This window comes from Phyllostomus discolor, chromosome 1, assembly GCF_004126475.2.
Source record: "Phyllostomus discolor isolate MPI-MPIP mPhyDis1 chromosome 1, mPhyDis1.pri.v3, whole genome shotgun sequence".
In the NCBI taxonomy this organism is placed as follows: Eukaryota; Metazoa; Chordata; class Mammalia; order Chiroptera; family Phyllostomidae; genus Phyllostomus; species Phyllostomus discolor.
In genome coordinates, this window is record NC_040903.2 from 39,386,338 (window position 1) to 39,530,516 (window position 144,179).

A 144,179-nucleotide genomic window follows, 5' to 3' on the forward strand; every position below is an offset into this window, starting at 1 on the left:
GAAAAACTATTGAAAAATAATTACATTGTGTGGCAGAAGAGTTATCAATTGCATTTACTGTTAAAATACTATATAGTGTTAGTTAGTATTCGTCATTGAATTTATTTCTAAGAGACTTCTTTTCTCTTAAAGCAGGATTAGTTTTATCAAGCTATGGAATGTCCTAGGGAACAAATTATACATTTTGTTATTGAAGAGAGAGAGAGATAGTAGGAGAAGGAGAAAGGAGAAAGAAGAAAGAAGAGGAGGAAGGGGGGAGAGAAAATAAAACCGATCCACATAATAGCAGACTCCAATGTTGTTGTTTTAGTTCCTTCCTCCCCCCTCCCTCTCTCCCACCTCTGTTCCTTCTCCCCTCCCCATCCCTCACTCTCATCCACTTCCCTCTCCTTCTCCTCCTCCCTCTCCTTCCTCTTTCTCCTCTCCTCCTTCATCTTCCTCCTCTCCTCCTCCCTCTCCTTCTTACTCCTCTTCTCCTCCCCCTCCTCCTCCTCCTCCCCCACCCCCTCCTCCCCCCACTCCCTCCCACCACCTCCTCCTCCTCCTTCTCCTCTTCCTCCTCCTCCTCTCCCTTCTTCTTCTTCTTCTTCTTCTTCTTCTTCTTCTTCTTCTTCTTCTTCTTCTTCTTCTTCTTTCTTCTTCTTCCTCTCCTCTTCCTCCTTCTCCTTCTTCATCTTCTTCTTTCTTTTAATTTAAAATAACATAACTAAAGCATGGTTGTGTATAAGAAATAATATAAGTTTAGTGTGTGAGAAATATTATGATAAAATTGTAGAGCAAGGAGGAAAGCTGTCCAAACAAAACAGCTAAAGTTGCTGAAATGTTTATGGGTACATATGAGAGTAGGATAAGTATCAATTATTTTTATTAGCATTGATTAATAATATGAGAACTACAACAAACAAGATTCATTTGGGGGCTCTTCCTAAATTTTATAATGATTTTTTTTCATTAGCTATTGTTTTCATGCTCCTACTAATGCTTAGTAATTGCTTTGCATTATTTCTTAAATATATTTTTAAAACATTAAAAATGCTATGTAGTCTTTATAAAAAAGTAGAAAATGCTGTAAAGTGCAGATCTTTTTAAAAGATTTATTTATTTATTTTTAGAGAGGGAAGGGAGGGAGAAAGAGAGAGAGAGAGACATCAATGTGTGGTTGCTAGGGGCCATGGCCTGCAGCCCAGGCATGTGCCCTGGCAGGGAATCGAACCTGTGATGCTTTGGTTCGCAGTCCGTGTTCAATCCACTGAGCTATGCCAGCCAGGTAGTAGCAGATTTTTAAATAAAACTACTAATTGTTCTAACAACCCGCAGAGTGCCACTGTTAAAATGCATTGCATATCTCCACAGCTATTATTTTATTTCCTCCTATAAGCAATGATTTCAAGTCCACACACTAAATAACCTGTTTTCCTCTATTTCCTCATCTGTAATCTTTTTAAAAAATTTACCTTCACCATAAACTTATAAAGATAAAATATAAAAACCTTTATAGAAGTAACTGTCCATGAATAGCATGCTATGATCAAACACTAAACACTAAGTAGTTTTTTTAAAAGATCACTATTATATCCCAGTTATTTTTCTAAGCCAGGGCTATCCAGTAGAAATAAAATGCGAATATATCCACATTAAAAAAGAAGAAAGATTTCAAATAAATGTCTAAGCTTGTATGTCAAGGCACTAGAAAAAGGACCAACTAAAGGAAATGTAGAATAGAAAAACAAGAAAAATCAACAAAACTAAGCTTGAAAAAAAATAAACAAATAGGAGAAGCCCTTAGGTAGACAGTCAAAAAAAACAAAAAGAGGAGATTCAAAATCATGAAAGAGTAGGGAAACATAACAAATGACAGCACAGAAATTAAAAAGAGTGTAAGGAAATATGAAAAAAACAATTGTATACCAATAAATTGAATAATCTAGAAAAAATAAATAAATTCCTAGAAACATATAGCTTACTAAGACTGAATCATGAAGAAATAGAATCTCTGAACAGATAAATAACAAAGGAGGTGATTGATTAAGTAATTTAAAATCCCCTTCCCCCAAAAGTCCAGGACTAGATAGATTCATAAGCGAATTCTATCAAGCCTTGAAAGAGATAATGCAAATACTTCTTAACTCATCCCAAATTGAAAAAGAAAGGATACTTCCAAACTCATTTTATGAGACCAGGATCACCCTATTACTAAAGCCAGACAAAGAACACCTTTAAAATAGTAAACCATAGAGCAACATTCCTGATGAATATAGATGTAAAATCCTCAATGAGACATTAGCAAACCAAATTCATCAGTGCATTACAAGGATCATACACCATACATAACCAAGTAAAGTGAATCTCTGGGGTACGAGGCCGGTAAACATATGTAAATCAATCGATGCAATACAATAGGTGAACATAATGAAAGAATAAAAATTCCATGATCATTTAAAAAATGCAGAAAAAATGTTTGACAATATGGAACACCCCTTCATATTGTAATACAAACTGTTGATAGATTCGGTATAGAAGAAATTTACCTCACAGAGCGAAGAATATATATATGTGTGTGTGTATATATATATATATATATATTTAAAGTATTTTTACCTGGGGTCTGGAATAAGTCAAAGACACCCACTCTTGCCACATCCATTCAGCATGTACTTGAAGTCATAGCTAAAGCAATTAGGCCAGAAAAAAAATTGTTCAAATTAGTAAAGAAGTAAAATAATTATCACTGTTTACACATGATATGATTTTATATGTAGAAATATCTAAAAAACTCTCTCTCTCTCTCTCTCTCTCTCTTTCACATACACCCCCACACACACATTGTTAGAACTAAAATTCAAATTCAATAAAGTTGTAGGGTGCAAGATCAACATTCAAATAGTTGTATTTCTATACACCAACGATGAACTATTCAAAAGGGTATTAAAAATTCATTTATTTTAATTATATCAAAAAGAATAAAATATTTAGAAATAAACGTAACCAAGGAGGTGAAAGACATATACACTGATAATTGTAAAATACCAGTAAAAGAAATGAAAACAGATACAGATAAATGGGAAGACACCCATGTTCATGGATTGGAAAAATTAATATTGTTAAAATGCTTTTACTACCCAAAAATGATCTACAAATCCAATGCAATTTCTATAAAAATTTCATTGGCATATATTTTACAGAAATAGGAAATACACAATCCTAAAATTCATATGGAATCACAAATAGCCAAAGCAATCTTGAGAAAGAACAATATTGGAGACATCATAGTTCCCGATTTCATAATATATCACAAAACTGGAGCAATTAAAAAATATGGATCAGAATGAAAACAGACATATAGGTTAATGAAATGAAACAGCCAGTCCAGAAATTAACCCACATATATATGGTCAGCTAATTTTTGACAGGATGATAAGAAAACACAACGGGAAAAGGATAGTTTCTTTTGTAAAACCGTACAAAGAAAAATGGATATATACATGCCAAGAATGAAGTTGGACTCTTATACCATACAAACATCAACTTAAAAGAGAATAAAACATAAACATAGGACAGTCCCTGCCTTCAAAAAGGATGAAAATAAAAAAAAAATAAACATGAGAAATTAAAATAGGATAACATGGTAGATAGTTACCAGGCTAAAGATATTTCTTTTAGCTTCAAAAATAGATCTCATGTAAGACCACACTACTTATACAAAGAATTAAATAATGAAAGAGTGCCTCTAAAGTATCCAGGGAGACAAAGTTCCACTCAAATACAAATTTAGTTCAATGCTCCTGGGTGTGGGAGGAGGGAGAACATTTAATACTTTTTATTTTGAGTAGTATGTTTTATTTTATTTTTGCTATTATTTTTCCTTTTTTATTAGGTATTCTATTACAGCTCTCCCAATTTCCCCCCCTTTGTCCTCTTCCTCCCAGCCCAGCCCCTGCACCCACAGTTGCAGGGAAAGGGACTGGTCAAAAAACATCTGTAAAGAACCCACGGGCATGGGAAATGATGCAGGAATGGACTGTGGGACATTTAATAATTTTTTTAAAAGGAGGGGGGAAGTCAGCGATGTGCAGGATGACATGGAAAGTGGATGAGGTGGGAAAAAATACTGAAGGGCCTGTTAAATAGGGCCTTAGCACTCTAGGTGATTGTATGGATTTTATTCTATTTGTTGTGAGAGTCACCAGAGAGTCTGGAACAGGGGCGTGATAAGATCTGCATTCTGGTTTAGAAATAAACAAAAACAAAAGGAAACACTGGATATCCAACGTAGGATATTGAACATGCTATACTGCAGAGTGGGAACATGGAAATAGGTCACTTCAACAACAGAAACCACTGTCCCCCAGTTCTGGAGGTTAGACATTTAACATTAACATGTTGGCAAGTTGGTTTCTTCTGACAGTCTCTTTCCTTGGCTTGTAGGCCAAATTTTTGGTGTCTCCCCATCATCCTCCCTCTGTGTCCTCACCCTAATGCCCTCTTCTTATAAACACACCCACCAGTCCTACTGGTCAGAGGTCACTCAAAGCATCTCATTCTATTCAGGGACTTTTTAAAGGCACTATCTCAAATACAGTCACATTCTTAGGAACTGAGGAGTTGAGTCTTTAGCGCATAAATTTGGGGGGAGGTATGATTCAGCCTATAACAAGTATCAGTGAATATTTCAAAGATGCAGTGTGGATCACAGTGTGGCAAACGTGGGTGTCCTGATAAGAAGAATGTGTTTTTCCTTTCCTATCAAATCGTCTCATTTAACCATCCCCCAAATACACTTTCTGTTTACTCATGTATACACTTCCTCATTCCTACATACTTAACAAAATTTGACCTTTCAAGGACTGACTCAACATTCTACTTCCTCTTCTTCACAGTTTTTGGGTTGAGATCTAAATTGTAACAGAAAGAATTTATCAAACTCCCTGGTGCATTACTTCCTCTCAGGTCTCTTCCATTTTTTCTCTCTCTCTCCTTTTCCTCTTCCTCTCTGTTTTGTTTTTTTTTTTTTTAATGTATTTATTTATTTTTAGAGAGAAGGGAAGGGAGAGAGAAAGAGAGGGAGAGAAACATGAATGTGCATTTCTCTCCTTCCCCCTCACATTCCCTCTACTGGGGACTTGGCTTGCAACCCAGGCATGTACCCTGACTGGGAATGGAACTGGTAACCCTTTCGTTCATAAGCCCGAGCTCAATCCATTTAGCTACACCAGCCAGGGCCCTCTCTGTTTTTATGTCTCCCCTCTCATTTCCTTCCTCCCTTCCGTCCCCTTTCATTTCTACTTTCACATTATACCTCCCTAATATTTTTTCTGGTTTATAGATATTACATATCAATTATAAATAGCTTACCTAAAAAATTAAAACAATATAATTACTATATGTGGCCCAATTTATGTCCAGTGAATCATGAGGGAATAGTTTTTGATTTCTCATTTTAAGGATGTAGGCTTGATATAAATGTTAAGGGGAGCTCTTACCTTGTTTGCTTACTATGTAAGAAGAAATAGGAGATTCCCTCTCTCTCTCTCTCTCTCTATCTATCTATCTTTCTATCTATCTCTCCCTCTCTCTCTCCCCCTCTCTCTCATTCATAGCATGGAGTTACAAGTCAACTGAGAATGATTTGTTATCAATTCAACTACTGGATCCTTGACTGTTTACACACAGGTGAAATGAAAGGACAGTTAGGAGGTAATTATAACTAGTTAGGACTTAGTTTTTAAGTGATGGTGAAGTGGAAGTTAACCAGAGAGGTAATGGAACTGACTGATGTATTAATAGGCTGAATGACTCATTCATTTGTTCATTCAAAAATACTTAAGGAGAGAATTCTGTGAGCCAAAAACGAGATATAGCACAGAACAAAATATAGGACTTTCCCTTCACAGAATTTAAATTTATTGAAGCTTTCAGATAAATTAATGAATAGGAACATTGAAATTAAAAATAATAATGTTATGAAAGAAATAAGCATGTTGATAATACAAAGGAGTATTTGGTGAGAGACAGAGGAGTCAGAAACTGGTCTCTAAGAAGGTAACATTTATAGGCACTGCTTCTATATGACTGAATGCATTAGATTTGTTTTCCACGTGGAAAAAGTTGTCTCTATAACCAAAAAAGCCACAAACTTCCAGCAACATAAGATAGTACACTTTCACTTCACTCAGAAATCTGTGACAGTTGGGAGTCAAAAGATCTTGGGGGGCTTGGTCGGAAGAGGCAGGCATTGCTTCTGATTTTCCCGGGACCGGCACCAGGCTGAACTCTGTCTTACGAAGATCATGGAAGAGACCACATGAGTAAGCAAACACTTCCAAGCATATTGCTAGCTTATGCCCAATTATGTGTAGTGACATCCAGTTTTTCAAAGTAACATCATTGAGCTCAATGTCCAGGACTGAATAAGTATACTCCTTCGTGGAGATGCGAACATTTCTAAACAACAATCTAACACACCGGGTAAATGAGAAAAGGGTAACATTTTAGAGAATCTTTTTGCCCTCACTCAAAGGCAAGGCATGTGTAATTCATTCTGCCTTTGCAATTTTAACTGCCACTTTACTACACAGGGTGAATGCGTGCAGAAACTGTCCTCACACGAAGCAGAGGACACCATATGAAACATAGGCACCATCAGAGGCAGAGTTTGGGCACACAGAACTATTCCTATAGGACTATTCTTCGTTCACACTCCCGGACAGATTGCAAGAGCACAGCATTTTGTCTTCATCAATGCAAGAATTGATTTTAGCCAAATTAGTCCTGCCAACTACCTCAAAATTTCAAATTTGTAATGAGGTTAAGGTGATACTGTGAATTTTCCTCACCACTTAGTGTGGCTCTGTTATCCCTTCTCCATTTAGCAATAAAAAACTAATATATATTTGACAAATAGTTTTAAGTATTACTGGAGTGTACTGAGAAATGGCTGACTTTAGGTAATATATTAATATTCAGAAAAAAACCTGTCATATAATTTATGACACTGAATAGCTGAAATAAGTAATTGCTAATAATGAGGGGTTTCTTGTAGTTGTGAAGCTACTAATATGAACTCTTAATTGTAAAGCTTCATTGAAAATAATTTAATGGCTTTAAGATGAGATAATTAGCTATTTAATATGTTAGTAAAGATAATGTACAATTTTAAATATCAGTTAATGTTTTGTTTTTTAAGGTTACAAATCTGAAAGGAGGTGTTTGTAACCTATTGTTGTGGAACACAAAAGACTCAGGTTCCTTATATTCAAAGAAAGGTTACACTACTGTATTAGCAGAATTTATAAGAATATTGTCCAAGTGATTTTGAGCTGTCAAGTTGACCTATTCCAAATTCCATTGTCGGGATCCAGACCTGAATAAGGTACATATATGTAGTTCCAATTTATGCCACGAGAGGGTAGTCTTCACACAGAAAAATTGTAATGTTTTTGTCTTCCATAACACTATTAAAACTGAAATTTTAGCAACTTTGTGAATTGAAATTAGAATATATAACCTAAGATTTTTATAACTGCAAGTATTTAAATCTTTCTTCTATGAGATAATATAGATATAAAAGGATATATGTGCAGATCAACCAGAATACATTAGTCATTATAAAATGCTATTTTAGTAGTTATGATCTCTTTAACTAAGTAATATTTTTTCAAGTACAACCACTTTTCAAAGGCTAGTGTATTTGTGGAAGCTTTGTGGAGAAAAAAAGCAGAGAATGTCAAATCACACATGGATTCTATTAATTTGGGTAAATTACCTCCTCGCTTTAGACTACACCTAAGCATTTTCTTTTATTTTTCCACTAATTGAAATATGAAATTGTTTTACTTTTTGTTCTACTTGAATGCTTGGTTTAAAATATTCACCAATAACTGTACCAAGAAAAAAATATATATTCTTCCGTTGTCTTTAAATGTGGGTGGTCCAATATATGAAATCTCTATTGCAACATAAAATAAAAGCAAGCTCTCATCCTAGATTTATTACTAATTAGCCAAGAAGTATATTTTATGAAAACCAAAGCTTTTGCACTGATTGCCTCAGTTGTTTCATCTGTGAAATGAAGACCTTGAATATCCATGCCTGGAGATGGTTCCTTGACTTTTTCTCTGTTCTTTTCTTTACTATTGATAATATCCCTTTTATACTAGGAAGAAAGTCCTAAAGAGCAAAAGTTAATTCATGCTGTACCTGATTCAGCTTTATTCTGGCATTGCTTTGATAAGAATATTGTTTCTCTGTAGAGCAGGTTTAAATGCCAACTGATTTCAAACTGATAATGTTTAAAAGTCCCTTACTTTAGTTTTTCACTGCTCCTTAAACTTCTCACTCAAATCATGAAAGGAATTAGGAATGAAGACTTTAGATCAAAGATAAAATGAGAGCTTAACAATTGCTTTCTTCTTGGTGCAAAACCCATCCCAAGAATTATATGTAGTAGGAACAGTGGAGCAAATCACGGTATAATCTGTAACTCCAGCTTCCAAACTTACGCAAATTCTATCGTTAGCACACTAATCAATGAATGTCTCATTAGGAAAAGTTGGGTGAGAGGGCTGTATTCGGAGACTGTCTCGTTGGGGCATCCAACACCCCATATTTACTGAGAATCAGGGCAACAGTTTCGGGGACTGTCTTCTCTATCTAACCAGTGAGGTATCAACAGAAGACCATGGAAGAATGACATTTCCAGCCCTAGTGACATAATTCTTCAGTCGCAAGTGTGAATATAGCTGGGCTTCTCCACTGGAGCTTCAAAACAGAATCTCAAACTCAATTCTAATTAGCAATAAAAGAGCTATTTACTTGGAATTATGTTGTTGCACAGGTGTGTTGCGGCTGGAAAAGCCATTCTACCACTCAGCTCAACAATGTGCATATGTTCATCTTGTTTGACTTGGTTTATGACTATATGCACTGGAGCTGCCAAATAAATTGTTTGCAAAATGTTAACTACCTTATGCAGAGGAATGGTTTGCTATTTTTTTAGTATATGGCTTTGCTTCATTTGTTAGCTAATGTCTGTCCTTTACATTTTTCCAGTGACAATCCCTCACTCCCCGTGGGGCAAGAGAATGGTGAATCCAAACATAAAAATGGGTGGGGGGAACCCCTCTTTATGAGATAGAAATTTTGCTTCTCTGTTAGACCCATTCCGCTTACTCCTTAAGGCAAGAAGGCAAAGAAAGGACAGGGAAAGCGGGAATATAGGAATGTGGTACATCAGGCAGGCTGCTAAAGCTGTTCTAAGATACTCTATGGATTCACAGAATGAGAAATAGATGCTAATAAGCATAGAATTACATTGCTTTGTCTGCTGACAGTAACAATGTGGGGTAAAGAAACTATTGCAATACCTTTAAGCCAGTTTCCTCACCAACAGGCAAAAGACTAAGCACCTAAGAAAGGGAGCTAATGTTTCTCTAGTGCTGCTGCTATGCCAGGTGCTCAGTTACAGCTTTAGCACAACTCTGAAAGGTTGACGCTGTTACCTCCATTGGTCAAATGCAGAATATGACACTTAGAGAATTTGAATAAATTGGTCTTATTAGTGTCAGAGCATACATTTAAACCCAAGTATCTGTTATTCCAATACCAAGTATCTAAAACAGTTTTTCAAGAACCCTAAGTTGCTTCTCAAGAATAACCAACCAACCCTCACTGACCTACTCTCATCTTTCCCATACCTTGTTTCTTTGTGTAGAAATCTTTAAGGGCCTTTTTCTTTTGTTGCTGATGAAAATAGCACATTCTTTGTGAGGACCATTCCTGAATCAGGTTACCTGAGTTTGAATTATGTTTCTGTCTCAATAATATATTTTCCTTTTCTTTTCTTGTCAAGGGATATTTTAAAAAAAGGTTTCTTGGATATTCAAAAAGAGAGATATTCTGATAGCTACTAGCATTTACCTATAAAAATATACTGTATGAAAATAAGGACTTACAGCTTTCTGAAAAATCACTGAAACTGTGGGAATGTGATTCAAAAGACACCTAATCCATTGAATTAACATTCTGAATGCCTGTGGGCTTTAGCTCAAATCTCATTAATGTATAATATCATATTTCAAATCATCACTGAATAAAAACCTCTGATTTAGAAAATATAGTTTTGTCAAAAAATGTAAAAAGTTTAATAACAAACTAAAGGAAGTTCTGGTAATAATAGCACAAATTTGATATTTGCCAAACCACTTGATATTGTTCTCTTCCCAAAGCAGTGGAGAGTGGTTTTAACAGACAAATAGAGAGGAAGCTGTTCATGAGATACAATGCAATGACCGAAGGAGCAAGCGTGGGAGGAGATGGGATGGACGGCAGTCAGTCTGCCCCTTCCTTTTGCTGTGGGCATCAGAGGGGGAGTCCTCGTCAATGGTAGTTTTCATTTTGCTTGGACACTTGCAAAATATGACATTTACATTCTAAAAAATGGAACAAATACAATTTCTTAAAACTGCTTTAGTACTTTAAATGAAAACCACACGTTGTAGATAGAATGGACTTAAAAATCTTGTGTTCAATTCTGAACACAGTTCAGGTGTTCGACATTAAAGAATCTTCAGTGCTTCTCCAAATGAGGTAATTTTTGCCTAAAAGTTTGGAATATGGCTCCTCTCTGTTTACCAGTAAACAACTATCACCTTACAACCTCCACCTCTTGAAAATTTTGGTTCAGAAAAAGAGATTTTCTTTAAGCATTCTCAATATGTTCATTAAATTACAAGATCCCACTAAAGTGTTTAAGGATGTGCATATACACACGCATACACACAAAACAAGGATTCAGCATTTAACCTTACAAAGGCCTGAGGTCCAGCCTACCTTCTAACAAAGTGGGGACTTTTTGTAATAAGGTAGGGGCAACCAGCAATTTTCTATTAAAATGACTATCGGGCAAATGCCTTAGCAAAACCTTAAATGCAGTTAACAGAGTTGTTTTTTCATCCAATGATTCTAAGCTTCCATCAGACATCTGAGTAGCTTTTTAAAATAATGAGTCCACCTGAGTTTGACTCCCAGTACTGGAACTTTCTAAGATTGGCTGTGGCCAGTTATCTCAGTTCCATCCCCCTAGGTCAGGGCACATACAAGAATCAACCAATGAATGCATAAATAAGTGTAGTGAACAAATCAATATTTTCTCTCTCCCACTCCCTCTCTCTCTCTCTAAAAATCAATAATTAAAAAAAAATAAAGCCCTGGCTGGCATAGCTCAGTGGATTGAGCACGGGCTAAGAACCAAAGTGTCCCAGGTTCGATTCCCAGCCAGGTTACATTCCTGGCTTGCAGGCCAGAACCCCCAGCAACCGCACATTGATGTTTCTCTCTCTTTCTCTCTCTCTCTCTCTCTCTCTCTCTCTCTCTATCTCCCTACCTTCCCTCTCTAAAAAATAAAAATAAAAAATAAAAATCTTAAAAAAAAATTACTGAGCCCTGGGTTCCATCTCAAGAATAGCCTATATAATTATCCTATACTATATTCTGGGAGTTAAAAAATCTCAGGTGATTGTAATGTGTAGATGCTGAGGATCGCTGACTAAGCTTTGTGCTCTGTGGCAATCAAGACTCCTTATTTCTCCTACCCATGGCACTTGCCACAGCTGGAGGGCATCTCAGGCTTTACCTAAAGTACAATCAAATGCTGGAGAGACACGCCTCTCCCTACCTCTCACCATATGCGAAAACAATTCTCACACATGGTTTGACTGACTAGTGAGAAAGTGGCCTAAGCCTCTTTGAGGTGGAGGCTTTCGGTCCTGAAGAAACAAAGAAAGATCAAAAGTACCTGATTGACCCCACTCACATCTGTCTCAGCATCACACTTCCCTTTCATTTTCTGTCTCAGACTCCAATTGGTATGTCATAGATTTCACCACAAATTCCAGTGGTTGGATTCATCTGCTTGTTCATTTGACTGAGTGTCCTCTCTCATGATACACTGTAATCTATCAGAGCAAGAACTTTTTAAATTTCTAGCATCGCAGCACATTGCCTACCACACAACAGGCCTCCGATAAGGATATTTTATTTGCAAAAATAAAGAAAAAACAATTCCTTGAAAAAGTGATAAACTAAGAGACAATAGGCAGATCAGTGGCCTTCCCAGAAGAACACAGGCCTCTGTGCACATTCCGACCTGTACGCATCTGAAACAGGAGTGTGCAACAGTGACAGAAAGGAGGAGCTGTGAGGGTCGACCTGGAGGAAATGCACTCCTACAGGTGGGAGCTCACCCTACCCTATGGGACTATGTGGATTGACTTTTAGGTTTAATATGCGCCCTTGTAATGTGTTCTGATTTAAGTAGCAGGTGGTTGAGGCTATTACTTTTGCTTTAGCAAAATTCATGAGAAAGAAAAGTCAACCCTGCAGGTAAAACACTGGGATCAAGATATTACACTTTAGCCTGTCTCCCACGCAGTAGGAGAATGGGCTTAGGCTAGTCAATAGATCCTCCCACTGAGTCAAACTTTGGCACTAATGGTCTAATGCTCTCAGAGAATTTTTTCTAGGGATTTTAAATGGCAAGAATTTCTATAGTACAGATATGTTTTAATATCCCAATGCATAATATAGGGACAGAATTTTTTTAAAAATAACATTGTTAAGCAGTGAGTGGTGGATTTGTTGAATGAGTATGTGAGTGTGTTGTGTGTCAGTGTATGTGGTGTGTGTATCAGCATATACATATATATGTAAACAATTTTGTTTCGATTTATTAGTATAATATATACACATAATCTATGTAAATACAAAAATGCGTATGTATATATATGTATAAGTTTATCACATATATATAATTAACTCTTACATACCATGAATTTTCACATGTTACCTTTTATCATGCAACACAAGTTAGGAAACCAAGGTTAAAAATATTTAACTATATTGTTTGGTGTTACTTAGCTGATAAGGTGATGAGTCACAGTATTTGCTCAGAACTTCAATTATAGTCTCATTATAGCATCTCATAGTTTCTTTGTTTGAAGATTTGAAAAGGGAAATGACTCAAAACACATTTCATCAAGAATATGTCAAATCCTTCACTGATGGGCAATGAAAATATGCAAACTTTTACTGCATACCCATCAACATAGTCTAATTTCCCACAAATAAATCCAGATAAACATAATAATTTAAAGGTTAATCTTATTTGTGTGAAGAAATATCCAAGAGCAAGGAAAGAGTTTAAATTTCCATGAGGTTTTTATATTTGGCATCTCTGTTTATCACAGTGAATTTTGTTCATTATAGTAGACTACACAAAGTTAAGTAAGCAAAAGATTTCTGTCCTAACCAAGCACTTGTTCTACTGTATTAAGGACACCTCACACTGGCAAATGTGTGGTTCTTGGGCAGTACTATGATCCACTTGTGACCTCTCAGCTTTTCTTCTTTTAAAAATTCCCTTTTGTCATATTTTCCTTGAAGTTTAAGATGAGAAAATTTCATGTTCAAGAATTTTTTTCATCTTGATATAACTATGGTAATTATGCTTATATTTTAAAATCATAATTTCTGTATTCACTTTTAAAGAACGTATACCTTAGTATAAATGTTCTTTTGGAGTCATATCTGAATAAAACAATTGTGTGTAGTTTATCACATGAATAAATCAAATATATAGCCACCAACTAAAATCTCCATGGATGATTGGATGATATCAATTGATTTTCTATAAAGTAATATTGAAAAAACTTAGAATAGTCAGTATTTTGTGTCAGGTTTTTGTGAGACAGTGTTGATATGGGCGCAGTGTTGCAATGAAGCGGGATGGGAGCTGTGAAGATCAGGCGCAGTGAGTTGTTACCCAGATGGTAGCTAGCATGTGGATTCGTGTGCCTGAGCGGCTCTCGCTCAAACTAACAACATGCCAGGCAGTTTCCTAAGGCTGTGAGCCTTTTTGGCATGGAGCATCTCCCTTCCATCTGGGTTATATCAACAATGCAATTATAGGCTTGCTTGCTGGAAGAACTAAGCTAATGTGGTGAGGGGGAATCATTTCCCTCTTTTCCCTCTTAGTTCTCTGGCTGGTCAAATGATTAAAATGGCATAGGACAGATTAACACTAGAAAAGAGCAAAATATAATTATCGAAGTACATAGGGTGGTCCCATAGGGATGTAGGGACGAAGACAGACAGAGCAGTTAAGGTTTACATGCCACATTGAGCAAAGGAGAGTGGAGGTTTGTGCTTTGGTACTTCAAAGGGCAGAAAGGCCGTTCACGTAAAGACAGAAAGAGAATGCTGGGTAAACGAATGTTTGCAGGGCCATCTTCAACACAGAGAGAGGACTTTGATCAAAAGGACTTTGCTACGTTCCTTCCTGTCCATCACACACTAGTCATGTTAAACTCCAGTTACTGGTGGCGATGTCTCCCTTCCTGAAGCAAATCTTCTATCTAAATTATTTTAGGCATTTAGGGGAAAAGTGAAAAGTGAAAGGTTTTACTGAGTCTTTTACTTCTTAAAAATAGCCATCTTGAAATACTCAACACCCTCAAAGACATGTTTTGGAGGGGCAAACTCTGTTTCCACTCAGTGGCATTTAGGTGCTTCTATCAGTCAATTACATGTTTAGCAATATCCTAAAATAATTTTACTTTTATGTGCTCAGAAATATTTCCCAAACACTACTGAGCAAGGAGGTACACATTATATATAAATACACACACATATACATATATGTATATATGTTCACAAATATATATAATTTTCCTTTAAATTTAAATTGATTCCATTTTGTAGAGCAAAGAATTTATACAATATTTTGAACTCTCTTAAAGAAAAACAATAAAAATTATAAAACCATAATTGGATATGAAGGAAAAATCATATAAAATAAGAGAACTCAAAATGATTTGCAATTTTTAAAAGATTTCATTTATTTACTTTTTAAAGAGAGAGGAAGGGAAGGAGAAAGAAAGAGAGAAACATCAGTGTCTGGTTGCCTCTTGCACACCCCCTACTGGGGACCTGACCTGCAACCTAGACATGTGCCCTGACTGGTAATCAAACCAGCAACTCTTTGGTTCTCAGGTTGCTACTCAGTCCACTGAGCCACACCAGCCAGAGCATGATTTGCAAATTTTTAAAAACTAACAATACAGATATCAAAATATCCAGACACATAAAATATATTTTTATTAATAAACTGCCTGATACTCATATACACTTTTTTTGTTCCTGGTGTTTTTTGGCATCATACTTCTTGATCATGTCATTTTATAACACTGATTTCATAATACTTTTAACAAAGAACAGAGAGACGATGGATCTCACTCAACATAGTTAGGTGAAACTTACTTTGTTATTTTGGTTCAGATATAAAGTACATGAGACTTTCCAAAGATATTTACTTACTATTTATAGTACTTTAGAAGGATTGCCGTACACACCCTAAAATAGTAAAATTTCTATTTGTTCTGATCCCCTCTGTCCCCCAAATTGCAGGTGTTATGGTATATATCTAACTGTTAAGATTGCGTTGTCTACTACTCCTGAGAAGGGAGAACTTCTGTTTAAATTAGGCATGAATAAGAATCCTCTACTAACAATTATATACACCTAATGACCAGAAAAATTTTCCTGAGACCAAAAGTTTCTGGCCCTCAGTGTCTCAAGCTTGTTTCTTCTCAATTATCCACGTATTTCAAGTACTGTTTGACAGTGGACATGCTCATATCACTAAATGACATCTGGCCAATATCGATAAGTTGTCACAGTGACTGATAAGACTACACTTGAAAGTCATTTTTACGTTAGAACAGCTGGTAATAATAGCTCTATTCAAAGTGGGTTTGAAATGGGATACATTATTAAACTCAGCCAGTATTAAATGTATCTCCAACTCAATTTTTTCTTTGGATCACAAAATTCCCCAAGACTCCTTTAAAATCTTATGTGGAAGGGATGTGATGAAGGCTAAGTCTAATTGAAATGTGACAGAGGTCTTAAGCAATTGTAGTTAAAGTAACTAGTTTTTGAAAATTTAGTAAGTATGGCCTCATAAACATGCTGTTATAGCCCCTTCCAGACTTGAGGAAAGCCAGTGCAAATGAAGGGACCTGAACTTAAGCCTCATTAGTCCCACAATAAATTCTGACTGAAATTGCAAAGATTATAGTTTTTAGCATATTGCATGTAAAAACTCTTAAACGTATCTGAAGGACTCAATATCATGATGATTCAATACTACTACCATTTACTTTAAAATATATAAATGAGCTCTTCTTTAAGAGGCTACATTTACAGTATTTATTTTTCTCCTTGAACTCAATTTTCCTTCAATTTTCAAGAGAGTTTTATCCCAGAGAAATATATTCATTACTGAATATTATTTTCTGGAGTGTTGTCTAATACTTCTCAAAACTAAACATGTTCTATACAAAAAATATGTTTTTCAATTTCTGTTTATATTTAACTTTCTGTTTCTATAGTTCCTATGCTGAAAATATTATGAAGGCTTTTTTATAGAATGAATAAGTATTTGTATATGATTAATTAAATCATAAGTGTATTATTATTTTGAAAAATATTAAATTTTATAAATGTATCTCTTAATGAGAGAGCATTTTCATGAATCAGAGAAATAAAATTATTTAATTTTAGAAAAGAGCATAGTGTCGCAGGTTTGATTCCCAGTCAGGGTATATGCCTGGGTTGCAGGCCATGACCCCCAGCAACTGCACATTGATGTTTCTCTCTCTCTTTCTCCCTCCCTTCCTCTCTAAAAATAAATAAATAAATAAATAGATCCTTTAAAAAAAGAGCACTATTCAGCTTCTAATTATTTCCAAGTTTTCCTTTTTATAGATATAAACACTGAAATCTTCACAATGAAAACAAGATGAGGATAAAAAAATTTGATCATTGCAATGCCAATGGTTGAATTTTCTCTGAATTATATGCTACAAATCACAAAATGCAATTATTATGCAATTATTTTATATATTTCATCTATAAAGTGCTTTTCATTTTTACTAAAAGCATACTGTTTTGAAAGCGAGTTTGTTTTATAGCTATTCAAGTCATGCGCCTTCTCAGTTTCTGGTTTTTGCTAAGTAAACAAACAGCAAAAAAAGGTTTCTTAAGACTCTACAACAATTATTATTATTTTATTATTATTTCCTCTATTAGTTAAAGGCAAGTTTTTTAAAATGCATTTTATTTATTTGGGTTTAGAGAGAGGTAAAGGGAGGGAGAAAGAGAGGGAGAGAAACATCAAAATGAGAGAGATTGATGGGTTGCCTCTCATACACACCCCACCGGGAACTGAACCACAACACATGTACATTCCCTGGCCGGGAATCAACCCACGACCCTTCTCTTTGGTGAATGATACCCAATTAATTGAGCCACACCAGTAAGGGCAAAGGCAAGTTTTAATGAAGCTAAAATTATCAGCATAACTCCCATTAAATTGGAAATGGCATATTTTAGGTATTTTAGGATATACATTTTCACAATAATTTAGGGGAAAAAGAAAAGGTTGATGATTAAAGCAAAAATGTCATCACCCTCCTCACCCTCTGTCATTCATCTGAATTCTAACATCCGACATGATCCTAGTTCTAATGCCAGGTTTTCCCTTTTACAGAAATGCATATAAGATAAAGGAAAAACACTAACCTTTATTTTCAGTTTCATGTACCTTCTCTAAAGGGATCTTTGCTGGCATCCAATTTTATACTATATGTTGTTTCATGCACTTGACCTCAAGACTGATATGGCTGAAAAGTATGTCTGTTTTATTTTTTTCCACCTAACTTTTTTCAAAGGAGAGTTGATTCTCAAGTAGCTTGGGCATTAGGTATGCTGAGCCTGTGCAGTGAAAAATCCACATAAAACTTTCTGTTCCCCCAAAACTCAAATTGCCCCTTGGTATTCATAGGGGACTGGTTCTAGGCACCCATGGATGTCAAAATCAGCTGGTGCCCAAGTCCCCTTTATACAATGCTGCATTCAGTGCATGCAATCAGAGCCTTGCATTTGGGGACCCCAACTACAGATTGAAAACAGCACAGGTATTTACTGAAAACAAAATCCACTTATATATCTCTGTCTCTATATATTATATCTATATCATCTGTCTATATCTACCTATACCTCTATCTATATCATCTATACCAGATACATCAAACTCATTGTCACCAGGGGTCACAACAGCCTTGTGGTTGCCTTCAAAGGGCTGAATGTGATTTTAAGACTGTATAAGTGTAATTACTCTTTAACAGTTAAGCAAGAGCTTGGCGCTGCCGCCAGGTAGAAACAATGTGCCGGGCCGGATAAAAAATGACACAGGGCCGGATTCAGCCTGCAGGCCTTGTGTTTGCCACCTGTACTCTCTATCTATCTATATCTATCCATGTATGAGTAAGACTTACTAAAGCAATATATCATTACTGGGAGAACACACAACTTTAAAAAGAATTAGTTTAACTAAACTAATACTGAAATAAGTGAAATGAGCCAGTCAGAGAAAGTGAATAAATGAAAAATGTGAAATAAGCCAGTCAGAGAAAGACAAGTATATGGTTTCACTCATATATGAAATCTAGTGAACAAACTGAACTAACAAGCAAAATAGGCACAGCCTCATAGATAGTGAGCAGGGTGACTGCTCTGGGGTGGGTTGGGGGTGGAGGGATTGAGCAAAAGAGGAAAATAAAAGAATTGATGGATACAGGCAATAGTGTAATTGTGAAAGGGAGGGGGTGGGCAGAAGTGGAAGATGACAAGGGGGTAAATGGTGATGGGAAAAAGACAAGTAAAAATAAAAAATAAACAATGAAAAAAGTTAATCTATTTTTTGACAAAAATATTAATTGTAAAAATATATGCAAGAATTTGGCCACTTATTCAAGCAAAGTACTTCTCAAACTTTAATGTGCATGTAAGTTATTTAAATGTCTTGTTAAATATTCTGTAGTGAGACCTGAAATTATGTAATGTCAAGAAACACCCAGGTGGTGCTGCTGTGCTACTGTCCATAGACTAAGTAGACTATTTAAACATCAGATCACACACACACACACACACACATATATATACACACACTCATGTAAATATAAGTAGATATAAATTGTATATCTATAATGGTATCTGCTGTGAGCTCTGGGTTCAGGTATATGATAAGCCTTTTCTATATCTTTTTTATTGATTTATTAGGGTGACATTGGTTAATAAAGTTATATACTGTATTTTTCCATGTATAGTGCACAGTTTTTTGCCCAATTTTTTTAGGGAAAAATAAGGATACATAGGTAATACCTGAAATACCATGTATCTGTTCTTGGGTTTTGTAATTATTTGTTACATAAAATTTCTTGTAGCATAATATGTTCAAAAATAAATGCCAAAATTATTTTATAATGCAAAAAATAAGTATCTAAATATAAATAAGTAAATAATTGAATTAAAAATTAAAGTGAGAGATTTTTTTCCCTGAAAGTTTGGACTAAAGACATAGGTGTGCATTACACATGGGAGAGCATTATGCATGGCAAAATACAATCGGTTTCATGTGTATAATTCCATGATAGCTCATCTCTGTATTTTATTGTATGTTCGCCTTCTAAAGTCAAGTCTCCTTCCATCACTATTTATGCCCCCTTTACCTTCTTCTACCTCCCTCCAAACTCCCCTTTTTCCTCTGCTAATTGCAATATTGTTTTCTGTGACAATGAGGTTTTGTCTTTGGCTTAATCCCTTCACCTTTTTCACCCAGCTCCCCAACACCCCTCCTTTCTGATGGCTGTCATTCTGTTCTCTGTATCTATGTTTCTATTTTTTATCTGTTTATTTTGTTCATTAGGTTCTGCATATAAGTGAGATCATATGGTCTTTGTCTTTCTCTGACTGGTGTATTTCACTTAGCATAATCCTTTCCAGGTCTATCCATTCTGTTGCAAAAGGTAAGATTTTCTGTTTTTGTTTTTGTTTTTATAGTCGAGTAATATTCCATTGTGTAAATGTGCCACAGCTCTTTTATCCACTCATGTACTTGGGCTACTTCCATATCTTGGCTATTATAAATAATATTGTGGTAAACATAAGGGTGCATATATCCTTTAGAATTAGTGTTGTGGGTTTCTGTGGATATATTCCCAAAAGTGGAATAATAATTGTGAAATAAAATGAACTTTTACATGTTTTTATAACACTCTGCTACCACGTACCACTTGCAGAGAGAATAAGACAGTATTTTCAAGATTAACTTTTAAATTATATCTTCACACTTTTAGCAGCTTTAATACAAATAGAAGAGCCCTGGCTGGTGTGGTTCAGCGGACTGAGCGGAGGACTGTGAACCAAATAGTCTCTGGGTCGATTCTCATTCAGGGCACATGCCTGGCTTGTGGACCAGGACACCAGGAGGGGGTGCTCAAAATGCAACCATATATTGATGTTTCTCTCTCCTTTTCTAAAAATAAATAAATAAAGTCTTTTAAAACTACAAATAGAAGAAAACATCTTATTTAATAGCATAAATTAACCTAAAGGCAGTATTGTTCACTAAAATAAATTTTAAAAAACACAGTCATTTTGACAATATAAGATTGTCAGTCATTTGTTTCATAATTAAAATGATTTTAAGGGAAAATAAGATATATAATGTAATAAGCATGTTTACAGTTTTAAATATGGACTGTCATGATAGGTCATTATGCATGATTGCCTTATCCATGGCATTAAATTTTTGTGGATGGTGCGACAAAGGGGAAACAATTCAAAAGGCTAAATAAAATTCTAAATCTAATATTCCTGCTTTGGCAAGGTATTTGCATGGGTTATGGAAAAATCTATATACATAATGATTGAGTTTAGAATGTTTATATATATTAATTTGCACACCTAATTTAACAAATAAAAATCCCCTGTTCTCTCTACTCTCTTTTCAGTCTAGCAAGGTTGACCTCAAGGCTTGTTCCCAATCATTGACTGTGACCTTCACATCTACCTTTCAAGCTGCTTCCTGTCATTGCTACTGTGTGGATTTTCCAGAGAAAATGTACATTAGCCTTCCAGGGCCTAATTCATAAAATATTTCTAACTCCACAGATTAGTTTGAGCCATTTTACAGCACTGGAAAGTCTATACCATAAAGAATGCTCCTTCTCATTCGAAAGCCATTTGAATTTTATTTGTGCCTCAGAGGAAGAACAATCCAAACTGATTAGAATCCTCAGACGCTGTGCATAATGAAAAATTAATTGCATCAATCTTTTCACTGTAGTGGTCTTAACAACTCATTTTCAACTGGTCATTTTTCCACCTGCTCACCAGGGCCCAGGCAGCTGAGGCAAGCATAGCTCTGACATTTATAGAATACCAATGAAGCTAAGGTCACCAGTACATCAGGCAAGTGGGAGCTGAGAATCCTGAAAGAGACGCAAGCTGTTTGGAAGAGCTAAAACTATTATGTGACAGTGGAGGGCAAATGTGTGCTGTGGCAACCCATCTAGGCATGGTTGGAATTAACAAAATAGGAAGGAGAGGAAAAAGTCTAAATCACCAACAGGGAAGGTTAGAGGAGTGCTACCTCATCGGAGACCGAGCATTCTGTCCTGCTGACAGTGGTAATACATCAACAATTGCACGCCAGCATTAGTGCAGGCGATTCGATAAAGCAGATGGTAACAGTAATACAACATGCAAACGTCAAAATGAGGCTTTTGAATTTGAAATAGGGCTTTAATTCACTATACCTTGTGAAATACAGAATCCCAGTTATCTTTTTGACAATACTCTTCTTGTTCTTATTGACAAAGTTTACATCAAATTCCTCCTCCATGGAGGACATGAAAGACATGTTTCCGGGTAGAAACAAGGTGGCAGATAAAAAATGGTAGAGGGCTGCATTCAGCCCTCAGGCCTTGTGTTTGCCTCCTGTGCCTCAAGCAGATGAGTTTTCAATAATTTTCCAACAAGTTTCTTATAATTTTCTAGGTCTTTGTGCAAAAATAAACACTTCATTTTCTGGAGTTTCTTGGTTTTACCCTCCAAGCAAACACATAACAAACAAATATGCAAACTCAAGGCAGTGTCCTGCATTGGATTAATTTCAGATATTCACCGTGTTCCATAGGACCTTGCTCTTCAAAGTGTGGCCCACAAATCAATCACAGGAGCTGCTTAGAAATGAAAACCCATTGGGCCCAGTCTCAGACTTACTGCATCACAATGTACATTTTGACAAGCTCTCCAGGAGGTTTAAAGCAATGCTTCTCACAGTTTAGGGAGATAATGCTGTACATAACTAGAGAGGCTGCTAAAACCCAGCTTTCCTGTGCTCGCCCCCGCACACTCCAACGCAGTGGGTCCAGGGTTGGCTCAAGAATCTGTGTATTCAGCATGCTCTCCGGTGATGCTGGCATGCTGGGCTGTGGAACACACTGCATTGCACTTCCTTAAGAAAAGTTACAAACATGAATAAGTAAATGTCTCATTTTGTTTATTTTTATTCATTGTTGGGGATGTGTTACTTTGTTCTTTTCTGTACTTTTGGGGGGATTGCAGTGCGTATCTAACTAATATGGGAAAACAACACAGATGACATTTTAATTACACACAAAAATATTTTCAGATCTTAAATTTTAGGGTTTCAGGCTAGTAAGAGGAAGAAAACATCTTCCCTATAACATACCCTGATGTGCTGGGGCAATGGAAGAAAATCCTTTTGACCCCACCACAGCCACATCCCTGAATGGTTCTTCAAAGAAAAGTTTGTAAAAGAAGAAGCATAGGCTCGTTGTTGTTGTTTTTTTTTAAATAAAATAGAGGCTCTTAACTTTGATGAAAATATATCTTAGTTGTAAGCTATGAAAAATTTAATGTAAAAGAGTAACCTAAAGGATGATATCATGAGAAATATTGCCCTCCTATGAGTTAGTTTTATCTTTAGTAGGTGAAGATATAAATATATGTTTATTTTTAAAATACCTGGACCAACGTCTAGATAGACAGTATTGTATCTTCCTGCAAGCCTAAGCAATTGGTATGGAAGAAAGTTCATAACATTTTTAAAAAGATTTTATTTATTTATTTTAGAGAGAGGGGAAGGGAGGGAAAAAAGAGAGGGAGAGAAACATCAATGTGTGGTTGTCTCTTACGCGCCGCTCTACTGGGGACCTGGCTTGCAACCCAGGCATGTGTCCCAGCTGAAAATAGAACCTGCGACCCTTTGGTTTGCAGGCCGGCACTCAGCCCACTGAGCAGTACCAGCCAGGGCAAGAGTGTATAACATTTAAAGAGTCGTTAATCAGGAAAGGTATATTTAAATGACTCAGTTTACAACTTTAAGTCACCATGACACCTTTACTTTCTTTCATATTTTCTTTCAAGACTTTTTCAGATGTTTAGCCATCAATCTTATGTGAAAGACAATTTCAGTTCTTATGTAAAGAATTCATATGTGTAAAAAGAATTAAATCATATTGGTAAATGCAACTAATGCAAGGTATGCTTTGTTTATATAATCTTCTTTTTTGCTTTACTTTTGAAATGTAACTGATAGTGATTACCTTGACTCCAGTATTCCCTGCATTATTTACAGTGGCTTGCAGTGCAGTGTTCATCACATTAGAGAAAATGAACTCTTACTTTCATAGCCAGAAGCCTGAATTTTACTCAGGCATTATTTATTAATAGTTTTATCAGAAATGTATACCCCTATTAGGGTACAATAGAGATTTTACATTCCTGAACAATTTTATTTGCCTGCTGATAAAGTAAAATTTTCAGAAAAGTAAAATATGATGTTTTTACCAATAAGGAGTTTCTTTAGCTCATTAATTAACAAGGAAAACATAAAAGTTTAAAACAAGTTCAAAGGATAATCTATAGAACGAACCTGCATGTATAGAACAATTAATAATGCCAATAAGGATTTGCTAATAGATGAAAAATTGATTCATAGCCTAAAGGGAAATACAATATAATATTTACAGTAATTCTCTCCAGGGCTGAAAAATTAAATATCTCCTAGACACAGTTTATTAATATTTTTATGGACAAGTATATTTTACATTACCATTGGTAACTTATGGAGTTATAAAATAGCCCATTAGAAGATAATCAAACAAGCATACACTTACAGCACCAGATAAATCTAGAGAGTTTGCTAAAGTGCCTCAAGTAATGTCAATGCCCATTTTAAAGTCTACAATGTTTCCTAAAAATGCAAAGTATTTTGAGAAAATGTAAGAAAAAAGTATTTATTATTTTTCCTAAGAATGAAACTTCAACACAACTCTGGATCTAAAATTTATGTAGAATGTAATCAAATAGTAAAATAAAAACCTTCTAAAATGTAAATATTTTAGATGAGACTCTTACAAGTGTAAAATTTAATACCTAAGTTTGCTTCATTCTTTGAGAGTTTGCCTACCCAGAGTGAGCACTCCTCTGGAGAGAGCATATACTGTTTTTACTAGCCTGGAATTAAACTCCATAAGTATGTTAAATGTGCATAAGTAAGGGATTTTTATAACAACTTAATATAAACTTATCTAGTTATGATATGCCTGTAGGTGTTGCAAATATTTTTGAGAAAAAATCTTCAACTATCCATTTACAAAGGATAAATTATGCTGATATTATTTAATTTATGAGGTTCCAAATATGGCCTTTGACTCTTTAGTTATAAACCTTTCCCATTCTTTTTAGAAACAAACTGAAATAGTAATACACATCACCAAACAGAAAAAAACTTTGTCACTTAGGTTAGTTAACAGCTCAAGTTATTTATTTGTTGTCTCATTTGTTGTTGTCATTGTTGTGGTTGTTGCTTGAGGGCAGCAGGGTAGAAAGGAATGGGATTCCTTCCTTTTCTTCCCCACTGGCAGAAGCCTGCTGTAAGACTAGCCGCATGTACGATCTCACCCTTCTAACTGGCACGGGCTCTGAGCCAGTGAAACAGGGTCAGGTAAGAATAAGTAGAGTTTTTTTGTTTGCCCTTGTCAGTGTACCAGGTCACATAATATAGCTGAAATCACACAATGGCCATTGTTATTCCTCCTCCACTATCCTGAAGTCCAAGTCTCTGAGCCTCCTGAGTTATTACCCTTTTTTAGTCATGAAAAAAAGAAGATCCAGTTGGAAAGCTGGAGAGTTAGAGAAATCCTCTTCTTCTTCAAAGGAGGCAATAGAGACTGAATGCAGAAAAAAGAGGCTTGTCTCATAAAATTCAAGATGGTGTGACTGTGAAGTACTTTCATCTATCTGCATAAAATAATAATCTTCATAGGTAGCATCTGTAAATTCATTTCCCTTTCTAAGCTTCAAATACTTAATTAGAATCATCAATGAAGATAAAGTCTCTGGGAACTAGAAGAAGACCTTTTGAGGCACGTGTACTTAAGGATTAGTATCTCCTATGTGGTTATATTTTTTCCTTCATTCATGTAAATTCTTAGTAGCATAGTACATGAAGTAGTATATGGAATATTGTCTTCAAAAATACCCAGAAGGGATGAGATTTAGAGAACAAGTGGAGAAGTTAACTTTTTACAGAAAACAGCACTTTTTTTTAATGTAATCGGAAACCAGTTAAGTTTTGATGGTGCATGTATATTTGTAATTTTGTTAACAAAAAACATGGGGAATTTATTTCCACTTGACAGATTATGTATTTCTGGGAAGTGAGAGATGTCCTTGTTTAAACCAAAAGATAAGAATAGTATAGGAATAAAAAGGGTAGCTGCAGGATCCTTGCCTCCTCCAGCCTCGCTAATAGACTCTGATTATGTAAGTTCTACTTTATATCACTACAAGTTTTCTCATATCATCCTTCAAATGTGCACTTTCCAAAGGAACCCCTTCGGGATGTTCAATAGACAAGAAAGTCTCCGTATACATGAAAAATATTTGGAGAGCCATTCTTCACAGGTGTGTGGAAAGAATTCTGATTTTATACTCAGTTGGGAACCTGCGGCATTTCTTCCTGTATTCCCGGATCGCTCCAGGCTCTTCTATGCCTTGTCCACATGTAAATTAATACAAAACACAGTCAAAGAATGAGAAGTCCTTTGCCAGATAATTTGGCAGGACAAGCACAAAATTGATAAGTTTAATTAAAGTTTGTGTCTTTTCATTCTTTTCATGAATAAATAATCAGTAAGTTAATAGAAAAAAACTTTTAAATATTCCATATGCTATTCTGAATTAAATTTCAAAATGTCAACCTTGGCCAAAATCTCAGGATTTAGGTGTGTAGAGGAGCTTCAACATATTTCACAAATGATTCAATTTTCTCTCTCCTCTGTGCTCTGCTACATCTCTTTTTCCCACTCTCTTTTAAGAATCATTTTTCTAAATCTGAAGTATGTTCTGAAGGTCAACTAGGTTAAGGCACTGTGGTATTACTATTAAGTTATTTAAAAGACACATTCATACCCAGATCTTCTTTTGTTGCATTGCAGTTGCTGTTGTTAGAGGCATATGATTAGGTTCTGAAAAAATTTCATGAAGACCTTGGTATGTATATGCCCTATTCACTGTGGTCATGTAGGTTGCCTGAACACATATTCACACCACATACACTAATGGTTGCACATAAACCATAAAATCCACTGAGTAATAAATCTACCTTCTAAGTGCGTTTCACATACTGCCTGCCTATGGAAACCTTTGATAAAACACAAATGTGTCTGATTGCACAAATCATGGGTTATGCAAAAATTACCACTTTAAAGCTCCCAGAATGATTGTTTTCTATACTCTAAAAACAAAATAGCCCTGCCTTAATTTTTCTTGGTATTTTAAATAGAGTTTGAATGGCACATTTAATTCTACACATCATATTTTAAGGAGATTGCAGAAAGTGAGTGCCCAGCTGATGGTGATTAGGACGGTGAATGTTCTAAATCTACATTATTGAAAAATAATTAAAGAATTTGAGGGCACATGCCTTGGAAAGAGAAAACTTGGATTCTGTCATGTGAGAGGAAGTAGGCACACAGTACAGCTGCAAAGGCAGAAATGTAATCGTGGATGAGAGTCAGATACAAACTGACTCTTTTTTGGCCTCAGCTTACTGAAAGCTCTACCACAAATTGAAATATCCAGAGTGCTGCCATGGTCAGTGACCAAGCAGAGTTGATAATGAACTTTTTGGGGTTTTTTGTGTGTACCTAATAACTGACTAGTCTCTGAGCTAACCATAACATTCTTTTCTTCAAAAAATCTTGCCTGATGTCTCGCTTCTCTTCAGTGCTTAATCACAATGCTATTTAATGTTCTTTATTATATTCATTACATTGTTTGTTTACTTGTGTACTTCCTCTATTACCCACAGTTCTTTAATCCTAGTGCCTACCACAGTAGTAGATTTAAGAAGCATTCACTGAAAGGACTCCTACATCGTGATCTTTAAGAGCACATAAACAAATTCCTGAGGACCCACAATGAACCACCTTATGTGGCAGCTGGGAACAGATTCTTCTCTTCTCTTTGAGATCTCATGAAATATATGTTGATCAGTGATACAATCACATATGTTGAGCCCACATGGCAGCATCTTTCTCTGGTGAATGGTGAAGACACTGACCCATGGAATAAGAGAGGAAAGTTTTGGTCTCCATAAACCAATGTCTATAGACTCAGCTCAGTGATGAATCTTTGAAAAGTGCTGAGTAAATACTGACCCTTGACTAGCCTTTTGAAACATGCCTACCTTTATGGATAACACAAGCCTTTTCTTTTGTGCAAATCACAGCCTTGACTTTTTATAGCTGCCAATTTGGAAGTTCAACAGACTTCAAAATAAATCTTATACTTATTTTTGCCTTGGGCTTTCCATTTAGTAAAGGCCACGGCTCCCAGAAGTCTTCCTTGATTCCTTGCTTCTTACTTTTTACATTTGATCTGCTAACAAGCTGGGTCACCGCCATCTCCACAGGTCATGGATCCATCTTCTTTTGCTCTTTTCCTTTGCCTTTGCAGACCAATCTTGATGCGGACCCCAGCTCATGGGGTCTGCCACATTGTGGATGAGACATGAGACATTCACATGGACTACTGAGTCCGGTGGAGCAAAAGGGACGGCATGGCTTTTCTCTCAAGGGGAGCAAAAGCCATGGCCTCTGTTGCTTTTATTTCTTTTCTGGGCACATTGCATGATGGTCCTCATTTACTATGCACAGGTTGGCGTTAGGTGGTTACCTTTTACAGAAAACAAAGGAGATGCTGCTGCTAATCACATCGCAGAAGAAGGGTATTTGCAAATGCGAAGGGAAAAGTGGTTGAACTGGTTACACTGGTCCTTGGAAGGTTTAGCATGGATTTTAGGGAGTTACAGTAAGCACTTCCTGTCTCAATTCAGGGTGAGGGAGTTTTAGCAAAAGCAAGTCTCAAAGTGGCCTAAGTAAATTGCAGGTCTGATTCCCCACAGGAGAACCTATCCGTGGGCATGGGTCCTGTGCTTCTCCAAGAGGGAGCTTGGCCCATGCCACGCAGAATGATCTCCTACACAACCCATCATCATCTCTCACTGGTTTTATTCCAGTAGCTTCAGACTGAGCTTGAATTCTTACATGCCGTTTATCCCATTGTCTAACCCTCTAGAAAACTGATCCCTTTGATGACTTCCCATTGAATTTTGATAGATATATGCACTTTCTAACCTAACTAAAACACACTGAACCCCATCACCCCTGTCTATTTATAAAACTGTATTTAAATTGATTGAAATTAGTGAAGATATGATTTAACATTTTGCAATTTCACTAACCACCTGAACCTAATTTTACTGTTAAAAAATAGGACTCCCAGAACTGTATGAACTTTGAGCCCCAACAAACATTTGCTAATCAGGCTTCTCATCATTTGTTCTCAGTTAAATGTTTATCTTTTCAGGAAGAGATTATTCTCCATTTCATATGTTTTTCTCAAATCCCTGTCATTTCATCATATAATTAAACATAGTCTATAATTGTTAACATTTTAATGTTTTAATGGTTTTGTTCATTAAACTACCAGTTCTGAGATCATAGAGAAGATGTCTGCCTTATCTAATACTTTTGCCCATTGCCTAAAATGTAACAATGTGTAAATTTTGCTAAATGAATTAATGAATGAAAAGATAAATACATTTAGGATTTTGTGCAATATGTGAGACTTTGGATTTATAACAAATGGTGTTCACACTTTCATTCTTCCGGATTCTTACAGAAGGTAAGGAAAAATAACTTTAAAATATTAGTTAGTGGCTTTTGAAATGACTTGAAGCATCTATACTCAGATAAAGCACACAAAGAACACATTTTCCTGTCTTTTAATAATCAAATCATTTAGTAGTCTGAAAATGTGTCTTCCTAAAGTTTAACCAAATGATCAAAATACTATCTTAATTAGTGAGAACAAATTAACACATGGGTGGAAAAAGCATACAATCAAACATGAATATTGTACTGGAAAATCATATGTTTCACCCATAAAGTATCTCTGTAAGAAGTGTGATTTTTATGTTTTCTGTAAATGAACATAGACAGAACTTTAATGCCTGGTTCTGCCCTGTAAAAGTAACTTCATCTCAATAAATTTAAGTTTTTTCCTCCTATTTTAAGGCAGTGTTAACACCAAGTTGTTTATGGAATGCTCTTCTGTCTGGGGGCTGTCTGGTCATTTGTTTATCCTGGAGTCCTCTGAGTGATTACCATCTACCTGCCCCTGGCCATCGACCTCTCCGGCTTTTGGCCATCAATATACAAGGGCACAGTGCTGTTTTTCTTTTTCTCTTCTTTACCAGTCCTCTCCAGATTTGGCTCCATTTGAACATTACCAATCCTCACTTAGGCAAGGAAAATCATTGAATATTCCCCTTTCATCTGCTTAGTGGGTGTATTTGATGTGGTTTTTCACTGACACAGACACATATGTTATGATGGTAAGTGGGACTTCTCCCTTTAACACTCTGGGAGACATAGAGTCTCATCTCCCTTTCTACTCTCTTTAGGATAACCATAGAAATCTACTGGAAAATCCTTTTTCTGTTTTCAAATCTCAAATTTAACTGCTTTTTTATTGCAGAAAACACAGCTGATGAAAATGCTGGTTCTCCTCCACTTTCCCCCTTCCTAGAATTCCAGAAATTTTTACTATCTTGGAGTGGAGTACTGTTCACCTATTGATAGTGCATTCTCTGTACCCTCTGGAAAAATATTTTTAAAGGCTGAAATATAAAAATTATAGATGTTCAAATAAATTTTAATGTATTTCATTCTATGTTTCAAGAATTTGAGATGCAAAAGGCCAAGATTAAGCTCTGTTATTCAGTTAGTTCTGCATTTATTCTGGAATAGCCTTCTTCTAAGGGATAAAAACATGTCTAATTATTTTAGACAATTAGTATCAAATCAGTATGTAAATCAGTATCAAGAAATACCAATGGGCAGGGACATTAATAATGTAGCCTAAACATGACTAAAAACTTTCTGGAAAAAAGTTACTATCTAATTGTTTATATATAGGTCTTGCCTTAATAGCAGAATGAATTATCTCACTCTCTGTCTCTCTCTCCTCTCCCTCTCTCTCTCTCTCCCTCTACCTCTCTCTCTCTCTCTCTCTCTCTCACTCTCTCTCTCTCTCACTCTTATTGCACAAATTACCCAGCAAGACTCTTCTAAGTGCATATGAATTGTTACTTTCTATAACCGGTATTTTAAAAAGCCATAAAAATCCTTTGAGTAATGAAATTATATAGTTTTCATTCTAAGGTTCACAAATCTAAATTTTATGCATTTCTTTGGGGATAATTTATTTTATTCCAGACGATTTTAAATCTCAGATCTGTGGCTTATTCTAATTTGTGTGTTAAAACTAATATTTTGCTAGGGAAAGCCACTAAGTAGAAATGATTTAATGTTCAATGTACATTAACACTATGGAAATAGGCCTGATTGTCATGAGGAAAGATCACATCAGGTTCTCTAGCGATTCATTCATCTGTAAGTTACAACGCTGCTTGTCTCGGTTATACTGATCATCTTGTTTCTGAATCTTCCTGGCTATACAAGTTCTTGGTCTTTTACTTTTCATTCTCATGTCAAAAAAATTATTAAATTTCCTCATAATGAGGAAATTCTTCTGATTCAATACTTCTGATTTGAAAACTTCATTTTGGGAACACTTCATTGTATAATTATTTTCTACATTTTAAATATATGAGAAAATGCATTTTATCCTTTTATCATTTTCAAGATAAAAACTGGGCATTGAGAGTGCTAGGAGTCAAAGGAACAAAATTAAAAAGAGAAAAAGAAGTATGTTAGTTCCTGAAAATGCAGCCATGAAACTGCACACCATATGCATATGTGAAATACACCAATTGTATGTCATTGGAGAAGTGAGAGAAAATCTGTCTGAACCAGTGAAAAATTGTCTTAACCAGTAAAAATCACCTTGACTAAATAGAAAAGCCCATGCAAGAAGCAGGACCAACACTAATTGGAATCAGAGAATTAATTTGTCATTAATATATGTTGGTTTACTTCCATTGATTCCTTTTTAGCCTATATCCAAAAGTTTGAAAACATAGAAATACCATAAAGTACAATTCTTTAGAGGACTATGGATATGAATTTTGAAGTTTAAGACATATAATTTTAGATTTTATTATTATTTTTTTCCTGATAAATTGACATGAACTTTGTACCTAAAGTCTTAATTGAGGTAATCTATTTTGTTTTTGTTTTGTTTTTCTATAAGCTATGCAAGGTCTGTCAAGGAGGTATCCAACCATGTAATATGGAAAATAGAGACATTTATGGAAGAAGATATAAGATACAAGAAACATTGTGCATAGGACAGTGATGCCTCAGTCCCCTTCAAAGTAGGCAGCTTGGGACCTCACACAGTTCTCTCAATCACCATTAATTGCCCCATTGTATTTTCCTGAATCTCATAGACAGCTTGAAATCTCTTCTGTTTCAAAGGTGATTTTAGTTTTGGGAAAAGCCAGAAGTCACAGGGCACCAAATATGGGCTATAGAGGGGCTGATTCACCTGGGTGATCTGTTGTTTCACCAAAAAATTCTGTGAGAAGCAAGGCATGAACAGATGCATTGTCGTGATGAAGCTGCCAACCACCAGTTGCCAATAACTGGCTTTCTGAAACATCTGGATAGTTTCTGCAGAGGAATGTTCAAGCTTAACACAAAATTTGGTGCAGATTTGTTGCTTTACTTGCTCAATCATTTGGAGTGTGATGACCACACAGTACACATGCTCACTCAACGGTGTCTACAGCCACCCTGCCAGTGTAGTCACCATTGTTCACACATATACATTCTAGGCCATTCTCCTTGACTGCCAGGTCACACTGATGTTCTGCAAAGTGTTCTCTTTATGTTAAACAATGGTTGGATCTTTTCTAGGGAGACTTTGTGTATAGTCTTAATTTGGAAAAAATATATATTAAATAATAAATACTTTATTAATACAGGCACATCTCACTTTACTGTGCTTTACTTTTTTGCATTTTTGCAAATAGTACTGGTTCATTGGCCAATACATTAGCATTCTAAAGACAAAATGCTACAAACATGCATCCTGAACCAAATACTTGGCCATGTAATTACATTTAAAGTAATATTTTAAAAAATAAAAAAGAGAGGATAAAAAAATATTTTTAAATTATTTTCCCTTTTATGTTTGACATTTTCTTTGTGGCCAATTTATTCACATGGACTACTAGTTCTAGCTCCATAAACCACTTGTCTAGGGATGGCCAAAATGTTCATTTAGTTTTGGGGTTTTTTTTTCCATAAAATAAAAGACACATTTTTTGTTTTCACCAATAACTTTATTGATTTGAATTAACATCTCAATTTGATCACCATCAACTTCAGTTGGTTTACACAACCATGGAGTATCGTCCAGCAAGAAATCTCTAGCATCAAATCCCACAAACCACTTTTGACACATTTGATCATCACAGCAACTTCTCTACACACAGTGCAAATCTTTTGTGCTGCAGTTGTGTTTTTGTGTTTCTTGAAATAATAAATCATAATATGTTAAAATGTTGTATATTCCATCTTCAATATTAAAATGACTACATAAAAACCGTCAATTTAGATAAGTTCATTTTTTTAATAATTCGCACTGATATGACAGCTGTCACAATACAATCTAAGAAAATTGTTTCAAATGAGGTTAAAGACTCCTAAGCCCTACTATAACCATATTACAAAAGACACCAAACAAAATTTTTGGCCAGTCCAATACAATTAAATTTAGAAGTCTTTACCAATTGGCACTTAATATTAAAAATTGGTTTAATTTTTAGATGTATGAATTAAACAGAAAGAAGAGATAATATTTCAATTTACAGTTAAGAACAATGAAAGAGCTCCAAAATGTGGATGAATATGAATTATAATATTGAAAAAAGAACTCTTTTGTAAAATACAAATATATTAAACATTTTAAAAATTATCTTACAATTACAACAAACTTATAAAGTACATTAAAATAATCACCATAAGAAATATGTGAGATTATGGTTAAAAAGATAAAATTTTCTCATGAATATTAAAATAATTGAAAAAAATAAATATATATGTTCATGGATGGGAAGGTTCAATATTAGAAATATATTAATTTCTACAAATTAATCTATTCATTCAATACTATCCTAATCAAAAGCCCAATACAATTTTTTTAAGGAAAATTATTCTTGATTTTAAACTCATGGAAAATGAGTTATTTTTCTGAATTAAAATAGTGTTGCATTTGTACAAGTTGAGTAGTGGACCAAGGTAATAGAATAAAAAATCCAGAAATAGATTGGCGCATATAAATTTCCCTATGAACCTCAAGTTGTTAATGATGCCCTTATGTAGTTCCCTGCTGTAATGAATAGTGGTGATCTTAGTAACATACAGGAAATTGAGAAAACGGCATGTAACTTCTGAGGCTAAGTCATAAAGACTTTGGCTGTTATGGATTGTTCTCCCTTAGATTACTCATTCTGGGACAAACCAGAACCATGTCTTAGGGATACGCAAGCAGCCCTACAGAAAGTTTCACATGATGAGAAAATGAAGCTTCATGTGAACAGCCTGCAGTAACTTGACAGCAAAGTGAATGAGCCATTTTGGAAGCAGGTCCTTTAGTACCAGCCAAGCCTTTGCATGATAATGGGCCTAGTTGACATGGTAGCTGTAACTTCATGGGAGAGCCCAGCACCACCAAATGTGCTGTTCCCAAATTTATGGCCCACAGCAGTTGTTATATAATAAATGTTTATAGTTATTTTAAGCTACTAAGTTTTGAAATAATTCCTCACATAGCAATCAATAGCTAATACAATTATTCTGTACCTGGAAATAAGATGCTGTCATAAAAATTAGCGTGGAACAAATTGCTTAGTCTCAGATGCCACACAATTTCTGTAATTAATACAATAACTTATTGGTAACAGTTAAGGCATATTTAATATAAAGAAAAATATACAAATGCATGAAAACTGAAAAGGCAAGTCTCATTAAGTACTATTTCGGAGGTTGGTTATCACTGTTGTTTAAAAATTAGCTACACAATGCCCTGGCTGGTATGGCTCAGTGGATTGAGTGCCAGTCTGCAGACCAAGAGGGCACAGGTTCGATTCCCAATTAGAGCAAATGCCTGGGTTACAGGCCAGGTCCCCAGCAGGGGGCTCGAGAGAGGTAACCACACATTAATGTTTCTCTCCCTCTTTCCCCTCCCTTCCCCACTCTCTAAAAATAAATAAATAAAATCTGAAAACAACAAAAAATAAATAAAAATTAGCTACATAGTATAAAATTGATCATGACCTTAAATTATTAGAACACTAACTTACTTGGACTACTCTTGGCCAATTGTGTGTGTGTGTGTGTGTGTGTGTGTATGTAATTTAATTACATTTTTAAAAGATTTTACTTATTTAATTTTAGGAAGTAGGAAAGAGAGAGAAATAAGGAGAGAAACAACAATATGAGAGAAAAACACGATCGGAATGGAACCTGCAACCTAGGCATATCCCTGGCCTGGAATCTAACTGGCAACTTTTTGCTTTGAGGATGATGCCCAGACAAATGAACCACACCAGTCAGAGCATAGTTACATATTTTTTATTAATGCTAAGTCCATGTCCTACTTATTTCTCTTCCAAAAGCATTCACTTTTATGCAGTTTATTCACACACACACACACACAATAATGTGATTTATTCTGTTACTCATTCAAAGGCTTAAATGTATGGACTTAAGATACACTCATTTACATTTGATATGTATATATTTTATATGAATATATCTTATTCACTCTGAATTCTAAACAGATCACATGTTATTTGTCATCTCCTTTTTTATGGGAATTTGTTTTGTTTACAAATATTAGCCATAATAAACACTACAATGATAAGCATCCATATGCAAATCTCTATTTCCCTGTAAAAGATCTCCTATGGTGTATGTAGTTAGAAGTGAAATGTCTGGGTTTTAGTCCCTGTATGTACACATGCACTTCCTCACATGTCTAAAAACAGTCTTTCCAGAATGTCGGTATTAATATGTACTCTCACCAGTACTGTTTGAAGCTTCCTGCTGCCCTACATCCTTGCCAATATTTATTATTGGAATTAAACACTTTGTTTTTGCCAATCATGTGTGTTTTGTTATTATTTTAACTCTTTTACATTTATTACCAATGGAGTTGAACATCTCCTTGTATGATTATTTGCTATTTGACTTTATTCTCTATTAATTTATTATTTTGTATTTGCTCATTTTTCTATTGAATCATCTCTATGTTATTAAGTATCTGTTATTAATTCTCAGTAATAATCTTTCATTAATTTTGTATTTGCAAATGTTGTTCCCACTATATTACCTTTAACATTGACCTTTAAAAAAATTGATAAATTTCAACACCACTTTATGAACAAAAACACCCATCACAAAACGAGAAATATGTAACAAATTGATGTCACAGATGGGCCCAGTAATCACCCTTTCTTTATCTTTGCTTTCTTTTTTATTAAATTTATTAGGGTGACATTGGTTATCAAATTATATAGGATTTAGGTGCACAATTCTACAACACACCATCTCTATATTGTATTATGTGTTTACCACCCCAAGTCAAGTCTCCTCCTATTATCATTTATCCCCTCATTAGCCTCTCCTTCCCCAAAATATGTGATCTCCTTTCCATATGACTTTGATTATGACTATCTGGTGCTACTTTCAATGAGTAAAATATTAGCAGATTTCATGCACAAAAAGGCTCAGAAGACTGCTCAAACTTTTCTATATTACTTTCTCTTTCCATCATCTGCCTCTATTAAGGGAACATGCTTAGTTTAGTTTTCTTTCTTTTTTTAAGATTTTATTTATTTATTTTTAGAGAGGGAAGGGAGGGAGGGAGAGAGAGAGCAAGAGAGAGAAACATCAATGTGCGGTTGCTGGGGGTCATGGCCTACAACCCAGGCATGTGCCCTGGCTGGGAATCAAACCTACGACACTTTGGTTCACAGCCTGCGCTCAATCCACTGAGCTACTCCAGCCAGGACTCAGTTTAGTTTTCTTTTGAGACACTACTATAAGAAAAAGTCCAGTCTAGCACACCATAAGATGAAAGAACGTGTGAGCGGAAGTGATTTGTCCTGGTTGTGGCCCTCTAGACCATCCAGGTCCCAGCCCCCACACTCTCAGTGAGCATAAGAGATTTGATCATAACTCAGGAGAACTCCCACCTGAACTATTTCTAATACCTAGGCAACAAAAAATATTATTGTCTTAAACCATTCACTTTGGGATATTTGTCACACAGCAATAACTAGCAGGCACAAGATAAAAAGTATATGAGTCAGTGTTCAATGAGAGGCAAGAAAAGGAATTAAGGGATTAAGGATTTACTATTGAAATTGGACCTCACACACTTGCCAAAGGAGCTAGTGTGATTAAATAAAATTCCAAAAAGGACATTGAATGGCAGGAGTCACCAACCAGATAATCTTAAAAAGTAAGCCAATCTTACTACTACAATGAGACTGAGGAAAAGTCTCTTGATGTGTTCCCATGAGGAGCCAGCTCTATGGGCCCACTGCCTGTATCTGGGGGAGGGCCGAAGGCCAATGTTGGTCAACAGTTAGCAAGAAGAGCTGAACGCATGTGGAGGAGTAGACAAGCTAGAACTTGTTGGCAACTGTTAATGTGTATGTTACAACGCTGAACCATGACAACCTTCGGAGGTTCTAATTAGCTGCTGCTTCACATCTACCTTCTAAAACTCACCACAATTTTTATTTTGGTCAACTCTAACACTGACTTCGACAAAATTCCAAAAACCATTGTCTACTCTACTCAACTTGGCTTTCATAAAAACTGCTTTTAACTATAGTTAACATTTAAATAAAGACAATAAACTAATGAGGGGTCTGGTCAGATCCCTCCACTGGGCAGAGTGGAGGGATCCTCAAGACGGCAGGAAAGGTTGCACTCCTTGAAGTAAGGGAGGGGTTTCAGGAAACCCCAAGGCTGCAGACTGAAGTCACCATGAGAGCATGAAAGATCTCCTTTCTCTCAGATGAGGGTAAACAACTAGCATGGCTAAATGACAGCAAACGTGTATCGTGGAGGTGAACATGATGATGTCTGCCCTGGGCAAAGACATTGTGCCCTTGCACGAGGCTAGAAAACCCTCCTACTTGCTTCTGGATCATGGTGGCAAAGGGAGGTGCATAGAGGCTGTACAGGTTCATGCATGTGATGGACATTAGTCTAGAATGACTGGCAAGCTGGACACTCCCACAGCATGCTGGATTTGGGGGCAGAATGTTTAAATGGAGGGCATGCAGAAACTCACTCTCCTTCTGTCCTCTATCTAGCCCAGTCAGGAGTTGGGAGCCCAAGCATTTCTGAGCCAGTGGGACCTGGAGAGAGTGTGGCCAGGTGACAAGCCCTGCACCCCTCTCTGCAGGAGAAGTGACAGGAATGCTGGTGCCCATCACTGTGCTGTGCAGTCCTGTCCAGCCAGGCACAGGGAGGCACAGCCACCTGATGGCTGGCAAGATGGGGCACAGATGCTGCACTGGCAGGCAGCAACCAGAAAAAAGGGCAATGCGTAGTGAATAAGACACCAGCAACACAGACACCGAAAAATGCCTGGAGCCAGGCTGTGACCAGGAACCAGCTAAGCTGCCTGAATAATCATGCAGAGCCACTTGGGTATCGAAAATAGAGTATTTTGAAGGAACTTGGAGAAGGAATTTCAGGTGCAGCCTTAAACCGAGCTGACAAAGGGTAGAGGAGTGATTTTCCTTTGGGTATTTTAAACAGAATGGCATTGAGGCAGAAGACTGTTATTCTTCAAAATTATGTAGCTTTTAAATAAAAGACTCCTTTCCTTTTTCACTAAACCTTTGCCTCTGGAATTTATGGGTGGTGTGCAGTAGAACCCCATGTGATGGTAAGATAACAATAGCAAAATCATACTTCCACATCAGACAAAGTAGCCAGCTCTCGTACAATTGAAAGCACACAAATCCTCTCCCCCAAAGATGATTCAAGAATTTCATATTCCACTTTGTCCATCTTTGAGTTGTGATTCATTTATTTCTAGCTGAATGGAATTCCTTCTTTGATATTCTGTAACTTAAATATTGAACTATCACGTGTTAGATAGTGGAACATAAGATGAAAGGAGAGGCTGTGGAGAAAATGAGAACATACTTGGTTAACATTAAAATACAGAAAAATGCTGATATATTTCAAACTTATCATTCCTCTAGCTGTTCACTTGGTCATAGGTAAACTGATGTCTAAAATTTCTTCCAATATATATACCATATTACCTTGTTTCTCAGTATTTGCTTCAAGTGGTCACAGTAGCTTGTCTAGTGTAAGCTACCATCATTCCCAAAGGGTCTGTATCATCTGTAGTCTTGACTGTTTTGAGATTTTGAATGATCAATTGACTTTTATAACTTAGTTGTTATACTTAGGAGCACTCAGACCACTGTAAGGTAAGTCTAGGTTAAAATTCCACTAATTCTTTTGAGCTGCATAAGCATCCAGTCTGGTGGACCACAATGGTGTTTGGGGGTCACCAAGAATTAGAATCAAATTGGAATCAGTGTCTACTAACTTCTCCAAATCTAGTAAATGACCATAGGTCACTCTAAGGAAGGCTAAATGAAAAATTTTAAACTTGTCAGTGCATCAAGATCTTTCCTCTGAAGCATACATCCTTTTCTAATTTAAGGTGCATAAGGTGTTTGAACTGGCTCAATTCTGAGAATTGTTTAAGTAGCAACTCTTTATTGTGATTCTCATCAGACTTCTGTTCAATTGCCCTGAGCTTTTCTACTTTGTACTAATCAATGAAAGATAGTAGGTTGCCCACCAATTGCAGTCCAGGGACATCATGATCAATTAGCCATTGCAAATTATCTCTGTGTACTCATTATGGTAATCACACACACCTTGACTGTAGTGAGTAAATGTTACCACTTGGCCCTTGCCCATTTCAATGACAGCATTTCTCACTGTTATTCCTGGAGTGCAGAGACTAGCCACTATAGAAATGCTAAAGGCTGTCTTTCCTCCATTCTTAGTATATCTCTCAAAGCCTTTGTTAAGAGCATTCTATGCATTTTCCTACAGGATATAATTAAAAACATAAGTAAATCTTAAATAATACATTTACTCCAGCTTTAATTTAATTTTTGTGTTTGTATATACCTTCCTCTACAGAACACCAAGAACATCTGGCATGCCCATAGAATTTAATGCAGATCACTTTCATATCCTGGCTTTAGCTAGCAAATTACCAACCTATTAGATTCCTTTCTAACCAGTTAAGCTAACACATTGAATCCACAATTTCTGCCAAACACATCCACATAAGGAAACAAAGGTTTGTGGCTAAGTCTCTGGGAAGCCGGCAAGTAGATACACTACCCAGAATTAGGTGGTAAGTGTGGGAATGGAGTTTGTTTACATGGTCAGCAACAAGGAAGTGAGAGAGCTGGATGTGGAGCAAATGAGGTGAGGACGACCTGTAAACAGCCAATACTTCTGCATTTCTCTGTCTCCACCCATCACCACACTGACCTTAAGAGACTGATAACTACTGCTTTATTTATGACTTCTAATTTCTAAGCAAATTTCTCCCTCAGTCAGTTCTAACTTGAAACTATATACAAAAATGTATTCTGGGGAACACAGTTCCAGCCTAATTAAGTTGACATTGTACAAACCACCACAAAAGGCAATTTTCTTAACATCAAATAATCCACATAAAATGAATCCAGGTCAAACAGCATACTTAAAGAGATACATTACAAGTATTTCCATTGATATTGAAAAGGCAAGGGATATCATAATCACTACCATTATTCAATGTAAAAATACTGCTCAACACAAATAAAAAATTAAAAACTATGTAAAAATGGATGAGACAGGAAAACCATATAAAATAACCATTTATACAGAAAGCCTTAGAGATCAATAACACATTAATAGTTTTAATGAATAGTGGATCAAGATATATCCATCAAGGAACTTTCTCATCACTGTAGTAGCCAATTAAAATACAATAAAAAACCTATATTATCTGCAACTGTGAAAACAAAACTAAAGAAAATCTAGACATGAACCTAACCTTAATCCATATAATGCTACTCTAAAAAGTTGTCATAAACTTGGTGGCTTTAAAGAACACACATTTATTCTCTTATACTTGGAGAGATCAGAAGTCCGAAGTCAGTATCACTGAGTAGAAGTCAAGGTGTTGACAGGACCATGCTTACTCCCCAGGCACTCAAGTAGAATAGGCTCCTTCATCTTCCAGCTTCTGGTGGCGGCTGCATTCCTTGATTTATGGGGTATTATTCCTGTGTCAGCATTCGTGGTCACATTGCCTTCTCTTCTCTGCCTAATTACCTTTTTCTTTCCTAAAGACGTGTGTGATTATGTTGAAGGACCACCCAGATAATCAAGGATAATTTCCATTATAACGTAACATTCACAGGTTCCAGGGATATGAACGTGGACCTCTTGGAGGTCATTATTCAGCCTACTACAGATAGTGTTTTAACAATGTTAATATACATATTAGAAGTCACAAATAAATAGGAATATCGTGTTCATGGATGAAATAACCACATATTACAAAGATGTCAACTTCCATAAATTATCTATGCCACTTCTATAATTCAAATCAAAACCCAAGCTAGATTTTATTATTTTTAGTTGTGCAACCTGATTCTAAAAAAGGTATGTAGAAAAATAAAGATTCAGAAATATCTAGAAAAATTCACTTAAAAATTCACAGTTCAGGCAATGCTTCTGTACAGATATTAAGAAAATATTGAAAATTTATGATAATTAAAATTGTGTGCCACTAGAAAATGTTAAATAAATTAATGGAATATAACAAAAAATAGAGATATTTACATATGCCATATTGTTATTTGATAGAAATGTTAACAAACCAGTTAAATACAAAGAATTTTTAAATAGTTTTATAAAATCTGGTAAAATATATGGATACAAATAAAATTAAAACCCTAACTTACTTCATATTAAAATACAAACTCCAGAAGTGTTAAAAATCTAATCATGAAAAGCTACAACTAGAAAAAATGAAGAAGAATTTATGACACTGAAATAGAAAAACATTTCTTAAAGATGATACAAAGGACAAAAATCACAAAGAAGAAATGACAAATTTGATTATATCACAAAGATAGTTCTTTAATGAGTCATACATCAGTTTATATAGTGCATGCACTAATATACAGGAAAATATTTAGAAGGATAAATAAGAAACTTTTAACTGATAAAGCTGATTTTCAGGGTGTGGTTTTTCAATGATTTGTGGGGATTTCAATGATTTGTGTAATAATTTTTAAGTGTTTTGGGGACGCGCTTATTTATATGTTATTGTTTGAATAAAAACACATACAACTAAGAAAATTATCAAAAAAAATACAAAAGACCATAGGTGGCCCTCAGCTGGAGCGCGGACTGTGCTGACCACTTCAGCGGGACAGGCCGAGCAGAGACTGCGCACAGGGTCAGGTGCGCAGGGATCCAGGGGTGACCCTTGGACTCTAACCTGCTCTCCGGATGTGCAGGCACTGTGTCCATGGTCAGGAGTCAAGCTGAGTGTCGCAACATCTTTAAGCTTCCTGATGGTGGGTCCTGCAGCGCCCCTCTCCCTGGCACCATAGACAGCCAGACGCACAGGGGAGTCTCTTCCATTGGCCAAGATGACATGGGGAAGGTTCTTAAACCAATTGGGCCAAAAGTTGAAAGATGATGGGCACAGCCAAGCACACCAAAAACTAACAAGATAATTGGATAGAGGGGGGAAAAAACCCCTCCCCACCCTATTCCTATAAGAACTGCTGGCTTCAGCAGGAAAAGGAGTTAGTCTTTGAGAGAAGGGTCCACAATTTTTGCAAGTTGCAGCACCTGACTAAACCTCTTTTCTTTTGTACCAGCACCTGTCTCATGAGTTTGGCTTTCCTGCCACAGGCACTCAAACCTGCATTTTTGTTATAGACCCACCCAGTATTCATGGGTGTCAGAAATTTGAACTAATTTTCTTTTCTTTTCAATGCCTTCCCTAATTGTTCATATTTCTACAATGAATATGCATTGTTATAATAAAAAAATAAAATCTAATGTAATTTAAATAGAAAAGAATGCCTACTTTATTTTATTTATTGCCTCAATTATCTTACCATAAAATAAACACAGGTAGTTTTTGTAGCACTAGAAATTAATATAATTCTGTCAAATCATGACTGGACAGTTTAAAATGATCTCTGAACTGCTATAAAATATCATTCAAACCTTAGAAATTATTGCAACAACAACAGTAATCTGATTTGCATATCTTTTAAATATTTTTCAGGGGGCAAGGTATGGACAACATAACAATAACATTCTTCATTGGGGATGTTTCCAAATTTTATATAATCACAAATACATCTTCATGAACTATCTGTCATATTGTATATCATTTTCCACTACAGCAGCAGAGCTGTAGAGTCAGATATAGAACTTCTGAGTAGGAGTATAATATACAACTATCTTTACATTAATAACAATAATAACCTATTGTTTTGAATAAAGTCTCCTAGTTATTTGACTCCAAATCAGAACTATATCAAACTGATGGACTCATATTAGGCTTAATGAAATAATCATGTCTTAGGGCTATTCCAGATGACATTTTTTTACACTAATTCAAGATCACAAATAAAATTTTAATTAACTTCTTTAATGGCAGATCTATCAGAAGGAATGAAGAGAAAATAAATGTGCACCTTTGGTAAGTATCAGTGCAAACTCAGGTGTCACTGTTTCTAAATTAATTCAGTGGCAATTGTGTCTTTTTTTAACATCTCTCTACACAGCTGTCCTTTACCTATAAGGAAAAAAAGATAATTTAGACATTTCAAATATAAACACCCACCTGATTTCCTTTTTGCTTCCTGAAGCATCCTTTATTTCTTCTATTTGTGTTAATATGACCATGTCCAGCAAGGTGTTTACTATGACAGTCGGGATAAAAGGACATAGAAAGTTCCATCTGCTCAGATATTCCTATGCCATTAGGGCACATGATATTTTGAATACCATCCCTGGATTCACTCCTTCAGGGTATATAAAATAAGAGGCATTCAATATTCATATTTAGCTTTAAATGCCTGTAAATAATTTTTAAAAACAGTTTTTGCAATGTTTTTGTTCTCCAAGCGGTAATATGGCTCATTCACTTTGACTAGGGTGATGTTAAAGCTAGAAAGTGAGTTAATGCTTAAGTGGTACAACCTATTCTTTTATTTATATATATATAATATATATATAATATATATATATAACCTATTCTTTTTATGGGTGAGAAACAGGTTCAAAGACAAAGCCTTGCTCCAGGTCATAAAACTATAGAGTGGTTGGACTCTTCCAACTCTTAGCACAGAGTTCTTTTCCCTCTAATTGCAGTACTTCCCTTTTCCATATTGATTGTACTCTCAAGAAATGTAGGATCTGAACTTTTGCCACTATTGTCTTTCTCAAGTTATTTGAAAGTCTCTAGAAAACAAACAAGATGACTATTTGACATTTTCACCCTTAAATAAGGTGATGTTTCTCATCACAGCACAGATTTGCTTGTTTTCAAACCACGAAGACCAAGAGCTATGACTGTGTGGAGCCCAGTACATGAAAGAGTACTGACAAAATGATTTAATACAACCGTACAAAGTGTCAATTATTAAATGTTTCATACCCCGTTATAAAAGACAAGGAGAGATAAATGACCACTTTGGTGACACATTAGAAAATATGCTCAGCAGAGACGAGGCACCTGAATTGTCAAGTTAGAAATGACCTCATTAGAAGAGTAAGAAGCATGGGAAAAGAAAGAAACAAATAGCCACATGCTTTACACTGAATGACAGTGAGAGGTTATCTTGATTTTCCTGAAATATTTAGCAAGCACAGGACTCATTCTTCAGCAGAATTTGAACTCTATAGGCTCCCCAAAACCTCTAAGAGACTCTCTAATATTTTTATTACCAGTATACTTAATATGGATTCTTAATAGCACTCAAACTAAGATAATAATATTTCAAGTTAGATTAAGGTAGATAGCATATAAGCATATTATCATCTCAGTAGTTCATATAATCCAGTGATCAATTCTCTTCATCGATATAATAAATAATCTTATCTATATTTAGTGTTTTTAATAATTCCCATTATCTTTTTCTTTATAGGTTTATATTTTGTGGAGTGTCATATAAAGTAAATTATTTTGACTTGCTTTTTCCCCCTGTTTCATGTTAATGTGCACACAAAAAAGAGAGAGTATAGGGTATGGTAGCTCAATCTTACATATTGATCTGTATGGGAGGTGGGGCAGGGGCACCAGGAACCACTGTCAAATGATACTCATTCTTTCAAAGTCTTCTGTTCTTGTCCTTTCTCTTTTATTTTGTTTGTTTTTGAATGCAAATAGACCTTAACAAGAACTGCATGTCATATATATTATATATATTATACATAATATGTATATACAATTGACTTCATACTTTGTTTAAAACTTTTGAGACAAGTTAGTTTTGATTAAAACTTAAGAAAAAACACAGTTTTTCTCTTTTTAATTAATGGTTGTGGACTCAACTTCAAGTTCAAAAACAGACAAATATAGAGTAAGAAACTGAGAAAACAAATTTTAGCATAGATTCAGCTTTTCTCTTTTTCCAGTATAAATTCCCCTTAAAAAGAATAAAACATATCAGTTTTAAGAAATTCTACTGTACAAGAATATTGTATTTACTATTTATTATGTATTAATTGTGGCCTAATAAAATTTCCAATTTTTATAAAATTCTACCAAACTTGGTTTATTTTTTTTCTTTTAAATTACATGACTAGGTAATGATTTTCTATGCAACTAATTTAAAGCTTTATTTCATTTAAGAAGTGATTATTTTCTAAAGTGGCTTATTGAAGCTTCATGCACAATGACCAATCAAAACAACATTTCTGACCTATCTATGTATAGATTTCTGTGTATCCATGAAAGACTGACCAGAAGTTTCCAGCCATGTAACATGCAAAACAGAAACATTCACTGAAGAAGATATGAGATACAAGAAACACAGCACACAGGACAGTGACCTCCTCAGTCCCCTTTCAAAGTAGACACCTCAGGGCCTCACACAGTTCTCTCAATTGCCATCAGCTGTCCTGTTGTATTTTCCTGAATCCCATTGACAGTCTGAAATCTTTTCTTTCAAAGGTAATTTTAGTTTTGGGAAAAGCCAGAAATCACAGGGTGCCAAATCTAGACTGTAGGGGAGCTGAGTCACCTGGGTGATTTGATGTTTCACCAAAAGCTCTGTATGGAACATGCAGCATAAGTGGATGTGTTCTTGAGATGAGGCTGCCAATCAACAGTTGCCTGTAGCTGCACCTTCTGAATCATCTGAGCAGTTACATGAATGTGTGTGACTCTACTATAGATATTTTATAAATAATACAGAGGGCATACTGTTACTATCATTTTGAAGATATCAATCTATTTAATATTAACTATCTGAAAATGTATCCATATTATTTTTTTATAATTTACCTTTTACAGTACTTGGAAAGAACTTTTCTCATTTTGCTTTTAAAATTATTGGGCCAAAATAACTTATTTATTGTGAATTTCTTGTTTTTATGAAAATTAACACATATTTAAGAATTCTTAAACATTAAGAAAATTAACTTTCAAATGAAAATATATCATCCTTCTTTAAAACAAAACTTTGTTTTGTTTTAAAAACAAACAAAAAAACCCATCAGCAATTGTACTATTTTTATATACACCCAAAGAAGCTGAAAACTTACATGTGTATTAAATTACATCTACAAAGATGTTTATGCAGTTTCTTTTATAATTGACAAAAACCTGGAAGCACCCCAGATGTCCTTCAACAGAGTAATGCATAAGTAATTGGTGGTATATTCCATATGATATATTCTCATTTCAGTGCTGCAATATTATCACTGTAAATTAAAGCTTTCTTCATGATAAATTAACCCCAAGGTAAACTGGGAAAGATTTTTTAAATTGCACAAGTAGTTAACACACAGAAATATCAGAGTGGATTATAAAAGTAGTATTGTGTTATTACAGTATTTTGTTTGGCCTTCCTTTCAGATAAAGGCAAATGCTTATCTCTCTTACCATCTTACCATCTCTCTCTTTCTCATTGTGCTTTATAAATATTCTTTAGTATAAGCCTGGAAATTACCCAAACCAGGAAAATCTTTTGAAATATTGAGTTTTGGACATAATAAAGATTAATGGTAATTATGTTTACCCTGTTGGTGGTTTGTATATTTACTTATTTAGTGATAACATGCAATCTTTACTATGTTTTATTGTAGGAAATCTCAGGGATAAAATATGATATGTAGATTTGACAAAGAAACATTTATAGGCAATTTTGCTGAAAACACCTTTCATATGGTGATGTTCCCTTTTTTTAATTCTTAAAATGTTTTTTAATCACTTATGGCCTTAATGGTTTAAAGTACTATATGTAAAAAAACTTTGAGTGTCATCTGAAACCTTTAATAAAGCATTTAATTCTTCTATTGACACATTTATAAAGCTCATAGTCATGATTCTTTGTTTTTTCTATGAAAAATCTAATAGATTCAAGGTACTGTCAGTTAAGAGTAGTGACTGAGAGTGTAGTGAAAGTAATCTGATGTAACTGGGTTTAAATTCTGACTTTTCCAAATACCAACTAGTGTGTTTGAAAAGTTTGTCTAATTTCTGTATATCCTAATTTGTAAAAAAATCACAATCAAAATATTAGATATACTTCAAGAGTTTCTGAGAATTAAATAGCTTCATCCTTGTAAGATACTAATTTTAATGTCTAGTACATAAAAAGGATTCTATCAATCTTTTTTACTATATATTTTTTACTGATATTACTATTCATTTTGACAGTGTGAAAAGAAGGAACTTTAATAGCTGACTCAAGGGATTGAAAGGAGAAATGGCTGGAAATTAAGTCTGGATGCCTCTGCATCTTTAGCCAGCACCACCTCAAGGGCATGGCCAAAGGCTACTGTGCCCTAAACAATGTCTTTGTCCATCACCAAACAGTTTACTCAGATCAAACAGAGACCAAAGATCTTCCCTACAAATCTGTAATCAAGGAAAACTATAACAGAAAGCCTTTCCTAAAATGTTCTAGCAATATTACATTAATCTTCGCTTCACCTTTAATTTTACCTCCATTAAGATTTGAAAACAAAAGATTGAAATAGGTTTCTTTCCCCTCTCTGCTGACTTAGCACAGCCTCTTACCTCGGCAATAACTTAAATGTTATGTTATAGAAACTAGGTAATAAGGATGATAGTTCTTCCAACTTCCACTTGTATTTTTTCTGTGTTTTTCTCCCCATGTTTGAAGCAATTTTTTTTAAAGTGCTTCCAACATAGGAGCAGAAATGACAGCATGGCGTGTTGGAAGCGATTAATGCCTGTCTAGAGAACACAGTGAAGCATTGCCTTCAGTGTTACCCAGGCAATCATTAATCAGCACCTCGGCACAGCCTGAAGTGACTTTTTGTGATAATAAAAAAGAAATTTTTCCCCAAAATGTATGTCAAAAATGTATTTTGCAGGTATTTCTCTGGAAAGAAACAGTTTTAGATGAAAGCATTTCTTTTCATGTGAAATGAAACATTTTCTGATTTGACACACAGCATGTCAGTTTTGTGGTGCTTAGGAAAATATACCACTTATAACTCAAAAAATGAGCAGTGGTTGTAAATTATATCAAAACCCATCACACAAAGAGAATGTTCTTCAAGCTAGGTAATACCACATATATACATAAGGGTTATCAAAAACCCATTAAATTTGACCCTTTTAGGTTTTCCAGCTGAGATTAATTTCCCAGTGTAACATCCCCCTTTTTCAGAAAACCTTCCTTTCTCAGCTCTTGTTCTCATGGGACCTTCCCACCATTTCCCTGATAGCCAGGGGCTAACTAGCAATCCTTCAAGATCTCGTAAGGCATTTCATTTAAATTTATATTGAGAAATTTACAGCCTTATTAAATTGTCTTCCCCTGAGATTCATTTTTGCCGTGTTTCATTGGTATGTCATTTTAAATAGGTGCCATTTAAAAGCTTGCCCCATATTTTTATGGGCCACACTGCAATCGAATAAGGTTAAATCAAACCCTGAATATCTCCTTGTGGATAACCAAAGAAGATAATTTTCAATACTTTGGTTTTGTATTACTTACTTACTCACATATGCTGCTTAAAGAATCTGTGATTGCTCAGTATATGTAAGCCTAAATCATATAATAGAGGTAATGATTATAAATGGTTAATAATTGTGTCCATATTTTAAAAAATAGTCAAGGATCTCATCATTTAACATTTTAACAAGTTTTTGTCTTGTTTTTCATTTCTGTGGTCTACTTGAAACAGTACTTCTTGATCCTGGTTGTCAGTTCAGGCCTTCCTTCCTTTTTTCCAAAGTCATGTCTCATTGGAAATCTGAAAACCCAGCAAAGGCTCACAGCTCACCTCATCTGTAATAGTGAGTATTGAAAATTCCAAAGCCACATATACCTGAACAAATTATCTTTTCTTTATATCCTGGTGAGAAAGATTAAGTTATTTCAGAACAACTGAGTTTCCTCCAATCCAACCTGTTAGGTATTTCCCACTATAGGAGCTTTTGGAAGCAGTTAAAAAAAAAAAACATTAATATACAAGGACCTTTAGCAGCCATCCTCAGCAACAAAACTGTTCCGAGGATGATGATAAAAAATGACTGTATTAGACTCTCAGGGCTGTAACAAAGTACCAAACTGGGTAACAACAGAAATGTAGTTTCTCACAGTCTGGGACCCTAGGAAAGAACCCTTCTTAGCTTCAGGAGGTGGCCAACCATCCTTAGCATTTATAGTTTGCAGCAGCCTAACACTAATCCTCCAGTTTCTCCTCCCTCAACCCACTTCCATACCTTTCTGCTTCCTTTTTTTCCTTACTTTCTCCATTTTCACTGAATCTTCCTGGGTTGTCAGGAGAAGAAGTTATGTATGAGAAACAAAACGACTCATAAGAAATAAGTGTACCTAAAACATTTGCTAAGTTAGAAATAAAAGACTAAATAAATTTTCACATCAAGTAATTGTAACATTGAGCACACCAGTTAATTACTTTGAGACTACATTTTCTTTTTCATTAATACAATAAAAAGGATTATTCAGTTATCATGCATATAAACAATGTATATTTCTAGAATATATATAGAGTAGATGACAGTGAAAATTAATGTTTATTGTAAAACTTCCAGTACATGTTATTAATTCCACTTAAGAAATTCCATATGTATGTCCTTAAGCAATTAGTTGCTCTGTTTTTAACCCAGAAAAGGTACATCAAATGAAAATTGGAAGATAATATTCAGTAAAATGTGGAAAGAGGGGTGACCCTAAAATTAAAAGGTCATATTTAAATCATGCATAAATTAAATATTAAAAATAACTTATTTTAGATATCTTATTATTCTAGTATTTTGAATTAAATTCATTAGTAAAATGAATTTCTGTATTATTTGAGAATTTTAAGCTTGGTTTTCACATACTTTAAAGATTTGTTTACTTGCATTTTTGAAAAGTGAATCAGCGTTCCTCCAAACTTACCTGGTACCAATACTTATAGTTTTTTGAGTAAATATGAGTGTAAAAAGAGCACTCAGAGAACTATATGGTCTATTAGGAGAGAATATTTACTGAAGGGCTCCTCCCTATGAGGATCTCTGTTAGGGGATTTACATACATAATCTTACTTAACACTAACCAAAGCTCCATAAGTGGTATGTGAGTATGTAAGTGGAGAAACTGAAGCTCAAAGAGTTGAGTCCTTAATAAAATTACACAGTTTAAAAAGGATGAACATGAACTACAATTCTGGTGTACCTGTACCCAAACTTAATATTTCCTCAGTACGAAGGTACCACACAGACAACAGCCAAAATCTATGAAGCATTCTTCTTGTCCTCAAGCCATCTGTAGTGTTCTTTGCAAAAATCAAGTATGTAAAAAGTCACTCTTTCACTTTTTTCCATGTTGTAATGCTTACACCCTAATCGAAGTCACTATCCCCTTCACATGAAGTGTTCTAATAGGCTAATAAATAGTGTCTTCTGATCAAAATGTTTTCTCCTCCACTCCATTTCTTATAGAACAGCCATGTGATATTTTAAAAAATATGAGTATGACCCTCGCTTTAGAACACTGTAATGACTTTTCAATGCTCTTACAATGACATTCTGCATGATATGGCTTGGACTTCCCTCTCCAACTTCCTGGTGAATATCTTATTCATACCACTTAAGCTGCATGAACAATTTTAGAGCTTACTGAATTTATACTTATTCATACCACTTAAGCTGCATGAACAATTTTAGAGCTTACTGAATTTATACATGTTATTTTTTTAAACCTGGACAGCTCATTGCAGAGTAACAGCTATATATCTTATAGGACTCAGATTACATATTATGTGTGCACACTAGGTTATTTTTTTCCTTTAAGATTTCTAATTCTAGGTTATTTTTTCTTTAATATCTATATTTCTTATCTGAATAAGTAAAAATATGAGATCTACTTGCTTTGCTTATTGTGGTAACCACTGCACTTGAAATAGATTCAGTGCACATTAATCCGACATTTTTTTTGAATGCCTATAGGGAACCAGGCATCATTGTAGATACTGGGAATATATAAGTAAAAAAAATACAGAAAAAGTCTTGTATTCATAATGCTTACATTATAGTGTACAAAGGAAAGTTATTTTACAATAAACACAACAAATACATAAATGTGTACTATTTCAGAAGTTGATGAATGCTATGAAAACAGAGAATAGTGAGGATCACGAGTATAGAAGAGGATTGTAATGTTAAGATAGGCTTCATTGAGAAGGAAGTGAAATGTTTTATAAATATTTCTGAAAAGAACGCATGAACTTCACCAAAGGACAGTTTAACACATGCTCCAAAAGTTGCACAGTGATGTCAAGAAAATTTGTGGAAAAATAAGTGTATCAATGAAGAACACTAGAAATGGACTTATATAAAGTAAAACTACAGTTAACTTTGAAAATATATAGATTTAAGTTTATATTAGCCCTGACTGGTATACCCCTCAGTGGATTGAGCTTGAGCCTCCAGACCAAAAGGTCACTGGTTCAATTCCCAGTAAGAGATCATGCCTGGGTTGCAGGCCAGGTCCCCAGTAGGGGATATTTGAGGGGCGGCCACACATTGATGTTTCTTTCTCTCTCTTTCTCCTTCCCTTCCCTCCCTCTAAAAGTGGATAGGTAAAATATTTTTAAAAGAAATTTATTTTAAACATAAATTAATAGAAAAGGCTTTCAGTAAAAACAAATGTGACAAACAAACATAAGAAAGGACAGAGATACTCAAGGACTGAGCAGTTTGCCTGGTATATGAGTGAGGACAGGAAAACACTCACAATACTTATTGAAAGTCCCATTAATATTTCATGGTTGAGAACCTAAAGGTTATAAAAGACAAAGTGTAATACTAAAAGCAGTGACAGTAATTAAAAATTACTTCAGAGTTTTTATTTCTATGGTGTGTCAGTAAGAATTGAAGGCCCAAATGCCATTTAAGTGATTATTTAAACAACCTGACAAAAGTATTATAATAATGTAGATCAGGGTAATGACAGTTTCACAGAAAGCAGAATTTATAGGTTTGGGCAACTATTGGGATATGTAATGTGACAAACTTAAAAAAGTAAGATAAGACTTCTAAATACTAATACTGGAAGATTGTAATAAGGAAAATTCCAATTACTGAAAGTAGAATAAAGATCTTATTTACAAGAAAATGACAAATTTTGGTATGATTATTCTAAATGTGGCATGCCATTGTATATTTAGGTCATTAGCTTCAACATATTTTGGAATCCACTCATAGAATTTGAAAAAAATTATTGTGAAATATATATATATGTATATGTTACCTTCAACTATTATCTCTATATAACTAATGGACTGATGAAATATCTCAGAGAGAAAATGTAAAGAGAAGAATAAGTACTTAAGACAGACCCTAAAGAATGCATACTGGATTAGAAAAAGAGTAATATAAGAAGGGGAAAGACATGTCAAAGAGCTGAATAAGAAATAAGAAAACTAAAAGTATGTAAATATTGAAGCCAAAAAATGAAGTAATTCTAAAAATAAGAGGTAATTTAAATACCATAAGGAAAGATAAAAACTAAAGCATAGTCACTGATAATCTGGAGAACATGAGGATATTGAGTACTTTGAGAAGAGTAGTTGTTGAAATATGGAGTGGGGTGGTGAGAATAGACTTCTGTGATGCATTATGCACTGACTAGACTAAAATTTGAGAAGAAAAGAGAAATGAGGACTACAGACTGCCCTTTCAAGAACTTTACAAGTTACCTAAACATCAGAGAGAATTAAGTAGTTCATAGTAGGTAGCTGAATTCAGAAAAATTATAATCAAATTAGTTCAGGAAAAAAGTGGGTATGGTTTTATCTGTAGGGAGAGAAGATAAAAAGGACGAAAAGAGGGAGAAAAGGGGAGAAAAAGAAGAAAATAATTTTCTAGGATAATAAAAACCTGATATTAGGGGAAAGAATAATCTTTAAGAGATGGGAGGCCACATCTGGATTAAAAAGACAAAAAAGAGAAGAATGAAAGAGAAGCTGAAAGATGAAACAAAGTGTTAAGTAGAAAGTCAAGAAGACATAAAACAGGATTGGCTACAGACTGGTATGTCCAGTGTCCATGAGTAGAAGGTCCCTGGTAGACAACACCCAGGAGCCAGGGAGACAATCAGGATAAGGAAGGTATTGAATCACGCAATGATCAGAGAGAGGACAATGTCAGCATATATTTGGCACTGAGTAAGTTTGGCAAGTAACAGAAACCTAATCAAAATAAAAGTTCATGGCATTATCTAATTAATGAAATACTGGAAGAAGGTAGTGACTTTGGTTCCAGAGAAACTGGTAGTTTTAGGCAGCCCATTCAAACATTACTGAACAGATGGGGTCCATTTTCTAAAACAGGTAGAAAATGACCATAACAAAACTAGAACTCACTCACTGGAAACTAAAAGCGAGAATGCAAGAAGCATCAATTACCTTTTGTTTTTCAGTCTCCTGGTAGCTTGAGGTGCTTCTCTGTTCTGTAGTGAGATGGCAGGATTTTCCATTGTCAGGGAAAGAATCTCTAGCTGTAATCATGAAAACGTAGTTCAATATGCAGAAGTAGGTAAGACTCAGAAGAGAATCTGCAAGCAACAATGCAGATTTGACTGATTCCAAATCCAGAGGATAGATTTTTTTCTCTCCTTTTAGATTCTTCATTGAATTGTTTGAAAATATTTGCTGTTTTATTTTCAGTAATCTGTATTATTTGTATTTTTTTTATTAAATTTTTTCCTCAAGATGATAAAACTTTAGTATCATCATTTACTTAGGTGATACTAAAGTACCAATATTGGGTGTGTACTTCTCTAAAATTAAATGTCTTTAGGAAAATAACAATGTCTTCAGGAATTAAGATATTAATAGAAGCACACTATACTATATTGTCATTCCCTTAAAAAGGATTTTGATCTATAACGGGTCACCAAATTGACAACATGATCTGTTAAACAGAACCTATTTTTTAAATAAGCAGTTCTAAAAGAAACATTGATATTATTTTTGTAGTGAATTGTTCAATAATTTCAAAATTAGCATATGTGTTATTTACAAAACATTATTACCCTAGTGTCCTGAAAGACCTAATATAATTTTGAATATGGACATACAGAAAGGAAAATACATAATGTATTCTAGGAGAACAGATTTGTGTAATTTGTAGCAATAACCAGCAGATTGACAATAGAAGCAGAGGAAGCAGATAATAGTAATTTCTAATGTCTGATCATTATCAAGAAAACATGACAGAAGTTAACTTGGAAATGTATTACTAAATTGTTGATAACACCTATGAGAAGCCTAATCACAGGGGCTCTTTTTGATATTGATATCAAAGAGATGAGACAAAATGATAGAGTAATAGTTTGTCTATGGAAGAAATGGGGATGTTAAGATTTAAAAGTAGGTAAAAAAAAAAAAAAATTAAGCCTGGAGAGAGTAACTCAGAAAACAGAAAAGATAGACATGGGAAATCGGCAAAGTGAAGATTTACAGAATGAAAATCTTGGTGATAGAGAACCTCTCAGATACGACATATTCCAATGCGACTATTTTTTTTTTTCATTTAGCAAAATTATATTCACTGCTACTACATGGGTATAAAGCAGTGTACACAACATGGAAAACCCCTGTCCTGCCCTGGCTGGTGTAGCTCAGTGGATTGAGTGCGGGCTGCGAACCAAAGTGTCGCAGGTTCGATTCCCAGTTAGGGTACATGCCTCGGTTGCAGGCCATGACCCCCAGCAACCGCACATTGATGTTTCTCTCTCTCTCTCTCTCCCTACCTTCCCTCTCTAAAAATAAATAAATAAAATCTTAAAAAAAAAAAAAGAAAAAAAAGAAAACCCCTGTCCTTATGAAGGTTCCATTCACATTTGAAAAGAGACAATCAAAAAAATAAATAATTAGTCATAGATATAAGATAAAAAAAACTATAAAGAAAATTACTTACTGCAAACTAAGAGTTAAGGAGCCAGAGTGTTGGGCAGGGGATTGTTATTTCCTGTTGAGTGGATAGGGAAGGCTTTGTGGATTATTAGGAGAAACCTGAAAAAAGGGAAGAGTGAACAGTTTTAAGAGAGCAGTATTTCAGAAAGATGGAATTATACATTCAAAGGCCTAAAGTGAGGCCCTACTTTGCATATTCTAGTAATTGAGTAAGTTGGAGGAATAGAGTGGGTGAGAAGTTCTGAGAGTTGAGGGAGAAATCACCAGATCCCTTGCCAGCTACATAAGACTAGTTCTTTTTGTCCAGGAGCATTTCTCCACATTGGAGAGTTTTGAGAAGACAGCTGAAATAATCTTTCACTTTAGAACCACTGCTGCTTTTATGGGAAACAATAGGGTATGACAAAGGAAATGAGCTAGAAAGCTATCATAATAATCTAGGTCAGTGATTTTCAAAATTTCTTATCTCATGGTACACATAAACTAATTACTAAAATTCTGCAGCACACCAAGAATATATTTTTTTGTCGATATGATAAAAATAGGTGTAATTGTGATTCATTCACATTGGACAGCTGTCATCGCATTAATTGTGGTTGTGGGTTTTTGTTTTGTTTTGTGTTGTTTTGACAATCTAAGAGAAAAGAGGTTGGTATCCCGACTAAACAGTCAGGTATTGCATGTTTTAAAATTTCTTGTGACACACCAGTTGAAAATCACTGAGATGGGTGAAAGCCAATAATGCTCTGGACCACAATAAGTATGGTGAGAAATCAAATATAATTTGAAGCTTAAACTAAGATGATTCGTTGATGCATTTTACATGTGGCTTGAGAGAAAGAATAGTGAAGGACAATTCTAACATTTTGGAGTGAGCTTTTAAAGGAAAGCAATATCCATACATTGAGCCTTTCAAAATTAAAACTCTAATCCTAGATTTAATTTTGAAGGTTTCTTATGGATTAGTAACTTTCATATTTAATTATCATTATTTCATTTAAATTTCAGGAGGGAACAGGGACAAAATAAGCACATTCAGTCAGTCCTCCTTGTTTAATGAGACTTCCAATAATTCATGTCTACTTATTATCTACCTGGAATGTGTGGGGAGTTTATTTGGTTTATTAAGTTAATACAAACAACCAAAGTAATGATGCAAAAGTTTCCACAAAACAAATTAATATTGGGTTTGCATTAAGTCATTTTAATTATCCCTATCTAAATATATGTTATGGTAATGTTTAAAGTCATTTACTCAATTCATCTCTGTGAAACTTACTTTTCATTTTTTATTTTGCTTAAAAATTTGCCTGTAATGTACTCAGGAGGAAGAACAGAGGAGGAAGAAAGAACAAGTCAATAAACAAATAAGTAAGACTTTAAAGACTAAAGACATAAATTTTGCATTCACATATAAGTGTAAAATTAGTGGCTGTTGTCATTTAGTAACGGACATACTATCGATAGGGCTACTTTTATATAAAATACAAAAATATAGGAAAACTGCAGTTCAAATGGGTGTCCTACCATGATGGATGACTATGCGTGTTTCAGCACTTCAGAGATGGATTAAGCTATTGAAAAAGCATGCAACATTGGCTAAAGAACAGTAATTTGTGTGTCATTCTACAGTTAATGCATCATTAAATAATTTGCTACAACTGATTTATAGGTCCAATATACTACACTGTGTCAAACAGTGTAATATAATAAATAATATAAAATATATACTTCCAAACTTCTGTTATAATCAGTCTTTCTACTTTAGCTTAACACTTATCTGAGTACTGAAGGCATCCAATTGTTTCCTTGATAATACCCACAGGATAATGGCTTTAGTTTATTGGCTGGCATTTGCTGAATCCTGTGGTCTCAAGAAAATTACCTGATTTACCGTAGAGTACTAAGAAAAATGTTCAGTTCCATGATGACAATAGCAGATGGTAGATTTTTTTTTGTTCGTGTACATATAAAGAGATTTAGCTTTTGTTCCAAGAATCCTAAAATCTAAGAAAACTTACCTCTAACTTGTACACTTTATTGCTTACCCAGCAATAAGCTTTTGCTACTATAATGAACCTCCCAGATCATTGTGGCTTATTTAACTCAAGATTTTGTGGCTTAATAATTTGATTTTGTTTTTCAGCTGGACAATACTCTGCTCATCAAAGAGCCTCTATTTCTGGATGTTGGATGACTGTGGGCTGGGAGACATGGGGCTGGTGGTTGGGGGCAGTGTTACTGATCCATACATAGGGCACTCATCATCAGCAAGCTCGCCCAGGGTTTTTCACAGGAATGTGGTCACATGGCTTCCATGAATAGCAGCAAAGGCAAGCCTCATGCACCAGAAAGTTGCAAGTCCGCTTAGACCATGCTTTTTTTTTTTAATGTAGCATTGGCCAAAGCAAGTCAGGGAAGGGCCTTCAACTCAGCACAGCAAAGGGATCTGGTTACAGGGAGCATGTATGAGTTTGCTAGAGATGTCGTAACAAAAATAATACAGACTGGATGGCTGAAACCACAGAAATTTATTTCTTCACAATTCTGTAGTCTAGAAATCTAAGATCAAGGTATCTGTAGGTTTGCTTGCTTCTGATGACCTCATCTTTAGCTAATAGATGGCCATCTCTTCCAGTGTCTTCACAAGGCATCTGTGTGTGTATGTGTGTATGTCCGTGTCCTAATCTCTTATACACCTGTCTTAGTAGATTGAAGTGCACCCATATGAGCTCATTTACTTTAAATTACCCACTCAAAGGTCTTTTCTTTAAATAAAGTCCCATTCTGAAGTACTAGGAGTTAGAATTCCAACATGTGGATTCTGGGGATCAACAATTCAGCCCACAGGGAGAGAGAGAACCTATGCCCATTTTTTATTCAATTTACCTTTTATCCTTCACTAATTGATCTACAACAACATATAGCCTGAACTGCTTATGAGGATTTCAAGTTTCAGACCTGAAAATACCTTTTTAGTAACAATATTTCTAATTCTTTAGATGAAACTTTCAGTTAAGGTGGGGTTTCTCAATTTCAGCATGACTGGCATTTTGACCAAGTAATTCTCTGTTGTCCTGTGCACAGTAGAATGGTCCCAGCATTCCTGGCCTCTGCTCACTAGATGCCAGTAGCACCCTTTCACCAGTCTTGACAAATAAATTATCTCCAGATATTGACAAATGTTGTCAGGGAAGTAAAATTTCCTTCTGTTGAGAATTACTGGGTTAAGAGATAAGTTATAAGCAGGAGAAAAGTCATTTCTTAAACTGACATTTAAGTTAACAAGAAGGAATAAGACATGAACTTTTAGCATCTGCCACTATATTTTTTCAAAAATAAATTGATTTATTAGGTTTTCTATCTTCTATTTTTGAGAACAGGATCACACGAGCATGACACGGCAAACATACCTAGTTTGCACTAAACAGAACACCCTTGCTAGGATTTAGGTTAGAATGCCACCGTGAAACTTCCTGAGAGCAGTGACCCCCAAACAAAGATTACCTTTAATCTTGTAAGATTTTATTTCTTGCCTATTCTGGAAAAGAATAACAAAAATATCTATGAAACATTAAGATATAAAATATTTTTAAAAATAAATGATTGAAAACATAAAAAACACTTTTATCAACAAGTACAATGAGTTGGGCTTCTCTTAGTAACAAAATAATTTAATTTAAGAAAATGTAATGATATAAGGCTCATAATAACACATTTGCATCTATATTTCATAAAGGATGAGCAAAATATATTATGCAAATACAAACAAATATGGAGGAGAAAATAATCTCTGGCATAATAAATTTCAAAATAAAAATTAGTTGATTCTATAACAAAGGATTTAACACTAAAAATGTAAATTACCACAAAAAGAGATTTATATAAACCTTTATATGTGAAATTACAAGTCAGTATATTTAACTCACTCAACGTAGAATATTTCAAAACTTAATTTTACTTTGAGCTATTGTCATGTCCCTAGTACACAAAGACAGAAATGTAAATTAAAATCAATCAAGTATAAAATGTTGAATAATGTAAATAATATGATTGAGTTGTGTTTGTATGCATACAAATTAAGATTTGGTTACAGATTCCCAAAAGTTATAAAATTTTGCACCCTAAAATTACTGTACCTTTTTAAAATACCTATAAACATTATGGATTTATCCCATAATAGACAAATATGATGCAGGACTTATTCTTTGATCACAGCTTAAGAGATTTAGAAACTCATTACTAAATAGTTTTTAAAAATGTACAAAAATCTCCTATTTAGCACGGTGTTGGTCTCAAGAAGACTAAGTGAGAAAAATAAATAACTTTGCAACAGCTCTGAACACTACAAAAAGCCAAAAAATAAAAGGAAATAGAATTCTGGCAAGAATATCAGCTAAATACAATATAAATGGACTCGGGGTAAGAAATGCTTTACCTCTGATCTTGCTAAGTAGCATGCTACAGAAAATTATATCAACTTTGACTTCTATAAAAATACAAGAACCTTTTGCTTGGCATGCTTTATGTTCACTGTCACCACATATGTGAATCTTTCTTTGATTCCTTACTCCTTCTTATGTGCACTTGGCTATAACTTCACTAAAAACTTTTATCTGCTACATTCTAATGGTCATGGCAAAACACTTAAAAATACTAATCACAATATTATCCTCTGGCCTTCTATTCATCAAATGCCTTCAGTTGAATATTAAAGATTACTTCACTGAATTTCCCAGTCCAAAGAGCCTGATATAAATTATTCACTGTTCTTTGGGAAAAAAAAAAAATTATGAAGCAGAAAAAAAGGGAAAGAATTTTTGATAATTATTTTTTTTTAAAAAAATGCACCTAAATACTGGATTAAAGATTTGCATGCATACTTTCTTAGGTTTTTTTTTTTTTTTTTTCTGCTCAGACTCCATTAACTATAGAATGGAAGTATAGGAAAGACCACACAATAGCGGTACAGACACAAGACTCCTCATGAGCAGGCAGTCTTTTACTAGCACCCAAGAATTTCAGGAAACCAGAGTCTTCTCCCTCATCTTTTTCTACTAACAATCAACATTCAACAGCAGCCTGCATGTTGCCTGGTCATTTGCTTTTTGTTGTCACACGTCAACTATACTATCCAAGACATTCAAAATAATCTGAGATTTAAAGATTGGGATCTATAAATTTAGAGATATTTTGGTGGCTTAGAAAGACTCCTGCATCTAAGATTGATTAGATGGACTATAGCCAGAAAAAAAAATAGATAACACTTGCACTGTGGTGTATATTAATCTCTGTTAACATATGAGTTTCCCTGTGATTTACCAGGACATAGATTGCTTTTCTTATCTAAAGATATCTTAAATCAGTTTTGGCTAGGTGAACATCTCATTGAGTTCATAAACAACAAGTATCTCCAGATGAAGTATTTTACAGTAAGATCTATAATATTTAGACACTAATTGCAAGTTCATCAAAGCTGGTATTTAATTGTGGAAGTCGGAGTATAATTCTAAATTTTTGGCCTATGACTGGATCAACTACTTCATCATAGGTATGTAAGAAGAGATTGTACATGAATCACCAGCTCCTGTAGTACTACAGAGATTTATTGTGAAACTGAAAGGAATTTGAAATATATAGTGCCTAGAACACCGTGTAACATATACTTGTTAGAGTTACTACTACTATTATCAATCCTAGTCAGCATTTCAAATGCAATGATATGAAATATCAACTAAAATAAATAAACTAATAGAAAATAACAAAATAACAGTAGCAGGCTTAGTTTGGAAATCAAAAATCACTAATAAAACAAACAAGAAAACAAACAAGAAAAAAAAAGAAAAGTTTTCTTCCTAGGAGGTATTCTGAGCTCTCTGGAACTGAAATTTCCCATACAATATCAATTGGATATTTAGGGGCACACAGAGCCATGCTTGACTCCCATAGGTATTAGGGGCATTCTCCTGTCTGTCCTCAGACACAATGTTGACATCAGAGTGCTGCTTCTACATCTTGTTAAAAAAGAATTTGTGGAAAGTTCCTCCCTGGATACAACTTCTTTCAGGATTTTAACATTAGTTAGTTCAAAGCAGATTAATGGCATGATCATCTCAGTCTTCACTTTCATTTTATAAGTCTCCCCCCCAAAATTTAGCCCCTTTCCCCTCCATTTTTTAAGGAAACTAAGAACTTCATGCTAATAGTATCTTAGTTTTCAACTTTCTTATAATTTATTTCACAAAATATACTTAAAACTAATACCCTGATATAAAGAACACAAAATGCACAAGGAAAAAAGTCAACATTTTGAAAAGCACATGAGCAGACACAATGCATTAGAATAACTACAACCACAATCTTATAGCATATGATTTTTCATAACTGGAGAAATATAAATTAAAAAATAAAATATGTCACAGTTTTTCTCCTAAAAAATTAGCAAAAGGAAAGATTAAAAGGGCCATAATATTCAGCTCACACCATATAGGAGATGTACTTACATATTGAAAAAGTATATATTTTTAATAGAACAATTTGGTCATTTCTATTTAAAGAATATGTTGGATATAACTGAAATTTTTAGAATACATCCTACAATATATTTATGAATAAAAATATATATAAATGATGTGGCTTGTGACATTGTGTATATATAGAGAAAAGTAACAGGAGATAACATAAATGACCTCAGAAGGGCACAGGCAAAGGAAGTGATACTATATCCATAAAGTTGAGTGGTATAAAGTATTAAAGGGAATGAGGTATAATTACTTATGTTGATGGAAGTATATATCAAAATACATCTTTAAGTGATAAAATAATTTTCAGTAGAGACATTGTGATCACATTTAAATAGTGGTTATCATAAGTAAAAATGTTAGTGGGCTGAATGTGGGTTGGGGTCTTTTTTCGATACATATTTTTTTCTTAAGTATTGAAATAGTTATCATAGCATTTTTACAGGTATAGTAATAAACTTTTGTAAAGTCATGATTTTGATCCTATTAGTGTTGATAAATAAGGTGGCAGCTACTTATTTAATAGCCATAAATTTGAAAGCAACATCTAGATGAAAACCATTCTCATGGGTCAGACAGTTCAGTAAGTATAACAATCTTAGAAATGTAGGTTTGGCAACATAATATGGATATTCTAGAAACTATATTGATGCTGAAGCAAAATACTTTTACTTTTAAATAATATCATTGGAAGGTAGTTGTTTTCTTTAACAGCCAAATCCTAAAGAAAACTGAGCTTTCAGATGGGGTGGTGTGATCTCAACCATTGTTTTAACAAAAAATGTTTGTGGAAAACATGCATACAATTTCCTGGGAGAGTTTTAACAACTCAGGTGCCTGGGACTTGTTGAATGACTAGGTGATACTAACAGCTCTACAATACGGAACATGGGAATATGTTCTAAACTCTGTAGACCTGAGGACTAAGTGAAGGGAGGGAATGGAAGAGACTCACATAGGTCTTCGTGATTATTATATAGTTCTAAAAATAGCAATTAGACAAATATAAAGTACTATTTCTTTACTGACTCCAGACATTTGTTAATTAAAATTAAGAAATAAGACGAGTGACTTGCCTTAAATAATTTTATTTCAAATGAAACAATTACAATCAAAATAAGAAGACAATAAAAATAATTTTAAAATGACATCTTTCTTTCTTATAGATTCATCTGGTAGTGCTAGGTGTTCTTCTTAAAGGGTCCACACATGGACTTACTGGACTTACTCACTTCCCCTGAGTTCCACACTGTGGCAGCAGCTTGAAAGGCACCAAGGATATACAGGGAGGAACTGAATTGTCTGGCTTCAGGACAGGGCTGAAGGGGTGACTTTCTCCCACACGGAAGTGCTGACTGAGGCCATCATTCTCTCTCTAAGCCCTCCCCACATAGAGCTGGCAACTCACCATGTTTGCGTCTCGATCAACCTGGCTCACACTGTTTGCCCTGTCCTGGTGATTCTCTGAGACCCTGTCCTACCCAACTTGCAGGCCCACTCAAGCTGTTTTCAGTGACTTTTCCTTACAAATAGCCTCTCTTAGGTCATTCTGAGGACTCTTCTGAAATCTCTCAAACTAGCAGCATCTGGCCTCAGTGAACCCCATACCTCTTGCTAAGTGGCCCTAGACCTGACACTAGCAGCAGCCAGCTTCTCCCAGCTACCTACAAGCCCAGCACAAGTAGCAGCCTGGCTACCTGCAGATCATTCTGTAGCTCATGTCAAGTGGCCCCAAGCAGGACACAGGTGATGGTTGACCTAGCACCACCTGGAAGGTCACAAAGCCAGTGTACAGCTTTAATCCATGCTGGATTATAACCCTACCACGTCTATGAGCAACACACTCAAGGGGAAAACTCAGCAGACACCAAAGCCCCACTGAAGCAAATCGTACCCTGTGAAGGTATCAAAAAGTACAAATCAGCAGTTACAAAGCAGTCACAGGGATGTAAAGTACAGCATAGGGAATATAGTCAATAATATTGGAATAACTATGTATGGGGTCAGATGGGGACTAGATTTATTGGGGAATCACTTCATAAGTTACATAAATGTCTAATCACAGGGTTGTACACCTGAAATTAATACAACATTATATATCAATTGTGATTTAAAAATAAAAAATACAATTTTAAAAAACAGTGCTGTAATGCAAATTCTTATATGCAATTTTTAATATATTTGTGAACATGTATCTCTAAGATAAATTCTTAGAGAAGTAAAAAAGTTAGGCTAAATAGTATGTGCTGTTAAATTTTAATAAATGTTTTTTCTTTTTTTCTTTAAAAAATAAGGAGACACAGTCTTTGTAAAATACAAACTTTTATGGTATATTTTTAAACAGTTTACTACTTGCAATTTTCTTGGTTAGGGGATAATTTAGTTTTTAAATTTGTTCTTCATAGTCATGAAATTACTTGATTTTTTTATGGGAAATACTGTGTAAAAACATATTTGATATGGATGCCATGATTCCATCATTGTTTATTGGCAAAATCTTTAAGTATACAATTAAATGGTCTTTTACATGGTGCTCAGTAATTTCATTATTCATTGTTTTTTTTATTTCCCTAAATGATACTCTGGGATTTTTTTACACACTGATCAGTGTATAAATAAGTCATGCCTTAAAATTAACAATAATAGATAAAAGTGATGAATCCATTGTTCTTTTTCATATACTCATATTTTGGAATCTGTTTTTTTTTCCACATTACTTCTTGTTAGTTCTCATGTGTTATGTAGCTCTGGGATGTCAAGCATTTTAGGCTTTCAGTCTTAAAAGTAATTGAAGAAATTTGTTTTTGCCAACATAAAAGCTCTTTGTCCAGTGTATCCATTTTGCATAATTTTATTGAAAGGCTCTTCTCCAATGCTGCCAATCTCAATGACTTTTGTTTAAAGCATCTGGTGTAACAGCTGTTGAATTCTGTCTTTTGCTTGCCTCCTTCCCTCTCCTCCTCGCTCCTCTGTTCCTATCATATCCCCTGCACATCATGCTTCAATATCTTTATCTTTCATCCTAAAATGACTCTTTTAAAACACTCCTGAGTACTATTTCTACTTTAATCAAATTGGTGGGTTTTTTTCTTCCATAAATTATCATAATTTATTCACTAGTGTTAAAAGACAGTTATGGTCTATCACTTAAGATAATTATATATGCATATGTATGTAATCATATATAAAATATGTATTTACATAAAATATAGGTAAAATCATAGACATGTTAATCACTATATTGATGTCCTAATATTTTAGGAAGGTGTCATGGAATATTGATTGTTTTCTTTGAAATATGGAAATCCATACTCTTTACTTTCCTCAACTTCCCATTTTGCAAGTTGACATTAAAAACATTATGAAGGTTATCTTGAGTTGGATATAATATTGCCCCTTTTATTCTAAGACTTTAAATACTATTGGAGAATAATTAAAATATTAAAATTACACTATGTAAATATTAATATATATACACACATATAGCTTTAGTGAGATTGTAACTCTCATCTTATAATTCTCTAGAAATTATATAAATTCAACTAAAAAAAGATGCTTTGTTTAGAATCTTCTCAATTTTATTTTTTATCACCCTTGTTGCGCGTGGGTCACCGGCCAGCAGTGACCACGGAACGCTGTGGATGGCTCGCCGAAAAACACGTGAGAAAAAAAACACACATGCACAGAGACAGACTAGTTTCTGTGGGGAAGTAGGGACGAAATGGCCACCCCCCCTAGTGGGGAGGGCCCTGATTTACCTTCCATACCTGCTTTTATTGGGCTCATTTTGCATAATAATTCAGGTAAAGTACAGTACTCATTAGGGGGAAGTAAGGAACCATAGAAAACAAGGAACTCTGCTGGTCTATTGAGTTGGGGTCAAAGAGCTGTAAGACTTTGAGGAACAAACTTCCTCCTTGGACCCTTCTCATTCAACTGAGAGCATTCTAAACAAAGAAGGCTTCACAGTAATTTACATGTTCTTTCTTAGGCCTGATCACCTGGGGAATCCGCCCTTTTCAGCACAGAGCTGTACCACCCTGTCATTGTTTCAAGCTTAGCACGGGAACTAAGGCAATAAGGAGATTTTCTCCCAGATGATGAGAACTCAGGCTATGTCAAAGCCGAGGAGCGAGGGTCCGTCACCCCCTTTTGCTGCAGCCCCCCAAGTCCTTCTTTTGGGGGGGCCTCCCAAAGTGATCGTGCTTGTCTTAGGTAGTTCCCCCCATGGGGAATCTTACCCATCTTTGGCTAACCGACCAAGCTTTTTGGGGTTCAGTTATGAATAAAGCAGCAGAAGCAGCATTCCTGCCAGGGAGACAAGCCCTTGTCTCCTTTCTGGCTTACGGTTCCAAGGGCGTTCCCTTAGCCTTAGCCTAGGTGGGGGTTTCAGCTTCTGATACCAGTCAGGGCGGTTCCCAACACACCCTAAATTATTCTTACTGGTTTTGTTATCTCTTGTCTACAGTCACTAAGTGAACACTAAGTAGTTGCTAATGGTAAAAATGTGATGGCTAATATTTTGCTTTTTGTACCAAAGACACTTGATTTCTTTTTATTGCTCTTCTTCATCCTGACAGGTCAGTAATTTGTACTAGAACTGGTTCCTGTTGTTTGTGTCAGTGATTAAATATTTGGGTTTCAAATAATTCATCAGATATATGAAATAGAATAGCGAATGTTCAGGAATGTTTTCACTCAGCATGATATCAAATGATGTGGCTGGTGGTGTGGGAAATGTGTGTGTGTGTCTGTTTATGTTGCCGGAACATCGTTCCCTCCTTACATGATGGGATTGATATTTGTTAGTTCTAATTATCTATATAAAATGTTTCCAACAATATATCAAGCCAAACACTTCCTGTGAACATGTGAAAATACAGGCATGCAGAGGTTACAGAATATAGTAGGTTCAGCTTAACAGGAAATGTTGGAATGCTGACCGTCAGCTGAAAACAAGTTATAGCTTCAACTAATAACACTACCCTTAACAAAAGCACTGCCTGGGAATGTGGCAAATAATAAGCAGCTGGCTTTTGAAAAGGCAGAAGTGAGTTAGCCAGGCTCAAACACACAAGCCAACAGCCCATAGGTAGCTCCATTTCATCAGGTTAATTCACAAAATTGTTTCTAATTAAATTAATTAAAGATGGGTTGGATTCCCCCCAAGGTGTCTCTGAAAAAGAATGGAATATGCTGTTGAAAGCAGTTACATGAATTCATATTAATTCTTAGTTAAATGCCTGTTTCCAATAGCTGAGTTTAGAAAGAAAACAGTTTGGGAGTGTTTGTTGCTATTCATTTCTTTTCTTTTTTCTTGGCAGCTTACTTGAGTCCATTCTAGGAGTAGTGCATGTCTCTTAATGAAGCTGAAAATTAAAATTTACATATTAATGCATGAGTACATTACATATGTCAACTACGGTATGTCTATGGCTTGTGCATATGTGATATGTATGGATTGGACTCTCCATGAGCAGCTCTGAAGGACAATGGCATGCTTTACATTCATAACACTGCAGAAGTGATACTTGAATTAGCCGTGGAGTTAACCTGCCGAGCCAAATAATCACCCAGGATGCATTTACTCTGCACACTGCATGAAGCAGCATGTGGCAGGCAAGAAGTAAAACGATTAGCATAAAGTATTATCTTCACTGTTTTCAAGATTTCACTACCTAAAAGAAACCATCCTAATTGTATCCCTGCCATTATCTTTCATGCATTCCCATCACATAAATTATGCTTTAAAAGGAAAGTTTCTTGTTAATAGTAGTGATGGAAATGATTTCCAAGAAAATGGTGATATATTGGGAATTCTTGAAAAATATTCTTAGTAACCATTAATGTTCTGTTGTATTACTATTGTTACATTCAACTATCAGTTTATTGACATTTATGAATGCTGTATTGTGAAGATCAGAGGGCAGGATTAAAGGGATGAGGTCATGGTTGGGAGACAGAGGGAAGGAAAGGTTGAGAAAATACTAAAAAATAATTCACAGTCTGGAGGAATTCCAAGGGTGTGCAGATTTCTGTGGTGGCTTCCCAAGGTCTCCTCTGGGCCCTGAGGAACACAGATGGGAAATTATCATCTTAAAAAAACTCTGAAATGAGATACAGAATATAAGGATTCTTCAAGTTTAATGTAACATACCATCTTTTATTTTGATCCAAGGTCCCTGTATCTCCTTCTCACATAACCATTGGTAATACTGCCATTGACACATTTGTGCCTTGTGTGATATTTGCTTTGATGTTTGATTCTGAATCACAGTGTTTTCTCATACCAGGAAAACCCTTTATTGTCCTCCCTCTAATGCATAAACTCTTTTTCTGCACATGCTACCCACCCAAAACAATGATTAGAACTAATGAAGTGTAGGTGATATTGCATCCATTTTCATTAATTAGAGTTTTAAGGCTTTGCTAAAATTAGGTTACAAATTGATATTTATTTTTTATTTATAAATATTTGCCAAGAAGAAATTAAGAATTGTTACAAGCTTATGTGATGTTAAAGCATATTCATTTACCATGACTTTTTCCTATGGCACAGCATAAATGGTGTGTGCCGTGGGGTCCTGAAGGTATGAAAAGCAAAGAAAATATCTAAAATCCTTTTACCTGTCCTTTCTATGTAACCTTTTTATTTCTGCTGGACGTGCCATTTTAGAACAAAGTAAAACCTTAGAAAACATTTAAATTCATTCTATTATTTAAGAACATTGATCATTTGTAATGTGCCAGAGAAATATCTATCAAAAATAATCCTTTCTTCAGGTTGTTGAGTTTAGTGGAGGAGACAGTTAACAAACAGTAAACAAAAAGTGACTAATTATTATATATTGTATTAGATCTCTAACAGTGTTTTGGAAAGCACATAAGAAATGACACATGGAATAAGGAAGGCTTTTTGTAAGGAAGGCTTGTCCTAGGGAGCCACTTGTTGCACTGAATAGCATGACTATGGCAGGCCATATTGAGATGGAAAAGATATGTTTCTACATTGTAAATTTGATACTCTGCAATAGAAAAATAGGAAAGTGCCCTGGCTGGCGTAGCTCAGTGGATTGAGCTCGGGCTGCGAACCAAAGTGTCGCAGGTTCGATTCCCAGTCAGGGTACATTCCTGGGTTGCAGGCCACAGCCCCCAGCAACCGCACATTGATGTTTCTTTCTCTCTCTCTCTATCTCCCTCCCTTCCCTCTCTAAAAATAAATAAATAAAATCTTAAAAAAAAAAAAAAAAGAAAAATAGAAAAGTAAGAAAAATAGTAGAATATGTAAAATTGTTCTCTAATCCAACAATAATCGTGCAATTATGCATTTCCTTGGGTTTTACTATACCATTTTTAAAGTCAAACCTGGTTTGGAGGAGACTGCCGAATAGTGTTTCCTGTTATCTATCATCGATCTATCTTAAAACTGAATACAATTCAAATACAGTTTCTCTTTGCAAATGGAATATATTCAGCACTCTACTTAGGACAATACATTTTAACTAAGACATAAATGCTCAGCCAATGCACCCATCTGTCTTCACTGGGGGAAAAAAAAAAAAAAAGCTGTGTTACAGAAGGCGCATTCCCTAAATAAAGATTTAAAAGCATAAGATAAAATACTTCAAAACAGGAAAGAATAAGAGCTCAGTTACTTTAAACCCCCTCTTTGTAATCCTGAATGACAGATAACCCTCGTTTATTGTTTTTTTTTTCCCTGTGGACTCATTTTTCTATACATATAGTCAAATTCAGACACTAGATTACCTTATAAATATTAATTTATAGTTAATTATTCTTTTTATTTGAATTAGCACTGCAAATGTCTGGTCTGTCAAAGCATGCATACTAATTATAAATACATGCACCTTCATAATCTTCATAAGAAAATGATAGTTTAACCTTAGGACTGTTACTTCTTATTGCAATGGATGACGTCTGGCAGCTCTATGTCAAAATGAGTTTTCAGAAGGGAATACTTCAAAGACTCTTAAATTCTTAACTGACAAAACAATATAACAAAGAGTCAATCCAAGTTCAGTGAATAACCTCATTTATATGGAGTTTCCAACACTTTATTCTGTACAGTGAGTTAGTGACTAGTTGAATAGTGGAAATCCGAAATTATAGGCCTGAATTTGGGTCAGACTTCAGAAGTTCCTAAGGGTACAAGCTAAGGCAAACTTGCTTACATTTGAATTGTGTTAATTACTGGGTAGCTTGAATAAAACTACAGTTTACTCATTAAAAAAAAATCACCCTAATTCTTGTACTGCAAGAGTGTTGTAAAGTATTTAGAAAAAAACCTGGTAAATAAAAGAGGCTAACTGACCTACTTGAGTCTTACCATAGACTACTAGGCCCACATGGGTAGAGATCTCCTTTTCTTATATTATTATTTAGATTTCCAAAAGTTACTAAGTAGAGCTCTGCAGGAATATTTAAAAAATATTTTGTTAAAGGTTTTATTTATTTATTTTTAGAGAGGGAAGGGGGGGAGAAAGAAAGAGAGAGAGAAACATCAATGTGCGGTTGCTGGGGGCTGTGGCCTGCAACCCAGGCATGTTCCCTGGCTGGGAATTGAACCTGCGACACTTTGGTTCTCAGCCTGCGCTCAATCCACTGAGCTACGCCAGCCAGGTGAATATTTAAAAAATATTTTAGCCTACAAACCAATATTGTCTTTAGCCTTACAGAGCCGCCACTGGAATATGCTAAGCATTACAGTAATGTTTTTTATTAAATTTTAATTGTATTGTTTATGCTGTTATAGTTGTTCCTCCTTTTTGTCCCTTTCCTCACTTCTACCCATCTCCCACCTGCTCAAGCCAATCCCCATATTGTTGTCCATGCCCATGGGCTGTGCATAAGTGTTCTTTGGTTAATCACTTTTATATATATATTAACTCATTTAATCCTCACAGCAACAGTATAAGGAATCAAGTATTATATTAACTTTTGAAGATAAATTCACTGTTTATAAAGGTTATATTGATTGTGTGAATCTCACAATATGAAAGTAGCAACTACAAATTTCAGCATAACTTGTCTTGTGTCAGGAGCCCATTGTCTTAAACACAGTGCAATATTGATTTTCAATGTTAAATAATGTAACTTTTTAAAGCATTTCTGGCTTTTTTGTATTCAAAAAGCTGCTGAATTTTGGAAATTCTTCACATGAGAAGTAAGCTTTTTATATAAAATATAAAATTAGTAAGGATATTTGGAAATCTCATAAAACAAAGCAATAGTTACATGTACATATTTAATTTCAAACTAAAATTTTGTCTGAAATTCAAACTCATCCTTTCTTAGATACAAAGAGCCTCTTTTCTCCTATGTGTTTTGCTCTTCTACCACGCTTCTTCTCACTCAGCTTGCTTCAGTCACACTCGCCTATTTCTGCTTCCTGGAAAAGACCAGGCTTGTTCTTGACCTTAGGAACTGGGCTGAAGAAGTTGGTTTGCCTCTCTTGAACCTCTTTGTGTTTCTCCACCTTTCTCAGTGGTCCCTGTGCCCTCTGGCTTCTTCTGGTGGGTTCAGCCAAAGCAGATCAATATGAGAGGATCCGGAGGAGGGCGGGGAGAGGTCCACGTGGCATTACCCTGGCTCCTTCTCTGTTGAGTCACTGCAGTCAGACTGAATTCCTTAACCAGAGGCTTTGGAGCTTCTGTGAAGTAGACGGCTTTCTATAATTTTGTGTTGTCTTCCCTTAACTGCTCTCACCCCCCTCTCCTACCCCATTCTATTTCTAGCCCTGGGATCCTGCACTCTTCCTTGTGAGTTCTCTATTTTCTGTCAACTTTGCAAATAGTCCCTTTATTAAACTTCTCTCCTATTACCCATTTTGAATGAACTGTGTATTCGCTACTAAGACTTTGATGGATTCAGGGCATATGCACTTATTATTCTTTTTGCCAGAAGGAACACTTTCTCCCAGATATCCTCATGACTAATTTTTCATCCCTTTCCAAAACTGTTCAGGTTTCACTCTCCCAATGAGGTCTATCTTGACACTTCTATTAAAAATTTCAACCTCTATACCTATCCTGGCATTCAGATTACACTTATCTAAATCTGTTGCTCAAGGCAATCATCACCTCTTAATAATCTACCTAATTTATATCTTATTATTCTTATTGGATTTGCTCATTATTCACATAAATAACCATAAGAGAAAGAATATTTGTCTATTTAGTTAGTTTATGTATCCCAAACTCCAGCAAAATGCCTGGTATGCAGTAACAATAAATAATTATTTGTTAAATGGATTTGAAAAGTTAATGCAGTGGAAGTTAGTTTGACAAAAGAGACAGCATGTTATATTGCTAAGAACAGAGTCTTGAAATCAGAGGTTATCTCCTTTCAAACCACCTCTCAACCATTTGCTAGCTCTGTGAATTTAATTTAATCCTGCTGAAATTCAGTCTCCTTATCTCTAATGTTCGGCTAGCAATACCTTGAAAGTTATGGTGAAGTTATAGAATGCCTGGTGTTCTCTATCTGCTGATATTATTCTTGTGTCATGCCTCATTTAGTGGGGCTATATTCCACCCATATTACTTAAATCCAAAGAGCTGAGTCATCTAATTACAATGCAAGTAAGATGACTAAAACTGCTTATATTACTCTGTTTCTTCTCACCCTGCTAGTCTTTATTTTCTTCTTCGTGTTGTGGAACTTCTGTAACAGTAAAGCCAAGAGGGGAGCCCCAAATAGGGATTTGTAATAGGGTTCAAAAGAGCTTAGAGATAATTGGCTCCACACCACAGGGCCACACCTGCCCAGAATGCTGGCAGCTGTGGTCAATTGTGAGAGGAGCCAGAAATGGGGCTGCAGAGGAAGATTACCGCTGGGATTTAAACGGAGGCACAGCAGCCATTGGGCGTCTCTCTTTTTGGGACCACATATTTGTTTAGGACCACGTGGCTTTGGTGTCTTTGTTGGGACCATGAGGCTTGGGTGGGAGTCAGGTCCTCGAGGCTTTGGAAGTGCTTCCTTTTGCCACGTGGAAGGTGCTGGGAGGACTGTGTGCATTTGTGGGGAACTTTAGCTTGTGTTATTTCAAATGAATAATAAATTCCTTTCCTTTTCACAAATCTCAGGCATTGAGATATGTCTTTCTTTTGGCGGTGGACATAACAAACCTGGGGGGTTCCTTTCGGGTAATAGTACTGTAACATGTCCACATTAGACAAAATATTTATCACCACACAAGGTCCAATGCCAAAGGCAAAATATTCCAAGGTACACTTAATAGATTTGCATTCTAAAAAAGATAAAATATTTTCTATATAACTTTATATTATAGGAAAGATCTTGAGGAACTAGAGACCTAGTTCCTCAATTCACTTAAATTTTATGGCAATATAAGAAGGAAAATAAAGGAATTAGAAATTATATTTTAAAATAACTTGTTCGGATAAAATCAGGTAAAAATTTTACTGAGGCTCTTAGCCCACAATTAGTTTCTGAGATGCAAGTTCATATCTCATTCTTTTGAAATAGATAGGGTATTTTCCTTCCCTGATTAATGTAATCAAACTTGAGTTTTAATGTACAATTGTGATATTGTTTCTTATTAAAACACATCCAGACCCTAAATCTTTTTTGTTTTTTGAACCAGGCAAATCTACCAATGTCAAAATGACATCGTCCCTCTGATGAGGATACTGAAAACATCCCAAATTCAATTTATCTTCCTATCCCACAGCTCTACTTATGTTCCTGTGTCATTTAACTGATCTGCTTAACTATTCAAACAGTTGCTAAAGCCAAAAGTGTAAGAATCATTCCTGCTTCCTCTTTGCTGGCTATATCTTCTACATTGATTCGTATATTCATCAGCAGATATTTATTGGGCACCTTCTAGACTCCGTGATATATAAAGTATCCCTATATTGTAAAATTTACATTTTAGTGGAGTAAAGACCTCATAAACAAGAAAATCAATCAATGAGCAAAAATACTTTCAGATGGTAGTAATTCCAAGGAAGGAAATAGGAGTGCTGTGAAGGAGAGCAAGTAGAGAGCGGTAGAGGAACCACTGAAGACCGGTCTCTCTGAGATGATATCTGAAAGGAAAGGATCATTGTCAGGGGAAGTTAGCCATCCCAAGTTAGGAAATGGGGGTGATTCCAGGAAGAGGAAAGAGCTAAGGTACATATCAAGTCTGGACACATTCATAGAACAGAAAAATTGGTACTGATGGATCACCATGACTACAGAGAATAGGTTAAATAAAGCTCGATATATTAGCAAGCATTAAGTGAACCAAAGATTTTGTAAATTGTGTCAGAACTTTGAAGTAAATTCCCAGCATGAAGACAAAACTGTGAGGAGCCACATCCATTTTCCCAATTATTAACATCTTAGATTAACATGGTACATGGTTACAATTGAAGGGCCAATTTTCTCCCCATTTTTTTCTATGAATCCCCTGCAGAAAAGATTTTCCTAAAGGAACTCTTATAAGATTGAATATTGCTTTGTCTACATTGCTTTTTTATAAAATAAATAAATTTAACTCATTAAAAGTAACATGTTTGGCAATTTTAAGATATGACATGCCATGGAATAAATGGAGATACAGAATAAGTTTCAGACAGAAGAAGGAGACACAGAATGAGATGATAGAGTATACAATATTCATTTTGGTGTATGATATCTGGTTGACTTGAAATCTAAGAGTCTTTAAATGGGAAAGGTTAAGTTAGATCTCTAACTGAAAAGAGAATCAGAGCTGTAAGTAAATGGTCAAAGACTCAAAATAGTGTTTACAAACCAATTAATTCTTAACTGTGTCACAATGTGAAGCAGCAAAGCAGAGTGATGACCAGTGATTCGAAACCTATAAAAAATGTCTTGCTTAACACTTTGAGAAGATATAAAAATAAATATAAAGCATATCCAAGCAAATATAATATGAACAAAACTTGTGAAACAAAATAAAATAAATATTCTTAGTTTTAGCTTAGAGATTGTTTTATTGTTTCATGGTTGGCATTTTGTTTATAGCCTTTTAGAATCAATGGTTTAACCATTTAATTTGTTTATATAGAGACATTTGAATTTTAGCATAATTCTTTTGCCAACTCAATGCAATAAATGTCCCTTAGAAGAGAATAAGTAAATAGATGTTTACTAATTTTTTTACATTTAGATTTGAACAAACCTACATTTGTTCAAATTTAAAATCATTTTGGAGGCCTCCTAGAGAATCCATTTGTCTTCATAAAAAGTCCAGTGGTAAATGAATAGGGAAGTCTGGGAATGAGGGTAGAGTCTGGGGTTAGAAGCAGGGCAGAGAGAGACAGTGAGGTTCTGAATTTAAATATTGGAACTGCTTGTTTTAAACAGAGTTAACAGGTCTTTATTTTGCTTTATTTTATTTTGATTTATTTTAAGACTTTGGTAGGTCACTAATTTGTTAATAAGCATTGTGAATTTTTAGGAAAGATGTGCAATATTCAGTTCTCTCAACATTTATTTGACCAGGAATTAACAAATACATTCGCTTGATACAGCAGTGACCCAGGTAGGCTGGCTCCCCACCTGAGCAGAACTCACTTCGGTCAAGAACTAGAGGGATAATTACAATGTTACCTCGAATAAATGGAAATTTGGAGGCATAACACAACTTAAGCAGAACTGCTTACCTTTAAGTGTACTGACCTCAAAATATCATGTTGCCCCAAAAAGTGTTTATTTGCCCTGTGGTTGAGAATGAACACATGCTTGGAAACATTTTAATAGTTCCTTGTGGGAATTAGCTTTACTATAAACAAATTTTTAAGTCTTATGTTTTTAAGCAAAACATAACTTTTTTCACTCTTCTTCCTTTGGACTATGAACTAATATTGTAACAGGGTGCAGCCAAGAGGGGAGCCTCAAATAGGGATCTGTAATAAGATCCAGAAGAGCCTGGAGATAATTGGCTCCACACCACAGGGCCACACCTGCCCGGAATCTGGCAGCTGTAGCCAATTGTGATAGGAGCTGGAAATGGGGCTTCAGAGGAAGATTGGAGCCGGGATTTAAACCGAGACGCAGCAGCCATTGGAGGGGGAGAGTCATGCTCAGCCCTGCAAGAGAGAACCTCACAGCTTTGGCAGAGTGAAGACTCCCTTGGCCCTGAGAGGAGAAGGAGAAGCATGCGGACTTGACGGAGTGTAGACTCCTGCAGCCCTGAGAAGAGAACCATGCGGCCTGGCAGAGTGGGGCCCCCACAGCTTTAGAAGAGGGAACTTCCCACCACCTGGTTTTAGCAGAGATCCCGGTGACTCAGCCGAGGGTGCCGGGAACCCAGGGAGGTCTCCCAGTCGAGAGGGAGTACTAACTGGGAAGAACCAGAGGACTACCTAAGCCATGGACTTCTATTTCCTTCCCTGAGATACGGTACTCTGGACTGGGCAAAGGGGGAAGGAAGGAAGGACTGTGTGTTTGTGGGTGTTTTAAGGGACTTTGGGATTTTGGTGAAGACATTAGGTCACTACTTTAAGTTTGAATATAGCATTAAATAAACGTTTCCTTTCCTTTTCACAAATCTCTGGCGTTGAGAGACGTCTTTCCTCTGGCGGCGGACATAACGGACCCGGGGCCTTCTTTCAATAATAGTATATCATCCCATGCCCCCCTTGTTGTGTGTTCTGTAACAATATCATCAAAATAAAACAAAATATAAAAAATAAGGATTATAACATTACACAGATGTAGCTAAATGAATCAGCTACTTCTATTTGTTTGATGTAGCAGATAATTAATTATGTTATTTCACTACATAGGAAAAACCTGGTTAACAAATGATCCTTTATTTCTATTCAGAAGATTACATGTTTAGACTATATTCCTTGATAAGTATTTCCATTTGCAGTCTCAGAAATTAGAATTGTACTTCGGTTCATATCTCTCCGTTTTGTAATGTTATTTAGATTAATGAGATAAATACCATTCTAAATTATTTGTTGTGGTCAAGATAAAGTATGTAGAATAAAACATTGTTCTTTCTATCCAATAAGTTCTTAATGCAAAGAGGAAAAAAGGTAACATGTGGAAAATAGAAAAAATAGACATTTTAAGACGCTATTTTGATCAATATTGTTTCAATATTTATTTTATTGTAATATATTTTAAAAAGCCCAACTATTTGTAATATTGTCTCAGTATCCTAAATCTTATCTTATTTTGAAAATGTTCTGACTTCCTTCCTTAATTATGTGAATATCATTTAAAGACTAATTTGTAAGTATATTTACTGATTATGCTATTACAGTTGTCCCAATTTTTTTCTCCCATTTATCTCCCTCTCTCCTGAATCCCCCTTCCCACCAACATCCCCCCCTCCTTAGTTCATGTCCATGGGTTGTACATATAAATTTTTTGGCTTCTCCATCCCCTATACGATTCTTAACTTCCCCCTATCTACTTTGTACCTACAATTTATGCTTCTTGTTTACTGTACCTTTTCCCCTTATTCTTCTCCTCCCCCTCCCCACTGATAACCTTCCATGTGATTTCCATTTCTGTAATTCTGTTTGAGTTCTAGTTGTTTGCTTAGTTTTTATTTTTGTTTTTTAAGCTCAGTTGATGATAGCTTTGAGTTTGTTGTCATTTTACCGTTCAAAATTTTTGATCTTCTATTTCTTAGATAAGCCCCTTTAACATTTTACATAGTAAGAGCTTGGTAATGATGAACTCCTTCAACTTGACCTTATCTGGGAAGCACTTTATCTGCCCTTCCATTCTGAATGATAGCTTTGCTGGAGTAATCTTGGTTGCAGGTCCTTGCCTGGCATGACTTCGAATTATCCAGCCTCTTCTTGCTTGTAAGATTTCTTTTGAGAAATCAGCTGATAGTCTTATGGGATCTCCTTTGTAGGTAATTGTCTCCTTTTCTCTTGGTGCTTTTAAGATTATCTCCTTATCTTTAATCATGGGTAATTTAATTATGATGTGATTTAGTGTGTTCCTCCTTGGCTCCAATTTCTATAGGACTCTCTGGGCTTCCTGCACTTCCTAGAAGTCTATTTCCTTCACCAGATTGGGGAAGTTCTCTTTCATTATTTGTTCAAATAAGTTTTCAATATCTTGCTCTTTCACTTCTTTTTCTGGCACCCCTATGATTCAGATGTTGGAATGTTTAAAGTTGTCCTGGAGATTCATCAACCTCTTCTCATTTTTTTTTTTTTTAATTCTTGTTTCTTCATTCTGTTCCAGTTGTATGTTTATTTCTTCCTTTTGTTCCAAATTGTTCATTTGAGTCAGGGTTTCCTTCCCTTCACTGTTTCCCCATATATTTTTCTTTATTTCACTCTGTATAGTTTTCATTTCTTCCTTTATTTTGTTACCAAACTCAGTTATTTCTGTGAGCATCCTGATTACCAGTGTTTTGAACTCTGCATCAGATAGGTTGTCTATCTCCTCATCTCTTAGCTCTTTTTATGGAGTTTTTATGTGTTATTTCATTTTGGCCATATTTCTTTGTCTCAGCATACCTGTCATGTTGTAAAGGGTGGAGCCTTAGGTATTTACCAGTGTGAGGATGCAACCCTCTTTGCTGCCTGTGGCTTTGCCTCTGGGGAAGGGGTCAGAGAGGGAGCAATGCCACTCATTTGCTCCCCTCTAGCCCCACTTTCCACCACTTTCCTTGCTTCCCACGAGTGGATTGTGCTCTTTCAGGTGTTGATTCCTAGATGGGTGGGTTCATATACATTCTAGGACCCTGGGAGCCTCTCCAATGGACTCTCCTGTGAGACTAGAGTTTCTCCCATCTTTGAAACTCCCACAGTAATTTACAGCTAAAGGTTTTGAGTCTTTAGCTTCCTATTCACCCAACCCCACCTTGTCAGTGAGGTCTGCTGCTTTGCCTTGCATTCCTTCCACCTGGCTTTCCATCTCCGCCCCTCCTACAGGTCTGGATGAGTGATTTTTTTAACTCCTTGTTTGTTGGATTTCCATGCAGCTAGATTTTATGGCAGTTCTGGTTGTTTTTTGTTTTTAAATTGGTAGTTATCCTTTTGATTGTGGGAAGAAGCAAAGCATTTCTACCAATACTCCCATCCTGGCAGGGACCCTGAAGACTAATTTTATTTTTACACCTGAAACTCTACTTTTTGTCTAAGTAGTCTATATAATGTCTTTGTTAATTTATCTATTTCATCTATTTGGTGTGTTTTTTTTTTTTTAAGCTTTCGTCTTAGTCTTATAATAAAGGCAGATTACTTTCAATGTTCAGAGCATTGATTTTAGCTCAGAACTTGTTTTATTTTCTGTAGGTTGGCATTTTTTGTTGCCTTTTAGAATCACTGATTTTATACAATAAATTGACTTATTTATATATGGACATTTAAATTTAACGATAAATATTCTGCAAGCTCAATGCAATAAATATAAATATAGTTGTATCTCTTAAAAGATAATGTGCTAAGATAATTAAATATATACTTAACGTTTGTTAAGCATAGCATACTATACATCTAATCTGCTCTCTGGGATATGCTACTCTCTAAAGGTATATCCAACTACGTATTTAAATTTGTTCAAATTTAAATTTGTCTTGGACACCTAGAAAATACATGTATCTTCATAAAAATCCAATAAAATTAATACAGTAGAATTGTTTTGATAATGTTATCTATGACTTATTTGTCTTGGTTAGCTGTGAAATAGAAAAAATAAATAAAAAGTATATAAATATTAATTACTTATATGTTCTATTACTCTGGTGTGAGTAAAATAAATTGGACTAATCATAAAATACTGATTGTAAAGTAAAGAAGTTTGGAGTTAGACAGAACTGAGTTTGTTTGCTGGCCTTTCCACTGATAACCTGTGCTCAGCCCTTAACCATGTAATTCTTTATTCAGTTAAAAATCTGTAAGAGAAGGAGTGACAGCTTTTCTAACAAATTTAAAAAAATATATGAAATCTGAGTTGGAATAATATCTAGAATATCAATCTGCGTGTTTTCTCTTCCCCTTGGACTCAGTATTTAAAAAAAAATTGTACTTCATATACCATTTTTTTCCTACCCTGCACATATATATTTGCACCATCTCTTACAAAGGAAGGCACAGAGACTGTGGATTCTAGTAGTCAAAAAGATTTACATGCATATTTTTATGAAAAGATTTGCAGATGCTGAAACTATATGTTTATTTGAGAAAATAATAGAAAATAAAGAGAAGGAACATCAAGGCTTTGGAAATTCAGGTTCTCAGGAACTAGAACACAACAAAACAAAACTGTCCCCTTTAGCTTTGCTGAGTATGACACGTAGGAGACTGGATGTGAATTGGTAGGTCCAAGAACCAAGAATCTGTGCAGAAAATACTTCAGGATCAAAACACATATCACATTACTATCCTTTGGCCAGCATTCTGCCTACTCCCCACTGGCTATTCAGTTTAGAGTAATGATTGACTAATTTTGTTGAAGGTTTTGTTTAGTGCATTAATAATTTAGTAAATCTTCCAACAGAATAGAGAGGTTGAGAAGACTTGTGCATGCTTTTGTAAAATGGTATGAAAAGGAAAGGTTAGCTCCAAAACATGGGAGCTAACCTTTTTTTAACATACATTAAAAAATATTTTTTGACCATTGAGTATGATGCTGGCAGTATGTTTGTCCTATATGGCCTGTATTATGTTTAAGTATGTTCCCTCTATTCCCACTTTGCTTAGAGTTTTTATCATAACTGGGTACTGGATCTTATCAAAATATTTCCTGCATCTATTGATATGAAATGTGTTTTTTATCCTTTTTTTTTTAATGTGGTAAATCACATTATTGATTTGCAGTTATTATACAACCCTTGCATTCCTGGAATAAATCCCACTTGATCATGGTATGTGATCTTTCTGATGCATTGCTGTATTTAGTTTCCTAATATTTTGTTGATGAGGTTAGAGGGTAGAGAGACTGAGCAAAAAAGAAAAGGGGCTCATGGACATGGACAATAGCATGGTGATTGCTAATGGGATGGGAGTATAATGGGACTAAACAGTAATGGGAAAATATCATAAAGATTATATATAAAAATATGCTTATCTAAAATAATAATATAAATATCACTTGTTAACAAAAAGAAATTAAACTTTTAATCTATAGTATTATTTTCTTGAGAGTACTCTAATGCCATTAATTATGGAGTAATTAATTATGAAGGAACTGTATTATGTATATACAGGGAGAGGAGACTATTATATAGGCTTAAAACATGATGTATAGAGTTTTAAAAAGAAATATTCAGATTTAAAAAGAATAGTTGAAAGATATATGAAGTTAATTTCAGCCTCATAAAAAGCAGCATAAAATCAGGACGTTAAAATTCCTGTTGTACTGAGTTTTAAATGATTTCTTCTTACTGAAAATTATAAATGCATTTTAGAAATGAAAAATTATGCAATAGGCTTCTGAGAAGATGGTTTTTAAATAAAGCATCTTAATCTCCCTTCTCATTGTATTTAGCAGATTTGTAGTATACATGATCTTTATCATATTATGTCACGGGAAGTTGATTTGGAACCACAATTATCCAGTGACATTGCCTAAGTTTAGATCAGTTTGGCAGCATACCTTTTTAAGTTTATTTCTGGTTATCTCTTGAGTAAATGAAAACATCTTATCAGTTTATCTGTCTTCCTAGTTTATGCGCTTTCCTTGAAAAAAAAAAAAATTCAATCACAGTTGCCTTACAGGACTATCCAGGAGCTTGTAACAATTCAGGATTTGTGAAGTGCACTTGAATTAACAGATGTCTGCTTTTATTGATTAATCTGCTTGAATGTTTTGATAAGTGAAAATTTAGAAATATTAGGAAAAGACTATTTTAGAAACATGGCTGACTTTCAGGCAGCAACACAAGCCTACTCTCAGGATTCACAAATCATGTGTGTACAGATATATTTACTAAGCACACTAAGGTAAGTTGTACAAACATCAATTATGTTGACTGGAGTCTGACATATTGAAAGACTTTGATACCTATTTGGTATTTTTAACAGTTCATACCTGAAGGCAAGTCAACAGAACTATCAGATAAAATATACTGTTAGTTGTTTAGGGAGACACATATGGACAATCTGTTGGGAGGAACCAAGTGGCACAACCATACTTAAGTATGACTAGCAATATGCTGTTAGACTTTAGATTTTAGTCTCCCAATGTGTCTTAAAAGTGACCCTCAATAGTAAAGAAAGGGCCACTAATTTTTAGAGATAACTCTGAAACAGAGGTACTGTACTCTATGTTTCATTCTCCTTAAGCCAGACTTAAGGAGAATGAAATATTTGCTCTGAATATAATTTGATGTGAATTATTTTCATCCCTATGCATTATCTTCTGGTGATTTTAAATCTTTCAGATGTTGACAACATAGAAGAGGATAAATTTCTATAAACATATAACCTGAATGTAAATTGATGTGAATTATTTTCATCCCTATGTATTATTTTCTAGTGATTTTAAATATTTTAGATGCTGACAACATAGAAAAAGAGGATAAATTCCCATAAACATATAACCTACCAATACTGAATAATGAAGAGATAGAAAATCTGAAGAGAATGGTTACTGGCAAATAGATTGTATCAATAATCAAAATCCCCCACAAAACAAAAGTCCAGGGCCAAATAGCTTTACTAGGGAATTCTACCAAACTTTCAAATGAGAATTGATATCAATCCTTCTCAAACACTTCAATTTTTTTTAAGTGAACACTTCCAAACTCATTTTAGGAGGCCAGCATTTCTCTGATACCAAAATCAAAGAAGGAAGCCAGAAAAAAAGAAAATGACAGAAAATATTTCTAGTGTACACATATGCAAAAATCTTTAACAAAATATTAACAAACCAAATCAACAATGCATAGGAAGGCTAATATGTTATTATAAAAGGAGATTTATATCAGGAATGCAATGATGGTTCAATATATGCAATTCAATCATTGTGATACACCATATTAACAAAATAAAGGGTAAATATATGATCGTCCCAGTAGATGCAGAAAAAGACATTCATGGAATTCAACATCAATTTATGATAAAAATTCTCAGCAAAATAAGTATACAAGGAATGTACTTCAACATAATAAAGTTCATATATGACAAGCCCACAGTAAATGATAAAATGCTGAACACTTTTTCTCTAAGATCAGGGACAAGGCAAGGATATCTGTTCTTGTGACATTTATTCAACATAGTATTGGAAGTTATAGCTAAAGCAATCAGGCAAGAAAAAGAAATAAAAAGCATCCAAATTGAAAAGGAAGAAGTGAAACTGTCACTATTTGTAGATAACATATTATATAGTGAGAACCCTAAAGGCTCCACCAAAAACTTTTTGAACTAATAAGCAAATTCAATGAATTTGCAGAATACAAATCAACATACAAAAATTCCATTGCATTTCTATGCACTAACAACAAACTATCAGAAAATGAAATGGAGAAAACAATCTAACTTATAATTATAAAGAGAATAAAATACCTAGACATAATTTATCCAAGGAGGTAGAAAACCTGTACTGTAAAAATTGCAAGACATTGATGAAAGGAATTGAGAGGACACACATAATTAAAAATATATTCTGTGTTTGTGGATTGGAAAAATTAACATTGTTAAAATGTCCATATTATCCAAAACAATCCATAGGTTCAATGCAATCCCTATTAAAAGTCAAATGGCACAGTTCACTGAAATACTCATTTCACTGAACAAATAATACTAAAATATGAATGGAACCCAAGAGACCCTAAATACTAAAACAACCTAGTGAAAAAAGAACAAAGGTAGATCATGCTTCACAAATTCAAATTATATTACAGACAAATAATAATAAAAATGTATGGTATTTGGCATAAAAACAGACACATAGATCAATGGACCAGAAGACAGACTCCAGAAATAAATCCATTCATATATGATAATTAATTTCTGACAAAGAAGCCAAAAACATACAATGGGGAAAGTATAATTTCTCAATAAATGGTGTTCAGATAACTAGGCAGCCACGTGCAAAAGAATGAAACTGGACCATTATCTTAACCCATAGACAAAAACTAACTCAAAATGAACTAAAGACCTGAAATCATAAAACTCTTTGGAAAAAAATCATAGAATCATTATCAGTAAGCTCCTTGAAATTGGTCTTGGTGATGATTTTATCTTTTTTTTTCTCCTTGACACCAAAAGCAAAAGCATTAAATGCAAAAATTAACAAGTTGGACTACATCAAACTTAAAACCTTCCGCACAGCAAAGGAGGTCATAAAAAAATTAAAAAGTCAACCTACTGAATGGGAGAAGATATTTTCAAACTGTACATCTGATAAGGTATTACTATTTGTAATATATAAAGAACTCATACAACTCAATAGCAATAAAAATCTAATTAAAATTGGGAAAGGATCTGAATAGACAAATTTCAAAAGAAGACATGTAGATGACCAATGGGTAAATGTAAAGTGCTTAACCTCATTAATTATCTGTAAGTGCAAATCAAAATCATAGTGTGATATCACTTCACACCTGTTTGAATGGCTATTATCAAAACAACAAGAAATAACAAGTGTTGTCAAGTATGTGGAGAAAAGGGAATATTTGTGCATTGTTGGCAGGAATATAAATTGGTGCTGCCACTATGTAAAAGAGTAAGGATGTCCCTTAAAATATTAAAAATGAAAGTATCATCTGAGTAAACAATTTACTTCTAGGTATTTACCCAAAGAAAACAAAATACTAATTTAAAAAGATACACGTACTGCCATGTTTGTTAAGCTTTACACCATCTAAGACATGGAAACATTGAAGTATCCACCAATGGATGAATGAATAAAGAAAACGTAATACACACACAGTGGAATGTTACTTAGTTTCATTCATAAGAAAACAAAATCTTGCTATTTATGATAAAATAGGTGGATCCTCAAAGCATTACGTTAAGTGAAATGTCAGACAGAGAAAGACAAATATCATATGATCTCACTTATATGTGGAATCTAAAAAACATAACAAAACAAATAACACATAGAGTTCACAAATACAGAGAAAAAAATGGTGGGGAGAGGTAGAGATGATTAAAGGGGGTCAAAATACACAAATTTCCACTTATAAAATAAAGAAGCTGTAGGAATGTAATGTGCAGCATGGTGACTATAGTTAATAATACAGTATTGTATACTTGAAAGTTGCTAAGATAGTAAATCTTAAAAGTTCTCATCATTGGAAAAATAAATTTGGAACTGTGTATATTGATGAATATTATCTAAACTTATTGTGGCCATCATCTCAGAATATGTACACATACCAAATCACATTGTACATCTGAAACTGATAAAATGTTATATGTCAATTATAGCACAATAATCTTAAATGCCTACCTTTAAAATTTTATAGGTGATTTTATTTAATTATTTTCAGAATATTTACCTCTTTAAAGTTTAATTTTTGACTATGGATCAATGCATGCTTTTAAAATGAATATGCATATACTGGCACATATATTTTTTTTACAAAGGGGTGCACAATTATGAGAGTCTGGAGAGAAAGCTATAAAGGACCAATAAAAGCCCAGTGTGGGCCATGCAGCCTCAGCCTTGTGCCTGTGGTGTTGGTAGGCAACAGGACTGGTAGTGAGAATTCTCTTGCATTGTGTGTTCAGGGTGACAACCTTCCAGAGCACCTGGAGGGGCAAGAACCAAGCTTAGACAAAGAGTGAAAAGCATGGAAAACCAGGAGCTGCCCGAGTGACCTAGACTTACTAGTGCACTGAAGATAGACAATTCCAAGAACTGGATAAGCAAGAGGGGATATCTGCAAACCCCCATGAATCCTGGAGAAAAGCCTAGCCTTGGCCCTGGGCTCCTGTGCCACCACTGCTCACCTTCTTGCCCTCTGCTGCTGCTGACAGCTAAAATTATTTTAACTTTGTTTTCAAGAAGAGACTAGGGGGGGCAATTAAGCCTGTTGCCCAAGTCACTAATTTCAAAGAACATCATTAAAAAATAAACATGTGTTGGAAAGGTTGTGGAGAAAAGGGAACCCTAGTGCACTGCTGGTGGGATTGCAGGCTGGTGCAACCACTACAGAAAATCAGTATGGAATTTCCTCAGAAAACTAAAAATGGAACTGCCTTTTGACCCTGTAATTCCACTGCTAGGATTATATCTTAAGAACCCTGAAACACCAATCCAAAAGAACCTATGCACCTCAATGTTCATAGCAGCACAATTTACAATAGCCAAGTGCTGGAAGCAACCTAAATGCCCATCAGTAAATGAATGGATCAAAAAACTGTGGTACATTTACAAAATGGAATTCTATGCAGCAGAAAGAAATAAGGAGCTCCTACCCTTTGCAACAGCATGGATGGTACTGGAAAGCATTATTCTAAGAGAAATAAGCCAGGTGGTGAAAGACAAATATCATATGATCTCACCTTGAACAGGAACTAATCAACAAAACAAACAAACAAGGAAAATATAACCGAAGACACTGACATTAAGAACAGGCTGACAGTGACCAGAGGGGAGAGGGGAGGGAATTTCAGGGGGAAAGGGTGAAGGGTTTGCAGGTACAATTAATTATAAAGGACCCATAGGCAATAACGGGGCGGGGATAGAAACGGGGGGGAGGTGGGAAGGGCTGGAGTATTGGGCTGGGGTGGGGAGAAAAGACAGAAAACTGTACTTGATCAACAATAAAAAAATGAAAATTAAAAAAAGACACATCTTGTAATCAAATACAGGTTTGGCTGCCTGCCACTGTGAAAGACAAACTTGTGAGGCCTATGCTGGTGAAAAAGCAAGTGACTTACTCAGATGCCAGCAATCTGAGAAGATGGAGGACTCTTGTCGCAAAGCCCATCTTACATCATAGTGCAGGTAGAGGTTTTATAAGAAGGGAGTGGGAAAAGCAGTACAATGAGATCAAGCAGAGGGATTTGAAAAGTTCTCTACATGCAGACTAGCACAGTCCCTTCAAATAAGGATCTTGAAACTGCTCTAGCATTGATCTGGTGTGCATCATCCTGGTTTACATCACTCTGGTTTTATGTTTGGAGGTGAGCAAATCCCCTTGAGCTGTAATGCCTGATGGTTAGAGTCTTTATCTTTTCAAGATAGTTCCTAGGATTCTTATACAAACATGCTATTTTATAGACAACCTGCATATTAGTCAGAGTCAGCATTTAAAGAAACAATTCCCCATTGTTACAAATTGTGTCCACTATCTCTCCATGGGCACTTTTGATGTTCCCAAATACCCACTCCATGGCACCAAGCAGGGGGTGGCAACAGAACTGCTTGTTTCTGGAGCCAGTAGGCAGAGAGCCCTTCCACATGCAGAGTAGCACATGGGTGCTCCCAGGAGGAACAGAGGTGGGGATACTAGTGCTTGGGCAAAGTTACCCTCTCTGGGCCTCAGTTTCCTCACCTTCATCAGCAACAGGGCCCATTTCTGAAGTCTCCTCTTAAGAGCCTTGTGAGTCTCCTGCTTTTTCCTTAACTCCAGCAGGTGAGGACTGACTCCTCCTGGAGCTGCTGCCTGACCTTCTCCAGCCCCTGTAAACTGTTGGTGATGGAGCAGTTCCAGTTCTCCAAGGAGGGCAAGCTCTCTCTGTTGAAGCTCAACATGGAGCCTGAAAACGTGTTCGCTGCTGGGCCATAAAGTTCGAGCCCATGATCTTTCTCATCTTTGCAGCTTTGCCAGCAGTCGCTCGTCCGGCTCAGCTTCAAGTCAAACTAAAACTTCCTGCATCTTTGCTGACACCCCAGCCTCTGCTGCAGCCCTTGCACTTCTCCCTTGAGCAACTACTAGACCTTTTCTACAAGTAGATGTTCCCCTCATGTGGGTGCTTCAGCACCCGCTCCATTTTGTGCAGCCACACCATTAAACTGACTTCATGCTCTTCACAAGTACAGCATTCAGCTCCTGCGTGAATGGCTTTGGCTCAAAATCCTCTATTCTGGGCTCCTGGTTGCCCTCACTTCTTGGCTGGCCTGGACAACCTGAAATTTCTAATTAACTACCTTCCATTTATTGCAGTGCAAGTCCAACTGCTCCTTCAGCTCCTGTTTTTCAGCCTCTAGGCACTTCACCTGCATCTCCGGGTTCATCACGCTCCACTGCAATTCCTAGATCCTCCCCCCATTAACGTATAGATGGTCTTGCAGGCTTGGGCCAGATTGTCCACCTTTTCTCTCAGCTTTTTGCTGCTGGATGCATCCAGGTTCTGCTTGCACGGTATGTTGCGCTCTAGCTGCTCTTTCCTTTTCTCCACCTCGGCCTTCTGCTCCTGAAGCTACTGAAAGGGTATCAGGAGCTGGTGTTTTTGGTCAGCTGGTGCATGAGCCCTCCTTTCCTCCTCTCTGGTTTCTTTTTTCTCCTTTTCTAATTTTTTAAAAGATTTTATTTATTTATTTTTAAAGAAAGGGGAAGAGAGGGCAAAAGAGGGAGAGAAACATCAATGTGTGGTTGCCTCTCCTGCGCCCCCAAATGGGGACCTGGCCTGAAACCCATGCATGTGCCCTGACTTTTTCTCCATGGAAATATTGTGGCTAATAAAGAAAAAGTCTTATAAAAATAACTTTTTGAACTTCTAATGAAATTTTGAATTGTACCTACAATAATAGATCATTAGATAATCAACAGCCATTGGCCTCATAAAAAGACAACTAGATAATATGTATCTTCTGATGGAACTACACAAGCCACTCATGAAGCATTCTTGCCAAAAACCAATTGAAAAATCACAAAGGGGGTAACCTTTACAAATTTATACATTTTGAACATCTTCTAACATCTAAGCTCTTTCTCTCTCTCTTAGTTCAAATCTTATCCTGTAGTTTCATGTCAGTTACTTCTAGTTGAATAACAAAACTGGATGAGGTTAAAGTTGCCATAACAGCACTTAATACGTAATTCCTGCCGACAGCCTGGGAGAAAGGTATTTTGCTCATCTAGAGGATCTGATGCTAATGTTTCTCTGCCCTTTTGTGAATTCAGGCAGTGCTTTTGAAACTTGGCATATATGCATATCATCTAGAAGTCTTGTTAAAATGCAGATTCTGATTTAGTGGGTCTGAGATGGAACTTGAGTGTTCTGCATCTCTAACAAGTCTTGGGAGACGCTGATGATGCTGGTCCCCGAATCACACCTTGAGTAGCAAGACTTTAAGCTTTGCTGGACTAAGCTGTTTTTTTTTTTTTTTTTTTCCAGGCGATTGATGTGCTACTTTTCTTCCCTTTGCCACCTTGTAATTTAAAGTTTTATAGATATCAGGGTAGGTAACTGAAGATAAAACAGTACCAAAATTGAGGTGTTTGTTTTCCCTGGGTTCTCTTTTCTCAATTGTCCTCATTTTCTTTATTGATGCTCTCTCTAGGCTGTCATTTGTAAAGAGGCCCTCTGCAGAGTGGTTCATCTGTAGGCTTAGCTGTTCTGACTTACTGTCTGCTTTCTTTACCACGGTTGTCAGCATGCATAGTGACTCCACACCTAGTAAGGTGACAGTCACTACCATTTTCAGTAATTTGGCATTATTGGGTGGCTTTTCTGGAGCTGCCTTTGAATTCTCCTTTCTCATTCTTACTCGTTGTTGGTGCTATCAGTAATTTGGGGTGGTTAATACCTATAGTGGTTGGGACCTGCTATATATTTACTGCCTTGAACTAGAACACCATCTGTAACATTAGCTGTGGCTACACTGATCGCCTTCAACCAACATTAAACTCCATAGTCTCTTCACCTCCAAGGTCACAAAGTTGTGCCTTGATTTACCTTCTTTATGGTAGTCTCTGGATAAGAATGATTTTCACTATACTATTCATTTGATTATATCTTAAATATTTTTTACAGGAGATGCTTGCTACATGAAGATGTCATGAATTTGAGGTCACGGAACTGATGCCTCTCTGCCACTCACCTCTGCCTGTGGCACCAGACTCTCTTTTCTGAAATCAGGAGAGACCCAGGGGTCAATGGCACTCACTGCTATGGTGACATGACTAAAGGTGGCTGCCATGCCTGCAGCTCTTTTTTATGGAAATGTTGACCAGGCCAAGTGATGGCAAATCTGCAAAGGGCTTTCTTAGGCCCACTCCTCATCCCCAGGGCTAATCGGACTCAATCTTAGGTTTCTTATCTGAAAAAAACAAAACAAAACAAGATAATTATACCTACATAATAGAAGATGTATATATATATATGTATATATAGAAGATATGTTTATATATATATCACAATATAAGCCAATACACAAAGTATTTGCCCAAAAAGTTATAATGAAATTTTTATGAATTTAGACAAATAGATCTGTGACCTTAGATATCAGTTGCTTAATACCTAGTTAAAACTTTCCTTACCAAAACAGTAAAAAAAAAAAAACCCAAAAAACAAATCATGCTTTGCAGAATAAGGCTGATATTACACTTTGCATTACTAATTAGACTCCCTAGACATGTGAAAATAAGCTCATGAAGACAGAGATGATCCTGACTTGAAGCTCCTAGGAGATTTTGTTTTCTTCTAAGAGGCTATGATCTAAGAAGTCCATCTCAAATGGAAATATTATATATGTAGTATATTTTTATATTTTAATAGTTATAATGTATAAATACATATTTATGTATTTAAATTGTGTCCACACACATATATTTTATATTAACATATAATCATTTAATACATTTTATAAAATATTATATATGGCATAGTGTATTATTATAATGAAAAATATAATTATACACATATAAAATTTCACCAGTGTAACATTTATTATTTAATAGACATTATTTAATATGTATTTAATACATATATAGTATACATTTGAATATTTTAAAAAATATTTAATATATATTATATGTATATTAAGAAATATCTTCCTGAAGTGTAATATTTTATAATTTCATCTCAAATTCAGGTATCTCTCATATCATAAAGTTTCTCACATATCCAGAAAAATGGTTGGGGAACACTATTTGTTGAGACGCAAAGAGTACGCCAAGTTGTACTCGTGGTTTGGAGGTGCTTATCCTTGAATGTGCCCTTCTTCTAATTTTCAGCTCTGTGTACCTCATGATATTTAACAGTTTCCACACACACATAGAAGATCTCTTGAAATGGAAGTGGAACAAAAAAGAGAAAGATGGATATAAGTGAAAGGAAGTATATCTATGGAAGTTTAGAAAATCATAGGAGTTCTTGAATTTCTTCTCTTCTATATTCTCTGTTGACCTTGGGATATAAGGCCCTGATCTGTGAATGAGGTGCCAGTAGGTTCCAGAGAACCTTTTGCAATAATGCATACTGACTTTTGGATATACCGAGAGAGGCTACATAAACAATTTGTGCCATTAAACATACAGCAGGTTGCTCAATAATAATTGCAGAAGTAATCAGTGTAAAAGCATCTGACATGTGAAAATACCTTCAAAGATAAGGTTTAAGCTTCCCCTACAGTAATGTTCATTTTGTTGTAATAGGCTTTGGGGAAGTTCCAGTGTTTGTGAGAAAGGTGAGTTTAAAAGTTAAAAATAAATCATCAATGCAACTGGTTTCAAAAGTAAAAGTTCACACCTAGGTAGTACTCAATGACAGAGGTGGCTTCAAAAAATGATTAAAAGAGCGTTCCATTAAAGGCGCCTATAGCTACACGATCTCTGGGAGGTGAATGTTCATGTTGCTCAGTTCATGTTCCTGCCATCAAAGAAAATATGACTAAAACATTTCTAAAAGCAATCATAAAAATACCTTGTTTTCTTCAGAGGACGTTTTTTGAGATGCTCCTTTCTGATAATGAAAGACGCTGCTTTCAGTAAAAGCACAACTGTGGCCTTCCAAGCTTTTGCCTCTTGAGTATTCTAGGCTGATAGTTGAGAAACAGTGCTGGATCCCACCTTGCCCTTTTAAATTCACAATAGCAACTAAAATGCCTTGGGCCAATTCTTGTACTTAGCACTTCCTTAGATTACAGGGTGGTGTCTGCTGCCCTCTGATAGCTTTGTGAAATTCAACTTGTGGCTGTATGTAGTATTTTTCCAAGGTTAGTGTGCTGATTATTTTGCCATGAGTGACATGGATAAACTTTCTTTTATCTGTTTCAGCATAATTATGTTACAGAACAAACAAGGGGGGGCCTGGGACGATATACTATTATTGAAAGAAGGCCCCGGTCCGTTATGTCCGCCGCCCTAGGAAAGACATCTCTCAATGCCAGAGATTTGTGAAAAGGAAAGGAAATGTTTATTTAATGCTATACAAACTTCAAGTAGTGACCTAATGTCTTTATCAAAAATCCTAAAGTCCCTAAAAACACCCACAAACATACAGTCCTTCCTTCCTTCCCCCTTTGCCCAGTCCAGAGTACCATATCTCAGGAAAGGAAATAGAAGTCCATGGCTCAGGCAGTCAGTCCTCTGGTTCTTCCTCTCAGGGCTGCAGGAGTCTCCACTCTGTCAAGGCCGTGTGGTTCCCCCTCTCTCAGGGCTGCGGTCCTCTCTGCACTTCTACAGCTGCATGGTTCTCCCTCTTTCAGGGCTGCGGGAAGGGAGAGTCCCCACTCTGTCCAGGCCGAGTGGTTCTCCCTCAATGGCTGCCGTGTCTGGGTTTAAATCCCCCGCACCAATCTTCTTCTGCAGCCCCATTTCCGATTCCTCCTACACTTGGGCACACTTGCCCTCAATCTGCTATCTTCTCCAGCTTTTCTGGTCGCCATCGTGGGTCTGGGCAGGTGTCACCCCATGTCATGGAGCCAATCTTCTCCCAGCTCCCTTGCAGGCGCTGTAACTCAGGGGACCTGCCTCCCAGGTCCCATCTTGGGGGGGAGGTCCCTTTCCATCCCCCTGGCCTTGAGCATGGCCATAGCTATTTAGCATATCTAAGTGACCAGCCAAAGGCTATAGGTATGCTAAATGACCATGCCATGGATTAGCTGCAAAGCTGCCCTGCATGTTCTTGCTCTGTGTGCCCCTTCCCCCAACTCACACCTGTGGGGGAAGGGGTGAAGACACCTTAAAATCTCCTGGACACCTTGAGTTCTGGACCCCATTTCAAATGCCTATTTGGGGTCCCCCCTCTTGGCTGCACCCTGTAACAATTACATTCCATCTCCCCTGAATTATAATAGATTCAAGCTCATCCAACATCTGGCAATATTTTTCTAGTATTTTGGGGGAGAAACTTGAGAGAGACAAATTCAATTAGGAAGAATTTTAGGAACAGAAAAATGCTCACTCACCTTCTTGTTTGCATTGTTACATTAGCCTTTCCACTGGTCTCCATGGTTTCAGCAACCTCCTTTTCCCATTTTGCTTACCAAAGTAATCTTTGCAGTATGCAATTTGACTATGGTAGTCCCCAGCTAAACCAACTAACAAATGAACAGACACGGAATGTTTTAATGGTACTCTATTGTCAATGAATGGAGTCCATAGTATTTAGAATCTTTGTTCTATTGTTTCTACCTCTTTTCTTACCACTGCTTCCTAAAATCATCCCTTGACAACATACCACTGTTACCCCAAACACAAATTGTACTTCACTTTAACATATAACTGTGCATTCTGCCTAAACTGTCACTGAACAAAAATGGGGGTTTAGGTGCCTACCACTGTAACCGGAAAAGACACTGTTGTTCGGGCTGCCTGTCACTACCAAATTTAATAAGCAATGACAGAGATTGAATCTTTTATGGGCGCTTTATTCAGATGGCCGGTGATCTGAGAAGATGGCGGGTTCATACCCTAACAAACCATCTTCCCTTCTCTTTCCTGGCCAGATCTTTTATAACGGGGTGGGGGAGGACAAACAAGGTGCGGTGAGGGCTTTGAGATTCAGAAGCTGCAACATTCCTGTCCTGGGCAGTTAGCTGCTTCCAAGGGACATGGGTGGTCTTCTGCTATTCCTGGAACAAAGGTTTCAGATGTCCCCAGGAGGTAATCCTCTATCAGTGCCCCAGGAGGTTGGCTGCTTTTCCCAGGAGCCAGGATGGGCCTTATCTATAGTTTCTGAAACAAAAGCTTAACATACATATTACTTGCTAGATGTACAGCTTTTTACCTTAAGCTAAATTTTCCAAGTCTTAAGTCCCTTATCACCACAACAAAAGCCAAACTCATAAGTCAGATGATGGTGTGAAAAGAAAGGGTGTTTTATTCAGGTGCTGCATGATCTGGGAGAAGTGCCAAGTCTTGTCTGAAAGCCCATCTCCTCAGCAAAGCCAAGACAGGTCCAGAGGGCCTGCTCCAACTTAAAATACAGTGCTTTAAAGCCTTTAGGCTCATCAGTGAAGCCGAGCTTGTCCCAGCTGCTATCTGTTTCAGGCTCCCTCCTGGAGCCTGTGTGTGGAGCCGGAGAGGCCTGGACTACACAGCTGCTAACAGCTGTGAGTTTGCCCTAACACACCAGCAAGTGTATCACCAGGTGGGCAAAAGAGTGTTTCTTTGTTCCCCTGGGATTGTATTGGCTTGGCTGTGGGACAGACCTGGTGCTTTCTCATGCTTTGGGAGAGTCCACCTCTTAAACAACCCCTTCTTTCCCCTAGCTAGATTTCCAGGCTTTTTGGGTCTAGCACCTCTCCCTCCAAATTTTGACTTCTATGGTTCATGGGCCTGCTTTCCCCTGTCCCACCCCCAGTATGGCAACAAAAGGTGAGGAGGACTTTTCTCTCTTCCAATAATCTTGCTGGCCTTGCCTGTGCTCGGTGCAAGAACCTCCCCCTGCCATCATGTTGACCAATGGGGGAAACTCCCTTGAGACTCTTATCAACTCCATTCCTCCCCATACCCTAGTTTCTGGGAGTAGTGAGTGGCCTGAGCTTGGGGCCCACTGACAGGCCTAAACCACTAAACCAAAGGCCTAACTAAGCAAAAGAACCCCGGTAACTGTGCACAGTTTCTCAGGTAATACCTAGGGCAGCCTCAGTGGGACAGGATTGGCATCTGCACCCAGTGCCTGGCTTCTGCACCCAGGGTGGAGTATCCACAAAGCACAATTCAGTTATCCAGTTAGCCTCACACACCTTGAGGGCATGCAACCTGACACTGTGCTTTGAAACTCAATATCCTGCCAGGACACCAGGTGTCTCATGAAGGCATTATTTGACCAGCTTCAGCCCTGGGTACTCAACCTCCAACCTTGTCCCTGAGGAGCATGCTCAGTGCAAAAGCAGCCCCAGGTCCTATTCTCAGGGCCTAGCTTTATCCTATTGGCAGCCCTTCCTATCCTCTACCCTCAGCCCACTCCCAGTGTTGCTACAAGCTGGAGGGAGCCTCCTTGGCAGTCTGGACAGACTGTCTAATGGGAACACAACTTGCAAGAATACCATTTTCATAATACATGCCATGTGCATTGCCACAGGTTAGCAAACTGTGGCTGTATCTTTGAGTAAGTCAGGCAAGTTCTTCTTTATGTCACAAATAGCTATATTTATTAAACCATTTGATTATAATCCATGCTATATTCAGTGAATGTCTTTACCTCCTCCCATCCATTACATTAGGTGCTTTCTAAGGGCAGAAACTGGCTTAGTAAAGACTGTGGAGTTCAAAAACATAAGAATCATTTTGTTGGAAGTATTAGGAAAAATATTGTCAGTCTGTTCCTTTTTACTAAAAGTATAATCAGACAAATACATTTTCTGCATTTTCACAAATGTTCAATAGACTTCTATGATGATGGTTACTGACATGAAAATGTTTCTCTTTTCCTGGGTAATTCTTTTGCAATTCTGTGTTCATTTTACCTTTCTGAAATATTTACTTCTAAAAAGTGTGATAGTTGACTATTGTTTTCATTTTTATTTTGAAAGTTATTTTTCAGAATTAGAGTCAATAATAATATAGAGCTGTTCTTTTCCATTTCTCCCATTTTTTGTATGATAAAAAGAATATATAATTATCAGATATCTGGAAAAAAGTTAAACACTTTAAAATTACAACATGGATCGCTACTAAGGATGTTAGGTGAATTAGAGATCCCATACTTTATTGATCTGGATAGTTTAATTTTACAGACATCTCTGGGAATTAATTTGTGCATTTTGAGAATTTTAGAAATTGGTCAATAAAATAACATACAAATGGGGAGAATGAGGACATGAACAAATTTCCAGTGGCTAACGAGAGAGCCAAGCCTTATATTCTCCAAACACTCATTATCACCAGCTCCAAAATAAATCAGTGAGTCATGATGATGCATGAGTGGCAAAGAATAATACTGGGACAGCCACCAGAGTTCCTTTGTAAGAGGGAAAAAAAGACTAAATAGCCATGTGTAGTAGCACTGACAACATTAGAATTCCCTTCTCTTTGTCACCTCTCAGTATATTTATTGTAGTTTGGTTTGGCTCCAGGCCTCCTCCCCTGGGTTTTACTTTGAATAAGGCCCAGGCTTTTTAGCTCCAGGGAAGCTAGTTGTGGTATTGAAATCTCACTTTCATTTAAATAGTGCTAATTGCAGCCACAATCACTAGTTCATAGACCACGGAAATTAATGATTGAAAAGACCTGTTAGATCATCTCTTTCATCTGATTCTGGCAATACAGGATTATTTTTTACATTATGTCCTAGAGTATTCTCCTAGTTAATTGTAAGTGACTGAAATAATGGGGCTTTTATCATTTCCCTTGGGAGAGAGCTGGATAGCCTTATAAACTTAGGGCATCGTTCTGAAGATCAGCCTAGATTTTCTTTTTACTTCATTTCATGCCGTCACTCCTAGCTACACACCCTTGTGTCACCCTAAACAATTTCTTTCCCTTCTCCATTCAGTACAACAAAATGCCTTGCTACCATTCTACAAAGAATGCTAAAGATGAATTTATTTGCATTTATGGAGAAGGATATGGTCCTGGCTAACAATAAAACAAAGTGTAGCTTTTCATTATGTATGAATCATTCCTGTCCAAAAGGGGGTTGGTAAAGATGTTTTAAAATAAATTTTAAAACAACCTTTAAGAATGTGACTGCTTGCATTATATTTGTGTATTCTTTTCATCAGCTTGAAATGTATATTGAAGGTAAATTTTTGTCAAAATATTTTCTATGACCTTTCAATTCATTACTTCTATTCAGATTTTCAACTCCTTGAAATTGTGACAGTAAAATCTGTTTTTGGATTCAGTTTTTCTCCTTTATCACAGTGTTCATTTATTCACCTACGTGTGAAGCTGCTACTTTTATTTATTCAGTTACTATATACTAGACCATGTTTTTGTATTTTATGCCTAATTGTGCTATTTAAATGAAGAACATCTGATTTTATTATAAAGTAGTCCATAATGTACCATAATATTTAGATTTATGATTGAAGGGAAGATATTTTGTCTCTATTTATAAGTGATAAATAATGAAAAGAAAGCATTACTACTATAAATGATATACAATAAAAGGAAAATACTGTTGCTGTTATTGTAGATTTATTAACCAAGTTGATAGATCCCTGAGATTTGAAAAATAGCATATTTTAAAATCTTGCAACAATTTATCTTTATGTGTATTTTATATGGCACTGATTCTAAATGAAAGAGTTATATACTAGTTACACCCTACTCACAATGTAATAGGCAATAAATAAGAATCATTATTTTTGCAACAAAAACTTATTTAAAATAACATAGTTCATCAGATGAAGTTACTCACCCATGTTAAGTAAAATAATTGGTCCTGATCACCAAAATGAGGAAATAGAAGCAATTTATTATAATCAGACTTCTCATGGGGATTTAGCTTACAGAATTTCAATATATTAAAATCATAGGTAAAATTTTCAAATGTTTTTAAAGATTCATTTGTAATTCCTATTCCAAATTAAACAAGCAATAAAAATCAATAATAATTACCTTAAAACAGTTTTTAAATATGCCATGGATAAATAATTTTCTTGTATCTTTTTATTTTGTTTCAATGAGATGTCATTCTGATTCTTTAAGACTAGATCCAATGATTTAATTAACTCAGAGAGAAAACTACTTTTTTAATGTCTATCCATATTGTGTTTTGTTGTTCAACACAGTCTTCTGTTTTATATGAATTTTCAGAAATCTTAATTAAGGAGGAAATCAAATTAGAACATCTTTTTTAAAGTTTAAATTGATAAATTTTATTTCAATAATTTAAAGATATCTGTAAAAATAGATAATACTATAAACAGAGATAAGAGACAAACCACAAAAAATTGATAAATGTTTATCATATATAATAAGTAAAAATCAACAAGAAAAATGGACAGTATATGAGCAGGCAATGACCAGGAGTGAAAGTAATGGTCAGGGAGCACACAAAAACACTTTGACATTCCTAGAAATCAGAATAATTCACTTTAAAACAAGTAGAGATTTTATTCCAGTTGTTGGGTTGAAGAAAAATGTAAAAGATTACACATTGGCAATGGGAGTGTATATAAAGAGATGCAAATTAGAACCACAATGAGATATCACTTTACACTGGTCAGAATGACCATCATTAACAAATGAGCAGACAACAAGTGCTGGTGACGTTGTGGAGAAAAGGGAAACTTAGTGCACTGTTGGTGGAAATGCAGACCCGTGAAGCCACTGTGGAAAACAGTATGGAATTCCCTCAAAAAAAACTAAAAGTGGAAGCGCCTTTTGATCCAGCAATTCCACTTCTGGAAATGCATCCTAAGCATCCCAAAACATCAATTCAAGAAAACTTATGCACCCTATATTCTTAGCAGCACAATTTACAATGGCCAAGATTTGGAACCAGCCTAAAAGCCCATCAGTTGATGAGTGGGTTAAAAACCTGTGGTACATTTACACAATGGAGTTCTATGAAGCAGAAAAAAAGGAAGTAATTCCTACGACTTGGAACAGCATGGATGAATCTGGAGACTATTACACCAAGTGAAAAAAGGCGAGTTGGTAAAAGGCAAATACCATATGGTCTTACTTATAAGGGGAATCAGAGTCATAGAATCATGGAATAGACTGATAGCAGTAAGATGGGATGAGGGAAGTAGGAACTGACTGAAAGAATGTGAAAGGATTAGTCAAAGAACATATGAAGGGCCCATGGACATGCACAATGGTGTGGGGATTGACTACGGAGTTGAGGGGTCAGCTGGGTGTAGGGGGTGAAGTGCAAACATTTTGGGACAACTGTAGTAACATAAACAATAAATCATTAATAAATAAGCCCAATCATGATTAGTTTAAAAGATGGGTAACAAGATATTATCAAATTAAAATATCTTTACTAGAACGCTAAGACACATTTTCAGATAGGCTATTTCATAAAGAGTTAAGAATTCCTACATTCTCTCCTAGTTCCCAGTTTTGTTGTAGAAAGCCTGAATATTTCATGATTAGCTTCAACACTCTTTTAGTTTGCATTTGTTACTTGGTGAATAAGCCTATTTATCTCACTTAAAATATTATGTCAAGACATAAACTATAATCTGTTGTTTGTTTTTAGAGAAACATGAATTTATTTCACATAGTTAAAAGGTAAAAACCTACATGGATTCTTTTTGATAAGAGGGAGAAATAAAAGCACTCCTGCTTGTAAGCACTCTTTGTTTTTGTTTTGTTTTGTTTTTTTTAATTGTATAGGAACTCCAGTGCTTCTTCAATGTATTCAGTGGATGTTGAAAAATTCATCTTTACAATCTCACTGATAGATTTGGATAGTATTTTCATGATCTGTTTAATGGAATGTGAATCATGGGGAAGATTTTTTTGTATAGGAAGACAAGAAAAGGAAGGAAGAGGTTAGCATAACAACTGCATGCAAAAAGGAGTGTTACTGAACCAAAGTAGGATTTAACTGCCATCCCAAGGCAAACCCCAGAGGCAGACTCTGGTGAGAAAGGAAAGAGGTTTTTATTTGTATGCTGAAAGATCTGGGAGAATGGGGATCTCCCTGTCTCTAAGCTCATCTCCTCTGCAAAAAGCAGACAAAACTCAGCTGTCTTTATCAAAACCAAAACCAAAGGCAGTGCCCAGAATTCCCACTCCATTTTACAGTACTGTCCTTTGGAACCTGAGGCAGCTCCTAAATAGTCATCCAGGTAGTGAGCTTGTTCCCAGCTGCTATCCAGCTTCTGGCTTCCTCTAGGAGGCTGTGTGTGATGGCTGTGTGTGAGGCAGTGTGGTACTGCCAGGGGCCATGGGGCTTCTAGGGACACAAAGTACCATATTCCCAGCACTAAGGCACTGGCAGAGGCTCCACCAAGTCAGCAAAAGAGAGAAAGAGAGACTACCTCCTGGAAACCATAGGCCATGTGACTGCTAAGACCACATGGCCCATATGGATAACAGGCCAGTGCACAGCTGAGTGCAGGTAAGTAAAAGTGTGCCACGAGCAAGAGAGAAATTTCTTTATTCCCCTGGGTTTATATTAGTTTTGGGTGTGGAAAGGGTCAGGTGCTTTCTCAGAATGACCTAATAACTCCCTAAACCTTTGTGCACTTTGAACGGGTCCACCTCCCAACCAGTCTCTCTTTCCCTTTTCTAGACTGACAGGCCTCTTTGGTTTAGCACCTCACCTGGCCCCAATTTTAGCTTCTATTGTGCATATGCCTTCCTTCCCCTGGTACCACCCTCAATCTGGTCCTGGTATTAGGGCTTTTTTTCCCTTATGCAGTTATGCTGCCAACCTTGTGCCTGCTGCATGTGAGAACTACCTGCAACCCTCTTGCCTGGGTGCAGGTGGAGCATGTGCTTGGTTGCAATATGGCCCCTCTGCTGGATCACCTGCTACCTCATCCTGGCTCTGAGTTCAAAGTCTCCCCCAATTCTTGTTCCCTGCTCTCAGCTGACTCTCAGCAGTCCTGAAAGACTGTCTATGGATATCATATGCACAGGACAGGGTAAGTATAACTAACTAATAAGATATTCCTTTAGAAATAAAAAAGGGCATACTATGAAATGCTGTGGCTTGAAAAAGTCACTGAACCAATAAGGATTATAGAGATATATGTGTATATTTTTTTTATATTTTAAAAGATAAATTATATATTCAATGTAAATGTGTAAACACTTTAGTTATTTACTCTCTTAAAATTATTCATTAAGTTGTCTCTTTGTTTCAAATTAAGTTTATGTAAGTTTTAAGATTTGAGCAAATATTTCTAAGGGTTTGAGCCCTCCTGGGATGGACTGTCCTAGTTTCAGACATGTTAATAATCAGATGGTCTGGGATTACTCGTCACCCATAGGTTGTCATATTGATAGGGCCCAACTTAAAAAGCCTCCCAAATCACTGAGTTCAGTGTCACCATCTTATTCAAGTCAATGTATCTTGTATTCCTAATTTAAAAAAAAATAAAGAATAGTTTCTTGTTAAAGGCAGAATTCTGCAAATGCTGTGCAGATGATGTACTTTGCATGATTCCAAAATTATGATATTAACAAGAGTATTGTCGAGGTAATGCTTTTGTAGTAAACTAAACTGTTCTCCACCCAAGGAGCACTTTGTAGACTTGATATTCAGAAGTCATAGTAGTGAGTGTCCTAAACAAATAATCAGAGGACAGGATTAAAATATATTTGAATCATTCTGGACACAGCTAGAAAGTGCTATAACTTTAAGACCTAAAGGCCATGAATCACTCTTTTAGAATGTTTTGTATATTTTATGGCAACTGTTGGTGTTTCCTCAGGAGATCAAGGATAAACATAGAAAACAAGCTTAAACTCTCCTGATGTCCATTCAAGGTGAACAACAACAACAAAACAAGCAACATAAAGGAAAGTGGTTTGCACAATGCTCCTGAATCTATTTATCTAGCTCTACTGCTACACAAATACTGACTTCTATTTTTAGGTACTGTAAGAAATAAGACAAGAAACAAGGTCTTCAGAGACTCATTAAGACCATTAGAAAAATGCTTCTGGCAGATCCTATCAAAACAGAAGAAATAAATAACCTTTGTCCCTGGGACTAGGATTCACCCCGCTTTGCAGTCCCATTTCCAAATGATGTATTACACTCATTACACTCACCTCTGTAGGACACTGTGTACACAAAGTGTGAGAGCCTCACCTCACAGTTCAGAGTGTTTCCTGATATATGGACCATTTGTCCTTGTCAGATTCTCCAAGGTGAAAGAATAAACTTTAAATATGAACCACTTCTAGGCATCACAAGTATAGGGAAAGAAAATACTTTGTCTTATTTTCTCTTGCCACAAGGTAAAAAAAAATGACTTCAAGGAAAAATAGAGTAAGTGATAAAATGCCTTAAAAAGAAATATTACTTGTTTTATTTTTAAGTTACTACTTAATAGAGACAACCAATAAACTCAAAATACACAAAATCTGCTATTTGCAGGAGGTTGTGCTTAATAATAAAGAAAAACATACTAGAGGTTTTTATCAGAGAGACTAAAACAGTGTGTCGGTAGAAAAGCTTAAGGAATGCCATAATTATTTCTTTGTTGAAGTTAATATTGTCTGAGTGACTTAAGTGAATGTACAAGTGTTTGCTGACAAATTGATATTATTGGACATTTTTCTTTGAGGAATTCCAAGAAATTATGGCAGAACAGAATATTGTATTTTGGATTGCATTTTACTACTTATATATAAAATATAAAATATAGTCACATGTTAAGAACTACTTACTAATTAAATTTTATTGTAAATATTTTCATTCAACCTCCTTGTTGTCACCAAGGGAAACTGTGGCTATGTCAGCTCAGGTCTTTCTGTATCATTGCCAGATTTCTATTATTTTCATTAATCCTTTTTACTTTGTTTTTTGTAACTTATTGCAGTAAATAATATTAATATAATGCATCTGCTTCTCTAGATTGTTATTTAACTTGCCCATTATCAGTGAATGGTAGCAGTTTCAGACAGTGTCCAGCAGGAAATCAAAAGAATACTAAGTAATTCAAAAAAAGGCCATTTATGAAAGAGATTTAAATACAAACATGCCTAGAAATGCTAGACATGCAAATAGTAGATAGTGAAATCAGGGATTTAGCAAACACAGGAAACAGTGATCTTTTGGAGAGAGAGCAGAATAAATGAAGGAGGTAAGGTGACCAGAGCTCAGGATCTGTGGTCACTCAGCAGACACACTGGGAACCTGCTGGGAGGAGCTGCAACTAGGGATGAGAGTCACCATGCAAAATGCTATAAATGTGGCAAGAGAAATGGGTGGAACTAATCTGCTTTCTGACCCAGCCCTGCACACTCCAATCTTTTGCCAGTACCTCTCAATGGTAGAAGCATTGTCCATTGACAAATTGAATGGGAAAACCTAGTTTGTTTGAGCCAGCCACTAGTGGAGCAAGAAGGAAGACAAGTGGATGTAAGAACAATCAGAAAAGAACCAGGCACAGTAGTAAACTCTAGAACTCTTTACATTTCCAGGACAATACGTTTACCAAATCATGCCATAAGTATACATTTCAATGAATTCTGATTATGAAGCAAAAGTGAATCTTACTACAGTGGAAAACAGGGGTGATTCTATGAAAAGAGAGACTTAAAGTGAACCTTCCCATCAAATTGATCAATCTTAATAAAACATAGGCACATATATGCACAAATGCACACCAACATACACGTGTGCCCACATACAACCACACTTCTCAGTTTTGTCAACCTGCTGTTGCTTTAGATAGGTCTCTCAAAAACAACACTTTTATTTACAAAATACTATTTAGAATTGTTACACTGTGGAACTTTTTCATTTCCCTAAAAAGTATAGCTGTTACAGAACAGCAAGGTGGGGACCTAGAGGCGATATACTATTACCAAAAGGAACCCCCCAAGTTCGTTATGTCCGCCACCAGGGGAAAGATGTCTCTCAATGCCAGAGATTCATGAAAAGGAAAGGAAATGTTTACTTAATGCTATACAGACTTAAAGTAGTGACCTACTATCTTCATCAAATTCCAAAGTCCCTTAAAACGCCCACAAACACACGCAGTCCTTTCTTCCCCCTTTGCCCAGTCTGGGCTACCGTATCTCAGGAAAAGAAATAGAAGTCCGAGGCTCAGGCAGACCCTGGTTTTTCTCAGTAATCTGTGTAATCTCAGTAATCAGTAATCTCAGCTGGTAGGCCTGCCTTGGTTCCCAGCACTATCAGCTGTGTTGCTGGGATCTCTGCTAAAGCTGGGTGATGATTTCCCCTACTAAAGCTGCCGTGGTCCCCACTCTAGCAAAGCTGCAAGGTTTTCTCTCCCAGGGCCATGGGAGTCCCCACTCAGCCAAAACAGCGTGGTTCTCTCTTCACTGCCCCAGCCACATGGGCCTCTCTGCACAATGGCCATGGGAGTCTCCACTCTGCCAAAGCCACATATTTCTCCCCCCAAATGGCTGCCGCACCTGGATTTAAATCCCCGAGCCAATCTTCCTCTGCAGCCCCATTTCTGACTCCTTCTACAATCAGTTACACCTGCCTCCCAAAGCCTTCCAGCTTTACTGGGCTGCCATCATGAGTCTGGGCAGGCGTGGCTTCATGTCATGGAGCCAATCTTCTCCAAGCTCCCACGAAGGCACTGTAACTTCGGGGGACCTGTCCCCCAGTTACATCTTAGGTGGAAGTTCTTTCCATTCCCATGGCTCAGAGCATGGCCACAGCTATTTAACATATCTATGAAACCAGTTAAAGGTTAAATGACCACACCAGAGGTTAGCTGCAAAGCTGTTGCTATTCAATACAACTCTCAATGGCCCTGCTCCATTTGTCCCTTCCCCCAACCCACACCTGTGGTGGGGGGTGTGGTGGTGAGGACATCCTAATATTTCCTGGACACCTTGAGTTCTGGACCCCATTTTAAATCCCTATTTGCCCCCCGCCCCCTTGGCTGCACCCTGTTACATAGCTACTTCTCTTTTGGAAGCATTCAACCTGGCCACATCAGCAGAAGGAATGCCTGCATATGGGAGAGCATTGGGACTAAATATATATATATATATATATATAAGCTGCCTATCACTCTAAAATTCTTTGAGAGTATGTATAATATTGGTAATAGCTTTGTATTATAACATTAAACTTGTATACAGATTAAAAACTGCTTGTGATATGATTGGCAGTTCGAATTTAGGGAGGCAAATCATCAGTTCATTCGTGATTGTAGGGATTTTGAGGTAAAACAAAAAACATTGGATTCTTCTTCAACTACTGAAATACTTTTTGAAATGCACATTTCCATTTTTTCTCTATTTTGAGCCTACCTTGTTTGAAGATCCTATTTTGTTGTTGTTGCTTCTTTTTGTGTATGTTTTTTGTTTGTGTGTGTGTGTTGCCAGAATATTATCATTGTTCTTCCAGACCACTCTGAGCCATCCGGTACTGTGATGTAGGCACTCACTGCCACTGGCACTTTCATAGCTCATGCTGGAAATTCTGCTCCTAGTGTTTCTTCTCCTGGAACCATTTATTAAGACATTTTAGGATAGAATAATTTAAGAATGTCTACTGAAGAAAGAAGTAATATTTTAAAAAATGAGATATGATAACTATCTTATCATACTTTTTTAATAGCTCTTAAAATAACTCTCAAGTGCTAATCCCATGGTTTTTGCCACATGAACTTACTAATTACAGAAACTGACCTTTCATAGTATAGGCCTGAAAAATAAGTAAGACTGCCTTAATTTTAATTAATCAAGCATTATCACTTAAAAAATTCCACATATTTCATATGCCTATGTAATCATAAGATGATTTTCTCAATTCCCTCAGTATATTTCCAGACTATTACATAGTTTACTTTCAATGTACACTTTATTTCATCAGTACTAAAAAAATAAAAATTGTCATTGAAAATTATAATAAAACTGAATATAGGAATAAAATAGATATAAATAAAATATATTAAGGCTATATGTTGGTCCATATAACATTAGATTCTTCCAGATATTCCACTGAATATGGAACAATAGTTAATAAAATAATATATTCCCATGCTCTTATTCTTCAAGTAAAAGTTAATATGAGGCCAAATTACTTACTATTCCCTATAAAAATTTATTTTCAGTATTACACATCACAAATATTTTGCATCTCATATCTATTTGCCAATGAAGGTCATGTTGGTTATTTTATGGTTTTTCCTGACTTCAAGGAGGCTCAGAGCTATATTTAAGATGTATTTGCGGTAAATATGTTTAGCTTATTTGTAGATATAATACCAGGAGTCTTCTTTACATGGTGTATATTTTAATCCTTGTTTCAACATTTTTTGGTGTATATTTTAAGTATTTAAATTATTTTAGGTGACCTAGTACAGAAACAAATAATAATTATATCAGGCATGTCAGCAGTGCCCCTCAGATTTTCCATACTTAGCACTTTATAGGGGCACTTACACACCGTTGGCCTTCCTTCCAGGGCCCATCACTCTGTGCTGTGTGCTCCATCTTTATAGTGGTTATTGCGCATCTCACTACAACAACAGTGGTGTTCTACTCTCTTATTTTGACTTCAAAGAAGAAAGAACATACGTTTTGTTAGCTTTTTAAAATATACACATTAAAATTATGTTAAAAAACAAAATATACTGATATGCAGGCTAATAACATTAAAAATGTTTGTATTGTTTTTCTTTTAAACAGTTGCAGTGCTTGCAGTGCTTTCCTTCTCTTCACACTGAAGACTATAACGGCACAAATCAAGCTAAAGGGCCATTTAGTATCAAACCTGTCGAAAACAGTGACATGTTTTAATTTGCTGCTGCCATTGTTGCCAGATCAGATTTGCATCTTTATCTAAGAGTATTTCTGCAAGGTGTATAATATCAACCTAATCTATGACCTACCCTCCTCTTTTGAACACACTTAAACTAAGTTTTCTGAAATAATGCTATAAGTTCACAAAGGCTACTTACTTGTGATTCACTTTGAGAGTAAATATACCTATTTAGGTGAAGAACGTGACATAATCTGTACTAAACAAGCTTGCTTTGGTTCCAATAGCACACCAGGAGGCTATTGCAAATGCCCCCACCCCATTCCTGTGCAGAATAATTAAGCTGAGATTGGTCTGAATTCTTTTATAATTATCCCTCTCACCATGCAGTTGGGCTTGAGAAGTTAATTACAACCATTTTCATGCCTATAATGCAGAAATGATCTCTCTGTCATGTACAGATTTGACAAGTTCTTTAGAAGAATGTTAGATGATGCTGCCTGGTTATATATATTCCCTCCCTTGACAGTTATCAAGTGTCTATGATAAATTTTTTAATGTTTTAGAAAATATTTCCATAATTTCTGCCTGATAAACAGAGGAGAAACAGGTGAAACTATTCAAACACTTTGAGTTTCACAACAAAGATAATTAACATAAGGTTAGAAGTCTTTCTAAGTCATCACTTATTACTGAATGTATAACAATTTGCTGTTTTGAAATTGTTATATTTGGTCTACTTCACAATGCAGGAAAATTTAATTTAATAACTTTCCTCTCAATATAATGGTGTGTTAACCTTTACTGTAAGAATGTCTAGTTTCAAAAATGAGCATAAATTTCCTAATATACTCTGAAATTTCCATTGAAAAATATAGATGATGATGACTAAAGAATAGTTATAATTTTAAAGCTACATTGTTTTTAGAATTGAAAAATAATAGTTTTAATGTATTTTCTCTTAAAAGGACCTGCACATCATACTACTCTAGTATGACACTATGTTTGAAAAATCTTTTCGTTTTGACAATGATTTTTATTTAGCATACTATATTTCTATGTAAGATTTTATACAATTTATGTAGATTGAAAAGCAAACAGAGCAGATTAAGCTTAAAATACAGCTCACCAATTTATATAGTTGTAATTGGCAATATTACTGCAGCAAAATTATCAATTTTTGAAGGCTGTCTTCCAAGCCTATAGATATTTCATTTTTAATAGTATGCACTCCTCCCATAAAACTAAGGTTTAATAAGATACTTAGTGGAAATGTGTTTACTTTCTTCCCTTTTAACTGTGGAAAGTCAACTTACAGTCTTTTTAAATGTATCAAAATTCTGCTTCATTATCAACAATATGTCAACATGCTACTTTTTCTAAGGAAAAACCTCAACTATGTATTTAGATTTGTCTGGGAAAGAAAAATTCTCAATTTAAACTTTGATCAGAGATATTAGGGTTACTGTGAAGTTCTCATAATCTTAATTTAATTTTTTCATAAGTGAATATAGAGTCACTCCCACTCAAAATATAAGTCATACTTTTTGAAAATTGCATTTAGGCCACACATTAATGCCTTCTCATCTGAAGAGTGTAACTCTACTTTCAGCCATCATTTTTCTTAAAGCCTAAATGATATCTCGACCCACACTAGTATCTCAGGTTCACAAAGATTTATCAAGTGAAACGCACTTCTAACAAAATTGTGATGATCAGCTGTCTAGAATACTTGGGCAATGAATAGGTCTATATGTGTGTAAACTTTAATAAAACTGGGGTGAAGAATCTAAAAGGACAAACATTTACATGGAAGGTCATTGTTTTACAAGAATAGAAATAGGGGTCATGGTGATGCCATTCTGGTAATAGTAAGAGCTCAAAACAGAGAAAATGGAAAACGTGTAGTAAACCTTGCTCCCTAGCATTTCTGAGAGTCCAGCAAACATCTGTCACTGAGTCTTTCTGCTTGGGTGCATGAATTGTGAGTAGGGTAGGACCAGGTTTGCTCCCCAAAATTGGTACTCCTTGGTTCTCTGGTCTACTTTTTAAGATCGTGATTCCTGCACCCCAACTCCAGCCATTCTTCCCTATCCTTAAGATATAGGCTACCTAGAAGTTTCTTTACATTTTAATATTTCTTTAATTTTCTCTTCCAATCTACTGGCACACTGACAATACAGAGCTCTTTAAAAATGTGAGGATTTACTATGAACCTTACTCAGTTTTGAATCATTAGACAAAAGCTATACTTACAGCTAACTTGAAGACATGAGGCTCTTTATCTTGGGCTGCCAGTCAAGCAGCTGGGGATCAAGGCCCATGTGATTTTTAGAAGCACTTTAGATTGGAATGAATGTCTAGGAGGCATTGCTTTAGATCTTTCTGATATATTAACAGAAAGTCTTACACCTCTACCAGGGATATAATCTTTACCCTCAATTTCATTGCTGCCCTAAGCAATTTCTTATTTTAAGAACATTTTGCCAGCATAATCTTTACCTGCAAGTTCACTGCTGCCCTGAAGCAATTTCTTACTTTGGGAACATTTTCCCAACTAGCAAAGTTGAAAGAAGAAATAGTTTTATTTTCTAAGCAAGCAAGTCCTTAGGTAGAAATGTTTCTTTAAATTTTCCTTGAAATTGGATAGCTTCTTACTCCATACATTTCTCTTCTCCCAAATTTTCAAAGAGGCATTTAGCACTTTCTACATTTTACCTGGATATCTCCACAGCCATTTCCACAAGTGCATGAGATATATTTTCAAATTGCCCATATTAGTGTAAGTAAGAGTGTTACAAAGTAGCCTGCCACTTTATAACATGTCACCTTTTCTGTGTTCAGCAAATTCATTACTATTGTTTAAGCTTCCAGCTAGAGTGTCCTTGATGCTTTCAGGCTTATTGTGCCTTCTAGTCTAAAACGAATGCCAACTATTTTAGGTTTGGTACAATTTTTAAGAAAAGGCACAATTTATAATGTAGCAATAGATAACTGAAGCACCTCTTCATTCTATGACTTTCATTCACATGCCAACTTCATGTACATACAGCCTGTAGCAAACAGTAAGTGTATATTTTTGTTGTGGAAAGGGTACCATTTGCCTTAAATTCTCTAACCAGTAATTTAATTTTTGCTAGAAACACTTTAGCTTCTGGCTAGTACTGACTTGTGAATGTTTTCTATTACTTTCAGGAGCAATCTTACTTTTTTTTTTATTCAAAACCTCTCTCAAAACATAGATTACAGATTAAGATAAAATAAAATAAGTATAAGCACATAAGGAATATTTATAGTCTATGAACATTTGAAAACAGTAAATCTATAAATTTTCATACATGTATCCTCATTCTATTTGACTATCATTTAGATTATTATTTGGAAATAAAGCATATCCCATTGCTTATTCAAATCAGGATTCTTTTATATGTTGAACCTATTCTATATCAAATCAGTAGATGAGGCAGAAGAGTGGTCTGCCATTACTGGCGAGTTTCACTTGTTAGCACAGTACACTCTGGGAATCCACGTCTACCTGCAGATTTCCGCCCTCCCTCCGTTTTCCAAAACTGCTCTGTGATCCCATTAATCCATGACACATTTTGTTCTAGCCCAAAAGAAAAACAGCATGATATTAATTTTTCTTTGTCAGGATTAGATACCACAGCTGATTATTTCAAATCCTATTCCTCCAATCCTCTAATTTCATCTTTCCATTTTTAGGAAGTTTGAAGAAACTCCAAATTATAGCATTATGATTTAATTATTTGTGTTTTTAAGACTTTTTATAATATTCAGTGCATTGCAGTAAAATGAGAGCTATATCTTAATGTTATTTCTCCCTGTAACTCTTCCAATTTTTCTGTGAGTTTGTCAATGAAACAGGGTATATAATTCAGACTCTAGCTGATATCCACACCAATATTCCTAGTCTCTACCTAAGACCTGTATTTTTCAAGCTTTGTCAAACTCGATGTGAAAAAGAGACTGAAAATCTTTTCTCAGTAAATGATGAATCACCTTTATTTTACAGTCTCTTAAAAAGTGGCTCTATTATTGCAGCCATTCAGGATCAAACACTTGGAATCCTCTTTGAATTTAAAATCTAACTCCTTCTAATATTGACCCCCCATTTAAAGCCTGCCAAATCTTTTAAAGAGTATTTCTTGGTTTTTATTACATAATAAATATTATAATTACCATTATCACTGCTGTTAAATCAACATAGGCTCATAATAAAAATATGCACAGATAGTTGAAACATATAATACATATAAAGACATAAGTTCTGCCCTGGCTGGCATAGCTCAGTGGATTGAGCATGGGCTGCGAACCAAAGTGTTGCAGGTTCCATTCCCAGTCAGGGTACATGCCTGGATTGCAGGCCATGACCCCCAGCAACCGCACATTGATGTCTCTCTCTCTCTCTTTTTCCCTCCATTCCCTCTCTAAAAATAAATAAATAAAATCTTAAAAAAAAGACACAAGTTCCTCTTCAAGCATACTATATTGTAATAATTATTGATGACTTTTGTTGGTATACCTTTTATAACATTTGTACATATATACAAGTATATACGTTTATGTATTTAAGTTATACATGCATATGTACAATCATATGTGTGTGTATATATTTATAAAAGTAGGAATGTACCATAATAACATTCTGCAAATTGTTCTTTTCACATAACATATGGTATTCATATTTTAGTTTTGATGAATCTTTCAAAATTGGTATGATATAATTTAGTCTCTAATTGATGAATATATCAATATTTATAGTTTTTCTTATACACAGTGATCAACCAAGACCTTGGTAGAGATATTTCTGTGAACATATTTTATTTATTTCTCTATATTAAAATCCTAGAGGGAAACTGCTAGTGCACACATTTAAAAGTGAATGAAGAGCATCAACCTGTCTTTTGAACAGGTCGAATCACTGTACACTGTCAAATCAGTGCCTAAGAGTGCCTGTGTCTACACACTCTCCCAATACTGGCAAAAGTGCAAATCTTTAATTCTTGACAATTTAATGGGATAAGAAAAATGGAGCTTTAATTCCATTTATATCACTTTATGAACTAAGTTGAAAATCTTTTCACATGGCTGTTATCCATGAATATTTCTTTTGTAGTGAACTGTATGTCATGTTCTTAGATCAAATTTTTCAATTGCATTTTAGGCCATTTTTATTGATTTATAAAGTTTATTATAGATTAAGACAGATTTTTTAAAAAATATTTTATTTATTTATTTTTAGAGAAGGACGGGAAGGAGAAAGAGAGAGAGAGAAAAACATCAATGTGCGGTTGCTGGGGGTCATGGCCTGCAACCCAAGCATGTGCCCTGGGGGCTGGGAATCAAACCTGCGATGCTTTGGTTCGCAGCCCACGCTCAATCCCCTGAGCTATGCCAACCAGGCAAGACAGATCTTTGTTATAAATGATGAAAAGATAGTATAACTTCATTTATGGTTTATTATCTATTTTCCCCTCTACAAATTCAACATTCCATGATAATTATAAAATATATCATTATCATTTTCTTTTGCTTTTGGTCAGAGGTTTGAAAAGGCTTAATGATAATTCTTAACATTTAAAGCTTGATTAAATCTGAATGTATTTTAATATAAGGAGTGAGGAGAAGAATGTTTGATTTTTCTAACAAAACTGATAGGCAAACAAACCAACACCATTTATCGAATAAATGTACTAATTTAAAAGACTTTATATTAACTTTTTCTATAGATGAATTCTGCCTTTTATTATCATTCTAACTATATTTATTGCATTAGCAATTTTAACTATCCTTAAATATATTAATACTTCCCATCAATCTTATTTTCTGAATATTCTCTTTACTTTAATTTTCTAAGTGAATTTTTGAAACTTTTTCTATGTGTCCTTCCTTCTTAATGCTTACCCCCCCAATTTCTACTGGTATCTTGATTCTAGTTACTTTGAATTCATGGATTAAATGACATTTAACTTATGAGGACTTCTTCTCCAAGACCAGGTTATGGTTTTCTAAGTATTTGAATCTCTCTTTCTTGAGATGGAATATATGAGGTCTGTCCAGCCATGTACTATGAAAAATAGTGGCATTTATCAAAGAAGATACGAGACACCAGAAACATTGTACATAGGACAATGATGTCCCAGTCCTTTTTGTAGTAGGTACCTTGGAACCTCGCACAGTTCTCCCAATTGCCATCAGCTGCCCTGTCATATTTCCCTGAATCTCATTGACGATTTGAACTCTCTTCACTTCCAAAGGCAATTTTAGTTTGGGAAAAGCCAGAAGTCACAGGGCACCAAATCTGGGCTGTAGGGGAGCTGAGTCACCTGGTGATTTGATGTTTTGGCAAAAAACTGCACAAGAAGTGATACAAGAGCAGGCGCATTGTTATGATGATGCTGCTTGCTAATCACCAGTTGCCCATAGCTGCAGCCTTCTGAATCATTCAAATAGTTTCCGTGGAGGAATGCTCAAACTTAACAGAAAATTGATTCAGATACATTGCTCTATTCACTCAGTCATTTTGAATGCGATGGCCACACAGTACATGTGCTCACTCAACAGCATCCGCAGCCCCACTGACTAGTGCAGTGAAGTTGTTCTCACATGCACATTCCAGTCCATTCGCCTTGGCTGCCAGCTTTCATTGATGTAGTGCAAACCATTGTCATTATATTAATGGTTGGACGTTCTCTGGACATATTTCTTCATGTATATTATATATTACATATATATACGCACACATGCACAATGCATATGTATATACATATATGCATATATCTATATCTATATAGATATATCCTATTATTCTGTAGGAAAACTATTTTCCTAAAATGACTTTCACTAATGACTATTCATCACTTAGATGAATGTATTTATTCTTCTTTTTCTTCCTTCAAACACATACAGATATTTATACATTTTAAATGTTGCTACATTTTTATTTGAGTTATATTTGTGCCTGTTTTATATCGTCTATCCGTTAGTGAAATATTTGCATTAGAGCTATGTTTAGTATCTCTTTTAGTCACTATGGCACAGTACATTATTATTTACTTAAAGTGGGGTTCTTCAATATTTAATGCTGAATACACTGAGATAATGGATACATTCAAATCCAAGACAGAATATTTTATAGCAAAATATAACATATTACCTATCTTTGAATGTTTTATCTTTCCACCAATGAACTGTTCATCTTCATAGGAAAAGGCTACACCCCTCAGCTGATACCAGAGCACTTCTGTTTCCTCAAGCATCTTCTTTCTGGCTGCCGCTTTTTTTCCGTCCTTTCTTCCTTTCTCCTTTCTCTTCATGTTAGTTGGACTCAATAGAGAATTCCTATGCAGAACACAGATAACTGGTCTCTATTCTCACCACTAATCTGAACCAGGCATTGCTTGTTTGGCACACTTACTTTGTTATCCAGAAAAAAGTAGTTTCAAATATCACTTTCCCTCCGCATCACCATTTCTCTAAATCAGAACTTGCACAAAGTTCTCTATTTCCTTATTTATTTTTAGTTTTCAAGCTTGATTTTATAAGAACCAACACTTGTGTTTTGTATTTATGAATTTGTTTTTGTTTTGTTTATTCTTTCAACTTTGTTCTTTAGAATTTGCATATAAGTGAGAGCATGTGGTATTTGTCTTTCTTTTTCTGACTTATTTCATTTAGCATAATACCCTGTAGATTCACCTATGTTGTTGCAAATGGTAAAACTTCATTCTTTTTTTATGGCAATGTAACATTTCAATATTTAACTTTGTATATGTACCACAACAGTCTTACCCAGAGGGGAATGAGGTTGGGGGGTTGGGTGAAAAAAAGGTGAAGGGACTAATAAGTACAAAATTGGTAGTTACAAAATGGTAATGGGGATTTAAAGTACAGCATAAGGAATACAGTATATATGATAATAACTAAATATGGTGCCAGATGGGTTCTTGAAATATCAGGTGTATTACTTTGTAAATTATATGGTTGTCTAGCCATCATACTGAAACTACTATAAAATAGTATTTTAATGACAACTGGAACTGAAAAATAAAAATTAATATTTTTGACTTTTAAATTATTTTATTAGTTAAAATAGTTGTCTCTCAATTAAGCTATGATACACATTATAAAATTTGTGTGTAAAATAATATTTGTATGATTTCTTGAGATGGATATCTACATCATTTATTTTTTTCTTTTTAATAATGAAATATATATGGTCACATTTTCCTAAAGTGAAATTTTAGAAGCATCCTAAACATTTTATGATGAAATTACTTTATCATTTTCTACATAGTTGGCCATTCAATTCTACTTAGTTCTAGAGGTTAAGAATATTCCTTTATTTCAAGTTGCTAGCTTGGATTTTTAAGCATTATCCATTCTGAATTCCCTTTTATTGTGTCCTGGCCAATGGTGGCCACAAAAGCTACTGTTTTTGACCCTGGTACTAGGGCCAACTACAGAGACACGCAACTTAGGCAGTGCAAAGACCCCCCCCCATCTCAGAAAGACTTCATGTTTGGTTAATGCTCAACTGATACTGTCTTGAAAGACTCAATTTTGAATAGGAGTTCCTGACTTTTCATCTGAGGGGCTTAATACCTTCATTTTAATTACTGCCTTGTTAATCCGGTTAAATTCCTGTTGTTGTGTGAAGGAAGTGATTCTTGTTCCGTCCATTGAAGGGGTATGCAGTGTCAGTAACCCTCAACCTCTCTTTGGGTTGTCTCCTTTCAAGCAAACATATGTGCATCCCGTAATCCCAATATCAAACATTAATTACAACTAACTAGCATCAGATGTCAAAGAAACAGTCTATTATCTTTTTTCTTTTTTGGTTTTTATTAAACTCAAATATTCAAACACTCATATATCAGCTACTCTACAGTTATAGTTATGTTAATTACATTTCTGAAATCTTATAATATCCATATGCAATTGATATATATGTTGCTGAGGCTCTGGTGTGACCTGATTTATCATTGATCCTTAAGGTCTGCTAACTGCCAACCTACATATAGCTATTAGCACTTGGGTTCAATATAATATTTTGTTCATTCTAATTGATTATTTTATATATTAGTTTACCTAATTAATCATTTTGGTTTAAAATTCACTTTTATCAGAAACCTCTGGCTGACCTCATAGAACCATCTGGATTAAAGAAATGTAATACTGAAATATATCATAAACACCAATTTAGTATAAAGATAAATGACTGCAGTCCATGCATTTATATTTGTTCTTTCTAAAAATTATTTGCTTTTTAAACAATTTGTGTAGCTAAATAATTAAAAATAATTAGAAATATATTTTGAGTGTCCACTATGTAGGGTATCAGGAAACCCTTAAAATGAGGAAAGTGATACAATGCAATGAGATCTCAAAATTGTAAGTTACATAGTAACTAATCTTTGAATTACTTGGTAATATCAAGTATAATTATCAAGTAATTTGTAGTAACATGTAATTCCCTTGTAATTATACAGCTATTAAAGATGTCCTACAAAATAGGATGCTAGTACAGCCTTATCAATCCAGAATCATTGCCTTCTTTTAACATTCATTGACTGCAATATTCATGAATGACACATCTGACTTCCAAATGAAAAGCTCCAGATGCATTATGTACAATAGCTATTCTTTCAATAAAAATATGGTTTATTCTCATCATATATAAAAAGAGATTCCTCCCACCATTGACTAGGAAAACATTCTTAATTGCTATTCTGTATGCATAATTATTGTATAAAATGGCAGAAATGAACAAAAATGGTTTACAATTTTATATAGTCTTACCTTTCTCAAAAAAATAAGCCTCTGATTTGAATATACTCTTACAATTCTCTCATCTCAAAGAATATTTGGAACTAACTGAGCTAGTATATCTCAGAAGAAATCTGCAGATAATATATTTTCAGTAAATATTTTCAATAAAGTGACAATAATATAACATGAAATAAAACTGAAAATCATACCATTTTGAATTTGTTTTGGAAGTAGATGTAAAGCTTCTGTCTGTAAGATTTATTTGTGTGTCCATGCTACCTTTTCCCTGAGATCCTAGCCTGTCATAACTTCTGGTCTTTTGTGAGGGACACAACTCTATCCCCTTCCTTTGTACGGCCCTGTGTCTCATCCTTCCTTTCCACGTCTTGGCATTAAAACTAAGAATTGTGTTTCCTGAAACTAGAAGCCACCAGCACTACCCAGAACTCTTATAATATCATCTTGTGAACTCTACCTTCTGATTCTCAGTTCTTTCTTTGGCTAATAGGGACTTTACTTATTTTCCTGTGAGCTCAGCTATATAATTCAAACAGATTCAGGTCATTGAATCTGCCACATTGCCCAAGGTAGAAGGCTCTGTATTGATCCTCTACATTTTAATGATATGAAAAAACAAGTACAAGGATTATGACTTTTTTTAAGTCCTCGAATCCTGTTGATTCCCTGAACAGTAATCAGTAAATAGCCAGACTTTTTTAAAGATTGTATTTATTTATTTTCAGAGAGAGGAGAAGGGAGGGAGAAAGAGAGGAAGAGAAACATCAATGTGTGGTTACCTCTCACGGTCCCCCAGTTGGGGGGGCCTGGCCTGCCACCCCAGCATGTACCCTGACTGGGAATCCAACTAGCAACCCTTAGGTTCACAGGCCCCATGGTCAATCCTCTGAGCTACACTAGCCAGGGCAACCAGACTCTTTTTAAACTTTGCTGAGATATTCATTATTTGACCCTGATATAGGACATCTGATAAAAAATTATTTCTTCCCAATAATTAATTTTTATTTTAGAACCTCTACTAGATTTTTGAAGAACTAATTCTAAAAGTGAACGTGTAAGAACTGTTATTTATATTGAAGAGTAAAGGATCGAGTAATCAGTGGTGTTTTCAATAGCTTTAATTAAATTGTAGTGACTTAAGCAGTTGAATGGTAGTCTATATTCATTTAAGTAATAGCAAGTTCTTTGTGTTATACTATTTTTTCAATGAACATTCTTTCTTCTTTTAATTTTTGTCATTATTTATTAGTTCCAGTTCATATAAAGTATGATCAGTGAAGAAAACTACAAGACCTGACATTTTCCTTAATAAATAAATTAATTAGCACTGAATTTATGAAGCAGATACAACATTCACAAAGCTAAGTTACTTGTCCCTTTTGTTCCACAAGACTGAGGAAAAGAAGGACCAATGGACTGTTCAGTGACACAGGTCAGGTACAATGCTGGGTCACATGCATAGCCTTCCTGCTCTCCTTTGTTTTTCTTTCTACCGTGTTAAGCTGTTTCTAATCATCAGCTTTCTTTCTTTTTCTTCCTCCCTCCCTCCTTCCTACCTTCCTCTCTCTCTCTTTCTTTCTTTCCTTATTTTCATTTTTCCATCACTATTTATCCCTCTTATACCTTCTTCCACCTCCACCTACATCACTTCCCTCCACATTCACCACACTGTAGTCTGTGTCCGTGAGTTAAATTTTATTGTTATGCATATTTAGTTAGAAAAATAAATAAGTAATGGAGATGCAATGTACAGCATGGTTATTGTAGCGGACAATACTTTATTGCATAATTTAAATTTGCTAAGATATATCTTAAAAGTTCTCATAAGAAAAAAATGTGTAACCTTATAAGTTGACAAATGTTAATTAGACTAATTGTGATGATCATTTCATAATGTATACAAATATTTATTATTTTATACACCTGGAACTAATTTAATGTTATATATCAATTATACATGGAAAAAGATAAAGACAAAATATCTAATTCTAAAATATAAGGTTATGTTTTATTTTATTTAACATTAGATTTAAAATTATGCCTGTTGAAAAGAGAAACAGAAGATATAGGAATCGAGGAAAATACTCTGGGATAATGTCTTAGCCAACACCAAATAAAACACTGTCCTGACCATTTTCTATCCTTTTTGATTTTGGTAAATATTTAGAATTCATTAAAATTAATTATAGTTAGAAGAGTGTCAGCATTTATTTACTTTCTCATTTTTTAGAAGAGTAGGATCATATGCATCCAATCTACAAATGCAAATGAGATACCATCCCAATTATTTTTTAGGAAAATACAATAGAAATATAAGAATGATAGAAAGTAAAATGACTTAAAAGTTTTGAAATGCAAAATGTTAAATGTTTGACCTTCATTGTCTAATATTTTTTTTAATTACACAAAAATGACGAATTATTTCATGAAATATGTACATATTTTTTAAAGATTTTATTTATTTATTTTTAGAGAGGGAAGGGAGAGAAAGAGAGAGAGAGAGAGAGAAACATCAATGTGCGGTTGCTGGGGGTTATGGCCTGCAACCCAGGAATGTACCCTGGCTGGGAATCGAACCTGGGACACTTTGGTTCCCAGCCCGTGCTCAATCCACTGAGCTACGCCAGCCAGGGCCCATGAAATATATTTTAAATAATTGTTTATGTACACAGATAATTAATATTTTACTTAATTTTTGTCACAGTTTATACATTTTCACAAGAAGTTGATATAAAATTAATTTTCACATCTTTTCAAGTTATCAGCCTTTTGGCATAGAGGGTGTATTAAAGTGAAGTAAAAATGCCTAGATTCCAGCTCTTTTTCTGAAACTAAGTATGTTTGGGAATGTTGAGAAACTATTCAGTGTGGTCTTGTTTTAGTTCTGCAAAACTTCATACCCATCCCATACCACTTGAAAATGATAAAATTGGACTAAATGACCTATAAGGTCCCAAGTCTGATGTACTATGATTTTAATGCATGTGCATGTGATACATTTCTACACAGCTAAGATACATTGGTATTCAGTGTGTTGCAAGGTTTCAATATTTATTTGTAAGACAGATTCAGGGTAATGTACTGTGTCAAGAAATACATAATAAATATGTGAATGAATAATGCAGAGTCCTTGATCCTTAACCCTTGCCAGCATCTCTCATTAAGCGAGTGGCCAATTTTGAAATAAGCAACAAATACAGTATCTGATTTCCATTTTAATTTTAAATGAAGAGGCTCCTACTGAGAACTTAAAATATAGCAATTTATTATTTGAAAGAAAACATTATGTCCACAGTCTTCAAATCTTACCCTTTTATTTTGTCCTACATTCATTTGGGGGACACTCTGGAACATACTTGTACCACATTCTAATCCAGAAGTTTTCCTCTTATTCCCACCCATCCCATACACTGTAAACAGAGCAAAGGAGAGTGTGAAACACATGAATATCCTCCCAAAGTGGAATAAGAGAAAAAATAAAACAAACTGCTATAAATGATACTATCTCTGAGGTTTAATAGTTAAGAAACAAACACTTTTCTTTGATTTAGGTAAAAAGTTTAATCAGCAAAAAAAAAAAAAAAAAACCCAAATAACTGGCAAATGCCTTAATAATGGCTATTTACAGATAATGCAATTTAGTTTCTCAGTTTAGGTTGACTATGAAATTTAGTTCTTATCTGTGCCTCGAGAGTAATGGCCTCATCTTTTATTTTTCCCCTTCATCTACTCAAATATAATATACAAAGGAAAACCACATCATTTCACAGGAAAAGTATTCACTTTGTATCCCAAGATGATACCAATCTTAGTGTCTGGTTACATGTGAGTTTCCCTTACCTCAGCAGGTTAGTTAGAGGACAGAGTGACTGTTTACTTGGATCCCCAGTGAAATATTCATACAGGAAAAAAAATCAGTCAAAACAGTTCCTCTGGAGATAATAAAATTACTGTTCCCTATTTTCAAATTTTTGTCTTTTATTGTTGAATCATAAAAAAAACTTTATATACACTAAACAGAAGTTTTTTATTAAGTAAATATTTTATGAATATTTTTTTCATAGTCTGTGGTTTGTTTACTCATATTCTCATTGTTATCTTTTTAAAAATAAACTTTTTAGGTTAGGACAGTTTTAGATTTTTAGAAAAATTGTGAAGATACAACAAGGAATTCAAATGTACTGTATACACAATTCCCCCTATTACTGACATCCTGTATTATCATGGTATATTTGTTATAATTAATGAACCAATACTAATACAGTATAAATTAACTAAAGTCTATACTTTATACAAGTTTCCTTAGTTTTTATTTAATATCTTTCCTCTGTTTAAGGATACCATCAAAGACATCACATTGCACTTAGCTGCCATGTCTTAAAGCTAAGGCTTTTTTGGACTGTGACGGTTTTTGTGACTTTTCTTATTTCTGATGACCTTCACAGTTGTCAAAACTTGTAAGGAAATTTGTAGAACATAACACAACTGGGACTTTTGTTATGGTTTTCTTATGGCTTGCCTGTGTTATGGGGTTTTAGAAGAGAGGCCACAGGAGAACATGTTATTCTTATTATCTCATATCTGGAGTATGTGAGATCAATATAACTACCATTGTTGATATTAACCTTGATCACCTGGCTGAGGTTGCATTTGCCAGGTTCTCCACTGTAAGTTACTCCTTAGCTCAAACTTACGAATAGACCCTAATTAGGAAAGATCATCATACAAATTATTTGGAATTGTTATCTACTATAGATTTGCCTCTGTTGTTCCAATTCATATTTTATTACAATAAAATAAACATAACATACAATTTTACTGTCTTCATCATTTTGAGGTATACAGTTCAGTGATATCAAGAACATTTTCATTGTTGTGCAACCATCACCCCCATTCATCTCCAGAACATTTTTACTTGCCCAACCTAATCCTCTACACCCATTAAACAAACTCTCAATTCTCCTCTTCTACCAGCCCATGGCAACTACTACTGTATAACACTTTCTCTATGAGTCTGGCTACTCTAGGTACAGCATATTAATAGAAGCATACAACATTTGCCCTTTGGTGACTAGCTTATTTGACCTAGTGCATCATCTTCAAATTTTGTCTATACCATAGCATGTGTCAGAATTTTCTTCCTTGTTAAGGTGGAGTAATGTTTCATTTTATGTATATATATATAGACACTTTACTTGTCTATTCATCTGTAGGTTGAACAACTAGTTTTATTCCAACTTTTGGTTAATGTGAATAATGGTCTCATTGCAAATATCTGTTTGATTACCTTACTTTGATTCCTTTGAGCATTTACCTGGGAGTGGAATAGCTAATAGTTATATGGTTAGTGCCTAGGAAAAGAACCATGCCATTTTTCGTAGAGTCTGCACAATTTTGTTTCCACCAGCAGTGCCCAGGGGCTTCTGTTTATCCACAGTCCCACCAACACTGATTTTCTTTTCTTACTAATGGCTATATTAATGGATGTGCATTCACATCTCATTGTGGTTTTGTCTTGTATTTCCCTCATTTCCCTAACGATTAGTCATGTTGAGTATCCTTTCATCCCCTTATTGTCCCCCAGTATACTTTCTTTGGAAAAATGTCTCTATAAGTTTTCTGCCCATTTTTTTATTCAGATGGTTTGTTTTTTAATATATTTGTTACTGAGTTTTATGAGTTCTTGATATATTCTGTATATTAATCATATATATGATTTGAAAATGTTTTCTCCCATTTGATACATTTTCTTTTCACTTTGCTGAAAGTGTCCTTGATACACAATTTAACATGTTTTTGATGGAGTCAATTTATCTATTTTTTTTCTTCTATTGTCTGCGCTTGTAGTGTCACAACTAAGAAATCATTGCCAAATCCATTACCAGAAAGTTTTCCCCCTAAGTTGTCTTCTAAGAGTTTTAAAACTATTGTTTTAACTCTAACATTAATGACTATATGAGTTAATTTTTGTATATGATGTATGATAAAAATTGTTTTATTCTTTTGAATTGGTTTTTTTTAAATCATTTTTTAAAAGACTGTCCTTTGTTCATTAAAGAGTCTTGGCACCCTTGTTGAAAGTTATTTGACAGTTTATGCAAGGATTTATTTCTGAGCTCTTTATTCTATTCTGTTCAATCAGTTTACATGTCTGTATTTATGTCAGTATCACATTGTTTTGATTACTGCTGCTCTATAGTAAGTTTGAAATCAGAAAGCGTGAGACCTCCAACTTGGTTTTTTGGTGTTCCTTAAGGTTCCATATGAATTTTAGGACAGATTTTTCTATTTCTGCAAAAATGTTGGCATTTTGATAAGGATTACATTGAATCTGAAGATGGTTGTGGATAGTATTGGCATTATTAAAAACCTTAAGTCTTCTAACCCACAAGGAATAAATGGTTTTTTTTTATTTATTCACCTATTCTGTAAGTTCTGCCTTAACATTTTGTAATTTTCTATTTACAAGTCCTTTGTCTCCTTGCTTTATTCCTAAGTACTTTATTATTTTGATTATATTATAAATGAAATAGTTTCTTAATTTCTGTTTGGGTGTTTGTTGTTTGAGTAGAGAAATGCAACCGAGTTTTGCATGTTGAATTTGCATCCTGCAGCTTTGCTGAATTTCTTCAGTAGTTCTCACAGTGGAATCGTTAGTGTTCTCTACATATGTCATATAATGTCAACTGAAAACAAATATAATTTTTCTGCAGGAAGTAAAGTTTCTATTTTTTTGTTTTGTTTTACAAAAATGAAAATGAGATTCAAAAGTGTTACATGATTTGCCAGAGGCAACCCACTAACAGGTGCCAACATTCCAACTGGCTCTAGAGACGGAGCATCTTGCACTACACTGTCCCCTACAGTCTCTATCTTCCTGTCATTCAGGATGCAGATGAAATAAGAAGGCAGTGGCCTCATTTGACCTCAGCTGGTCAACTGCATATCTGATAAATCAAATGTTGCCAAGGTCTATAAGAATTACTGAGAAAGCACTGTGAGCATTGATTTTGGAATGAAAAACACATTTCATAGAGCTGATGAATTCACAGACATGTAAATAATGAGGCTCAACTATTATATACATGGGATTTGAAAAAAAATGGATGTTTAAGTTTTGAAAATGTATATGGCCATCAGCACCACACTGATACACTTCTTTGAAAAGTATATTAACATACAACTGGAATGAGAGCAGAATCAAAGAAATGGAGATCATGCAGAGAGTTATCAGTGGAGAGTGGGAGGGAGTAGAGTGGGTGAAAAGGTACAAGGAATAAGTAGCATAAATGGTAGGTACAAATAGACAGGGGGAGGTTAAGAGTAGTATAGGAAATGGAGAAGCCAAAGAATTTATATGTATGACCAGTGGACATGAACTAAGGTGGGGGATGCTTGAGAGAAGGGAGTACAGGGGGCGGGGGATAAAGCGGAGAAAAAAAATAGGACAATTGTAATACCATAACCAATAAAATATACTTATTTTTTTAAATAAAAAATATTAACTGAATGCTTATATTAATCAGTCTATCTGCTCGTTTTTAGTGCTGCAGAGATGAGGAAACAGTGACTGCTAATCTCTTGCAGTTCATAATTTAATATGGAAAAAGGTATCTAGAGAGTCACCAATAAAAATTGTAAAACCCAATTCAAGTGGATTCTTTAAATATTTTATTGTATTTTTTCCATTACCATTTAACCTCCTTATATACATCCCTCCCCCTTCAATCGCCACATTGTTGTCCACATCCACAAGTCCTGTTTCCTTTTTGCTTGATCCCTCCACCCCTTTACAGCAATAAAGAAATGTATTGCTTTACTTCATTGAGAGTCTCTTGACCAAGGTTAATTTTAGAGTATGGTTTGACCATATATCTGCCTCCACTCCTCGTACTTTGCTTGCCTTCTACCTCCTGTTGTGCCTCAGCTCAGTCTCAGACAGGTTTCCCGTTTTGGCAACATAGTTTGAAGGGCAATTTGAAGTCTCCCATCTGCACACCATTCTGTTCAAGCAAGCCGAGGAAGGTTTTCTTGCCTCATTCTTTGAACTAAAACAGTCTTGAGCTGCAATTCGACGACTCCATCACAGCAAATAGTGTGACCAGGAATATTGAGATTGCTCTCTGAGTAAATTATTCAAATCAGGGCCCATCCCAGGAGACTAGGATGGGTTTATTTACATCCAACAAAATAGTATTGCATATTGTGTAAGGATGAAGTTATGCTAATCACCAAGTGCACACTAGTACTATAGAAATAGGAAGTAAGTAATTTGGAAGGACAAAGGAGAACAAATAATTGTGCTTTGAAACGTTATACTTTTCAGATAAAAAACGTGGAGAAAACAGGAAGGATGCTACCCACAGTAGTAAGTTGATTCAGTGGAGGTAAAGAAAGAATTGCATATAAGAAAAATCTTTGTGGTGGTCCCTGCTGAACTTTTATTATTAAAATATTATGTGAAAATAAAATAATAGAAACCGTTTTCCTTTATCCAGGCAGTTGTCTATATATTTAGTAGAAATGTTGATGAGGTCTTAAAATTTCCATTAAGCATGTTCTGTTCTGGCTTTGATTTGTTTCTTATTAATTCAGACTCCATATTAACAGGTAATAAAAACTAACATATTTAAATGAGTCATAAAAATGTAAGCAGAAAGAATAGGGGCAATATAAGGGCATGGTCATGAAATATAACCAGATTCCAATAGAATATTTTGGAATATTGAGAACATTATAGACTTTAATAAGCCTAATAAAACTTTCTTATTCTTTCTAGTCCATTTTTAATGAGTTCATAATCATCAGAAAACTATCATCATCATCATTATTATTGTTAACTAAAGGATTAATTTGGCATTGTATGCTACTATAATCAACCCCAATATTTGAAAATAGACTGTTGCTTTAAACCAGAACATGTGAACCATATAGCAATCAGTAGTATCAGTTTAAAATAATGTAATGGGAACCATAGAAGGTCTTCACTTACAGTTCCATTAATTTAACAGTATCTTGACTCTTTTCAGATGTGTTTGAAGATAACTAAGAGGCCAAAGGGGAATTTTTAAAAGTTAAGATTAAACAAATTGTTGAGAAAATATTATTGAGATTAATACTGTTTTATAAAATCTGAGTAAAAATTAAATATTTATTATAATTCTCCAGTTTTAAACTTTTCAAATATTTTATTATGACAATTTTTAAACATAAAAGTTGAAAGAATTTTACACTGAACACTCACATTCTCACCACTGACGGTCAAGCATTAACATTTTTCTAGACTTGGTTTGTACACATACTCATCCACTCAGCTCTTCCTATTTTCATTTGTTATTCTATTTTTTCTTTTGAGGCATCTCAAAGTAGTTTATTGACATTTGTGTACAGGTTGCCCTAAAATGTCAACATGCATGTATTAGCCAAGTTTTATTATTCATTTAAAATTATTTCTAGGTAAAATTTATAATGCAATTAAATGCATAAGTATTAAGTGTGTCATTTGATAAATTTTGACACATAAATAACCTATGCAAACAAAACCCATATCAAAGTATATGTGGTCTATATGTGAAAAGTCAAACCATTTTTACTACAACAAGATTGGATTATACAACCTGGCAACCTAGGACAATCGACTGGAATGCACATACATGAACAATGATGAGTTCACTATACAAGTCAGTGGTGGTGGTAGACACCATTGAGTGAGCATGTGTACTATGTGGCCATCACATTAAAAATGACTGAGTGAGTACAGCAACAAATCTGCATCAAATTTTGTGTTAAGCTTGAACATCCCCCCACAGATCATATTCGGACGATTCAGTAGGCTGCGGCTATGGACAACTGGTAATTGGCAGCTTCATCACGACAATGTGCCTGCTCATGCATCAAATCATATGCAGAGTTTTTTTGCAGAATATCAAATCACCCAGGTGACTCAGCCCCTCTACCACACAAATTCGATGCCCTGCAACTTCTAACTTTCCCCCAACCTAAAATAACCTTTGAAAGTGAAGAGATTTCAAACCATCACTGAGTTTCAGGTAAATACAATGGAACAACTGATGGCAATTGGAAGAATTGTGTGAGATTCCAAGGTGTCTACTTTGAAGGGAACTGAGACATCACTGTCTTGTGTACAATGTTTTTGGTATTTTATATCTTCTTCAATAAAAGTCACTATTTTTCATATTTTTGGCTGTATACTTTCTGGACAGACCTTTCAGAACATTACTATTAATCCAGAACATCATCTCATGCTTCTTTCTTAAAATCAGCAAAGTGTAAAGCCACATGAGACCAACTCCAGGGAAAACCAGATTCAAGCTTCCAGCTATCCTCTCCCAGTGGAATCACATGCATGTGCTTAATTGTCCCAGAGATGATGTGTTACTACTCACAGAGAGTGTTGCCAGTCAAGTAGGCTAACCGAAGCCTTGGTGTTCAGGGATTTTCTTGGGAATCAGTTACATGGCATTAAACTACCTGCATGTCTGATCGCAACTATTCAGATTCCAGATTCCCAGAAGAAAGGCATGATTCGCCATTTATTACATTATAAGAATAAACTAATCAAATCTGTACCACATGACTCAAGGTGTTTGGCATACAAAAATAAGTTCTTTCAGGCAGAATATTCTAAGAGTCCAGAGCTTATTTCCCAGTATGAGCTAAGGCCAGTCTTAAAGATAAGCATTTGTAAGGAACATGAAGGTTTTAATTAACTTGGTCTTGTAAATTAATCCTTTCCCACACAGTTTCCCACTGAATTGCTTTGGTGTCTTTATCAAAAATGAAATGATACATGTAAGTATATGTCCGTTTTTGGAGACCATGTTCTGGTTTATTGCCCTACTTGTCAAATCTTATGCCATTACCACACTGTTTTGATTCTTATAACTGTATAGTCAGTCTTGAAATCAGTTATTGTAAGTCATTCACTATGATGCATTTTCAAGATTGCTTTGAGTGTTATAGGAGTACGCATTTCCATATAAATTTGAAAATCACTTTGCAAAGTTATCCATGGAGTCTTCTATCTGCTGTAATTTCCTAACTTTTCATATATTACAAACATATATTTATATTTTCTTTTATATCATTCAGCCTAATTCCTTTAAAATGTGTATGCTAATTCTAGCATCTGGATTATCTTGGTGTTAGTTTCTTGATTATCTTTTCTCTTGAGAATGGGAAACATTTTTTCTTTCATATTCTAAATTAATATGAGATGCATGGTGGAGACTTTGAATTTTATGATTTAGAGGTTAGAGATTTTGTAATGTTCTTCTAAGGGTGTGTGTGTGTGTGTGTGTGTGTAACTGTATGTTTTCTATTAGTCTGTAGTTTCTTTGTTGGTATCACATGGCAAAATCGTCTTGGTTCAATTATATCATCCTTAGGTGAAATGCTTGGAATATCCTCCACAAAGTCACAGTTCCAGGACCTACAGAGTTCATAACCACAATTTAGAAGCCCTCTCACTTTCTTTTCTCTTGCACAGTATATTCCCTCACTTAGTAGCAGCTGTGGCCACCCCAGATATTTTCCTCTGGTTTTTACTGCAAATCAGAAGGACTGTGTATTTTTAAAATGTTTGTTCAAGTACTGTTGTTCTCATTTTCCCACCACTGCTTTCCCCTGATCCATCCACCCCCACCTCCCACCCTCAATCCTCCTCCCCTTTGGCTTTGTCCATGTGTCCTTTATGACCCTTCCCCTTCTTTCTTTTGTTACCCCTCATCCCTCTCCCCTCTGGTAACTGTCAGTTTGTTCTTTATTTCAATAAAGAGCAATAAAGAGCAATAAAGAGTCTCTGGTTATATTTTGTTTGCTTGTTTGTTTTGTTGATTAGGTTCCACTTACAGGTGAGATCATATGGTTTTTGTTTTTTACTGCCTAGTTTATTTCACATAGCTTAATGCTCTCCAGATCCATACATGCTGTCAAAAAAAAAAAAAAAGTAGGAACTCCTTCTTTCTTTCTGCTGCATAGTATTCCATTGTGTAAATGTACCAAAGATTTATTTACTGATGGTTGCTTCCGTAGGTTGCTTCTAGTGCTTGGCTTTTATAAATTGTGATGCTATGAACTTTGGGATGCATAGGTTCTTTTGAATTGATGTTTCAGGATTCTTAGGGTATAATTCCAGCAGAGCAATTGCTGGATCAAAAGGCAGTTCCATTTTTAGTTTTCTGAGGAAATTCCATATTGTTTTCCACAATGGCTGCACCAGTCTGCATTCCCATCAACAATGCACTAGGGTTCCCTTTTCTCCACAATCTTGCCAGCACTTGTTATTTGTCAATTTATTTATGATAGACATTTTGACTGGTGTAAAGTGATATCTCATTGTGATTTTAATTTTCATCTCTGATGGCTAATGATGGTGAGAATCCTTTCATATGTCTCTGAGCCCTCTCTATGTCTTCCTTGGAGAAGTGCCTGTTCAGGTCCTTTGCCTGTTTTTTAATTGGATTATTTGTCTTCCTGGAGTAGAGCTATGTGAGTTCTGTATATATATATTGGAGGTCAAACCCTTGTCTGAGGTACCATTGACAAGGGTTTGGTATGGTTGGTTCCATTGTCATTTTGCTGATGTTTTCTTTACCCATGCAGAAGCTTTTTTATTTTGATGAATTCTCATTTGTATATTCTTTTCTTTATGTCCCTTGCTCTAAGTAACATATTGGTTACAATATTGCTGCATGGGCTATCTGAAATTTTCCTGTCTATGTTCTCGTCTAGGACTTTATGGTGTCACAAAATTACATTTAAGTCTTTTCTCCATCTTGAGTTTACGTTTGTGTAATGATGTAAGCTGGTAGTCAAGTTTCATTGTTTGGCAGGTAGCTGTCCAGATCTCTCAACACTATTTGTTGAAGAGGCCATCTTTATTCCATTTTATGCTCCTACCCCCTTTGTGAATATTAATCGACCATAGAGACTTGGATTTATTCTGGGATCTCCACTCTTTTCCATTGATCTATGAGTTTGTTTTTATGCTGGTACCGTTCTGCTTTGATTACTATGGTCTTATAATATTGTTTGGCATTAGTTAGAATGATTCCTCCAAGTTTGTTCTTCTTTCTCAGGTCACTGATGCCATGCAGGACCTTTTGTGGTTCCACATAAATTTTTGAAATATTTCTTCTAGTTCTGTGAAATACGTCATTGGAATCTTGGTAGGAATTGCACTGAATCTACAGACTCTTTGGGGTAGCATGAACATTTTAACAATGTTATTTTTTTCTATCATTAAATATGGGATGTGTTTCTACTTATTTGTGTCCTCTTCAATATCTTTCTTCAGTGACATAATATTCTGAGTACAGGTCTGTTACATCCTTGGTTAGATTTTTTCCTAGGTATTTTATTCTTTTTGAAACAATGGGAATGGGATTGCTTTCTTAATTTCCCTTTCTGTAAGTTAATTATTAGCATATTAAATGCAACTGATTTCTGAATTTTAATTTCATATCCTGCTGCTTTGTTGAATCATTTATCAGTCCTAGTAATTTCTTGGTGGAATCTTTGGGATTCTGTACACACAGTATCATGTCATCTGCAACTAATAACAATTTTACTTCTTCCTTTCTAATTTGGATGCATTCTATTTTTCCTTATCTAATTGTTGTGGCTAAGACTTCTAGTACTATGTAGAATAATAGAGGTGAAAACAGACATCCCATTCCTGTCCACAATCTTGAGAAACACTTGTAGTTTTTGCCTGTTAGACATGATGCCTGTCATGGGTTTGTAATGTATAGCCTGTATCATGCTTAGTTATGTTCTCTCTATTCTTTCTTTGCTGAGAGGTTTTTTTTTTTTTTTAATAAATGGGTGTTGGATTAATCAAATACTCTTTCTGCATTATTGATATGATAATATGGTTTTTATGCTTCTTTTTTTATGTGGTGAATCACATTTATTGATTTGTAAATCTTGCACCAATCTTGCATTCTCTAAATTAATCCCACTTGATTGTGGTATATGACCTTTTTTATATATTGCTGTATTCAGTTTGCTAATATTTTGTTGAGGATTTCAACATCTATGTCCATCAGGGTTATTGTCCTATATTTTCTCATTGTTTTTGATCATCTTAAATGTAAATGATGTAAATGATCCAACCAAAAGACATATGATAGCTAAATGAATAAATAAACAAACCTACATATATGCTGTCTCCAACAAACCCATCTCAGATAGAAAGGTAAACACAGACTAAATGTAAAGGGATGGAAAAAGATATTTCCTGCAAATGGAAAGCAGTAAAAGCTAGTATAGCAGATTTTATCCAACAAAATAGACTTTAAAATCAAAGCTGTGGTAACAGACAAAGGGGGGACATACATCATAATAAAGGGAACAATCCAACAAGAGAATACAACCCTAGTAAATATTGATATACCCAACATAGGGGCATATAAATATGGAAAACAATACTGATAGATATAAAGGGAAAATTGACAGAAATACAGCCAGAGTAGGGGATTTTAACACCCCATTGAACAGATCTTCCAAAGAGAAAATCAGTAAGGAGGCAGTAGCCTTAAATAACACACTAGATCAAATGGATTTAATTGATATCATCAGAACATTTCACACCAAAACAGTAGAATATACATACTTTTCAAATGCATATGGAACATGTTTGAAATTATATCAAGCATCTTCTTTTACTATAGTGTTCTGAAGTCAGAAATCAATCACAGGAAGAACACTGAAAAAAAAACAAAGATATGGAAGTTAAATAAAATAGCATTAAACAATGAATGGACCAACAATAAGATCAAGTAAAAAATCAAAAGATACCTTGAAAAAAAAAGGAAAATAACAACACAACAATCCAAAATCTGTGGGACACAAGAAAAGCAATTCTAAAAGGGTAATTCATAGCATGCCAGGCTTATCTCAAAAAACAAGAGCTCAAATAAATTATCTAAGTTCACATTTAAAGAAACTTGAAAAAGAACAACAAACAAAGGGCAAAGTTAGCAGAAGGAAGGAAACAATAAAGATCTGAGCCGAAATAAAAAAACAGAATCTTAAAAAATGTTACAAAATATTAATGATTTCAAAAGCTGTTTCTTTGAAAAGATAAAAAAGACTTACTAAACTTTAACCAGACTTATCAAGAAAAAAAGAGAGCACCCAAATAAATAAAAACAGAAATGAAAGGAAAGAAATAGCAACTAAAACCTAAGAAATACAAATGACTGTAATAAAATATTATGAGCAACTATATGCCAACAAATCAGATGACCTGGATGAAATGGATTAATTTTGGGAAACATGCAATCAAAACTAAATAAAAAAGAATCAAATAATCTGAGTAGACAGATCACACCTAGTGAAACTGAATCAGTAATCCAAAAACTTCCCAAAAAACAAAAGCCCTGGGCTGGATGGCCTTATGGGTGAATTTTACCAATCATACCATGAAGAACTAAAACTTCTCCTCCTCAAGCTATTTCAGAAAATTCAAGAGGAGAGAAGACTCCAAGTTTATTTTACAAGGCCAAACATTATCCTAATTCCAAAACCAGATAAAGACACTACAAAAAAATACATTATTTTTTAGCTAGGAATATCCTCCTAAAGATATTTCCTAGTTGAGGTCTCTAAATCCTAGCAAATAACATTAATCTGTTCATCAGAATTCAGATTAATTAGCTTGACCAGGTTCTTTTTTTTTTTTTCCCTCAGTGACATCCTTTCAGTAATGTAAGTCAATAAATAGATTGCAGGCATCATGCATGCATAGGGTTTTCTCAATGACTTAGCAAGTTGTATCATTCATAACGGAGACACAAGTTCACAAACCCAACCCGTGCCATTACCTTCTAGCCAGTTTCAAAAAGTTTATCTTAAATATGAATGGAGGTTTCCAGATCACCAGACATCGGATAAAAATCTTTAACACAAGGCACCAAAATCAAAACAATCAAAAAGAAAGAGTGAAATAAGTGGGTTAGAGAAAAAGAAAAGGCTTAGAAAACTACCCAGACAAAAATGGAGATATTTTAGCTGAGAAACAATGCGGGAGTTCTATAAAAACAAAATATTCAAAAATTAAAAGAAATGCTTACAATTAAAAAATCACTTAAAAATTAAAACATTATTACTGAAATTAAAAAAGAAGAATTTTAAGATAACACTTAGGAATTTGTTCCTAAAACAAAACAAAAAGGAAAAGATTTAGAAAACATTACATACAATCTGGTGATCTAATTAAATATGCAGAAATTAAAAACACAGTAGGAAAAAAAGAGAAGGTAATAATTAAATTGAGTGAAAGAATTTTTCCCAAAATAAAAACATAAGGCACCCACATAACCAAGAAAATTATTGAAAAGAGTCTTTAACTGTATTCTTTAAACATTTTCTTAAACCCTTAGAACACTGGGAATAATATGCTCAATATAAAAAAAAAACAGTCAGAAGCTAAACCAATAAGTTATTGGTTGAATAATAGCATTTTCAAATAATGAAGTATAAAAATATTTATTAAAAGCTGCATAACTATATGATAAAATCTACCTAAAGAAAGGCTCAACTAAAATGATTAAAAACTATGGAATCCAGAATATGGGATCCAGTCAGGACAGAAATGAAGGAATTCCAAGGATGGTCAGGAGGGAAGGAAGTTTCAGGATGGAAATGAATAGTAAACCTAGAAACTGTGCCAACTAGAGGACTCTAAGGTGAGTGTGTGTGTGTTTGTGTGTGTGTGTGTTGGTAGGGTGAGCGGGGAGGGCAGGTGGTGGTGATGGTATTGGAGAAGATCTAATGAAATGACCTTGTGAAGAGCACTTGGGTAAGAAATAGAGATAAGTAGGTGGAATGTAAGAAACCAAAAAGGAAAGCATCAAATAACTTCAGAAGAAACTAAATATCTCTAAAGGATGACATGAAAGCATAACACACTATGTAGCTATTGTTTGAATTAGTATTTATGTATCATAAATTGTATTAAAATGTCCAGCTTGCTCACAATGTTGAATAAACCAAAACGAGTATAAATAGAGAATTGTGGTATTGGAAGTTAGAAGGAGTGTGTGTGAGTGGGTGTTTTGTGAGTTCCCTAATCACTGTCATCCCTCTCTCCACTCATACAAGATTTAGTTGAACTTTCATGCAAGTGTGATCATCTTCATCACAGTTTTTTTTAATGAGCAGTGATTACACCATGCTGTATTTACATATTTATATGTCTGCCTCAGTAAACTGTAAGCCTTTTGAACTTGTTAATTATCTTGGCATAACTTTTAAATTATCTTTTCATCTGCCACATGCACCAGATCATCTTACAGACACTCGATTGTGATACTCTAACAATTCATAAATGAATGGTTTTCAGATTATGCATGCCTCCTGTGTGTTTTTTTCACAACAAAAAACGGAATTATGTTCAAAAGCTTAAAGTATTATATACGATGGAATATATGCAATTATTCTTTTCTGAATAATGTAGTGATTTGTACCTGCTTAAAAATAACAATTGTTGGGAACCACCCTGCCTGGTTTCAGAAGCTATAACCCCACCATGACTAAGGCTGGGTGAGCGACCTTGGGACCATAAGCCACTGAGGAGACAAAGCTTACCTCCCTGGCAGGAGCACTGCTTCTGCCCCTTTTACTTCATCCATAACTGGCCCCCAATGCTTGGTCGGTTAGCCAATGAAGGTTAAGATTCCCCAAAGGGGGGAATGACCTAAGCTAGGCACAATCACGTGGGAGGCCCCCAAGGAAGGACTTGGGAGGCTACAGAAAAAGGGAATGATGGACCATCCCCTCTTGGCTTTGACATAGCCTGAGTCCTCATTCTGTCTGCAAGAAGTCTCCTAATCTCTTGGCTGCCTTACTGCCCCTGCCTGACTTAAGCCTGAAACAATGACAGAGGGTGGTGCAGCCCTGTCCTGGAAAGGTCAGGTTCCCAGGGCAATCAGGCCTAAGAAAGAATATGTAAAATCCTGTGAAAACTGCTTTGTTTAGAATGCTCTCAATTAAATGATAAGGGTCCAATCAAGACCTGAGTTTGTTCCTCAAAATTTTGTAGTTCTTTAGCTATCTGACCCTCACGCAAAATAGGCCCTCAGAGTTCTTTGTTTTCTATTGTTTGATCTTTATTGCCTGACAATGATTAATGAGCTTTACCTGTATTCTTGTGCAAGTGAACCCAATAAAAGCCCGTTGAGGAAAAGGCTCTTGGCCCTTCTCCTTTGAGAGATTGGCCACTTTTCCTCCCCAAGCAGATTATGTCTAGGTAGACTTGTTCTCATCCGTGGCAGACGGGGGGGCGGGGAGGGGAGGCTGTGGGTGGAGCCCCCCCACAAACAATGATTTGGGCAATTAAAAGGTCTTAAATAAAGCTGACCTTGAAATTATACTTAAATTAAAATGTTTCTCAAATGTTATTATTTTTTTAAATTTTAATATTATTCTACCTCTGTCCTCCCTGACATTAAGATAGATCCATATGAAATAACCAGGCAGTGAAAGACAAATACCATATGATCTCACCTTTAAATGGAACCTGATCAACAAAATGGACAAGCAAGCAAAGTATAGCCGAAGACATTGAAAGTGAGAACAGGCTGACAGTGACCAGAGGGGAGAGGGGAGGGGATAATGGAGGAAAGGGTGAAGGGTTTACAGAAACAATTATAAAGGACATATAGACAATAACAAGGGGAGGGGTGGAAATGGGGGAGGGAGTTGAGGAACATTGGGGTGGGGGAGGGGTGGGGAAAAGGCAGAAAACTGTACTTGAACAACAATAAAAATAATAAATAATAAAAAAGATAGATCCATGGTAGATAATAAATAAAAGATTGACAGATTATTGATAGATAGATGCTAAATAGGTAGACATTAATAGAAAAACAGTAAGCAAATAATTTGAGAAAATTTAAAAGCATATTGCTTTACACTTTTGTTACCTGGCTCCACCTACTGCAAGACATCTATATTATAATTTCATGATCTCCTTTTCACTGAGAAAATAATTTTCTATAGTGGAGTCAGTGAATTGTTCAGGAAATCATTATTAATTTTTTAAATGAAGCTCCTAAAGCTAATAAAATCAATAATTTTATATAAAATAACTTTGTGCTTTATCTAAGTTATTAAAATTATATTAAGAAAGAAAAATGGCAGACTAATCTAATAGGGCAAATACAGTTTAGAAGAAAATGCTGTGGTCTACAGCCACACCACCCTGAATGCGCCCAATCTTGTTTGCTCTCAGCAGCTGAGCAGGATCGGGCCTGGTTAGTACTTGGATGGGAGAAGAAAATGCTGTAGAACGAATTTTATCTGATGTAAATATTAATATAGAATATTGTCACAAATTGTGTTCTCCAGAAGCAGATATTGAGGAGGAGCATGATGTGCAAAAATATTTTATAGGATTCAAATCCTGTGAAAAAAAGCAGGGCAAATTACTGGAAAATGTCACTCAAAAGCAAAATAAGAAAACAATTTAACATTTGAATTTTGAGAAAAATAAAATTTTCGTTCAATTTCATTCACTCCATATTCTCTGTGTTCTTTTTGAAAGCTTATAATTTTAAAATTAAATATAAAAATATTTTTGTGAAAACCATTTACCTTACTATGGTAACAGTGAAAAATTATAGTGGTGGGAAATTGTAACCCATCCTAATATTCTTTTGACATTGTTTCTGCAAGTGCTGACTATAATATGAAGCTTGCAGATGAGCAGCATGTTTGTGTTAGAACTAAAAACAAATTTCAAAATATACAGACTCCGACCTTCAAGCATCCCAGCTCCGGGAGATTTGCTGTCCTTCAACTGTGGAGGCAGCATAACTAAATCAGGATGATGCACACCGGACCATCACTTATTTGCCTTATCAGAAGGGACTGTGCTAGTCGGCACGCAGAGAACATTTCAACCCTCTTGATCTTTTTTCTCTGCTCCCCTCTCCCTCCTTATGAAAACCTTTGCCTCCTCTGAAAGGTAGAATTGGGCTTTGTGACATGAGTCCCACATCTTCCAGACCACTGGCGTTTGCAAATAAACCACTTTCCTTTACATCAGCACCTGTCCTAGTGTCAGAAAGCTGTACCAGTTTTCTGTTAAATTATTAAATGTTAACTAATTAATTAAGCATCAATTTAAAAATCAAATAAATATTCATCGCTGCAGATTGCACTGTGTATAACTCACACTAATAATTTAATACATCAATCACTATAATTAATAAAGATTTAGCTAAGAGAATTAATACGTTAGAAGTCATTTAAAATAGGCATTCCCTAGTATACGTATCAAAAAGTACAATATTGAGTTTTGCTTCATATATGAAAGTAATAGGTCTTGATTTCAATAGCATACATTTTTAGAACAACAATGAAAAAACTCTGAAGAACACCATAATTTTTCTGGTAAATAATTAAAATTTTTAGTGTGAAAACAGAAGCTCAAGACTTTTCAGTTGTGTTCACAAATAATTTACTGACACTTTCTGTCAGTGTTTTTACTTTAGACCTGAGGGCTGTGACTAATTCTTGTTAATACATAAGATGTAACACACAAGAGACGCTTTTAAATTCATCTTTGCATAAATTTCATTTTAGTTGGCTTCATTCCTTGCATTTTGTTTTTCTCTTAGTAAAATCATGTCTTCCTTTGCTCCTGAGTTATTTCTAATTGTGTTCTGCAGCTGGTGGTTCATTTCATGATAAACAATTGATTACACAGATCACAGAACAAGTTAATCAGCCTGGGAGTTTGGTAATGAAAAATAAAGCTCCAGCAAGTTAATCCATCAGTCCTAAGTAGAGAAGATATCTAAAACTAATTTAACACCAGTCCCAGTGACAGAGCATTAAGCTCTACTCCTGAAACCTTTATAGTCTCTAGAACAACAGTGTTCATAATGGTGGTGTCAAATTACAATTTCACCTTTTGAATCAGTATAAGTGAACATTGTGAAGCAAATACTTGCTTATAAAATCTACCTTGAAATCAAAGTGTAAAAGAAGTACAGAGTATCTCATATATAAGGACACACCTTATCTGACCCAATACTTCCCTTTCTCCGGGCGTAGCTACTTATTAAGGAGTAATTTCTTTTAATACAAGATCTAGGGAATATTCAGCCCAGGTTTAGGGAAGATGTGGTACCAGGTCTCAGTCTTATCATTATGGAAACAAAACTTTCATAGAGACTCTGAGTAGATTTATATTTTATAATGCATAATTTCCAGGAAAACTAGGGAGGTTATTTATTAACCTCCGCAATCAGGGAACAAAGGGCTTGGGAATTTATTTTTAGTTAATTAGATAATAGTGTCTGCTACAGGCTGAACTCTTTCTGTAATAAATTATTTATTTTAAGACACCTAAACCTAGCTTAAGTAAGATATAGATGCAAGGAATCCAAAGTTATAAATTCAACTCAAACTAAACCTTGAAGTTAAGCTATGAAAAGTCTTTCAATGTATTGTGACTGCTCTAATTTATTTTCATTTTTCTTCATGTGTTTTATACCTCTCTATTCTCAAATCTATAAGACAGGCCAAATATTGATCACTTTATAGTTTTCAGGTACATGGAGATAGAGAATACCTTAGTACAAACATTACATACTGAAAAACTGAACTTCTGTGAAGTCCACTTATGAGTCAAAATGTTTAACTCTGTTCACTTGGCTGCAGTAGTGCTATGAAAATACGCTAACCTAGCTGCGAGGGCCACAGATCTATTGGACTGGAGGCAGTATTCGGGTTTACTAGTTACGATTTTCCACAGCCCTTTGATGTCTCTCCTCTAAATTCAAAATCAATTAAGAAGTCAAACAGTGGAATCAACAGGATGGATATTAAATTAATGGTATTAATAGAAATAAAGACTGGATTGGAAATTGTGAATTAGATATAGACTGTAACTAGGCATTCAACTTTAAGACCTAGAAAGAAGAAATTTTAAAACAAACATAAAAGTACATTACTCTGAAATTTGAAGCCAAAAGTTTCATGTACATCTCCAAGACTCTCTAGAGAATATCTTCAAAATAACATTTCTTGATACTAATCATTTTTAATTTGCCTATCTCCCAGGGATTTATTCAGATAATTAAATTAGCCAATATATCATGACTTTAAGGTTTCTAGGAATTACACTTAATATATTAAAATTGGAAATTATAGCAAATTTGAGCATTATGACAGTGGAGATAATTTTTAAATGGAAGGAGAAGAGTTTTTTTGTTGGTAACCATTTGGACGTGGATGAATAAATAATTATTGGAACAAGAACTAGAATCAATCATGTCACATTCATCTAGTGACTGTCAATCAGCATTAAGAATGCCTCTAATATAGTTTGTTATCTTGAATGTTGGTTCAGCGTTCACATGTAGTCCTGATCCTAAATCAATTCTGTTAAAGCAAAATTGATTTTGGATTTGCCTTTATATAAAAGAAACATGAGATTAGCTTCATGAATAATCCTGCTTTTCCATATGTCATCCTGAGCTCAAGGCAGGTCCCTTATTAAGACGATGCCAAGTCTTAGAAGAGTCAATTTTTAATTTTTAAGGTGTTACTTTAGTTAAAGTTTAAAATAAGCTTTTGATAAAAGATTTGATTGTTTATAAGCTTACTACAACCTAAGATTAGCTGTGAAATTTCTAGGGCCAAGGTTGGATTCCTTTAATTTTTCTTACTTTCAATGTCTAATGTTTCAATTCTCCATTCAGAGTTATGCCTGAAGAAATGTAAATTTCTTTAGCTAAATAAAGTATAAATTCATTCCTACAGACCCTAAATATACAGTGCACAGATTGTATGGAGTCAAAAGGAAATGATAAACTAGAAAATAATGTAATATATGTAACAAAAATAATTACTTCAATATATATACTTATATGTGCACACACAGAACTTATAAAGTAACAAAAAAGAATAAATACTAATTAAAATTGGAAAAAGATAATAAACATAACATGCACTAGAGAAATAACAATTGCAGCTCAAGTATTTAGCTCTTACCATGGGACAGGGGCTATGATCACTTAACTGGATTTGTCTCACATAATTCTCAAATAACCTGGTACTGCTTGTAATAACATGATACACCAATGTTTTTATTATTATAATCACTAACACTCATAATAATGCAGTTCATTAAAATGAAAATAGAGAATATATATCAATCCTTAAAAGGTAATTTTTTAAAATCAAGTATTTTAAAATAAGATTCTATTTTTATCATACATCTAATAGACAAAACACAAAAGTAATCAAGCCTCATTTTGAGATATATCCTGAATATGAGGAAAATATTTCTTGATAGTCACTGTTTCTCGAAATACATAAGACTTCTGGGGTCCAATTTGAATAAGCAGTAAAAACAGGCAAAAATATGCACATAACACTCAAAACATTTATAAAAGCAAGGGACTATGACTGGAGGAGAAAAAACAGTTCCCGTGAGTGTAGTAAATCTGAGATATTTGCATATTTTTAACATGGAAAACATGAGACTTGAGATAGCTTCCATTTAGCAGAATATTTCCTGAGTTTACAAAGTATGTCAGTATCTATACAAAGAATATTTTATTGATTAAAATGTCATGATCTAGAGAGAAGAGTCAATTAGTCATTAAATGAAACTTTGAGGAACATCCTTGTCAAATTTATAAAGAAATAATTAGACTTCTGGCAAGATGGAGGAATAGGTGGACGCACCGTATCTCCACGCACAACCAAGATTAGAACAACAACAATTTACAGCTAGAATAACACCCAGAACTGACAGAGGATTTATCTGAATGGAAGTTGGACAGCCAAGAAGTTGAAGTAGACCTGTACATCCAGACTGGTAGGAGAGGACTAGCCGGGTGGGCGCGGGTTGGCGGTGCGCAGAGGTCAGGGAAAACTTGGCACGAACTTGGCTCGAAAGCCATCGGGGGCACACAAGAATGCAGCGGTGGTCCCTGAGTACGCAAGCTGCGGCTGGCGGACCCAGTGAGGCGGCGATTGTGGACCAGGACAGAGCTTGCAGCCCAGGATCCCAGAGAAGGGACTGAGATCCCAGGAGAACGGAACTACCGCCATTGTTCCCTCCTGTCCCCACTCCCGCCCCCGCCTCCACATATAATGTCACAATCTAGCTACTGGGGTGCCCAGCTCCGGTGAACACCTAAGGCTCCACCCCCCACCATAACAAGAGCGACCAGACCGGAAAAAAAAAGAAAAAATAAGGAGAGACAGGGAGAGATATGTTTCCAACAGAAGAACAGATCAGTCCCCCAGGACTCATCCTTTTGAGCGACCAAGAAATAGCCAATCTATCAGATGCACAGTTCAAAACACTGGTGATCAGGAAGCTCACAGAATTGGTTGATTTTGGGCACAAATTAGATGAAAAGATGCAGGTTACCATAAAAGAGATGAAGGAAGATACATGGAGAAAAGCCAATAGTGAAGGGAAGGAAACTGGGTCTCAAAACAATACAGTGGACCATAAGGAAGATAGAATCAACCAAGCAGGAAAGCATGATGAAATAAGAATTAAAAAAAATGAGGAGAAGCTTAAGAGCATCCAGGACATCTTTAAACATTCCAACATCCGAATTATAGGGGTACCAGAAGGGGAAGGGGAAAAGCAACAGATTGAGCACATATTTGAACAAATAATAAAGGAGAACTTCCCCAATCTGGCAAAGGAAATAGTCTTCCAAGAAATCTAGGAAGCTCAGAGAGCCCCAAAGAAGTTGGACCCAAGAAGAAACACACCAAGGCACATCATAATTACATTAGCCATGGTAAAAATGAAGGAGAGAATCCTAGAAGCAGCAAGAGATAAGGGGACAGTCACCTACAAAGGAGTTCCCATCAGACTGTCAGCTGATTTCTCAAAAGAGACCTTACAGGCAAGAAGGGGCTGGAAAGAAATGTTCCAAGTCATGAAAGACAAGGACCTACATACCAGATTGCTCTATCCAGCAAAGTTCTCATTTAGAATGGAAGGGCAGATAAAGTGCTTCTCAGATAAGGTCAAGTTAAAGGAGTTCATCATCACCAAGCCCTTATTTTATGAAATGCTAAAGGGACGTATCTAAGAAAAGAAGATAAAGAAAAAATAAGTATAGTAAAAGGACAGCAAACTCATAGTTATTAACAACCACACCTAAAGCAAAACCAAAAGAAACTAAGCAAACGACTAGAACAGGAACAGAACCACAAAAATGGAGGTCACATGGAGGGTTAGCAACAGAGGGGTGGGAGGAGGAGAGAAGGGGAAAAGGTACAGAGAATAAGTAGCATAGATTGTAGGTTGAAAATAGATAGGGGAAGGGGAAGAATAGTACGGGAAATGTAGAAGCTAAAGAACTTATAAGTATGACACATGGACATGAACTAAAGGGGGGAGAATGTGCATGGGAGAGGGGTACAGGGTGGAAGGGAGTGAAGGGGGGAATGGGACAACTGTAATAGCATAATCAATAAAATATATTAAAAAAAGAAATAATTAGATAAAAAATAGACATAACGTATAGGAAGGTCAATAATAATAATTAGGCCATATTTGGAAAATAAGCATTTTCAGGAATCTAACTATGAAATAGTATCACAGACATCAATGGCTAAGAAAATGATTGAAGTACATAAATATGTGCCAAGAATAATTATTTTGCTTATATTTTTTGATGATCAGTAAATAAATATGAAAATTATTATAAATATATGGATGGAAAATATTATAATTTAAAAACAATTTAATTGTTTGCAAATAATTTTGGATATAAATGTTTTATAAGCATGCCAAAATAAACCAATCAGTCTCGCTAAATTAATGATAGTAATTTTTGTACTTTATTTCAAATTTATTTATTTATATTTTTTACTGTTATTCAGTGAAGTTCTCTCCATTTTCCCCCCACCACTCTCCCATGCTCCACCCACACCCATCTCCCACCCTGAATCCTGCCCCCCTTTGGCTTTGTCCATGGGTCCTTTATACATGACCCTTGATGACCCTTCTCCTTCTTTTCCTTTCTTTCCCCCATTACCTCTCTACCCCCTCCCCTCTGGTTACAATCAGTTTGTTCTTTATTTCAATGTCTCTGGTTATATATGAATATGCTTTTAAAGATTTGTGAAAGAACTATCACATTTATTTATATAATTCCACAAATGTTCATCGCATGCTCCTCATGCCACAGTGCTTGAATCAGCCTTGCAGTTAAATCACCCAAGTGAGGGGAGGAGCTTGACACTGTCATTGGGTGGAGTGATATACCATAACAGGCATAGAAATGATGATAGATTATTCTGGAACTAGATTGAAGTCAGCTATATTATGTAACAATAATAACTTGCATCTATCTATAGAACATTCTACAGTTTACAATTTTTACCTATAACAGCCTTGATTTTTTATTTGACTCACAATTTTGTAGGCTGCAGAACATGTTTGACTCATATATTCTTTTATAGGAAATTGAATCGGAATGAAATTTAAACGACTTGGTCACTCTTAGTCTTGAATTGGATTTTAACACAGATCTTTTTCCAAATCCGTTGGCTATGTCTTTACAACGCATGATTTTTCATTGTTCCAGAGCAGTTAAATAAGGGAAGTTTTCAAAGTTTTTAACATGTAACTCACAGTTCGTGAACTTGTGAGTGATGGTTATCATTCAGGCAGTAATTTCCCATCAAATCATGGATGGGTAATACTTAAGATAGTTTTTGTGGTTTCTTGAGATTCCCTAGCTGTTTTTTACTAGTATATTTAAAATTACTTAAAACAATAGGATCTTTTGAAAATTTTCTGCCATTGATATTGATATAAAAATGTTTTCAAGTTTGCCATTATACTATGGTTTATTTGATGACATTCCCATTCTATTTAAAAATAAATTAATGAATGGGAAAATAAGTATTGTTTCTGAATGCCATATTCTTCATTTTTTCCTTTTCCCACCTTTAGGGAAATTGAAGTTACACCTGTGGTGTCAACCCAGTCTTCATTCTCAGGACCAACTTGACCATCTGCAGAAGGGATTTAGTAGATGTCGTACAACTCAGAGACTTAATGTAAAAATATTTTTATCTAGCATCATAGAAACTTGTTTCTGGTTTGGCTTCAATTGTGTGATGTACATCAGATAATGTGGTTTTCAATTAATTTGCCTCTCTGGTGCTAGTAGTTCTTATTTTTGTTGTTGAATTTTCTCCTTTGTAAACTGTCTAATTTCTCTGCATCCCCTTGTTTCTTGACTTAAAAATATTTTTTAAGGGGGGTAAAGTAATAAAGTTAACATGTTGATATGTACTGGTGTGAAGTGTATGTAATGTAAACTATTTGAATGACAAGGATAATGGCATTCAATGATGAAAGTGGTAGAAATTCTTCATCCCTGACTTGCTCTTTGTCTTTTATTTAAAAATATAGTTACATGCCAGGTATAGCTCTGTGTGCTTTATACAAAATAAATATTTTATTACTCACAATAACCCAACAAGGTAAGTAGTATTATACTGAGTTAACAGAAAATAAAATGGAGGCATAAAAGTTTAAGTATATAAGCAATGTTACATTTCTAATAAGTTGCAAAGCCGTGATTTGGAGCCAAGCAGTCAAGACTCCAGAATCACTGAATCTCTTCATCCTTAACCTATATAACTTCTAATCTGAAAACAACAACTTCTTTTCTCTGTGAAGTGTTTGCAATCAATAAAAATCAAAATTAGTATTCATTGACATGGAGTCTAGCCATGCCTAAACATTTTTTATAGGTCACCTTTTCTTCCCAATCAGAAGATTATTAATTTGTCTTTCTTTAACTGAAGCCTGCAATTCATCAGGTCTACCTTTTTTTCTTTTCACTGATAAGTTTGCATTTATGATATGACCTTTCTTTGAAAAGTGTCAGGTTCCTTTTGTTATGCAACCCAAATTAATCATAGAAAACCAATTGACAAACAAATTG